This window comes from Natrix helvetica (genome assembly GCF_964273705.1).
Source record: "Natrix helvetica genome assembly, chromosome: 1".
NCBI classification, from domain to species: Eukaryota; Metazoa; Chordata; class Lepidosauria; order Squamata; family Natricidae; genus Natrix; species Natrix helvetica.
This window is the reverse complement of record NC_138548.1, coordinates 99,047,580-99,179,172: the sequence shown is the minus strand read 5'-3', so window position 1 is coordinate 99,179,172 and position 131,593 is coordinate 99,047,580. Positions and strand designations below refer to the sequence as shown.

The 131,593-nt window shown below is 37.2% G+C and overlaps 1 protein-coding gene across 1 annotated transcript; it reads right to left on the bottom strand.

Annotated features, from left to right (window-relative positions):
• Nucleotides 1–22,013: 22,013 nt before the first annotated feature.
• KIAA1549L (KIAA1549 like) lies at nucleotides 22,014–119,241 on the bottom strand. Its single transcript, XM_081951958.1, has 20 exons — nucleotides 118,972–119,241; nucleotides 115,591–116,175; nucleotides 113,039–113,151; nucleotides 111,640–111,859; nucleotides 109,799–109,932; nucleotides 106,877–107,039; nucleotides 95,900–95,959; nucleotides 93,541–93,692; nucleotides 92,441–92,612; nucleotides 89,013–89,176; nucleotides 77,702–77,892; nucleotides 75,039–75,166; nucleotides 66,194–66,372; nucleotides 61,879–62,087; nucleotides 50,237–50,366; nucleotides 42,553–42,903; nucleotides 40,091–40,188; nucleotides 38,656–38,804; nucleotides 30,092–30,243; nucleotides 22,014–23,715 (listed from the first exon to the last, which is right to left on the bottom strand). The coding sequence occupies exons 1-20, from the start codon at nucleotides 119,174–119,176 to the stop codon at nucleotides 23,440–23,442; spliced, it is 3,831 nt and encodes a 1,276-aa protein (XP_081808084.1). The 5' UTR covers nucleotides 119,177–119,241; the 3' UTR covers nucleotides 22,014–23,439.
• Between the last annotated feature and the right edge of the window lie 12,352 nt (nucleotides 119,242–131,593).

Here is a 131,593-nt window from a genome sequence, read left to right as displayed (position 1 = left end):
TAGGATGCCTGAAATTCTATTTTTCTTTGTTAAATTCTGTACAAAGCAATTGCTGTAAAGATATTGAGATTAACTCCTCCAGGTGTAATATGTCTATGGTGTTATTTTGTGCCTTCCCTCCATTGGATGCAATAAAGTCTTCTACTTTAGAAATCTGATACTATTTTGGCTCCTCGGAAGAATTAGATATGAAAGCTTTTTAGAGACAAATAATTTTTGAATTCAGCATGTTGCCACAAAAAGTCTTCCAGCAGCCAGCCCACAACCACAGAGCGCAATCCTAGATCGGCCTCTCCTGGAAGACTTGGCAGCCAAGTTTGGGAGGTTGGAACCAGAGAAGACATTATGCTAGGAGCCCCGCGGCGGCGATGGCGGCTGCTGCTGGGAGAGCTGGGCCTGGAAATGTTGAGGCTAGAAGGCATGCCTGCTGGGGGCGGAACAGGCACTCGCGCAGCCCCCTTCTCCAGCCGGGCAGAGCTCCTTGCACTGACCTAAGGGGTATCCCGAATGTGCCAAGCCGCGGGGGCTGGGGAGCGAGCAGAGTGCCATGTGGCTTGGTGCCTTAGGTATATCCCCTAGGTCAGTGAATGGCGCTTTGCCCGGCTGGAGAGGGGGTTTGCTTCGCCCCTGAAGCTCTTCGGGAGCCAGTTCGCAAGGGAGCAGCCGCCCGGCAACCCCAAAGCAATAATCCCTCCCCTATAATAAGCCCAAGGCCATATTTTGTAAGTAAAAAGAAAATAAGACCCTGTTGTATTTTCGGGGAAACACGGTATATTTTACTGTAAAGGTAAAACTTGACATTTGGGGGTGGGGGGTGGGTTCATAGTCAAAAACTACAACAAATATATTTTTTAAAAAATGAACACACATTCTTCATTATGTTCAATATTCTTAAATAATATATAGTCTTTTGAGCACCCAAAAAAGTGCCTTCTCACTCTCACTTACTCTATTTTTAGGAAGGAAAAATAGCAATGAATCGAACTTCTTTTTTCTATCCAAGCTCTTGGGATCTACTGAATCTTGCACTATTTCTTCTGAAATATCATTTAATGTAAATCTGTTGGACAGACTATTCATTTTTATATAATTCTGAATTCACTTCCAAGTAAATGAAAAATTTAGTGCCTTTGAAGGTACGAGACCTTATAAATATTTTTTTTCAGATGCAACAAAGCCCAAAAATAGAAGAAAAACTACTTCCAGTGAAGCCAATTATATTTGCTATATGTATTATTTAAGAATTCAGCAGTAGGCAACTGATGTCCTCAACTGTGCTTAGATTGCTTGGTGCTGAACTAGAGGACACCAGCCTATCCCTGCATGAACTGAGAGGTAAAAATATGATCCTATTAATCAGAATAGAGCTGTAAGGGACCTTGGAGGTCTTCTAGTCCAACTCTCTGCTCAAGCAGGAGACCCCATACCATTTCAGACAGGTGGCTGTCCAGTCTTTTCTTTAAAATCTCCAGTGATGAACCACCTACAACTTCTGAAGGCAAGCTATTCCCTGGTTAATTGTCCTCACTGTTAGGAAGTTTCTCCTTAATTCCAGGTTGCTTCTCTCCTTGAGTAGTTTCAATCTATTGTTTCTTGTCCTACCCTCTGGTACTTTGGAAAATAAATTGACCATCTCTTCTTTGTGGTAACCTTTCAAATAAATACTGGAATAGTGCTATCATGACACCCCTAGTCCTTCTTTTCTCTAGACTGGCCATACCCAATTCCTGCAATATTTCTACATATGATTTTGTCTCCAGGCCCTTAATCATTTTAGTTGCTCTTCTTTGCACTTTTTTCCAAAGTCGCAAAATCTTTTTTGTAATGTGACCAAAACTGGATGCAGTATTCCAGGTGTGGCCTTACTAAGGATTCATAAAATGGTGGTTTTGATTCTATGCCTCAAAGGATTGCATTAGCTTTTTTGGCTGCTGCCACACACTGTTGGCTCATTTTTAAGTGATTGTTCCCTAGGATGCCAAGGTCCCTCACAGAATTACTGTTTTTGAGCCAAGTTTCACTTAATCTGTACTTGTACCTTTGGTTTTTCTTGCTTAGGTGTAAAACCTTGCTTTTCTCCACATTAAATTTCATGTTGTTTGATAGGCCCATTCTTCAAGACTATCGAGATCTTTTTGGATCCTGAGCTTTTTCTTGCTTATTTTAGTTTTTATTTCTAGTCTGTCTTTTACAGTTGTGTTTTTGGTAGGTTGGGCTAGTTTCTTTTTACACAAAGACTGATGCAAAGAATGAGTTAAGCACTCAGCAGCTGTTTTCTCCGTAATACCTGTTACTTCCTTTCCATCTTTTCTCTTTAGTGGAGCGACTGTTTCCTTGACTTTTTCTTGCTATTTGTATGTTGAAAGAAACATTTTTATTATATTTGACTTTTGTTGTAAATCTTTGTTCATTCTGAGCCTTTGCTTTCCTGACTTCTTCTTTGCAGATTCAGGCTATCTGCTGATATTCTGCTTTAGTTATGTGTCCCCCTTTCCATTTTTTTGTACTTATCCTTTTTGTCTTTCAATTTATCAAAGAGCTCTTTGTGCAACCATGCTGGTTTCTTCTTGGAATTCTTGTTCTTTTTCAGTGGCATTGTGTTGGACTGGGTTTCTATATCATATTTTTCAGTGTTTCCCATGCTTCTTGAGTTGGTTTCTTCTTTAGGATTTTTATCCATGGAATTTTTTTCTTAGGCTCTCTCTGAGTTTGTTAAAATCAATTCTTTTAAAGTTTAAGACACTGGTTAGATTATATTCTATTGCTTGTGCTTGCATTATATTGAATTCCAATAGGACATGGTCACTCTTGCCCAAGGTTCTGGCAACTTCAACTCCCTCTATCACTTCTTCTCTATTAGTAAGAATACCCAGTATAGCTTTTCCTCTAGTTCCCTTCTCTACCTTTTGGATGATAAAATTGTCAGCTAAATTGGTTAGGAATCTGTTCAATCTTCCACTTGCTGCAGAGTTTGTCTCCCAGTTAATATCAGGGTAGTTAAAGTGTCTCATTATTACTGTGGTACGTTTCCTAAATGCATTGTTAATTGATTGGCAAAGAATTCATCCATTTCTTCTGCTTGGTTGTGTGGCCTCTAGTGTATGCCTATGATAGCAATGTAATTCTTTGTTCCTTTTATATTGACCCATATGGATTCTAGGTTTTTATCCTTGATTTTGTGTATTTCTGTAGAGATGTAATGATCTTTTAAATATAATGCAACTCCACCTCCTCTTTTGTTAGGTCTGTTTCTTTTGAATAGTTTATATCCTTCCATCAGTACATCCCAATCATGAATTTTATTCCACCAAGTTTTAGTAATGGCAAATTATATCATATATGCCTTCATGTACTAATTCTTCAAGTTCACTTTGTTTGTTCCCTAAACTTTGTGCATTAGTGTATAGGCGTTTGAGTCCTTTATAGAGCTTAGGTATGTTTTGCTTGGAATAAGGTTATAAAGTTCATGAAGATTGACCCCCCTCCCCTCAATTTTAGTTTAAAGCTCTTTTGATAAGATGAGCCAATCATTTTCCAAATATATTGTTTCCAGTTCTAGTGAGGTGTAGCTCATCCCTTGCCAGTAGCCCTTCGTGTAGGTAATGCAGACCATGGACTAGGAACACCAGTTTTTAAAACAATGGTTTCTTTCTAAAATCCTTTGCTCCCTCATTGGATGTTGGCCCTTTGTTGGAAGTATAGGTCAAAACATCATTTATGCTCCTGATTCTTTAACTTTGTTCATAATCTCTTGTTGTTGTTTTCAGATTCATTGTTCTATCATTGGTCTCCATTTGTAGGACAAGAAAGGGGTAGTATATCAATGGGGTTGATTACTTTAGTAAGGTACTCGGTTACATCTTTGATTTTTGCTCCAAAGAGACAATATTCCTCCCTAAATTGACTGCCTGGTCTGCAGACTATAGTTTCTGTTCACCTAAGAATTGCATCTCTTATCACCAATATTTGCCTTCTTTCCTTAGGGAAATCTGCAATACTCTTCTTTCTGTTACAGGAATGCTGGCTTGTGTCTTTTTTTTTAGAAACTATTGATGAATCCTCTTTTGTGGGTGTCATCATATAAAATATTTATATATAAATTGCATTGTATTGTAAGCTAAAATATAATTTGTATAAATTGTATTGTAAGCTAATGCAGAAGGTAGAAAAAGCTAAAGGAAATTAATTACAATGGATGCAGACTCACACTAGTTTTGGAAAATCAAACGATTTTTACCTACCCACTAGACCCGTAATGGCGAACCTATGGCACACATGTCAGAGGCTGCACGCAAAGCCCTCTCTGCCGGCACATGCATTGTCGCCCCAGGTCAAATTTCCATGGTATTTCTTCCGTGAGCTTGTTTCCCTGCAAACGACAAAACAGAAGCTCACAAAATAAAAAGATCTTACCTCTTGCCGCACTGCTGGTGTTGGGATGCCATGCCTCCTCTTGGCCAGCTGATCTTCAAGTCTCTGCTGCATATGTCCGCGAATGTCCGTGCATGCATGATTACATGCACACACATGAGCATATTTGCACCTTTTAGTTAGGGCATGCACATGCATGCAGTTTGGGCATTTGGTGTCTAAAAGGTTCACCATCACTGCACTAGACCATTTACAGAAATTGAACCCCTTTTTAATATATGCTTTGATGGTAAAAAGGGACATATAAAGTATTAATGTAATCAAACAGGAGAGAATACATAGTCTTTGAATAAAGTAGGAGAATTAGATTTTGAGAAATATAAGATTAATGGAAACATGAATAGAAAACATCATTTCTAGATTCCCAACCCACCTCCTGCAGTTTTGCAGAAAACATATTTAAAGATTTTATATCATTGGGATCTTACCCCAGTAAAAACTTTATGCATAATAAAAAGTATAAATGAATATTGGAGATGTTGTCAGGATAACAGTTATCTTTTTAATACGTGCTGACTATGAACCCAAATTAATAAATTTTGGAATATAGTATTAACCACGGGATTTTATTAATTACTAATCAGAAACATAGAAACATCATATTTACGTCTTTTGTAATTTTCTGATAAGAATCCAAATTTGAAAAATCACTTTTGTTTTATTATTGTTATTATTATATGCTTTATTCATTAAACATGAAACTCAGTCAATTAAATTATTGTTATTGTTATTGTTATTGTTATTGTTATTGTTATTATTATTATTATTATTATTATTATTATTATTATTATTATTATTATTATCATTATCATTATCATTATCATTATCATTATTATTATTATTATTATTATTATTGCATCAACAGAATTGTATCACAGCGGCCAGTTGTTTTGCCGGATTTGGCATTAATTACTAGTCGGGCCCCACCCAGGGGCCTAGGACGTTGTAACGTATTTTCGTAATATGTGTGCGGATCCAAGCAGTGCAGCTTTTTGCATTTGACTGATGGTGATTTTGTCAATTTTTAACTGTTTTAAATGTAATTCCAGTGCTTTTGGAATAGCACCCAGTGTGCCAATTACCACTGGAATTACCACTGCTGGTTTGTGCCATAATCGTTGGATTTCGATTTTTAAGTCCTGGTATTTCGCGATTTTTTCATATTCCTTCTCGGCGACCCTGCTATCACCTGGTATTGCAATGTCTATGATTGTAACCTTATTTTTCTCAACCAGTGTGATTTCTGGTGTATTATGCACCAGTATTTTATCCGTTTGTATGCAAAAATCCCATAAGATCTTGACCATCTGACCCTCGACGACTTTTTCAGGCTTATGTTCCCACCAGTTTTGTTGCTGTTTTAATATTATAATTTTTGCACAAATTCCAGTGGATCATTTGTGCCACTGAATTATGCCGTATTTTATAGTCAGTCTGCGCAATTTTTTTACAGCAGCTGAGTATGTGGTCAACAGTTTCATCAGCCTCTTTGCAAAGTCTACATTTGGCATCATCAGAGGATTTTTTGATTTTGGCCTTAATGGCATTTGTGCGGATAGCTTGTTCTTGCGCAGCCAGGATTAGTGACTCTGTTTCTTTCTTTAATGTACCTGCTGATAACCATAACCAAGTTTTTTCACTGTCCACTTTATCTTTTATGTTTTCCAGAAATTGGCCATGCAATGCTTTGTTCTGCCAACTCTCCATTCTTAATTTTATCACATCTTTTCTGTATTCTTGTTTCGTCTGTTGGGCCTTCAATAGATTTTTGTTCTTTACTTCGATTAATAGATGTTCTTGACTTTCTTTTAAATAATCAGCCAGTGCATGTTTTTCTTCTTCAATTATTTGCTTCACTTGTAATAATCCTCTGCCACCTGATTTTCGGGATAGGTATAGTCTATCAATATCAACACGTGGATGTAAACTGTAGTGCATTGTCATTAGTTTCCTGGGTTTTTTGGTCCAAAATGTCCAAATCAGCTTGTGTCCAGTTAACTATACCAGCTGTGTATCTTATAACTGGTATTGCCCAGGTGTTTATGGCCTTGATTGTATTTCCACCATTCAATTTAGATTTCAAAATTTTCCTGTTGGTATACTCTTCCCTGACAATAGTTTTTACTTCTCCATGCTTGATGTTATCCAACTGCAGAATGCCTAAGTATTTGTAGGCTTCATTTTTGTTGCATTTAATTAGTTGGCCATTGGGCATATTATTGTTGTTGTTGTTGTTGTTGTTGTTGTTGTTATTGTTATTATTATCTTTATTCATTAGACATGAAACCAACTGAACATTCAAAAATGCATTACAAATACCATTGACTGGTGCTAATGGTTGATACGGTTTGCTGCCAGCATCCTAGGTATCAACCAAGTACCTTCTTAAAATACAAGATGTACCAAGTAGTTTTTTGCAGTTCTGTTGGTGTTATTGCAGGAAGCTGCAATTTGTTGATGTATCTTGTAAAATTCTTGGACATGGTGCCAAGTGCCCCCATGATAATGGATATCACTGTTACATGCTTCATCCATAGCCGTGTAGTTTTGATGGCCAGGTCACGACATTTCATTATTTTTTCTAGTTCTTTTTCTTCAACTCTGGCATCTCCAGGAACAGCGATATCAATAAACTGTACACTTCGGACCTCTACAACTGTGATATCTGGCGTGTTATGCTCCAAATGATGATCCATTTGTATTCAAAAGTCCCACAAGATCTTCACCTTCTCATTTTCGATAACTTTTTCCACTTTATGTTCCCATGACTTTCTGGATACAGGTAAATCATATTTTTTACATAATAACCTGTGGATTAATTTAGCAACTCGGTCGTGTCTAGCTTTGTAATCAGTTTGTGCAATTTTGCTGCATTCACATATTAAATGTGAAACAGTTTCGACTTTGTTATTGCAAAGTCGGCAGTTTGGGTTGTCAGTGGATTATTGTATCTTCGCTTTCATGGCATTAGTTTGTAGTGCTTGTTCTTGAGCAGTATTAAACCTTCCTTTTCTTTCTTGATAGTTCCAATCTTAAACCATGTCCATGTCAAGTTGTCATCACATTTTCCTTCAATGTTTTTCAAGTGCTGTCAATGCAAAGCTTTGGTTTTCCATCTATTTAATTTGTCATCCAGCTGGTTTTCCTTATATTCTACCTTTTTTTCTGTTGTTTTTATGCTGTTCTCCGTTTTCACAGCCTGCAGCAATTTTTCTGTACTTTGGTTCACATAATCATTCAAACGTCTTTTTCTTCTTCTACAGTTTGATGGATTTGCAATAGTCCCCTGCCCTCTATTTTTCTTGGTAGGTACAACCTGTCGATGTCACTTCGTGGATGTAAAGTGTGGTACATATTCAAAAGATTGCATGTTTTCCGGTCCAAGTTTTCCAATTCAGCCAAAGTTCAGTTGATGATTCCAGCTGAGTAGCGTATCACTGGAACTGCCAATGTATTAATGGCTTTTGTTAGGGATGTAACCCTAGGCTTGGCTTGGCAATGTATATAAGCTATGATTACTTTACTGTTACTTTAAATGCTTAAAAGATGAAATTGGTTTGTTACCTCAAGCAGCCATAAGAGGAAGCCAGAATGGCTATTAGCTCTCTGTTTTGTTAGAAGCTGATTGGTGTATACTGAGGTATTGTGGTTTGCTACTGTTTAGCTATATATTTTGTGTGTTAGACTGACTATTTTGATAACTGAATTACTGAACTGTGTATGACTTGGACTGTTAACCGGACTCTGAATACTTCTATATTTCTACATAGTTTACTATGTATATTTTTATACTATTCAGTGTCTCTATATGCTGGTTTGTGCGTGTTATTCCATATCACTCTCATTATGCTTCTCTGCATACTCGCTCTTCTAACGGGGAGCTTAATTACTTAACAGCTTTAATTATGTTTCTAGCAATCAGCTTTGATTTTGATATTTTGTGGACTCTCCTGATGTATTTCTTTTGCGTCTTTGACTTTTCCATTCAAGACCTTATCTGCTTCCAATTTGCCTATATACTTGTAACCATCATCCTTTGCTAATGCTTTCACCATATTTCCATTTTCCAGTTCTATTCCTTCTGTTTTTTCCATTTCTCCTCGCTGCATGGATAATATAGCACATTTTTCAAGTCCAAAGTTCATTTTGATGTCACTGCTGAACAGTTGAACTGTGTTGAGTATTGATTTAAGTTCAGTGGGGCTTTTCGCATACATTTTTAAGTCATCCATGTATAGTAGATGGTTTATCTTTGCCATGTTGGCTTGAGATTTGGTATCCCAGTTTTGTGTTTCGTAGGATTATTGCCAGTGGAATTAATGCAATATTGAACAGTAGTGGTGAAAGTGAATCCCCTTGGAAGATTCCTCGTCTGATGTTGACTTCACCAATGTTCTCCCCATTTGTTGTTAGAAATGTTTTCCTTTTTGCATATTTGCTTTCAAAAATGTACAAATATTTTTGCTGATTCCAGACAGGTGCTAATCCAGTTGTGGGCTAATGAGTCAAATGTCCTCTTGTAATCAATCCACACCATATTTAACTTTGTTTCTCTTCATTTTTCATTTTTAGTACCATTTTGTCTATGAGCAGCTGATCTTTTGTTCCTCTTGATTTTTTATAATTTCCTTTTTTTCCACTGGATACAAACTGTTTCACATCAGATGATTGAATACTGAATTTGCCAGTATCCTTGTAAAAAGTTTGAACATTGTTGGCAGACAAGTAATTGGGCGATAGTTGCTTGGTTCTGTGCCATTTTCTGGATCTTTCATTATCAAGTGTGTTCAACCAGCTGTTAACCATTCTTCGCTTATTGCATTTTGAAGCATTTGATCAAATTTGAGTGGCCATGTGATGATGGAGGCTGGTCAGATGTTTTAGCCAGTATCCATGCAGTTCATCCAGGCCAGGTGCACTCCAGTTCTTGACCTTCTTTGCTTGTTTTGCCACCATGTCAATTTTTATTACAATATTTTCTATCTTGTTTTGTGTTGTTTGTTGTTGAATATCTTTGATCCAGGAGATAGTGTTGTGTTCCACTGGGTTTTCCTACAGTTTTTTCCAAAAGTTCAAAGTTTTTTCTTTACATGGGTGAACATTAATTTGGATTCGATTTTCATCAAGGGACAAGGGACAAACTGGGCATTTTCACGATACTGTTTTATTCGTCCTTTGTATCTTTCAATTTTCCTTGCTGTTGCTACTGCACATTGTTTTAGTTCTTCCATAATTTCCGTTATTGCTTTTTCCTCCAGGTTGTATTTTTTGTGTAAACTATTTTTCAGCTTTTTGTTTAGTTTTCCTTCTTTCAAATACTTCAGATTGTTGATATCCCCTCATAGTTTTTAAATTTTATTTTCAAGTCGAATTTTCCACTTTGGTGTTCCATTGGGTTTCTTTTTTGGCATTCAGCAGTTATAACGGCGGCTGTGCTATACATTAATTGGTTGGTTTCATATAGTGTGCTGGATGAGATGGAAGTTAAAATGTTGTTCACGGCAATTAACAGATCTTTCACTCGTTTGCTATGCCCTTCGTGAATGATAGGTAGTCTTTTTCTTTCTACATTTTCTTTGATGTGGTTTTCAATTTTTTCTTTCAGCATTTTTGCTAGATCACTTAGCTCTACATTTTCAAGTTCTTGCACAGGAGGGTCATCATCCTGCATATTGGTTTCTTCCACTGGCTGGTCAATTTGTTCAGGTGTTGGAGCAATTTCTTCAGCTTGTTCATCATCACTTGTTGTTTTCTTTTTAGCCAATATTTCTAGATATTGCATTTCCATGTCTGCGAAAACTTTATTACGGATGATGAAGTGCCTTTGATCCATTAATCTTTGTTCAGTTATGTCACTTTCCGGGTGTTGTTCCTTCCACAGTTGCATCTTTTTTAAAAAAATCCCCTGGCTGTTGGTTCTGCCTGGTAGTAATATTTGAGGATTTGTCAATTTTCTTCAGTTGTCCAAGTTTTGCACTTTGGTTCCAGTAGCTTTGCAGTTGCACGCCCTGGTTCCCTGGCAGCCTGTAGTCCCTTTTTCGACAGATGTCCAGGAGCCAAAGCATCTGACGTAGTCCTTGTGAACCAAGCGACAACCGATCCAAAGTGGAATTTTGTTGGTTTCTCTTCATCATTAGTGATGGTAGGTGCCTGGGTTGGTTCTCAGTGCTAAGCCACTAATGATTCAAGGACAATAATATCATAACTGTAGGAACCGCACCAGATAGCTGTCCAGGCTCAGGAATGGGGTGGGGGAAGAAGCCTACCTTCCTGCTTGGTGGTAGGAAGGAAGGATCAGGAATGGGGGGGGAGGAAAGAGGCCTACTTTCCTGTTGGTGGTAGGAATTATTATTATTATTATTATTATTATTATTATTATTATTATTATTATTATTATTATTATGTTAATCTTTGATGAGATTTGGGGCTGGTTGGTAGCTCAATAGCTCGAGTCCTAACCAAGGACCTAGGAACTGTTAAGGCAACGTCGGAGGATATAAGCTGCTCCAAGAAGGGTGATTTTTTTGTAGAGTCAGAATGTTCAAGTCTGATAAATTTAGAATTTCCAAATAGCGAGGTAGCCCTTTAGGTATTGCTGCAAGGGCTCCAATTATAATCAGGACAACACTCGATTTTTTCCCCCACAGTCGCTCAACTTCAATTTGCAAGTCCCGGTACTTTGTGATTTTTTTCTTCCTGCTTATCTTCAATTCACGCATCACCAGGTATTGCAATGTCAATGGACCAAACTTTTTTTTCAACTTTTGTTATGTCAGGTCTGTTGTAGGCCAAGTACCTGTCAGTCTGGATTCTGAAATCCCACAAGATCTTGAGTTTTTCATTCTCTAGAACCTTCTCAACCTGATGTTCCCAGTGGTTTTTGCTGTACTCAAATACAAACTTCTGGCACAATTTGGTAACATGTTGAATTTTTGAATTGTTGCCTTCATGTAATTTGTGACTAAGGCTTGTTCTTGAGCTGCCAAAATAAAGCCCTCTCTTTCTTTTTTCAGTACTCCTGATCTTAACCAGTTCCAAGTTATCTTTTGGTCAGCTTTGCCTTCAATACTTTTAAAGTATTGGCCATGCATAGCTTTGCTTTTCCAATTTTCAGCTCGCTTCTCAATTACTTCTTTCTTGTATTCAGCTTTCGACTTTGTTGTCTTCAGAAGGCCTCCTTTATTTACTTCTTTAATCATTGTTTCTTCACTTTTCTGGATGTAGTCATTCAAACTGTGTCTTTCTTCTTCCACAGTCTGCTTTACTTGTAGGAATCCTCGACCACCTTCTGCTCTTGGTAGATATAATTGGTCAACATCACTTTTAGGGTGCAGGGCATGATTCATTGTCATAAGCTTCCTTATTTTTCTGTCCAAATTGTCCAACTCCATCTGGGTCCAGTAAATTATTCCTGCAGAGTATCGGATCACAGGTATAGCCCAGGTGTTTATTGCTTTTATGATGTTTCCTCCACTCAATTTGGACTTTAACATTTTGTGAATTCACTTCCGGTTCCGGCAGCTACGGCGACGGGCAAGGACTTTGCCCGGTCCCGTTCTTCGGTGGGCTTCCCCTGCCTTCGGGGGAGCACAGGACGCCCCAAAGAGGCGCCCTGCCGAAGGAGCGGCTCGCGGAAGGCTCTGGCACCGGCGGCGGCTGGTGGGGGCTTTTCCGCTTTGCTCCAGGCACCGGGGAGCAGTTTTGGAGGACGCGCCTGCGTCTCGCCCCATGCCGATCGGAGAACGCAAAACTGAAGGAAGCAGCGGCGGTGTGGTGAGATGCTTCCTCTCTTCATCCCCTTACTTTTGAATTGATAGACTTTTCAGTAATTTTAAAAGTTAACCTTTCGGATTTACTCTTGGAGGAGCGGCTAGAGGGGAGGGGGATTCCACCCCCCCTTGGACAAGCGGCTTGTTAAAATTCTGCTCTCGCCCCCAGGGGAAGGAGGAGGGGGAGAGCCAACTAATGATGCCTCACCCCAGCAAAAGTGTTTTTCATGGGACTTAGTTCCAGAACTTATTGATGACCTGAGAACTTTTTGAACTTTTAAAATTTTTCCTATGCCTCTGAGCCCAAAGCTGGCATGGCAAGATGGCACACTTCCGTTGTCTTCATGAACTGTGAAACCTGACTCCACCTTTAAAATTCAGGCTTCCGGTCTTTGTCTCCGTGTCACCCAGAGGAATCTCTTGTGGATTGTTATTTCCTGAACTCTTTGGAGAAAAAACTTTCATCTATTGCTAGAGTGACTAAAGAAACTCCCACCTGTTTGGATCCTCTGCCTTCTGGACTCATCTGCCTGCTCTACTTCTCCAGCTGCCCAGTTTCTACACTGACTGATCTCTTTGTTTTATAAACCATGTCTCCAAAAAGACCACCCCCGGGAAAACCTGGCTTTGCTACTTCTGCACTGACATCTGCAACATCCAGTCCTGCCACACAGTCAAAGATTACAGAACTGATGCAACCTAAGAGTACAGAGATGGATTTGCAACAAATGCTCCAGCAACTCATACAGGGCCAGGAAGAAATTAAGAAACAATTAAAAGAAATGAAGGAAGAAATTAAAGAGAATCAAGCCCAAATTTATAAGAACTCACAGAGACTGGACCTTGTGGAGGGTGGGGTGGCGGAGGCGAGAGGGGGGGTAGAGGCTTTACAGAAGGGAAACAAAGAACTTGATATCCAACAAATGAAAACAGAGTTTGAGAGAATGTCCTTTTATCTTAGATTTCAAAATGTAATAGAAGCAGATGGGGAAAATATAAGGGACATTATGACTAATATTCTAGCTGAATACATACACAAAGATAAACAGCAGATGGAATGGGAGATAGATCTGGTCTATAGAGTGAATTCAGCATATGCCAGAACACACAATGTACCCAGGGAGGTTCATATTAAATTCCTTAGGAAAAGCACAAGAGATGAAATTCTGGGTGTACAAAGGGGGCAAACACTGACATATCATGACAGAGAGATAACCATCCTGAAGCAGATCCCCCAAAAAATTAGGGAGAAAAGGAAAAACTATTCGCAATTGGCGAATAAACTATACCAGAAGGGGGTGTGGTTTAGATGGTTGATGCCTGAAGGTATGCTGATATTCTGGGAGGAGACAAGAATCAGAATCAACACACCCATAGAGGCACAGGCCTTTATGGAAAAAAATAAAGCGAACCTAGAAAAAACAGAAGACACCACAATGGTCACACAGGACACGGGAGGGGCCGGAGCTCTGCCAGCGGGGGGTGAAGGGGCAACACCAAGAAAGCTCAGATCACAAAAATGAATAAGAAAACCACATATAAACAGACCGAAAGTAATAATGAAATTATATCTAGATTATATATCATAACTATATAAACTGATTGAAAACTATTTTTTCTAGAATTAATGTGCTGATTTTTTATGATTATGTATTAATGTTTTATATTTAGATGTATCCTATGAGTTTGGAGGGAGGGGGCGTCTGCCACACTTGCAACTGCCAAAATTTGTAACCATTCCACTTACCCTTTTCCTTATAAATGTTTTTTAAAAAACAATAAAACTTTTTGGAAAAAAAAACATTTTGTGAATTCGTTGAATGTACTTGGCTGAAGTTGATTCCTTGACTTTATTATGCATTAAGTCAGAGGCCTCTAAAATCCCCAAGTACTTGTAACTTTCTTCTAGTTTTACTGCCTTTATCATTTCTCCATTCTCAAGTTCTATTCCATCATCTCCTATGACCTTGCCTGCTTTGATTGCCATTGTTGCACATTTGTCAATTCCAAACTGCATGCCAATGTCTTGACTAAATTCTTTTGTGCTTTCAATTAATAAATTCAGTTCAGCTTTTGTTTTACCAAACAACTTCAAATCATCCATGTATACCAAGTGCGAAATTTTCAGCCCTTTCTTTGCAAGTTCGTATCCACAGTTCACTTTCTTCAAAATGGTTGTCAGTGGTAGCATTGACAGTATAAAAAGTAGGGGTGAAAGGGAATCACTCTGGAAAATACCTCATTTAATTTCAACTTTACCCAGTTCTCCTCCAGTAGCCATAAGTTTCGTTTTCCAGAGGTTCATTGAAGTTTCCATGAATTTTTGTATGTTGCTGCTGATACCAAAGATTTTCAGGGATTGCTTGATCCAGCTGTGGAGAACTGAATCAAAAGCTTTCTTATAGTCTATCCAAGCCATGAACAGATTGGTTCATCTTTTCTTTGAATTCTTTAGGATTAGCTTGTCAATCAGCAATTGGTCCTTTGTTCCTCTTGAATTTTTGAATCATTTCTGTTCTGCAGGAAGCAAGTTATTTCTTTCCAAGTATACGTAGATTTGATTTGCAATGACGCCAGTAAGGAGCTTGTATGTTGTTGGCAAGGTGATTGGCCTATAGCCAGGATGGCGAACCTATGGAGCCATTTGTCAGGGCACATGAGGCATTGCCCTGTCAGCTGGCCAGTGTGCATACACACGCTGGCAAGTTGAGTTCAGCCTTTTTAAAGCCATTTTTTTGCCCTCCCCAGGTTCCAGAGGCTTAATAGGAGCCTGGGGAAAGTGAAAACAGCCTCCCCCTGCCCCCCCCCCCAGTGGCATTTGCTGTTGGTGGTAACATGCTGAATTTTTGCCTTCATGCAATTTGTGGCTAAGGCTTGTTCCTGAGCTGCCAAAATAAAGCCTTTTGTTTCTTTTTTTAGTACTCCTGATCTTAAACAGTTCCCGGTTAGCGTTTTGTCAGCTTTCATTCAATACTTTTAAAGTATTGGCCATGCATAGCTTTGCTTTTCCAATTTTCAGCTCACTTCTCAATTATTTCTTTCTTGTATTCAGCTTTGACTTAGTTGTCTTCAAAAGGCCTCCTTTATTTACTTCCTTAATCATTGGTTCTTCACTTTTCTGGATGTAGTAGTAGTAGTAGTAGTAGTAGTAGTAGTAGTAGTAGTAGTTATTATTATTATCATCATCATCATCTTTGGTGAGATTCATACAGCCTTTGGGGCTGGTTGGTAGCTCAACAGCTTGAGTCCTAACAAAGGACCTAGGAACTGTTAAGGTAACATCGGAAGATATAAGCTGTTCCAAGTAGACTGGTTTTTTGTAGAGTCAGATTGTTCAAGACTGATAAATTTAGAATTTCCAAATAGCGAGATAGCCCTTTAGGTATTGCACCAAGGGCTCCAATTATAACCAGGAACACACTCGATTTATTTTTCCACAGTCTCTCAACTTCAATTTGCAAGTCCCTGTACTTTGTGATTTTTTCTTGCTGCTTATCTTAAATTCGAACATCATCAGGTATTGCAATGTCAATGAACCAAACTTTTTTTCTTTTCATCTATTGTTATGTCAGGTGTGTTGTAGGCCAAGTGTCTGTCAGTCTGAATTCTGAAATTCCACAAGATCTTGACTTTTTCATTCTCTAGAACTTTCTCAACCTGATGTTCCCAGTGGTTTTTGCTGTACGAAAATCCAAACTTCTGGCACAATTTCATCATCATCATTATTATTATTATACTTTATTCATTATACATGAAGCTCAGTCAACTGAACATTCAAAAATGCATCACAAATATCATTGACTGGTGCTAATGATTGATACGGGTTGCTGCCAGCGTCCTAGGTATCAATCAAGTACCTTCTTAAAATATACAATGTTCTGAGTAGTGCAGTTTTTTGCAGTTCCGCTGGTGTTATTGCAGGAAGATGCAATTTGTTGATGTATCTTATAAAATTCATGGACTTGGTGCTAAGTGCCCCAATAGCAATGGGTATCACTGTTACATTATTACATTATTATATACTTTATTCATTAAACATGAAACACAGTCCACTGAACATTCAAAAAAGTACCATAAATATCATTGACTGGTGCTAATGCTGGCAGCAACCAGTATCAACATACTGGTTGCTGCCAGCATCCTAGGTATCATCATCATCATCATCATCATCATCATCATTATTATTATTGTAATAGTAAAATATTGGAAACATTTTGTTCTGACCCCCTCCTCTTGTATACCAAGACACTCCGACACAAAGTCTCTTCAAAGATGTTTATTGACATACAGGTTCCACCTTGGCAGCAATCCAGCCTGCCAAGGTCAAGATAGCACTCTGGGCAGCAATCCAGCTACAGCGACACCCCTTGGCAGCAATCCAGCTACCAAGCTCCAGATAATCACCTTAGCAGCCAAGGTCCAGGGAACAGATTGACAGTAATCCAGGTAAAACCTTTAGCAGCAATCCAGCCTGCCAAAGTACGACACAGATCTGAGCTTCTCCAACTCCAATGATCAGTTGATTCCTGCAAAGGGTGTGTCCACAAGCAGTCCCTTTATAGTCTGGAGAGGAGTCTAATGATCAGCAGCTGAGAGCCATTACCTCCGGTAATTGCTCAATTGCTCCTTACGCCGGGTAGCACGTCGGTAACGAGCATCTAATAGCTCACTGCTGTCTGACTCACTATCCTGTGACTCCTCCCCACTGCTCCAAGGCATGACATCAGGAGCCCCCTTCCTTTGGCTTTCACCACTGCTCCATGCCTCAGGCGCCCCCTGGTGGCCAACCAGCCTCTCTGCACCCTGCTCAGCGTCGGAACCCTGTCCAGGGTCCCCCACCTCCTCTTGAGCCGACTCAGAGGACACCTCGCTGTCGGAGTCTGGTGGCAGCGGCACCGGCACCGGCTGGGCCACAACACATTTAGAAAGATCATCTAAAAACAAATTGATGTGGTCAAGCAGGGTATATGGTCTTACATTAAACTACATATTGAAATCAGTTTAAGAAAATAAGGATTTTTTATGTATATTATATAAAAATCATAAATTGACTAATATGTGTGGATATGTAACATATTAGTATAATTTATGCCTTTCTTTTGTAAGATGTTAAAAATGAACTGATCTGAATTTCGATACAGGTTGTATCTGAAGTCGTGATGAACCAGCTGTATCACAGTCACAATTGCCATTTGTGACTTTCCTTGTCTGCTTCACAAAAACAAAGTTAATGGGGAAGCCAACAGGGATTGCCACAAGTCCTTTGAAAGTATCTCTCCCCCTACTGTCACACCTTCTTTGCTTCCTTCACTTACTCATACAGACACATCGTTCCCTTGTGTCCCCCCCCCCGTTCCTTTGCTCACCTGTACACACATGTACCTTCCCTTGCTTGCATACACTCACCAGTGCTTTCCTTTCCCAGGCCTCCCAGAGCTCATACATGCGCATGTGCCCATTTTCTTTATGAGTCCCTCAAAGATTCTGACATGCACATACTGCAGAGAAAAATTACTCAGAGGACTGAGTGACTAGCATCAGCAAGGATGTTCAGTCATGTGCACAGTTCAAAGGCCATACATTTTACAGTCCTGTGATTTTATCTCTTATTGCACTGCTGCAATATATAAAGGCCAGCAAAAGGTACTCACAATACGCAGGGAGATACAACTGTTTATTTTATTGAGAGATAATAGATCTGATATGAATAGCAAGGAGATTGAGAGGTCTGCAGTATATCAGCAAAGATATAAGCTCAGTTGTATACCAAGCCTTAACTGCATTTCCTAGCCTAAATTATGGACCAGTTTTATATCTCTGAGCTTTATTGTTCTGTCAAATGGAATTAATTGTGTAAGAATGCAAATGTAGGTGGTTCTTTAAATAGCTAAAAAATATATATATTTTCAGTTGTTTATCACACTCTTTGTGTTTCTCATCTGAAAAAAATGTATTATTTCCTAAATCCAGAACTGATTTAGTTATTAGAATCTCAATATAAAAATCCAGGATGTAGATTTCAACTTATATATAGAAGCTGCATCAAAAAGTAATTATTGAGCGTCTTGATTTCCCCATAAAATCTACCCTAGGTCTCAGGATTTTTATTTAATAGGGGCTCTATAAACCTGAGGCCTGACAATTCCTGTAAGATCACTTAGCTCTTCTCCATTCAGCGAATGATGTAAATACATTCAATTACTATGAAGGTTGTGGAAATTTAAAGAAAAATCTCTTTCTTGGAGGCATAAAGATATAAAGGGCTGGAAACAAGAGAGCTGCAGGCAAAAATTAGCTAAGTATGAATGAGCAGATAGATACAGAACACTGGTATCGTGGAAAGCAATATAAAAAATGTGTAGGATGAATATTGCTTCTTTGATACATAATTTAAATGACTGTTGACTAACTGTGTACTAGATGATAACTGATGCAATTCACAAAGTTAAAATACTTGTTGCTAAAAGCACTTGTCACCTAAAAATCTACATGCCTGAGGTTCAAGATCCCAAAGTGTTAGTAGTGAAATACTTTTACAGGCATTCTATTACTTGCAGTTAATTAAAAAAGCCTTTAAGACAATTCAATTGAAAAAGTTCCAGCCTGAGACTCTTACTTTAAGGTTCCCAGAAATGCAAGCAATCCAGAGTTTTTGTGGCACCAAGATATGCCTAGGAAGAGGGCTTTCACCTAGTTTGTCTTTCAGAAAAGGCCAGCTCTGATGATTCAGTTTCTTTGAACAATATGACAGAGGCTTCAAAATGAACTCAGTGATACCAAGAATCTGCATGCATTTCCACCAAGCTTCCACATTATAGTTTAATATTGATGATCGCTGGATTTTTACAAACACCTATATGCATATATATGGAGACATAGATATTCATACATACATTTATACGTAACATTTTTGCAGCAAAAATACCACAGCAATACTTCTGGTTCTACAGAACCTAAAATCATAAAATTGGTATATAATTATTTTTTTGAAGTTTCTTGATGAATAACTACTATTCTCGTCGGTTGAGTATTTACATATTATATACATAGGGATTAGAAAAATACATTTTGTTTTTGTTACATCTGTAAGATAATAAAAAAACAAGAACTATGAAAAGTTTGCATTACTAAGATTTTTTATGAGATACAAATGTGCCTAAGCAATTAATTAGCAATCTTGAGAATGTTTTTTTTTTAATTTTTAATTGCTTTGCTGAAAAAATATGTGGATACAGATTTTGAGTTTCCTGGCTCCCTGGCTTGTAAAACTATTTTTTCAACTTGCAAATTGTATACTGAGTGTCAATAACAGCTTATATCTAGAATACAGAATGTGTATTGGTTTCAGAGTTGAGAAAAACTGGGATTTGATTGCATTTATGATATACTGCCCAAAATTTGTTTAAACTAAGGTTATGCATACATTAGCAAAGTATTCTGCATGTGATATAGAGGTAATTATGGCTGATAAGGTAGTATACTGAATAGCACACAGAAAGCTGTTCTTGAATGTAAGATAAATAACTATTTAAGAACATGAATTAATCACTGAAATATAAGAAATTTAAGGGAAAAAGGTGTGTTCTTTGTCGGTGAAACTAGAAGGGGGAAGAAAGAATGAAGATGAACTGATACATGTAGGGATATGAAAGAGTTTGAAGATGAATAAAAGCAATTTTCATCAAAATAAAAATGTGTTTTGGAAATGAACCAAAAGGGCTAAATAAGGTATTACATACCACAACTTTACCCTTCAGCAACTTGTATGAATGTAAAAAAAATGTTCACGGTATATTTATTTTAAAAAGTCCACAGTTTTGAATTATTCAGTTCTACATGAGTATGGTTACTGAAAGTGATTAGTGGCTGTTAGGGATGTAACCCTAGTCTTGGCTTGGCAATATATATAAGCCATGATTGTAACAAATGTATCTGTTACTTTAAATGCTAGAGAGATGTAATTGGATGCTAATTGTTTTAAGCAGTCATATAAGGAGGAAGGAACTATTATGGTTTTCTCCCCGGATAGCTACTGATGTTCCTGACTGTTCCTGACTGTTCCTGTATGAGCTTTGTATTAGAGAGAAGACCGTGTATTGTATGGTGGCTAGTCTGTAACTAAGTTACCTGTCTACATGGTGAATTGTGAGTTGAGCAACTGTAACTTCAACGAGGTGTAATTAGACTGTATATACTTCAAGACTGCTTATAGTCTGTTTGGAGACTATTTATCCTATTTCTGTTACGCAAGTAAAGCTATTCTTTGTTTTACCTTTGGTGGTTGTGAGTGACTATTCAACGGCTTATTCGTTACTACATTCCGCTGCTGAACTCTAGTCTCCTAACGGGGATAGGCTTAACAGTGGTTATGATGAAGTAAATTGTGTGTGAATTGCTTACTGTATACCGAGCAGGAGGAACACAATGATGAAAGTATTCAGCATGTGATTATCAGCTGAAAATATGAATGATTTACAAGTAGATAAATTTTATGATAGAACAATTCAAATGAAAGCATTCGAGTCAAAAGTATTGGTGTCTGTCAAGAGAAAATAAAAAGTTGAAAGTTATGCATAAATGACAAAAAAATAGAATACATAGATCAGTGATGGCGAACCTTTTAGGCACAGAGCGCCCAAACTGGAAGGTGCCTGTGTGCCAGAGCGCTGGAAATCTGATAACCAGCTGGTTGGCATGCATGTGCGCCTCAGAAACCCGATGACCAGCTGGCTGAGCTGGGGCGACGACGCACATGCCCACAGAGAGGGCTCTGCATGCCACACATGCCAGAGGTTCGCCATCACGAACATAGATTATAGATAGACCTTAAATTTGAAATGTTCACCCCAGCACTGAGATAATTGAGATTTGTATTTACATTCATTGGAGAGGAAGGGATTACAAGAGAGTAAGTAGGCACACAATAGGGAACACAAATCAAAAGGAATACCCTATGAAGGGCTCTTTCCTTAGTGAACTGCTTAGGAGGCAAACAAAAGCGTGAAATTGATTTAGGATCTGGTCAGTTTCAGCCAGTTTTCACCCATGTGAGAGCATTAATCAACTAATTAAGATCACAGACCTGAGCTTGTTAATTTCTAACTGGCACTTTTTAGGCTTAGGAAAAGTTAGCTTGTGTAGTTCTCTGCACTCGGGTAAAGTGAAAAATGGGTCAGGCAAAGACACATTGAGTATAATGGTGAACACGACTGAGAAAGCAATATTGAAAAGGTCATAAATACAGACATTAGTCACACAGTTACTTATTCATCACCATAGTAACTGCCATTGTCCCAGGCAGTTGCTAAACAAGGACTACCTTGGTTGAATGTTACAAATGGGGGAAATGAAGACATTTTATGATGTTCATATGCTAATAGAATAGAATGGATATTAAGTGATCTGTTGCAAGGAATAAAACATTGCCCAGCAAACAAAGAACAAAAAACAAAGACAGCTATGCTTAAGAGTATTCTATGGAAGTCATAGAATGTTAGAAAAAACATAAAAATTCAATCAAATGGCAATCGGATGCTTATGAAGTACATGTTAAAACAAGAATACACAGTGTTTCTGTTGACTTACTAGTTTTTAAACCTTCAGGCTTACAATTTCTTACACCTTTTCTGTACTTTGCATTCTGTTGCTTAGTTCAAAAAGAATAGTGTGATGGTTAAGTTTGTAATGTATGTACAGCCTCATTACCCCTTTATCTACTTTAGTAAAGGATAATAAAATAACAAAAAAGAAAAGAAAAGAAAAAGAAATTATTACAAAACACCACAAAGCGGAAACTGAAGAAATGAGTTGGCTAAAGGGTATTTTTTATTCCAGCAAATTCATCCATTCATCCAACTTGTTATCCCATAAACAATCTTAGCTCTTCCGAAGATTGCATTATAAATGAATATTTTTCTCTTAACAGTCTGCCATTTTTGAAGCTATCCTAAATGAATCAGCATATTTGCATTCAACTTTCATTCCACATGTTATTTTCATCGCACTGCAATAAAACAGTGAATTACATTTATCTTTCAAAATATATAATTCTAAATTTGACAAAATATTTTCAATATCAACGATTTCAACAGAACAATTTGTTGAAATACTTCAGCAACATATTTACAGCATATTATTTTATTCAACTAACCAACCAGTTTGATTATTCACAACCTTAATATTGATGCCAGGCTATAAAGGTAACATTCCCTTGAGTCATGCTCATTTCCTGCCCAGTGACTCATGGCCAAAACTCTGATGATGGGTTTTCTTGACATATTTTGCATAGCCGTGTCATTATTTACGCAAGAAAAAAGAATAGAGCTTTGTCTTAAGCAGAGGGTTTTTTTTTTTAAAAAAAAAGAAGTACATTCATTATTCCCAACTTGAGTTCTCATTTGAGAACTTGAGGCTCAAGGTTCTCAGATTCACCATTTTCACTTTGTTCAATGTGGAATTCTTTTTGAATATAGTTAGACATAGAGAATTTGGTTTCACTGGAAGATTCCAAGAGCTTTTAACACCTGTAGTTTTGGTCAAGTTTCTTTTCCTTTTTACAGTCAACAGAGACACTATTGAAAACTTTCAAAGGTAACATTATACCAGCACTTTAGACACTAATTATACTAGTATACTTCTTACCAGCTCTTTTCCCCCCCTGGTTTTTGGATTATAAACAATGATCAAGCCTTTGAGGACATTAATAAAGCACTCTGAAGTTCATACATATCAAATTCTTGTGGTCCAAAATGTGGTTTCTAGCAAAAGCTGAGCTCTATTGCTTTGTTGTACTCAGTCTTTATACTGTGTTCCAAAATGTAACTTACTTGACCACTAATGAAAGAATACATGTCCTTTAATTATCACAGTATTAGTTTCCTCCTGACCCAGAAAGATAAAATTTACTTTTTACATGCACATGTTGCTACAGAGTGGTCTATATTTGTGCTTCCCCAGCACTTTGTATATGGAATAGTAAGCAGGCATTTGGTTTAACAAATGTTTACAGGGGTAGAAATGTCATCAAACAAGATATATATGATGAACACTTGCTTATAATATATCAATGTTTCACACAGAATGCCAGGGAATAGTTATTGTAACAGGCATGGAATTGATGTTATAGTTGCTATTACTTTAAAAGGTCCAATATTGACTCTATCAGAATTGGGAAAAACAAGGCATTTAATTTAAAAGTTAGAGGTTTCCTAAGGATGAAAATCTACAGAGCAGAAACCCATCAAACCTGAAATTCAAACATTTCTGTCTGCTTCTTGGCTAACTTTGCTACTTCTTCTCTTATTGCCTTCACCAAGGCAGTTGTAGAAAGATTGTGGACAGGGTTGATTGAAGCATCATTTTCTATTATGCTTTGATGAGATCCAGCAGAGTGCAGAGCTTCTTCCAGACTTGGATACAAATCTTCTGATTCACCATACTGAGGATGAAGCATCGAAAGACAGTTGTGCTCATAGGGTGGATGTGAATATGCTTCTAGGTAGCCAGGGTGTGGAACCTACAGAAGATTTTAAGTAGAACGTGAACTCCTCTCACTTAAACAACAACACAGAACAGCTGCAGTCCCTATCTCATATAAATATATAACTTGGGAAAAGCTGTAAAATAATCTGTTCGATTACTCCAAAGGAAATGCCATTTTTGAGTGGGAATCACTGAATGAAATCATTTTCATTAGGAATCAATAACCTCCTTGTCAAATCAATGGTTTTCCATTCCTCAGTAATCTGATGGAACATAGTAGAGACATACTCTGAGCCATACTGAGAAAGGTACCCTGTTTCCCCAAAAGGAAGACCTCCCTGGATAATAAGCCCAATCGGGCTTTTGAGCGCATGTGCTAAAATAAGCCCTCCCCTGAAAATAAGACCTCTCTGAAAATATTGCATCGCAGCAGCAGCCATGAGGTGACCACACTCGCCACCCCTGCACTTCAAAAATAATAAGACCTCCCCAAAAATAAAGCCAAGTGCTTATTTCGGGGATCAAAAGAAAATAAGACACTGTCTTATTTTCAGGGAAACATGGTACTAACTTCTCTAATTGGAATGAGGCTTCTCTTTTCCTTGGACATGAAGGTACATGTCCCAGTGGCATTGCCCCGTCCTCAAAACAGAAAAGGTTTATTATCAACATATTGAATCCTAATTCACTGAATTAAAACAGAGGTACCTTTTCTGAATATATGAGACTATCATATTACATAAGATAATAAGGCTTTGAATTAGTTTGGAAGTAGTAGAATAGATATTCTGGATATTATTCTATTGGATTGTTGTTAATTTTTTTAATCTATGCATGCTATAGAGGCTGGGTCCAAGTAGAATCTGAAAACAAAACATTAAAATCTAGAGATTAACTTGATTGCTTTGCATGAGCAGCGGTGGTGCAGTGGTTAGAGTGCAGTACTGCAGGCTACTTCTGTTGACTGCGTGCAATTTGGCAGTTGACTCAGCCTCCCATCCTTCCGAGGTCGGTAAAAATGAGGACCCAAATTGTTGGGAGCAATAGGCTGACTCTGTAAACTGCTTAGAGAGGGATGTAACAAAGCACTGTAAACCAGTATATACAGTAACTGAGTGCTATTGCTATTTTGTTCTGCATAAATTTTGTATAATAGTTTATAATATAATAGTTTTGTAAATAGTTCATTTAATAACTAAATTAAAGCTAAAGATTGAAACTAATAATAGGTTATATATCCCCTTTTCCTAATAATTTTACTAGTGAAGTCAATAGTTCCTATATATGACAATTTTTAAGGATATTTTATTGGAAAGATATTAATTTATTTACTTTTTCTCAAAAATTATGGAACATTATTGCCTTTCAAAACAGATGTTTCACTCAAATTGATACAATACACATAAAAGAGGACATAATATTTATTTAAAGCCCAAGGCAATTTTTTTTCAGATAAGGAAATTGCAGAAAGAGGAGAATTGATATAGCAAAAGATTTATTTTTCTATTCATGTGATATAAAAAGTATGTAAGGAAATCTTCACACTAGTTTGGAGAAAAAATATTGCTTAAAAAGGGGTTACTAGACATGGACTGTACATTCTGCGCAACCACTAGATTATATACAGAAAACTCCATATCTTTGCTATGAGCTAGTATTTACAGTATTTACATCTTAGTATTTACAGCACAGATGTGGTAGCCATTAAATGAGAGCAGTTCATTTTTCTATCTCATCTCCAAGTCAGAAAGCTTTGACTACCAGAATTTATGTTTTTTTGTTAAAAGTTTGTATGTATATGATTTTTTTTTTCATGGTAGGCAAGGACTTCAATCAATTTTGATTTTCAAAACTTTTTTTCAGCTTCTCAAATCTTTTCCAGCTGTCTTCCTTTCCCATTATACAACTTATTGGAGAATTTAAAGCATAAATTTCATTATCTCCCTCAATAAACAGATCAGAAGCAGTGAATAGGTAATAGTTCCTTCTCTATTCCAGAAGTACTCTTGCTGATACCTAGCACAATAAGTATCCTCCTTAAATTTCATAAAGAGTGTTCTACAAAGCCTGCTATTTTAAAAAAAAATGTCAAAGTTAATATTTATCTTCTTTCATTTATTACTTATTACTTCAATTTTGAGATCACCTGACCGGGGGGATAGGGGCAGCTTACAAATAAAAACAGGAAATGTCAAGAGAAGAAAGCTAAGTGGGAAAAAAGCTCCCAAGAATAAGTAGCAAAAAGAAAACAAATAATGGAGTTCAATCACAATGCCAGCCCACAGTCTGGGAAAACAACCAGGTTTGATTGGCAGAAAGTCAAAAGGATATAATTAACAACTACAACGTGTGTGTGTGTGTGTGTGTGTGTGTGTGTGTGTGTGTGTGTGTGTTTGGGTATCTGAAACTAGACACATGATATTCACAGAAGGGGTAACTGCGATAAAAATTTACTAGGCACCTAATGTTTTAAAGATAAAATCAAACTACACCCCTGTTACTCAACTAATGTTAAGCTAAACTTGTTTTAAAAACTACGTTTTGGAATAAAGCACTAGAGGCCAGTATTTCTCTAGTTCAGGCCCATAAAAATGGTAAAGCAGAACTACAATGTTGAGAAATCCAGAGATTCTAACACTTTTATCAACCAAAATATCTGCAAATCTGCATTGTTTCATAACATCATTCTTGCCATTATCAAAATATTCTTCTACTTTTTTCTAAGTATAAATGGTAGAGATAACATGCCACCCAAAGGATAATGTATTTTCGAAAGAAAAATGTTACCTGATTAGAAATTGTACTTTGCAGCTTGTTGTTTTGATTTGCATGAAAGAGTGGGTATTGCTGGGAAATAGAATACTTTTAGAATTAAAAGAATATAACATGAGATTTGGGTTGAATGGATATTTGTGATATGATAAAGTTAATGTTGATGTCAAAAATCATTGTTATATATTCCATATTGAGACTATGGAATAAATGCAAATCCAGGCTGTGCCCCAAAAATATCTTTATAGCTCTCAACCTAAGAAACATTCTATACCCAAGAAATAATAGACCAACACAAATTAAAATATTTTGAATACTAGAATTCTGTCAAGGGGGGACGTAAAATAAAGAGAACAATTGATGGCAGAGGGATATATGGTTGTCTTATTTACAGATATCAGTAAGATTTAAAGTAGATAAATTGTAATAACTTTTATTGATAACATTTATTTTATCACTTTTTGTGGATTTTTGTTTTTACAACCATTCTTTATTTAATGTCTAGCTCATTTAGCAGTCATTCAAAAAAATATTATGATGGTAATAATAATAAATATTTTTTTATTAATTTACAACTAAATTTCATGAAGCTAAAAACAAAATTGTCAGTGTGAAACTGATTAAAGTCTAGTTAGTTTCAGTATAAAGCAAAGAGTTTTAATCAAATAATTAAGATCATAAAGCTTCACTTCTTAATTTGCAGTTAGCACTTTTTAGGAAAGAGCTGCACTGCAGAGAAAATCAGGAAGAGTTATGGTTTGTATCTCCAGTCTCTCTATCTTGGGAATGGGGGGGGGGGGGGGAGAGAAACCAGAAAGAAATGGGTCAGGAACAGGACACTGCACAAAAGAACTTTATCTGAATGAGATGGCAGGAACCACTGATCTACATGGCATCTCTCTTTCTCAGTCATAAGTTTACTTAGCAACCATTTTGCTTAGTGACCATTTTTTTACTGATTTAAGAAACAGATTGTGGTCTCTAAGGAGAGGATGTATTATCATTTTAATAGTTAATTTGTATTTCATTTTCAGCTTGTATTTTACAAAGAGACTAATACATATAAGATGGTGTTTTAGGCTCTTCCAAAAATAAATAATCTAGAACATTATCCTGACCCCCAAAATTAAGTACTGGAGTCCTCTATTTTACTCATTTTTTTTTTTAAAAAAGGGGGGGGAGTTCTCAATTTATTCATTTAAAAAAAATATTTCATCTCTTCATTTAAAAGCTTACAAGGTGATTTTATACACAATGCTAGAGCAGAATTCTCTCAGTGCTGATTTCCTAGTCACTTTCATGTAGAAGAAAACACCACCAACCCACTAAATATTTTCCATACAAGATTTTATACACAATGAATCTTTGTTTCCATCCATATTTTTGGTGGTTGTTGTTTTTTCTCATTTCCTTGTTTTTAAATAATTTAGAAATCTGTAAACTGCTCAGATTCACTGGGAGTCGGGCAACATATAATATCTAAATTATTATTACTATCTGTTCACAAAAATTGAGTTGTGACTGGCAATGTCACAATTGCCAGTTCTTTTGCTGGTACTGGCCTTCATATGCATCAAGTTCTTCTGAAGAAACTAGCATGTTGTAATGTATGGGCGTAGTAAATGTGTGAATTCAAGCAATGTGGCCCTTTGGCAATTGGCTGATGGAAATTTAGTCAATGCAAGGATTTTCTAACTGCCCCCCAAGATTTGTTGGCATGGCATCCAGTGCACCGATTATCATTATTATTTAATTTACAAACTCTATCAGAAGAAAACCAATGTAAACCATATCTTCATCAATACCTTGAAGTAGAAGAACTAAATACAGGGAGTCCTCAACTTACAACAGTTCATTTAGTGATTGTTCGAAGTTACAACAGCACCATTCGAAATTACACACTGATTTATGACTGTTTTTTACACTTATGACCATTGCAGCATCCTAATTGTCACATGATCGAAATTCAGACACTTGGCAATTGACTCATATTTATGAAAGTTGCAGTATCACAGGTCATGTGACCACTTTTTGTAATATTCTCATAAGCAAAGTCAATGGGGAAGCCAGATTTATAACCAGGTTACTAATTTAACAATTGCGATGATTAACAACTGTGGCAAGAAAAGTCGTAAAATGAGGTAAAACTCATGTAACAAATGTCTCATTTAGCAACAGAAATTTGTGGCTCAATTGTAAGTCAAAAAATACATGTATTTAGTAGATTATTAAGTATTAATAATTATGTAAAGTCTGTTTTGGCATTGTATATCTCACTTGATCACTGAAACCATATAATTCTTAACTCTTTGTGTTGTTTTCCAATTGTTTTGGAAAATCACAATCAGATTGGGCAACAGTTTGTCTGAAATGGTACAGGATTTCCTGCTTGAGCAGGGAGTTGGACTAGAACACTTCCAAGGTCTCTTCCAACTCTGTTATTCTAGTATGTATTTTATAATTCTAATACTCAGCTTAAACCCTGTTTACGCATACTAGAAAAATTGAACGATACATGTAACAACTATTTGTTATTTTGCAGTAATAACGTTTTATAAAAGGAACCTAAAACATTAATGAACATTAGCAAAGTGAGCTTCCTGTTGTTGTACTGTAACATCATGCTTTAAGTTCTCTTCTGGAAATGGCTAGATAGCTGAGTAATACAATCAGCAATTGTGTAACCAGTATCAATCACATTCCATTACATATGTGAATGTGCTCTTCTCTTCACTTTTATTATTTGAATGCAAATCTTCGAAAAACAATGACAGCCTTTTTAATTTGTGCTAAAACCTAAATTTGGAGTCCAGAATTTTGTATGTTAATCAGTCACATAGTCTACACATTATTTATAGTATTCTGAGTGTATTGTTTGCTATTTAGTTTTTTCTCTCATTGATTTTGTGTTTATTCTAATTCAGTTGTGTTAAATTTATTTTAACTCATTTTTTAAACATAATGTTTATATTTGAATATTTTTATAGTTCAGTAGAGATATCTCTTGGCCAGAAATTGAGTATCATATATCTTATACTACTCTTAAGTTGTTTGTTGTATACTAGAATGCGTTGGCCATATGATTTCTTCAATCTGCTATTTAATTGCAAGTCATTAATCAATATTCTTGCTGTATTTAGTGTATTTCTATCAAGTTTTTTTTCTTGAAATAATATTAGCAACAATAAAAAAAATTAAAAGGAATACAGATAGTCCTCGACTTACAACAGTTCATTTAGTGGCTGTTCAAAGTTACAACATCACTGAAAAAAGTGACTTATGACAATTTTTCACACTTACAACCATTGCAGCATCCCCATGGCCACATCATCAGAATTCAGACAGTTGACAACTGACTCACATTTATGAAAGTTACAGTGTTCCAGGATCAGGTGATCCCCTTTTGTGACTTTCTGACAAGCAAAGTCAATGGGTAAATCAGATTCACTTACCAACTGCAATGATTCACTTAACCACATTGGCAAAAAAAAGATTGTAAAATAGAGCAAAATTCACTTAACAAATGTCTCACTTAGCAACATAAATGTTGGGCTCAATTGTGATCATACGTCGAGGACTACCTGTATATATCAGTTTACTTGGAGATACAAGTAGTAAAATAAAATCTGCTCAATTACCGAGTCAGCCCATTGTCCTGGGATATCATGGTCTCCAGCATAAGACATCCAAGCCTGATTTCTGTATGCTACAGGTGGTGCAGGGATGAAATAACCTGTGAACCCAGGTCGGTTTGCTGCTGGGATGGCAAACACTGCTGGAACTGTATTTCCTATCAAAAAATAAGGAAGGTAGTTAGTCATCAAAACACATTTTTTAAACACAGAGGAACATTTTAAAGGACATCTGAGGTGTTCAAAATAGAAGATCCCATTGTTTAAGTGGAGATGGAGAATTTCTTGCCAAAAGAAGATCATGTATATTACTGCATCTGCACGCCAAGTTGCCACTATTGTGGAATGTTTTGTGGAAGAGACGGCACCTATATAAAGAGAGATCGGTACTGACATTCCATGTGATACAGCGAAGACAGAAGCACTATATTCATGCAACTAGTAGTGGTACTTGTTCATTGTCCAAATGAATTACTGTACCAGCTTTTCATTCATTATTTCCATCAGTAAGTGGCACAATGCAGATGCATATTTTTGGATTTATGCAGAGTAGAAAGATGTTCCTGGGCATGTTTCAAATAAAATTTGCGAGTATACAAAATGTATGTGTGATATGAGAAACCGAATAGATTCTTGTGTTTCTCTAAACGTGTTGCTTCTTTTGTACAATTAGCTGAAACATCAACATAGTTCCTTTTCAACAGAGTATTATCGAACAATGAGCAAGCACAATAGGATTAAGAGTTTCTGGAAAGCGTGGTAACCATCTGTTTCGATTTTGTGAAATATGTTTGTGTTAAATATGTTTGTGTGTAACAGTGCTTTTGCATATTTGCAAATCTTTCAAATTCTGTGAAATTTTGTGTTTAGTCGCGTTTTGAGCAAATTTGTTGGATTATTAAAGAATGAGGGAATAACATTATAGGTATGACTGACTTACGTTGTGTGTGTCAGACTTTAAGTAGTTCCAATAACCTAGCTGTCAACTCGCAAAGCATCCCTGGCCTGCTTTAATGTGAATTTAATGTTATTTAAATCTTCAATTCCAGACAGGGATTACCTTCTTCCTCAATTGACAAATAGATTTTTCAGTGTCTGTCACTGGTATCTTCTGGGACGTACTCCTCAAATTGCTGATATCATATTACTGCTCTCAGCAAAAAAGTTGCAAAGTATTTTTTTCTTTAAAAAATGAACCCACTGTTATCGTCTGGTCATGAAGCACTGCTCTTAGAGACCAAAGACAGCAATTATTCACGTTAGGGGTTTAAATGTTCCAAGTTTCCCATCATTTTTTCTAGAACTCAAATTTTAAATAATTAAGTATGCAAGTTCAATAGAGCCAGGTTTCCTTTTCTTTTTTCTTTTGCTGAAAAAAAAATATCCATGTTCGGGAGACAGCCAGTAGCATGTGCTATTAATATTTTATTTTCTGAATCCAATGTAGTTTGGTCTTTGCTTTGGCATACTGTTAGGATCTTTTGTGGTTGCTATTGATATAACTTTTGGAGCCTAATCTTATCCATATAAACTAACTGAATTCAATGGAACTTATTCTTATGTAAATATAAAAACGTCTACAGTTTTCTTCCTAAGGGAAAGATCTCCAGAGCAATGTTAATTTTGAAACTGTTTGCATATGCTAGTTTTGTTACAACTATATTTACTATATGTAATATACCTCCCTTGGAATAATATTTCCGTTTTATATATTACAGAATTTGAGTAAAATTTATTGTAATCTTCTTGTGAAAACTTATCAAGTGAAGGACTCAAGAATTACTCCATCAATTTAAGTTCTAAATTCACCATCATATTTATTTATGAATACTCTAATTTTATTTTCCTTCTTTCTTTAGTTCATCAGAGCATCTGTGCAAAATGTACTAATGCTAATGGGATTCTCATAAGATCCTCCGAACTTCTGTGCCGTATGCCTCTTACCTCCATTTAACGTTTAGGTAGGAATTTATATAGATTACAACAACCAGTGAATAGCACATAACACTTGCCATGATTGTTACATTATTGTCATCAGTTGCTATTTCCTTTGCAAGAGCCTATTTATTAAACATATTAGACAAATATGTTTGAGTATCTGAAAACAAAACACTTCACACACATAGAATGTTAAACAGAAACAATGTATTTTAATAAGACAAAGTTCCATTTTTCCATTTCAATTTACAACATAGTTTTCCAGCCTTCTTTGTCTACAATGGGCTTCTCAAGTTTGCGCAAATGTTGCTTATGGGTTTACAAGTTATAAAAGGAACCAAATATACCAACCAAACAACCTTCATTTGGGAGAGAATATTAGAAGTTAGCCCCATATTGTATGTTCCTTGAGTTATGTCTCTCTAAGATCTCTCTGAGGTGAGACCTTAAACTCTGAATTTGAAAGGTTTCAGGAAATTATTTCTTCTGTTGATGAATAAACCCGTGAATGAATATAGTATACGGTATATTTAACCTGATGGGCCCCAACAACAATTCTAAAAAGAGCCATTCCAATAGTAATAATAATAGTAGTAATAATAGTCATCATAATAATAATAACAAAACAGAGACATCATATTACAAACAAAGTCCCTTGAATCCATACGTTGGAATGATTAGATTTAACACAAGTAAATTATGAAATTAGAAAATATTTTGCTGCTTAAAGGCATTTCCAGTACCAATATTTATACCACAGCTGTATATTTACACCACACTTTACAATCACAAAGATGGCTTGTAACATTAAATCCAGGATAAGGTTAGTGAGGATCTGCTATCCTTTTGGAGCAATTGTCATTTTCCCTTGAGTAGTCACAATTACAAATATGCATCCCCAAGAACTAGAAGGATGCAAACCAACACAAATAGAGCAGAATTAACCTTTAATCCATGTTTAGAGGGTTAGGAGAGGGGGGAATGGAAACTTTTCTATGTCTTCTCCACCGTTCTGAACTTGAGTAGAAGAGCAGCAGTGAGCATTTCTTCTATCCTCAAGTTAAGCAAAGAAAAGAAGCAAGGGAAGGACCCACTGCTCTAGTGTAAATATGAAAAGATAACTCAGAATTAGAACCCGTATAAAAGTCACCATCAATACAAATATGTAACTTGCATTTTCAAACTTTTTCTCCTGAAAAAGGGAAGAACTGTGATCATGATTGTGCAGACCATTTAACCGGACTCATGTGGCCAAGCAGAAATCTTAAAATACTGGTGGTGGCAGTAGTAGTAGTAATAGCAGCAGGCATTTTAAAACTGTGAAGTTGTTATAGATGGTTTATTCTCCTACAAACAACTTACTGAAATTTGCTTATATTTTGGGAATTTCATGCTAACATTATGAATCCCTTATAGTTAAGATTCACTATAGAAGCATGTAAGAAGCATGACTGAAGATAAAGCAGTTCTAATCCCTAGGCCAATTTCAGGATATATTTTACCTATTCAATACAGAATATATGGCTCAATTCTCATTTATTCCCTCAAAATTTCCTAGTAGGATTAGAAATCAAGATGAAATTTGTTATTGTTCCAGATTCTCTTTTCTGAGGTAGTCAAAATGGTTAGAGAATCCCAAATTATTTCTTGTAATTAGTAATGCCACTTGAACTGCTGATCTTTATTTTAGTCTGCATGTTCTTGTTATTTTTGGTGATTTCAAGAAAATACGATGACCTGATCAGATGGAAGTATTCATATATTCTTGCAAGTTCCAGTTATAAATGAAACCATCTACCTTTTTGTAATCATTTATCTCTGTTAGAAGCTCTACGGGATCTAAAGGGATAGGATTCTAGATTGGAATAATTCCTCCGAACTTCACAGCTTCATGACTTCTTGAAAGCCACATGCAGTCCTATAGTGCTTCTTTCTGCCTTTTTTTTCTAAAGAAAAAAGCTGAGATCTACCTTGGAATTACAAATTGATTTACTGTATGTGAAAATGTTTATGCCAACTTTCGAAACATCAACTATGAGTAGGTTAAAATGGAAATATTGTCCAAATATTTTCCAACCACCCCATCTCTGTTAACTTCCATATTTATTTAAACCATACTCAAGCTGCAAAGCTTTCATAGAAAAAAAAATATTGTTGAAAACTAAAACTGATTGAAATTACAATTAAGAGATTATATAACCCATATTGTCACTTTTTCTGTGTATACATTGGCTCACGTTAAAAATGAAATTCTGATTCCCACTCTATTTTCTCCATTTTGATGTTATCGGCCTAAACAACAGAAGTCAATGTATGAATCTATGTGGGGTGTGGTGGAAGCAAGAATTGTTTTACAAAGATCAAAAGGTATGCAGAGCTATAATGAATTAGGTTAGTTGCATTTTCTTTCTTATCTCATGAAATTAATTTCTTTGGCTTACTCTATCTCCTTTTCTATGTTCTGCTTTTTCTGAAAGAGTAAAGTGTGATAACTATGTCAGCATTCAAACAAAAGGCAAATTAAAATATCTCTGGGATTCTCAAAATCAGCCCCTTATTCTTAGAGCATTCATTAGTTTTATAAACCAACACTGATTTATTCCCAGAAAATAAGAAGCTAGAATATTTTTGCAAACATGGAGTAGTGCTGAATTATCTACACAATTCTTTAACATATTTCTTCCTAAGAAAACTGGCAAAACTCAATTCAGGTAGTCCTTATTTAGCAACTCCCTAATTTAACAATCATTCCTAGTTATCACCACCACTAAGTGGTGATTTAAGAAAAATAACTTTACAACAAATCTTGTAAAGCAAAAGAAAATTGAAGTAAGATCATAAGCATAGTCACTGTTTGACTTAGTGACCACTTCACCTAACCACAGAGTTGCCAGTGCCAGTTGCGGTCACTAAATGATGACTACCTGTAAAATTAAAGATTTTTCAAATGTCCACATGTCAATAATAATGTGACCCATCTCAGTTAAATCTGAGGCAAGATTAATACACATTCTGTATTAAATCTAAGCTTTAATTATGGAGATAGAGTCAAATTTATTGAGCAAGTATGCTCACTAAACTCAAATAGTGCACAGTAGTAATAACTTAAGTTTTCTGTTTTCAGTAGATCTAATTGAAATTAGTTCATCATATTGTTCTTTTCTTCCATAAAACTATAGATGTCAGCATTCTATCTTAGTGACAATATCTTACATTCCATCTTTTCCAGAGAGGGCCCCAAAAATCTCAACTTGTTCTATTGATAATATATAAATATATCATAGCAATAATGCTTTACTAATGAGTCACACACAGATACCTCTGCATCAAAAATATCCATTTTGAAGTATCACTCTTGAAATTCTAAACTGACCAACATTTAAATATTAAACAAGCATGTAATATGCATTATTCTATCTTGTTTTTAAAAACAAACCAAAACCAAGAAATTATTAGTACATGGTTTCCAAAATATTTGTGACGTTCAAAGAGGAATATTCTGGGTATAGTCACCCTGTTTTTAGGCAATAAAAATTAGAAGAATAAAGTAGCAAGTATTAGAAGCCGAATGAATAAATTATTTCAAAGGATAGGATAAAGTGATATATCCCAAAATGTAGGTTAAAATCACTGTGCTAGGAAACTACAGAGTGTGAATAATCTGTAACAATTTTGTGCAATCCTATTACAGATCAGTTCCAGAAATGTTCATCAAAAGAGTATTTTTCAAAAGCAGCCATGACGTGCTATCTGTGGTAGAAAACTGCCCACAAGCACAATAACTGATGAAAAAAATAAGGGAAAAAAGCCTTTAAAGCTAATGAGACCTATGAGTAAAAGAGCACACAAGCATTAAGCATCTCTTGACAACATGCAAACTGTACCGAGTGGCCCCAACGGAGACTATTTACATGCCTAAAGTTAAGTAAAATTCTTCAACGCGCCACTGGATCATAACCTAAGGCAATATAGTGAAACTTCTTTCAAGCCCTTTATTTGTAAAGAAGGAGAGGGGGGGGAGGGAGGGAGGGAGGGAGGGAGGGAGGGAGGGAGGGAGGGAGGGAGAGAGAGAGAGAGAGAGAGAGAGAGAGAGAGAGAGAGAGAGAGAGAGAGAGAGAGACTTATCCCAATCATTGTTTTCCATGAAAGTATACTTCGTATAAATATAATACTATATTATACCAAGTATAATTATATTTAGTATAACTATAAGACTATACAAGTATATAATGCTTGTATATATAATTATACTCATTGGTTCCATGTAAGCACATCTAAAAGTGTGGCCTAAGCTGCTTTTATTTGTGTTGTACTTTTTAGGGCACATCTGTTTAAGAAAAAGCTATTAACTGTTGATGTATTATTACATGCTGATCTTACAAAGACTATTAAATTAGATTTTTAAAAATATATTCCATATGTAGGAAACATTATAGTAGCACTAATTTTTATATTTTCAGATTTAAAAAACAAAGGGAAACATTTGTTACATCCAGCAGTTCATTCAGCCAGTGTCATCTCGCTTAAGATTTTTCCAAATGTTAACAATTAAGAGAAGTCAATTCCTCCTCTTTAATAACAACTTCAAGAAATGTAAAGTAATGGCATGTCTAATCAGTAGGATAAAAATGTATATTCCATTAGTTAAGCACTTCATAAACTTCAATACATTGTTGACTATTTTTTATTGTGGAAATCAGATTAATGGCTATAGATGCAATTTCATTCCACTGACATTTACTGCTAGTAATACTATCTAAAGAAAAACCAGCAGAAGAGAAGTATTGTTATTTCCTTTGGGAAGGGAGAAGGGCAAATGTTACAATAGCAGATAAAAGACAGGGCAGGGGTGTCCAACTCGGGCAACTTTTAGACTCAGGAACTTCAACTCCCAGAATCCCCAAGCCAGCCATGCTAAGATTGGTGTTTGAACATAGCATCTATTAAAGCACAAAATGTAAAGGAAGAAAATCCAAAGAAAAAGTATGGCATCAAGTATTACTGTTTAATCAATAAGCAAGTTAGCTGTTCTCCCTACACACTTTTTCTATTCAGATTTTATTTATCTAAATTGGTCGTTGAGAGTATTTTAAAAGCTATTATCTAATTTACAAAGTTGAATTTTCAAGAAACACTTCAGAGAAAATTGTTCCAAAACTTTGGGGATAATAATTTACTGTTTTTTGTCTACCGATAGGGGCAAAAATATTAGTTAAAAGAAGAAGAAGAAAAAGAAATCTACACCATGCCTTTTGCACATGATTAAATTGCTAGTTCGCTTACCTTCCCTTCATCATACAGGCTATATCGGTCAAGTTAAGAATAAATATTTAGTAACAGCACCCTTTAAAAAAAATCTGCTTCTTCTAAATCTCTTTATTATCCAAATAAGCACATTAAATAAACTAGCAACATAACTATTCTTTCTTTCAAAACAATACATTTTTCATTAGCTGAAATATTGACCAATCAGAATAATTTTCTTCTAAAGTCTTAACTCATGAGCTGTAATAATATGTAATATCAGGAACACCAATGAAGTGGGAGATCAACTTTACAATGTAAAACAAGATATATTCCCAACTCATTCAAACACAGGCATGTACAAACATTTAGGATGTATAAATCCAAAGTATCTGATAGACTGCGGTCTTTTGCTGTTTTAAACAAAGAATTATTGTTGGTTAATAATTCTACTGAATCAAAAAAATGTCTTGAGGTACAAGTCGATGGTAGAATACAACCACTAATCTTCTCACCCTCCCAAAGTCTTCTGCAAATAATAATATAATTACTTTTCCTTTGCATGTTTCAGAATCAGTCATTACTGTCTTCAGTTAAAGGGTCTCAGGCAGTATGAAAAAAAGATGTTTGGAATCCTGGAGAGCTAATCATACCTGGAGACAGGTGAACTGATTAAACTCAGCATGAGGAAGTTTCATGTGTTACCGTAATATCATTTGGTGAAGCTCCTTGTGGCAAATACGGCTGCATGTATAATCATATTCAGCTTATTAATGACAAATGGAGTTAATCTGAAGAGATTTGCCATATTGGAAACATCTGGATTACCAACTTAAATACCATCACCAAATTCACTTTTAAACACTTTGCAAGGACCTAGAGCTTGGAAGCTGTAGACATCATGAAACAGCCACATGACATTTACCATCAGTTCAGATTGGCTTCAATACACTTTGCCGAAAACAGTAATTTCCCCTAGTTTTTTTTTTCTAAAAAGTGCCTGGCTTTTGAATCTACACACATGCATTCAACTCAAAAGTAATCACTGCAAAGAAAAGAAAAAAGACTATGTTACATGGCCATCTGTTTTCTGTCCTATAACACAGTAGCAGTTCCAAGGTCCTGTCTTAGAAAGATGCTAATTACAGGTGCTTCAAATAGAGAGAGACCATATCCTTTCTCTTCATGCCTCTCCTACGTGTTAGAAATATACTTCTGGTGATAAATGAAGGTATGTGTGGGGATCCTTTTATCAATCCTCCTCCTCAAGCCTTCAAGAGAACCATTAACACAGTTTTAAACAAGGGTATTTGTTAGATCTCATACACTTGTCTCTATGCCATACAGACTTAGATGTGGTCTCTGTTTGTACCGCATGCGTTTTTCACCTGAGTAATTCAAAGCTGATTGATCCAATGGAGCCACAGTTACTGGGGCTTTTGATACTGGGACAAAAGGGACATGATCATGTGGCTGTATCTGTTCAGTCCCACTGGACTCTGATACTCTTGTCTTGCTGCCAATATCAGAAGTTGACCTGTACAATACACATTGGAAACATTAGTCAACGTCAAATATACCTTGGTCAAAGTCTAGAACCCATTTATTCTGGAGCCACACATTTAAGTACTTTGATGTACATTATCAAAAAGCAAAACCACTTCATCTAGAGCAACAGGATTTCTTTAAAAGTTTGTGATGGAAGATAGAGAAAATATTGTCCTTTTGACATTTCTCACTAATAGCTTAATCATATCAGCTTTGCTGACCACTGTTTCAAACTAAGTTTGCTTTAGGTAATAATTTATATGTCTTTTATCCTGTCCTGCATTTTGATATGGTAATGTAAACACCAGAAAACACCTATATAGATGTAAACAATTCTAATTATAACATTTAAAAACATGAATGTTAATAATGACATACCTTTTGTTAGATATTTGCTAGATGCATGCTAAGCTTACTCTTATTTTTGTTCTATCTGACAATGAATTATGAGGCTGGCTGCCAGTGCTCATTGATAGTTTTGCATAACTATGATGACATCACTAACAGCCAATGAGGATAGCTCAGCTGCTTCTGTATTCGTATGCCAATGTACTGTGAAAATATATCATTCGTACTATGTGGTGGCTTTGCAGTATATTCCAAAGTGGGTTTTTAAAAAAAAGCAGTTTGTCAGACCAAGTAATTTTGTAAGACTGAACCACACAAAAGCAATCAGCTACACATGCATGAGGTGCATTATTAAGTTAATTTGATCCCAAAATATAAAATTTAAAAGGCAATATCCACAATAAAAATGAACAGAGAATTGTGCACTCAATATTTAAAGTATGTTAACAGTATGTTAAAACCTGTCTACATTTATTATGATTACCTAATTTACATAAGTAATATTATAGTAAAATGTTCTAAATTTTTCTTGATTGCCACCCCCCCCCCCTTCAAAAATATGAACTTATCCACTGATCTTGTGCTGCCTACATTTGGTTATTTCAGAAAAAATGGGATGTTCTATTAATTATTCAATTTTTTTATAGCACGGTCATCCAGAGATTATACCTTTGTAATCAAGGATTTAAATCATGGTTGAGACAATACTAGAGAATAGATATTGCATAGTTTCACATATCTAAAAAGTTTGTATCCAAACATAGATATATAGTTTTAAAATATTTAATCATAACATTATACATGAAATTATACCATTTGATTGAATTTCAAAAGTATACAGCATGTTAAATATAAGAAGCTAGCTTCACAGTAGTATAATTGAGCTTCAGCATTAATAACTAAGAAAATTTGAAATTTCTGCAGTACCTCCTAAGAGAAGTTATAGCAACAGGTCCTGTTCTGGGAGGCACAGGAGGAGGTGGAGAGCCCATCACCATTTCAGGGAGTGGAGAAAACCTGTATGCCTGGGAAGAAATCAAAGACATTTCCTCAAAAAAAAATCCATTATTAAGATAACATTTGATCGTCTCTGCATTATAGAAGAAGTGTGTTTGATTGAATCCCAGAATAGATTCTATTCAAAGGTAGTGATCTCAAAAGCCTAATAATTTAAAAAAATGTCTTAAAATAATTAAAAAGCCTTTCAATATGTTCAAAAGTTCTCGTTAATTTTGTAAAATATTATACTTGTATAATTTTACCAAGAGTCAATCTTTTTTCAAGATAAGAACATTTAACATATATAAAAATGAGTTATAGTTCAATTTGGGGATCCCCCATTTTCATTCTCTTCATTTGTCAAAAATTAAATCTCAAATTAAGTTTCTTTGGGAAAACCCATGAAACATTATGAGTAAGTTATATTTGTTTTAAATTGCTCATAGCAACTCAGATTAAATGAGTATGAATTTCTCTTTTGCACTTCTGTTTTTCTTACGCCAAATTTTATACCATAAATATTCTTAATATTTATTCATATTATATCCTTTTTTGGTGAACAGCTTTTTGTACAAGTTGATCTAATTAAAGAAACAAGAGATCACAATAAACATTTATTTTTCCACTGCTTGCAAGCATACACTGATATGAGAATAAATTGCTGTATGGATGTCGGTTGAACTGATTTCAATATACATGTCCAGTAAGCAAGTTTTAAATCATGTTGCCTAATAACTGGAATCTGAAAATAACACATGAATACATTAAATCAGTGATAAGTAGAAGGAAACAATATTGATATCTCATTGAGTAATTTCAAGTCATCTGACAGATTTTGTTGATTCTCATATATTTAACAAACCCAATAAAATGAAGCAACATCAACAATGCTGCTTTTATATTGCTGAAAAATAATAAACCATTATGGTAACTAGGACTGATTTTGGTTTGGACAGACTGAGAGTTTCATTTAGTTACATACCATGGCCTTGAAATTATGTAATTCTACATACATATTTGTGCCATATTTTATCATAGGTCTTTTTATAAAACCGCAACATTATCTATTAGGATATGAACAATAAGTTTTTTTCTTCAATCATCTGGCAAAATTTTGTTCATTTTACAATTTCACAACCTAGTTTTAAACAGACACACTGAAGTGTTTCTCATTCTTCCTTTGTCAGAGAAGGAAAAGATCTAGTTTAAAATTGCATATCTATGACTTGGTTGATAATCATTCAGAGTTAATGAGCCGTAGAATTTATGCCATACAGCGATACTTAAAAGCGTTTCACACATACAAAATCACAAAGAAAACTAGTTTGTAATATTCTTGTCTCTTTTTTTAAAAAAATCTAATCATCTGCATCCCATCCCACACATGTGAACAAATGACTTTTATTTTATCATTATCATAAGGGAAATTAATGGCATAAATAATGGCAAGATGACCTCTTTTTTGTTTTTTGAGGGAAGGAGAATGCGAGTAACTGTTTCAAATACATAACTAAAATATGATTCTACTGATAAGGCAATATTTTCTTGAACATAATTAAACATGTAATAGAACATGTATCTCACTTGAATGCAAAGCACACTGCAGGCATAAATTTTACCTGTCTTATATTCATAGAGTTGATTTAACATTAAAGTTTTTTTGTCTCTGGGCTCTTTTCTGGTAGTATATATTCATGAACGGGCTCCATGCCACTAGTAATACTACATAGAGTTTTTGTGAATGAGTCTGTCAGTCTATCCCACTTGCTCCCTCTAACTCAGGATAGAGCTGTGGTGGTGCAGTGGTTAAAATGCAGCATTATAGGCTTCTTCTGCTGACTGTGGGCTGCCAGCCGTTTGGCTGTTCAAATTTCACCGGTTCCAGGTTGAGTAAGCTTTCTATCCATCCAAGGTCAGTAAAATGAATGTTGGGGGCAATATGCTGACTTTGTAAACCATTTAGAGAAGGCTGTAGAGCACTGTGAAGAGGTATATAAGTGCTATTGCTATTACTGATTCTCTAGCCTCAGTTAGAAGAACCAGAACAATGAAAGGAAGCATGTAACTTCCAATATTGTCTGTACCTTGAAAAATACTGTTTACTTTTACTGCATTTATGCTATTACCTCGTACCAGGTTAATTGTCTAGTTTGATAATTCATCTTGCACGAATATGTAACTCCAAGATCACACACATAACCTTACACGAAATATACAATGTGATTTGAAAAACAAGGTTCTTAAAAGGCATGTAAAACACTGTATGGCATATACAAAGGTTCTGCAGTGAAATGGATACATATTCAACCAACACAAATGGATTTTCCTTGAAAACATATGAACCAAGCCCACAATAGCTCTTTATGTATCATATGTAACTGATCACTTACAGGTCGTGGTAAACTGTACTGATACACTTCTGGTCTATATGTTGGCACCCACTGTATTCCACCTCTAGGCCGAGACATGGTACCAGGAGCACTGGTCACAACTTCAGAATATGGCAAATTCTGTGCAGAATTGTAAGTGTCTTGTTGCCTGTTCTGTCCTCCATGACCTGCTGAAGCCAAACTAAAGGCTTCCTCTAGTAACATGTGCATCTGTTGCCTAACTTCATCAATAGATGGCTGAGAACTCAGAGTTGAAGTCTCTGAATGACCTTTTGCTTGATGGGCTCTGGTATAATTTCGAGATTCATTGACACGGTCAATATTTGTTTCTTCTATCATTTCAGGCTCAGTCTGTTGGATAAAATATAAGTGTTTAATGGAGATTGTTGCAATCATTTTTTATGATGGCGTTCATACATGTGTACAATGAGCAGATATGTTCACTCATCTTCTTAAACCCCTTTTATGAGCTCTGTTATTTAAAAGATAACAGAAAAAAGCTACATCCTGTGTTAGAAAAACACTAGGACAGCATCCCAAGGAAGCAAGGAAATCAACAAGTACAAGCGATCCCAAGCTTGCTTTCATTCTTCCTATTCAATTCTTAATTGCCCTCCCCACTCATTATAGTAATTTAATTAGAGAAGTGATAGAGATATGGTGTTGGATCAGGTGCATATTTCCATTCAAGCATAGAACTTACACTGGCAACAAACCTTTGGTAAGTCACTTTTACATTTTTATCAATGCCACAGTCATTATTATTCACTATTTGCTTTAAAGAAGAAAATACTTAAGAAAAATTATAATCAGGCAAAGATGAATATAGACTATTATTAACTATTTTATATTAATAACTAAGAATGTTTTGTATTGAAAGAAAAAGAGAACAGCTATCTAGCTTTGATTTCAATGAATTTCTAGCTGCTTAAGAAATCTATATCCTATAAAGATTACAAATGTTACAAGTATCTGATAAAAATACCTATTTTATGCCTTAATATCCTCTACATCGAGTCACAAGGACTGTCAATAAATTCATACTTATGAATAGTTTTAGATATTTAAAAAGTTTGTATTTTTTCAGCTTTCAGCTAAAATTAGTTTTCTCTTAAACTACCAACACAGATTGTATTTCATTGTATACATGTTTATACTCCATTTTTCTCTTTGAAAGGAAAGTTCAAATCAACTAACATACAAACATCAATAAAGCAAAGCTGAATAAAATAACTTAAAAATCTGATATTCTTATCTAATAATTAGACAAATGTTTCAACCTGGAGGGTCTCATCATCTTGAAAACAATTGGAACTTAATGTTTCATTCAAATTTCTTGGCAGTAACAGAGAAATGGTTTGCCTTTGCCCTCTTCTAGATTTAATTCGTGTAATTCTCTCCTAGGTGTATTGATTTCCTACATACTTGCACAAACCCTCTTGCATCCACTCTCACTAGATTATTTAGTTTCACTTTTGCCTTTGTATTTTACAAGCAAGGTGTATACACTTAAGTGTATAATAGGAGTTCCTGCTTCTGTCCACTTTACTCTGGAGGCTTCCCACCAGATCAAAGTAGTAATTCTAAAAGAGTTAAAAATTAAACCACCCTTGTTAAAGGACAAGAGGTTCATTAAATAAATAGGTGACATTGATTACTTCGTAGGATCCTCTTTGCGGACATAAATAAATAAGATGCCTCAAAAGTCCACATAGGCAAAGAAAAGAGGTTGCTTCCATGTTGTTGCTGGTGGAAGACATATTTATTTGATTTGTGTTAAACTGACCAAACCGCATCAAGTACTTAATTGATTTGTACTTGTAATGATTTTTTAATAATTGGTTGGGACCAATGAGTTATGGATTTGTGTCCTTCCAGTGATTAAGATGATTTGATAATTGTGGTCTAGTCACTATTTCTGAATTAGTTCTGTACCACAATCACTATATCCTATCCTATAGTAAAAAGAAAATAGAGAGATATAGAAAGATGAAATAAACATAACAGAAATGAAGCATGGTACAAACCAGTGTCCATAATATTTAAATTTGCTTTTATAATAGTAATGTAACAAAAATACAGATTGACCCAATTGCAAAGGAAACATGCACAAGGGAATACTGCAGTCAGGGAAATTCTATGTATGAATAACTACAGCAAATCTAGCTTTATCTCATACCATAGATTGTTCCTTTATGTTGCTGTTGCAATGAAGCACAATGAAGCATAGCACACTATAAACCTAAATGCATTTCATATTATGATTTATGTACTGTGACACATAATGTGAAAACACAGACAATCCTTTCACAGTTGATGTTTCAGTTTCCTGAATCCTGACAAATATAACAAAGAATCACTATACTTCAACGGGCAGCAAGATTATTTATTATCTCATAAGCACTGCTATTTTTATTTTTTTGTATTTGGGTTCTGGAAATCAGAGAAATATGATGAATGTACACAATATAAAAGTATAAATATAAATCAGCCCACATTGAAGAAACTGGCTGGTGAAAACTGGTAACTAAATAGATTCATGGTTTGATTTCTTGGCATAGTTCCAAATACACCTGTGATCTGATTATGACATAATTCCAAATCACCTTAGAAACTGGAGGGAGGGAGGGAGAGGGAGAGGGAGAGGGAGAGGGAGAGGGAGAGAGAGAGAGAGAGAGAGAGAGAGAGAGAGAGAGAGAGAGAGAGAGAGAGCCCTAGGTTTCCTTCTATAGTAAACAAAATGCTTAATTACTTTATCTCTATTAGATCATTCTACCAGTGGTTATACTACAGTAACATTTGATTTACTGGATCTTAATAAATGGTCCTTGCATGAAATGGACCATGCATTTAATGGAGCAAATTTCCCTCACAATTTACATCATTTGCATAATATCAATCATATCTACTGTACCAATTTATGGCTTTTACATAATGACATCATTGCTCAACTGAAATATTTTGCATTATTTTAATAATAATGTTATCTTGAAAATATAAATCACTGATGATATGCTTCCTTGTTTAATAAACAGTATTCCAATTAATCCATTAAAACGGAATTTCATTGCATATTTAAACACAAAAGGCAATGCAAAGAAAGAAGGATAAATTTTACTATTGCAGAGGACTGTGTCATAGCAATTTTGAATACTATAGCTGATAGGGCTTTACATTTGGTATCATTGATAAAATATATCTTTAATAGTTTCATACCAGCTTACTTATCAGAGTTTGTGACAAAAGACATTAAATACTGTAATATGGTAAGAATTCTGATGTTTAAGAACTAGCTCCCATTTTCTCTTGTCTTTCCCTTAAACTTCTCCATGATTTTGATCAGTGTTTCTTAACCTTGTTTTCTCTCAAGACCCTTCCAACTTTTAAAAATTATGGAATATGGCAAATGAGTTTTTGTTTGCATGGGTTATATTTCTCAACATTTTCATTATTAAAAAGTAAACATGATGCATTCATTGCACCTATCATGTCTCATGATTGTTTGAGGAGATTTTAATATTGTATTATTTTTCAACATATTGATTTCACGGACACTAAGATTCCAGTGTTCAAGAAACACTGATTCAAACAATCATCTAAAGAAGAAGGCTAGGAAGAGCATGACTCCTTTGAGCTTTGGTGCTGGAGAAGCCCTCTGAAAATACTATGAACAGACAAGAAAATAAACCAATGGATTATCAAACAAATTAATTCAGAATTTTCATTCAAGGCACAAATAACAAAATTCAAATTATCCTCCTTTGGACATGTTATGCTGTCTAGAAAGTGCTGCAATGCTGGGAAAGGTGGAAGGAAAAAAAAGAAGAGGATGACTAGCAGCAAGGTGGATGAACTCAATTGCAGTGACTATGAGTGCTCCATTAGAAGACTTTATCTGAAAAACCAGGTTAAGACTAGATCATCATGGAGAAAATCTATTCAGATGGTCACTACAAGTCAAAAACAACTTGATGCTACATAATAAATAAATCAAAATCTCCTAACTATCAAATAGTTAGAAATATAACTGAAAGAATTTTGCTCACACATTCACTGAAGTAGTACCCATTCAAAGAAGAACCTTAGACTGTTTACTGTCGACCTCACCCCATTCCTAAGAAGTCTTTAAGGCGGTGAAATTCAGCAGGTTCTGACAGGTTCTGGAGAACTGGTAGCGGAAATTTTGAGTAGTTCGGAGAACTGGAAAATACCACCTCTGGCCCCAGAGTCAGGTGGGAATGGAGATTTTGCAATATCCTTCCCCCCGGAGTGGGGAGGGAATTGAGATTTTGCAGTGTCCTTCCCCTTCAATGGGGTGGGAATGGATATTTTGCAGTATCCTTCCCCTGCCACACCCACAGAACCAGCAGTAAAAAAAATTGAATTTCACCACTGTTTTAGGGGCCTGCATAAGCACAGCAGAATGCCTACTATCCCTGTCCTAATATTCCCTTGCGTTCATATTCATTTCATGTATTCATAATCATGTCTATACTTATATCCGTTATCTAATTCATACTTGACAAAATAAATAAATAAAGTAAAACATAGTGCAACTTAAGTTGGTATCAAGATACTTGGACATAAATTATTTATATAACAAAGTATAGTCGTATCCATTTAGTCTGTATATCTATTATAAGAAAGAACAAGTATCTGGGGCACTGAACTATCATTATGTAAGAACCTGAAATTTAGTCTATAACTCTGTAATGCATCTTGTCTAACATCAGGCCCTGTGTTGCTCTAGGATTCCAATGCCTTGGCCAGAATGACTACCTGTATTAGAATGTGAGGAAAACTTTTAATCCAGCCAAATCAAACAGAGAAAGGATCACACTGATACATTAAATAACCACAGCTCACAAAGGAAGAGTCTGGAGAAAATTAGGTTATTACTAGAAAATATGAAAATTGTGATACTATGTGTGTAGTACAAAAAACATGAATAAATAAATGCAATATATTGCATCATTTTTTCAGCAATACTTTTTTTATTGGATTAAATGAAAAGTTGATATTCTTAAACTGTTTAAAATATTTGTTTGCATATAAATAGATTTCCAAAAATGCAAAAGGTTTTTCTCAGTTTTAGCCAGTAAATTTTTCCTTTTCTAAACATTTGTTCTCCTTAAATTTTGATTTATAAGTTCGTAACAATGAAAAGTGGATTATTTCTGTTTAAAATTTATCGGTTTTTCTTCTGGATTTACAGAAAATGGATTTTTAATCATATTTAACTGAGCACATTCTTCGGTCAAAGCAAATGTTTCATGGAATTCCTCAATCAGAAGGCTAAAATGCTCGCCTTAGTTTTTTCCTAACTCAGTGCACCTGATAAGGACTATGCTGAATATAAATAAGAAACTGATCCAGTTCTGCTTTTTTGAGTTGTCCCTTCAAAATATATAATTTCATTTTAATGCTTTTATTGAATTATACATATTAAAGATTAGTTGATCTTTTCCTTGAATCTGGGAAGATTCAGATTATTCAGATTCAGAGTTGTGACATTGCAAAAGAAAAAGATATTACGGTTCCACTCTTCATTTACAAGCTGTTTTTCTAATTCATTTTCAAGAAACTTTATTACTTCACCTTTTATATTAACAAAATGCTGCACACAAATATTGCTTTCTTTTCTCAGCAAAAAATTGGGCACAGCAATCTGTATACAAGACACTGTTTTAAAAAGCTGCCTACTGTAAAACATTTTCCATCAACAGTTATTTCTCTTGCAATTTTAAAGCTCATTTCAATAACAATCTCAATTTCAGTGTTTATATTCATGAAAATCTGGTTTTCACTAGGGAGATTCCCCCACAGTAAACTGGCAGTTTTGATTTTTTTCTCATTACAGTTTAATTTAGCAAGGGCATGATGTTTTATCCCACAATTTCATCAGGGATTATATTTGGGGGGGGTATTTCACAATATACAACACACACTGTAAGGTTTGCTTCCAAATAAATAGTATACTTAGCATTTCTTCAGCTTTCAAAAAATGTTGGCTGGCTGCAGAAGGTTACTTGGCAGGCTACACGCAGACCACAGTCCATATGTCATGCAAACCTGTTATTATCCAATTCATTTTAAGTCACCACACTGGGGGAGACTGTCTAAAGTTTTAGCAACTTAATCAAAAGAAATTAAGATTTTCACGGCTATAGGTATGCTGGTCTTGTTGTATTCAGGTCTTTTCCCATGTAAGATTGAGATTGTCTTGGCAACGTTTCAGCGAGGTCTCACTCGCCATACACCGAGTGAGTATTACAAAATTACATGTCCTGTAATTCTGAAGGAACCAGGTTAATCTCCAAAACAGAACACTTCAACAAGAGAATAATTATGGAAGCTATCGAAATAGTGAAAAACCCCCATAACATGAATAAACATGATGATATCTCCCGCCTACCAGACATCTGGAAACCAGCCCTAGTCAACAAACGAGCCCCACCATCCAGGCCGTTATAACATGAAACAACAATAGACACACAGCCAGCACCAATCAGAACCAATCTATCAATCATGATACAACCACACAACCAATCATTCCACTTACTGAAACAAAGCCAGCACTCTACACACCCACACCAAGATTTATAGAAAGACAGCAGCTCCGATCACACTTTAAGCCCAAAACCCAGCCTGAAGATGGCGAGTGAGACTTCGCTGAAATGTTGCCAAGACAATCTCAATCTTACACAGGAAAAGACCCGAATACAACAAGACCAGCATACCTACACCCGTGAAAATCTACGAAAACAAACTAAAATTTATATTGGTTTTTCAATTTGAACAACTTTCATATGCGCTGTCTCCAATGTATTTTTGCCATCAACTGGCATGACAAAGATCCAAATAGCACAGATCTTGGAACGTGCTGAAATTTCTACAATTTACTTTATACACTATTGAAACAGCAACGTCTACGCTGGCTAGGGCATGTTGGAATGAATGGCTGATGGTCGGATTCCAAAAGATCTCCTGTATGGAGAATTAGTGCAGGGAAAGCATCCCAGAGGGAGACCACAGCTGCAATATAAGGATATCTGCAAAAGGGATCTAAAGGCTTTGGGAATGGACATTAACAGCTGGGAAACCTTGACCTCTGATTGTTGGAGGCTAAAGATGCAGCATGGCCTTCTCCAATTCGAAGAGACACTTGTTCAGCAGGCTGAGGCAAAGAGGCAGTCCCAGAACCAGCGAAATCTGGGGACTGGGCAGAATGTATCTGCCCTCAGTGTGGAAGGGATTGCCACTCCCGAACTGGATTTTTAAGCCACACCAGATGCTGCATTAGAACCTCTTTCCAGAGCACGATACCATAGTCTTTTGAGACTGAAGGATGCCAATGTGAATGTAAATTAAGCATCTCAACAGAAGGTATAAGTAATAATTCACAATTGTTCTGAAACATACAAATGATGGTCAATTTAATTTTTGGGGGGAGAAAATATATAAATCTTCTAAATCTATAAATATGAACATATTACATTCAACCTGATTTCAGGAGCAGATTTTATAAACCTTTTGCAAAATATTGATTCCCATTGCAGACTCAAAGCTGCAAATATGCAAATATATCATTTTGTTAAGATAAACTTTAAATTTACTGTAATCCTTCTAAAACAATTTATTAACATTGCAATATGCGCAACAAATGCAGTTTCCATACACTTACATCATATCCACTATTGCGGATACCACGTCTCTGTCTTTCACGTGTAACTAGAAGATCCATTTCAGTTTCTCCTGGACTAGGACTGTTCAAAGATTGTCTGCTTCGGTAAACTGAGGTCTTTGTTTGCTGCCTATAGAAAAAGAAAATACTTAACATGTGAATAAAACAGGACAAAACATTAATAAATTGCTTTGATATTTAGCCTATATTAATTTATGAACAATTATTAGTGGCATAATTGATATCGATATGTATCAATTCAAAATCTACAGCATTAATTAAAATATGCATTGTTTGTGATGGTAGAAACCTAGATGTAAACTGGATATCGCCTTGTGAATATATCTAGATTCATAGAAGGCAATAATGATAATAACCCAACAATCTTTAAATTAAATTAGCTGGTCATTCAGATAAGTGACAACTCAATCCAAACTCTTAGTCTAAAACCAAATATTGTAAATAGGACTGGATTTTATTATGTCCATTTACTGGTGGAATGGAGTCCACCACTCTAGAGCATTTTAGACTTCCTGAGGTAGTCCTAAGGTAGATTGAGGAGTTGCAAGAGAACAGAGAACAGGTGATCTCCTTTTGAGTGAAAATCCATTCAAACAATGTTGGTTATTGCCCACAATCCAAATTAAATTGACATCTGATAAATATCAATTCAATAAACAAAACAACATAAAATTAATTGAACTGTGCTTTATCTCCATGCCTATCAAATTTGATCATGGGATCCACAAATCGATTTCAGCTGATTTTCTGTTACACAGTAGCCGTAACACAATGTTCAATATAAACAATGCTTTTAAAATTGTATAAATGAAAGAATTGAAGCTCATTAAGGAATTTAATTTTAAGAAAAGACCGTGTACTTTAAACATCATATATTGGAAGAATTTAACAGACTATATATAACAGATTGCACAACCTTCACAGACTGTACATTCTTCTTCAAGGCATTTCTCTGATTTTCTATTGAATTTGATTGCATGTCCTTCTTCCACACTTGAAACAGCAAAATATGTGAAGGTAGAACATAGAACACAGAATAAGAATTGGAAGGGACCTCAAATGTCATCTAGTCCAACACCCTGCTCAAGCAGGATATTTTATACCATTTCAGACAAATGTCTGTCTAGTCTTTTCTTGAAAACCTCCAGCAATGGGCCCCCCACAACTGTTGAAGGTAAGCTATTCCACTGGTTGGTGTTCTCACTGTTAGCAAATTTTTCCTTAGTTCTAGGTTGCTTCTCTCCTTGATTAGTTTTCATCCATTGTTTCTTATTTTTCCTTCTGGTGTTTTGGAAAATAGTTTGACCCCCTCATCTTTGTGGCAGCCCCTCAAATATTGGAACACTGTTATCATGTCTCCCCTAGTTCATCTTTTCACTAAACTGGACATACCCAATTCCTGCAACCAATCTTCATATGTGCTTATATTCATATGTGCCTTTCATTTATTCATTTGCTCATAATTCTCATATTTATATTTTAGAGAAAGGTTTTTAGAAACCATTAAAGTTCTAAGTAAATGGGAAACATTTGAGAATTGGTTGGATCAGAACTAACATATCCAAATAAATAGCTCTATTTAATTTGTAGCGTTTAGCTGATTTCAAGAAAAGTAGGCAAGATACCCAAAGAATCAGGTTAACTGAACCAACTAGCAGAATTTAGACATAATCAAAAGGAAGAAGACAGAGTGATTATCTACCACCATAGCATTTTTATGTGTTGGAGATTCTCAGAAGGACCTTTCCTAATTTACAAGATACTGAACCTGATGGAATTTTATGTGATAGTGTCAAATGTGGGACATTTAATCAAAATATTATCAAATTGTGAATAATATGGAACATTATGAATTACACCCAAAATATAATATTGATCAAGCTATGAAAGAAAATTATAACAAACTCAGAGGATAAGTTCAAAATGAAAGGCATGATTTCCAGTCCACACCAGAGTTGAAGACTAATATGGGATATCCAGACATATTTAGAGTAGAGTGTTTATAACGTTTTTGCTGAGAAGGCTCATTCTAGTTTTTCCCTACCTATGTGCAAAGGGAAAAGTTTACGGATGAAAGCTTTTCATGTGATGAATGCTTCTTAATTCCTAAAAAAGAAACAAGTTTACACCCCATTCTCAGCTCAAGTCAAGTAACTTGAGTCTGAAAATACTTGTGGTCAGGGATTATAGTCTTTTTTTAGGCTGAAACAAAAATCTGGGATGAATAAATGAAAAAAAAATGAAAGAATTATGAAATTTCCTTTTACTCATTAATATAGTACAGTTTTACATGTTATGGAAACAAGTAAAGATACTTTCTTGCTAAAATGTAAGTTTGTTAATTTACTATGGCAAACAACGAGCATGTGCCATGCACATTGGAAGTGATGTTACCTATTACCAGATCTTAGCTATATAATTTTTCATTACAGCTTTAATCAAAACTCATGTCTGAAACAAATCAATCAATCAAATCTTAATTGTACTCAGTGATCACTGCTATTTGCAGTTTCAAAACATAATAGAAAAGAACCTTCAAATTCTAAATATAAATGAGAAGTAAATTATTCAAAAGGATTCTTAAACCAGAATAATTTTCTCTGCTCTGAAGATTGTTAATCAAATAAATGTAAAATTACTAAAACAACTAAATCTAAAATCTCTGAATTATGTTTCAATACTTATTATTTTAAATTACATAATATAATTTTATTGCAAAAAATAAGAGTAATGAATTCAAAATTTATTAGCTTTCATGGCCACTCCTTTGTAATGTAACCAAATTGAAATTTAACAGTATAGCATCAATAAAATTCAAGACAACAGCAGAGACTATACTAATACCCACTTGCTGAACAGCAATAGTGATGCTAATACCCACTTGCTGAACAGCAATAGTGATCAGAATTCTACTACTTTCCTGGGTAAGGGTATTTCTGAGGTATCTGTTAAAGGCAGAGAATAAGATTGTTGTGATGGTGTTTTGTGATGCCTGGAGGTTAAAGTACTATAATTAAACTTTGTACCACATGTGAATATAAAGGACATTATAAAATGTGCACAATCAATTCAATTTCTCTCAGAGGTCAAGAGTAGATATCCTCTTATGTAAATGTACTATTGAATTTCTGTCAGAAGGGCAGAAGGCAAGGTATCAAATCTGCTTAATATAAAAGTTCAATTAAGTGTTGTATGGAATATATTACTGACTATCTGAGGACTCTCTAATATACCTACACTATGTATTTTTGAAATGTGGAGTTACTTTATAGTCGTATAGATCTAAATCAAATTAATAAATAAGTAATAGAACAAACATTGTCTTATTTTTCTTTATCAAGATTAAGCAGTCATGGCACTTCATATCACTCTGAATTAGTAAACTCACAGAAAGTGACGGTAATTAACTGTGCAGATATATCCTCATTTTACTCATACTGAGAGTACATCTTTATGTTAAAAGATAAGTTTGCAACAAATACAAACAGATTCTATTTGAGAACTTGAGAATCCAACTCTCAAAACTTCCCACTGAAGAAGAATAGACTACAGTTCATTGTTTCTTCTATTATTCTCCAGGTAGGATGAAAAAAAAGATAGATAGATGATATAGATGATATAGATGATATATAGACACATACACACACACCACCAGGAATTCTTTGTTCCTTTCAACATAAATATGACTACTTCATCAAAGTGGACCAGCTGAAAAAAAATCATAAAACAACAACAGAAATCTTTTTCATTGCCTCTTTTTGGAAAAACCAAGTTTAAATATTACAGCAATGAATTACTGTGTCAACATTACTGCAATGCAGCTATATATTTCTACTCATGAAGTTATATAGTAATTATTTTGATAAGCTTTGCATGAACTATGTTCGCAGTTCTTGGAGATTTGACAGATCTAAAATACTGCAGATAGCGATATACTATCTTTACACACAGTGAACAATCTATAGTTATGTTAATAATTTTGTGAACATAAACTTCAACTGTGGCAACAGTAGGATGATCACAGATCCTATACATTATTAGTTTCAATTTTTATATTGCATCTCCAATAGCCAAGCAATTTTTGTATTGCATCTCCAATAGCCAAGCAATAACTACCACTCTTTATTTGAATTCTCTTAAAATTTTCTCCTAAAAATAGATTACTATCTATGTTGGGAGCCTCAACTGATTTCTCTAAAATCCCTAACAGATAACAGAACTTCACAAAAGAGCAAGAGCAGAAAGACTAAATTATTTCCAATAACAAAAGTTTAAAATCAATAAAGTGCCAAGAAGATTTGTCTGATTAAGTCCTATAAACTTAGCTCTGCTTGATCAGGACAAAGTTGATCAATAATACTACTCTACTATAGGAAGCCCAGATAATCTCAAAATTGATTTTCTAGCTATTTTTAAAATGCAATTAACTACATGAGCTTTTAACAGATAAAATAATTCTATCTATTATATATATATATATATATATATATATATATATATATATATATATATATATATATATATATATATATATACACACACATACATACATACATACATACATACATACATACATACATACATACATACATATATATATATATATATATATATATATATATATATATATATATATATATACTGGAGCAGGATTTCAATGGAATCAAAAATAATAGTTTCAAGTGGAAACCCAGAGAGAGGTTAAATTCTGAAATTAACTGTTCCAACCAGTAAACCAAAATAAATGGCAATGATAAAAATTCCTGAAAGTGCTTTTTTATAAAAGCAAGACTGAAAAGCTGGGACGACAGACGATCATATGAAACAACCCTCAATTTTTCATAGTGTATTTTAAATCAAAATATTATGAGCCTCCTTAATTTTTCTTTGCTGTTACTCTTTCTCTTATACATGTAAGACAGCAATAATGGGCTGACACCAGTTGCACACTCAAGTGATTAAATAATTAATGACACTGTTTTCAAAGAGATTATTAGGCATTCCTTGATCTAATTGTGAAACTATTAATGGGAAAGGGGATAGAGGTATATTACAACACTGATTATAATGAACAGCAACCTTTGTGAAATTGTCTTGAGATTATAATTAGCTGAAATAGAGAAGGCTTACTAATGAAGGAAGTATTAGTACTAACAAAAGGCATAAGCACAGGGCTGGCTGAGGTCAACATAGAAAATAATGTAAGGATTTTAAAAATTGAATATATAGCAAGAAATACTCAGAGAACTGTTTAAAAGACTTGAGCTGGTTCTTATACAATGTGCAACCCAATTTGTTTTTGGTGTAATGTATACAAAACATACAAATAAATATTGATTTATAAGATCTGTCTGCATAATGCATTTTGGTGACAATCATCATAATTCAGAGGATGATTGTCATTTCTTTCAATAAAAGAAAGAAAATACAGAACAAGAAACAAACATATCCATTCCCTTTCAAGATGACTAAAGTGTTTAGTACAAAGAGAAAACATGTACTCTCTATGTATTTTGTCAAAGGTTTTTTTGCCATCTAATGACAGGATTACACATGGTCTTTTAAAAAAAATCTGTTAAATCTATCTAACTAACCTAATATTACCTGCTGTTTGTTTAGTTTATATAATACCTACTTGATCATTTTTAATAACGAATGGTAACACTTGCTGTAATCTATTTGCTAACGCTGCAATTAAAATCTTTGTGTAAACATAATCAATGAACGGCTGAGAGCAGATTGGATATAATCTTTACCTGATTTTGTTCTTATTGTAATATAAATCTGATTAAATGCCTCTGATAATATTCCCTTATCAAGTATTTCATCATACAATTGACAGTTTTGGCACCAAAAGATCTATAAATATTTTATATCACTTTATAAGGAAAACCATCCCCTTGCCACTTTTAAAATTATTTACTAGCTGCCTCCAATACTGAGGCAAATAACAGTTGTTTTTGTGTATCATCTAAGTACAATTAAGTTTATTCTACTTTAAAAGTCCTTTATATCATCATCTGATATATTTATTATGTGGTTTACCATATAGTTCTGAGTGAAAATTTAAACATTGACAATTTATATCTTTTCAAGTTTTATGTATTTTATATCTTTCACATCTAAGAACTGGAATCATTGCCCTATCTTTCTTTTGCTTTAAACAATTCTTCCTCTGCATTTATATATAGCAGTACATGGGCATCTAACCATTTACATCTGAAAATATTTCAATTCATCTTTCAAATAATTTTCCTTCTTATTTTTAATCTTATTTTTCTATGATGCATAACCATTCTACTTTGGTTATAACATGTATATGCATATGCTTCCCATTCAAAAATTTGGGCCCTTGATATCTTTGGATTCAAATTGAAGTGTTGCAAAGTAGTCACCTGGGCGCATTTTCTTTTCATTTCACATACAACAAAAAATAGATATAGAGTTTAACATTTGGCCTGTACAGAAAAGGACAGCCTAGAACAGCTTTGGGTTAGATATATAAGAAGGATAATACTTCTTTAAAACAGATATTTTTACACTGTTCTACATTTAATGTTTTGGGAGAAAATAGCAAAAGATATAAGTGTAACTAAAAAAAATAAATTTTTCAGAAGATACTGTGTTTCTCTGACAGGGTCGTATTTTCTTTCGACCCCCAAAATAAGGGCTTGGCCTTATTATTTTTCAGGTGCAGGAGGCAGCAAGCCCACTGACCCCACCCGTATGGCCCCATTCATGTTGGAAGGTATGGATTTCTATGCCTTCCTTTCCTGTTCCGTGGACGAAATTGCCTGCTGTGACCGTCACCATTAGGTAAGGAGGGCGTGAGGCGTGTGGGGTGTGTCACTTGGCCTCCGGCTTCTTTTGCAGCCACAATTGGCTGCAAAAGCAACCATACTTGCTGGAGGCAGAGGCCTCAGTGACACCTGTGAATCAGCTGTTTCATGAATGGAGCGGCTCAGCTACCTGATTAAAGGGCCAAGAAGCCCTGAGGTGACCGGTGAAGGGAAGGGCTTCCTCCTGTGTTGGCCACACCCATCCCTTTACTAGGGCTTATTTTCAAGGGAGGACGTATATTAAGGGCAGCACCAAACTCAAGCTTGGCCTTATTTTCAGGGCATGTCGTATTTCCGGGGAGAAACAGTAATAATCTTTGAATTAAATAACTAGTACATGTACCATTTATAAATGGATTCTTCATGCTCTTATTATACCTAAAAGACTCATAATGCAACACTGGAAATATAAATGTATAGTCCAATTTAATCAATGGACTGAAGATTTGATTACATTTGCTACTTATGAGTGGATATGTGATGACTCCCCCTGATGCTTCTCCAGATACCTCTCCAGATGTCAGCTCTGAGGAGGATGAACCAATTCCAGGCACATATGGAGGGGTGTCAATGGCTCCGAGCAGCCATCTGAGAAGGATTTGGCTGAAGCACAGCTGCGTCAGGACAGCCCTGAGACTTCAGATAGGGAAAGCATGCAGCTTCAGCTGGTCAGCAATGAGAAACTGCCTTCTGCACCTGATCCAAGAACATGTAAGGCAGAGAAAAGGCTGGAGCAGTGAAGTTCAACCCAAGTCCTTGTGAGGAGGAAGCCTCAACCTTCTTGATGGGCTGCACTAGAAGCTGGCTATTTAACGCAGCATACAGATGGAGGCAATGCTGGGAACATGTTCATTTCCTAGCTGTGTGCCTTGACTTTAGATCATGCCTTGTGAACTCTGGACTTTTCTTGCCTCATGAATCCTCTTGTATTGTGGATTTAATTTTGCCTGCTGGTTTTATCTTTCTTTCTTTTTTTTGCAAGAATTTTTTTTTATTAAACAAACAACACAAAAAAAAATCATCATCTTACATTACATCTTGTAGAAAGTGTGTCAATTGGTTACAATTAGCTTTCGTGCATCTCTTCCACGGTCATTACTTATATTCATATCAAATGTCAAAGATTCTTAATGAGTCTTACTATCAACGTAGCATAGTTCTCATTTGACTGAAGTTGTTTTAGTGTCCTTTTGCCTAAAATAATCCATAGTTAAAAACAAAACCACCTGATGGCATTTCATTAATTATTACAAAAATCATTTACGAAAATCCTTTAGTTACTAAATTATTACTTACTAATTATAAGATTTAGTTAATTTTTGTTATCAACTTTCATATACCCAATAACATTACACCTTTATAACAGATTCAAAATAAGAATTAATTAACAACATTTCTAAGCCTTTTTTCCCCAAGTCACTGTTTGCAATTTATATCCAAATTCCTTATAATATATATATATATATATATATATATATATATATATATATATATATATATGTGTGTGTGTGTGTGTGTGTGTGTGTGTGTGTGTGTGTGTGTGTGTATTGTTAACTATATCTCTTATCATTTCATTATTATTGTTATCATTAATATTTGTTAACAAAATCATTTATTACTTATATCCAACTTCACCTCCAGCCAACATAAATATGTACCTTGTTACCATTATCAACTATTTATTTAACAAAGCAATCTAAAAATTACTAAATTCCTACTTACTAATCACCAAACTTAGCTACTTTTTTATTATCAACTTTTATTTATCAACCTGCATCCTTCCAGAAGGCATATAGTCTTATTTCTTTTGCCATTTGTGGAATTAATCTTCTGTTTATTTCCTTGGTAAAGTTTTTATGGACATCTCTCCACACCTTGTTACTTGTTGCATCTCTCAGGTAATCTCGGCGCCTTCCATTGCTACTTTAATTACTTTATCATTGATTGTCAATCGTGCTTCTGTTAAGGTTTCTCTCCTTAAAACCATCATTTTTCCCTTTTTTCTTCTTCTGTGCCTTGAAATTTGAGGTAGAGCTCCAGTCCATCAAATTCCCTTTTCCATACTCCCATTTTTTTGCTTTCAACCACTTTCACTACGTAAATCAAATCATTAGTTTTCTTATCTTTGTATTCATTTGTCTCTTCAATTTTTGGGGCTCCATCTCCATCATTTTTTTCTAGTATAAACTATCTTCTTCTCAATTCTCCCAGTTACCTCCCAGTTACTTTTGAATTCCATCCCAAATCTTTTGCAAAGTTAAAGTTTCCTCTTCTGAAAATTGATCCATATTTCCAAATTGTAAATTACTGCCACTCTAGCTTTCAAGACATATATATATATATATATATATATATATATATATATATATATATATATATATATATATATATATATATATATATATATATATAATCATTTGTAATCTTCACAAGAAAGATTACAAATGATATTTTTCCCCCTCTCCTAGTGCCGATAAGGCTCTCAAAGGACATCTGTGTAAACACTTTGTGCCCTTGTCTCTTATCACTTTTAATTACGGAACTTTGAAGTACAAAGACAATGAAATCAAAGGAGAAACAGGAACGAATGCGTAGTTTCAGAAACTCTAGCCTCTAGCCTCCAAGTGGCAGTATTGCTTCCTTTCACTCTCTGATGTTGTCTCAGGCTTAAGGGAAATAAAGTTCTTAAATGGAGTTTAATAGAAAATAATAGAATTTTTTATTAGAGTAGAGAAGGAGAAAAAGTCGAAGAAGAAAAACCGGTCCATTCACTTTAAGAAGAGGAGAGAAAAAAAGTTGCGAGCACTTCAATCCACAAAGTGTAATTACAAAAGGGAAAAAAAGCATACTAACCAAAACAATCCAATGCAGGTCAATTGCGCCAATTACTTCTTCTGCTTAAGGATTTAATTTAGCATAAAAAAGGAAGGTTTTGGGGGGCCATCTTTTTCAAAATAGAAAGGATTCCTCTCCAGATGGACACACTTTCTCCTTCCATTTCCTTCCGTTCCGGAGCTGTCCCAACTTCATCAGCCTAGGCTGCCTTCTGTCGCCAGCTTGAAAACCTTCTCTTGGGTCAATCAGGAACTTTGCGGGGTCCCTGAGATCAGCAAGACATAGTCTTCCTGTTCACAGTCTCTTCGGGACAGTCTAGGTCCGATTGGACCACCCAGCGGCAAAAGTATCGGTGGCGATCTCAGAGCATCAAGACCGCATGTCCGTACCATTGCAACGTTGGTTCCTCCTTTCCTGGTTTTATCTTTCAAGTGCCTTGTGGACTCATTGGCCATTGCTCTGTAGACTAGCATTGGTCTGTTTTTGGCTAGACTTAATTGGGACAGTTCTGGGGTTTTGGTGAAAGGAATTGCTGGGTAATATTAATAAACCCACTAAACCACCATTATGTATGCATATGAGTGAGCAGGACAGCACAGGATTACATATAGATTTAAACTTTGTATGGATAAATACAACAAAATATGGGAGTCATATATTCAAAATAATATAGGTAAAAAAAATAAGATTATTAGAAATGAATACACAAATGTGCACGGATATATGTGTGTATAATGCTTACATTAGATAATTATTTACAGAATTATAGCTGTTTATTGCAACAATATATTATACCTTATATTATCTTTTTTGTTATATTTTTCACTCATTTTGTAAGAACCATATTTTTTAATTACAGGTAGTCTTTGACTTACAACCTATTGCTAAGTGACCATTTGAAGTTACAATCTACTTGAAAAAGAAGACTTGTGACCTGAATCTGAAGTTGCAATGGTTGTCCTCCCCCCAGCCCCATAATCACATGACCAAACTTCAGGACTTGGCAACATGGCCATATTTATGGCTGTTTGAAATGTCGCCCAATCACATGGCCACATTTTACTTTCATATTTTCATGAAACTGCTTAACAACCATGACTGTCACTTAATAACAATCTATTTTTCTAGTGTAACAATCATGTAACAAACATGAAAATTTATGTTGAAAAATATTTTCCATGATTTCTTCTAAAATCTGCAGAAACAAATAAATTTCCACATATGTAATAATACGGATAATATTATTTTTACACATTTGATTCTTTCTAATTTTTTAGACATGATTCAATTACTTCATCATATTCTTTACATAGATTATATGAATCTATTCATTGTTCATTTATATTTCTACAGTAATCTGTATTAATTTTAAAAGGGCTTTTTATGTAATTCAGGAACTATTTTATCTTTTGCTATGCATGTTGGGTCTAACTGACAAGCTGCTAAGGAGATCCCTATAACAGTGTTTTGCAGTATTATCACTACATTATAAAATGAAGGTCTCTACTGACTAATACCCTGAAAACTGACTTTTTATTTTATTTTTTTGCATCCTGTTTTTATTAATATTATAACAGAATAGGAGAGAAGTTATTGGGGCTGAGCCCTTATTCCAACTCTTAATAGTGGGAAGTAACAGAAATTTTCAGTCATAATCAACAGAAAAGATAGAACACTATTCCATTTAAACATACTGCTTTTCAACTTTTAAAAATTAACATCTTGTTCCACTTTTATTACTTCAAAAATGATGCACCTATCAACTAAAAATATGACAACTCATTCAGCAGAAGATGGCACACCACAAAAACACTATTCATATGCAAATGAACTTGTCACTTCACATTAACACCTACCATATGACACCAAGACAGCACATTTTGTCTTTTTTATGGAACATGAAGATTTGCATGACAGTCTACAAATATACATAGAAAAGCTACTCACCTGTTTTTGGGCTCTACAAATGGAGAGGATCCGTCTGTATCAGGATCCAGAATATGGTCTATTTCATTTTGTGTTTTTTCATACATCTTTTTTTCCAAGCCCTTGTTGTCCATTTGTGGGAAATCATAATAGCCTTTCCGCTTGGCTTTCAATCGCAATTTGTTGCGATAGTGTTCTATATCAGACTTCTGTTTCAAGGCTTTGTTAATCTGACAAAAAAAATTAAAAGAGAAATATACAAATTAATAAAATTAGACTATGAGTTTCTAAGGTGACTAATTCTTTGAAACAATAAACACAGTTGGAGTTCATTCAACCACACTATTCAGAACTTTTTAACAATTATTTTTAAGGCTTTCAGATAAAGTGTGATGCTCCACATATATGTAGCAATCACTCAATCTAAATGAAGGCAGTAATGTCAGAGCCATTGCTTATAGTAATCATTTAAAAATGGAAAAGAGTACTGAATCAGTAACAGTTTAATGCTAACACTTCAGCAATCTTGGTCAAATTATTTTTTTAATGTATGTCTAATTAAACAAGCATAATCTCAATGAGTTACATCATTGAATATGATATCATTCTACAAATCTGAATGCAGGTTTACTATTTAAATATTAAAATTCCCTTAAAAATTCCCCAATAAAATGTTTGCCAGGAGGTGGAAGATGGAACTGTCAATCGACTAGCTGGCTTAGCCGATTGACAGTTCCATCTTCCACCTCCTGGCAAACATTTTATTGGGGAATTTTTAAGGGAATTTTAATATTTGTATTTTAACTAAGAATTGTACAGTATATTTTTTACCTCCTCCGTCTACGTCGACGTCTATGTCTATGTTCATGTCTATGTATTTGTATATGGTTTTAACATGACTGTACACCGCCCCGAGTCCTGCCTAGGAAAGGGTGCGGTCTAGAAATAAAAGTTGTTGTTGTTGTTGTTGTTGTTGTTGTTGTTGTTGTTGTTGTTATTATTATTATTATTATTATTATTATTATTATTATTATTATTATTTAGATGCTTCCATTTACTTATTCAAAATAAAAACTGAATATGGAAGCCGAAGGACATTTGGATGCCCTTCTAGTTAATTCCATTGCTTTAAAAAAACTACAGAACTGCTAACAGTTCTCAAATGGTGATTAACTACTTAGGCCTACAATTACCAGGTGAAGAGAATAATATTGATGAATAAATTCTCTGATCTTCTAACCAAGGAGTGTCAAACTCTATTTCATTGAGGGCCACATCAGGGTTGTGTCTGATTTTTTTGGGGGGGGGGAGAGGGTGGGTGTGGCAAGCTTGACATCACTCCTGTCAGGGGCACCTGTGGAGGCCTGAGTACTCTGTCAGTGAAAACAGGCTCCCGAGCTCCGTTTCAGCTGCCACAGCCTCCTGCAACCCTCTGCCAGTGAAAACGGAGCTTGAGAGCGCTGCAGGCCAGATCTAAGTATCCCGTGGGCAGATCCAGGGTCCGTTTCAGCTGCCACAACCTCCTGCAACCCTCTGCCAGTGAAAACGGAGCTTGGGAGCGCCGCAGGCCAGATCTAAGTACCCCATGGACAGATCCAGGGTCCGGGCCTTGAGTTTGACACCCCTGTTCTAACCTCTTGTTGTTCCCTATTTTCAACAATCATGGAGTCCTCTAAGCAATTGAACATTTGAAAAAAAGACAATTTACTCTTAAAAACCCAGGAAAGACTATTAAAAATCTCTAAAAGCTTCCAGATGGCAATTTCAGTTATGAGAACATGATTAAGAAATGGAAGTTACATGCAGAACAGAACCCACAGATCACAGCAGATAAAAGCTTTAGTTGGAGAAGCTATCTATAGATCCACTGTATAGAACTGCATAAACTTAGGAAAGCTACAGTATCAGAATTCAATAGATTTCACCAAAACATAAAAAGAAAACCCTGATAAACATGGAACATTTGTTTATTTTATTATGTTTATTAATTCATTCAATGTATATAGTCCATCCGGTCAACTCGGGATGGCCCATTTGGGCTCTTAAGTGCTTTGGGCTTACTTGGAAACAAAAACTGCACCTTCATATTCAATCACATAATATTTTTCTTGAGTGAAGCATTTGAAGAGAATACTCTGGCTAATAGTTGTCTTTTCAAATTACTAAAGAGAATTACAGGAATCTCTTTAATAAGATTTATTAAGGGGAAAGGGAAAGTGATAGAATTCCAGCAAATTCTAATTAACTATTTTCAGTGTAGAACCAATGTATTTCAGTATAGAATATGGTGATGGTGATAAGAATCTTTTTCTCAGGATTCCCATGACCTTAATTAGAAAAGAGGCAGCTATCTTCACACACAATAGGAACATTTACAGATGATTGTTTACATAAGTCACTTGAATCCGTAGAAGCTCATGTCCCATAATCAATGAAACTAAAAGAAATAATAAAGCTTGGATAGGTCAGCAAGACACGTCTGAAGCATATCTACAAATCAACCACAAAATATTTACAAAAAAGGATAAAAGTTTGGAATGGAATTCACGATTCCCTGATTTGAATATTAATCTAAATTTGAAGAAAAATCTGAATATACAGGAGACCCAAGAATATTTCTGAGCTAGAAGAATTCTGCAAGAAAAAGTGGAGAAAAAAAATCCTCCCCCCCTTAAAAAAATGATTTTGAATTGCAACATTTTTACATGCAACTATGTCAAAACTCATGGCTTCAAAATCTTAAGGACTGGTTTGGACAAAACTCAGCAGCACTTTTTCATGCCGCTGTTGCTAAAAATAGGATCGCTACATGATCGCCAACGTTCAATAACGGATATCACATAAGAAGAAAAATGTCAAAATTCAGTGTCAGTAAATAACACTACTGATCTATGCCATGTCCCAAAATGGATGCTCAATGGAATGCACTGTAATATAACCACAGTCTAAACCATGCAATGTAGAACTGAATAACTATGTGTTACTGGGCAGTTTTGTGTATTAAAGATTCTCAAATCACCTTATCACAGCAGAGGTGAAAAGAACAAATTTCAGCACAGTTTTGAATAAAGAATAAAGAAGAATCTGATTACACATTCACATATCAAGGCATAGTTGAAGGTAAAATAAACTATAGATGGTAGTTTAGGAGAAGAATAGATGCAGTATAAATACAAACACAACACTCCCCTTGGAATGTCCTCCTTAAGCAAAACATTTTGACATACAGTATGTACATAACCTGCAGTAAGCTTCATTATCCTTCTTATCCTCTTGTTTTCTTTTAATTTCCACACAGGGGAATATGTTCACAATTATATGCAATGATATTCAGGCTTTCTTTCATAATTTAGAATATGACATCTATGGAAATTTTTATAATATAATCTTGAGTCAGAATTTTATATTCATTATCTAAAAGCTCTCTACATAAAAGCTACATTGTTGAGAGTAGTTGCATGAGAATAAAACTATAGATGTTTGCCATCCTTCCATTTCATCATCTAAAAATTGTTTTCTTTCTAAAAGCTGATCTTTGTTAATCAAAGTATTTTACTATGTGTAAAGATAAACAAAGAAAAATAATGCTATTTGGATTTCACTTATTTAATGGTGAAACTGAACTAACATTATTTTTTTCATTGTATACATTTACACACATTTGATGCAATTAATTTGATGCAAGATTAATCTATGAGATATTTTTCCTTCCATTTGATACTATGTGTCATGCTCTTGGTAACAGAAAACAAGATTCCCAGAAAACGTTTTAAAAATATTTATTGAAAGAGAAAAATGATTAGGTTACAGAAAAATTTAGACAACCGGATACTTTCATTTTAATGCACAATTTATCTTTAAACTTGCTCAGTCAGGGACTTCTTAATCGCCTTGCTACCAATTGTTGGATGGACAAGAGAGATCCTAACTGTTTTCCTGATAACAAGACAATGTGCAATTGTTCTGAGCTAATGGTGCACTGCAAAACATTGTCTACTTTCCCAGGCTCTGAGAAGCTTCTAACATTGTACTTTAAATACAGATAGCGAAGGGAAAAAAAGAATTTCCTCTCTAAGAATGGTGCATATTTATCATTTCAACAAGGTAACAGAGGAAAACATATTCGGAAGAAAGGACAGGCTGAAAGGTCTTTGGTCTGCCTCTCAGAATTGTTGCCAGAAACACTGGATGATTCCACACACAATTTTTTTGTCTTTGCTGCCAAGTCACCAATTGGCTTAGTAGTCACATTATTGAGCATCCCCTCCCCATATCACTTCTTTAACAGATATACCTCAACATATAACAGAAAACCAATTATGAGATATAGTCTTACCTCCCCATTAAGAATAGCTGTATCTTGGGTCCTCTCTGTTCCTGGATGTGCAGGAGGCAAAGTTACAGGCTTTATTGCAATCAACTGTACAGATCCAGAAGATGTGTCAAAGGGATCAGTGGCAGATTTAGTCACATTGTCAAACAGCATGCTTCCATCCTCTTCATCACTTAAAGGCACTAAAATAAGTTAAAAGTTAGTCAGTATATTATTTTGACATTTTACATGTGGGCCACTGTGGGAGAAAGTAAAAATGAACTATGCTAGATACAGTAAACTGGAAAGCTAGTTCTTATACCTAGAATCATCACAGAAATGAAACTATATTTATTTTTCCTTTAATGTTAACTTTATACCTTTTTATGATCCTATAATTCCTTAATGCCTATGTGGAATTCACAACAGATATTTTTTCTTTGTGCCCTGATAGAGAAAAAATCTGCCACTCTATCACCAGTTGAGGGATATACAATATGCTGATGATACTCAACTCTATATTTCACTCTTGGTGAGCCAAGCAATGCTATGGCTACCCACTTGCGGTGCCTGGACCTGTTGGGGCCTGCGTGGGTGACAAAGGGCTTCAACTGAACCCTGGGAAGACCAAATGGGTTTGGTTACACAGGGTTCTGGGATCTGAGATGTTGCCATCTTTGACTCTGGATGAGATGGAACGCCCCCAGACAGATCTGGACCACAACTTGAGGGTTATCCTGGATTCCAACTCTGACTTGAAGAATAGGTGGCAGTTGCAACAAGGAGAACCTTTGCACAACTTCATGTTGTGCGCCAGTTGTATCCTTTCCTGGATCAGGACTCCCTGCACTCAGTCATCAGGCCCTAGTTATCTCATGAATGGACTATTCAATCTTTCAGAGATTGCTCCAATCCAAGAAAAACCCTGTTCCCTTTCCCTCCACATATTCAATTGGAGAATAGCTGCTCTGCTTTCATTTCTTTCCTGCATGTTCTTTCCTAGTTTTGTCCTATCTAAACTACTTCTGCATGGCACAAAATCAGAAACTCTAGACCACAATGAATCCCATTAAAGATAGGAATGTTTATAAAATCCTCCTAAATACAACTCTTCATCCCACTAAGGAGAACATTTAAAATAATCAGACCAAGGGGATGAAAACACATAAATTAAAGGTAAAGGTTTTATACCATCGAGTTTAATTCCTGGTAACTACAAGTAATGGCTATGAAGATTTCTTGGCAACAACATGGAAGTGGTTTGCCACTGTCTTTTTAGAGGATGTTTTTCTAATTTCTTACTCTGAAATTTCCTGGTGTATTTTTACGAATAAAATAACCAGTTCATATACACAGACACACACACACACGTTGAAATCTAAATATATAGATTTTATAGTTGCAAATTCTCAAATACCTTCTCAACATTTGTGACTCTTCTGGTTCATTTTAAGCTTGTATGTAATAAAATTCCCAGAGGAGGAATATTCTCCTCTGTCTTCTGCAATTTTCCTTCTGCCTCAGATGAGCTAAGGTATATATTTCTCCAAAGTGAATGCAAGTAAAGAAGCTAAATCAGTTCATTATTTTATGCTTAGTGCTCAAACAAGGATTCACAGCTTCCGTGCCATAAGGCAACATTCATTCATTTTCCTTTCATTCTGTTAAAAAGCTACCTGAAGCCAAAATGTGCGGCATCTAATAAATAGCTTTATAATCAGAACAGCTACAGTAGCAGCAGCAGCATTTTTCTTATAAATGTGCCACTGTTATAATTTGCTGATAACAAGAAAGCTTCCTGAAAGTAAGATCATCCTTTGGATAGGGTAAATGTAAATATTAATACAATGTGTTAATAAAATGTCAAAAACTAATTTTCTACCTTAAAACCATGTAGGCAAAATAAGAGCATTATAAATATCAGAATGCTATATGCAGAAATCAAGATGGGTTGATCATAGCAAATGAATTATTTCTCTTTTTTATTTTATTTTATTAGTACTGTAGGTTCTTGAGGAGATGAGCATAATCAGAATCTTTGGTGCAGTTTTTGTGAATTTACTGGGAAAGACATAGGTTTGAGTCCATCACAATGACATCTTCAGTTTCCCCATCATGTATATGACTTGATGTGATAATTCATGCTCCACTGAGATGGGACATCTCATCATTCATTAGTAATTTAAATTATATTTATAATTGGTTTTGAGAAGAAATCATTCATAACCCCCAAAAATGTGATATGTTACATTTTGAAATTCACTTGTAAAGGATTATGGCAAATTTTCCTTCCCATTTAAAACAACAGCTGTTCAACCTATCTGTGCATTGTGATAAATAACATAAAGCTGGAGGAAGCTTAGCATAGTCTTTATCTAAAGCTCCTGTTTTACCCTTTGCTTGTAGTCACCTCTACAGCATCCTTTATATTCATTACATCCAACTTCTCTTTCCAAAGCTCAGGTAAGCATTTACTAGAAAATAGAATAGTTACTATAGAAACTGCGGTTCATTTTTTAAAAAAAGATTCTGCATATTTGTACCGACACTCTTATGCTGCCAAGATCAATGATGTTTATAGGAAAGGAATATAATGTGGAACTGCACAAAATTGCATGCAGACCACCTCATCCATCTCCAACTTACAGAACAAACATTTTGAGTCCAAATTTACACGTGCTTATTGGAAGATAAAGGATGCTAAGTTGGAAAGCCAAGAAAACTGTTGTGTAATTTTTTCCTTCTTTCAGGTTAGGCTTTGAAATTGCAAGTTATGAACACAAATCAGTAACTCCAGGAAAGCTGTCTCTGCCCTAATCTGTAGTCCTTGAAGTACTGACTACTCATTTCTCAAAGTTCCAGCTGTTGTACCATCCCCGCAGTCACATAGTTGCGATTTGTGTGCTAAGCAACCAGCTCACACTTATGACAGTTGCAGTGTCCCATGGTCACATTATCACTGTTTGTTACCTTCCCTACAAGCAACATCTAAGAGAAAATCAGCAGAGAAGCTCACATATTGCTTCATAAAATGTTCCTTCCCCAGCCTCCTTGCATGTTTGCTAACCTCTGACCTGGTTCCCCTGGTCTCCCTGCACTCATGAGTCATTGATGTCTTTGACCAATACATCCATGAAATATATAGAATATGCATTAAAATGGCAATTTAAAAAAGCCAAATGAGTTAAAGAGAAAAAGGAAGGGGGGAGAGAAATGTTTAAAGGTTTCAAAGAATTTACAAGTTATTTACAAGTGCCACTAAATTATTTTCAGTGTAACAATGCAGGAACCTGTTGCTCATCTGTTTTAAAATAAGATTAAAATGGCACGCAATGAGGTCTGAATATAAGACATCAAATGAAGAGTCCTGCTCATACATTAGCTCATCTGTTTATTACATGAATTTGACAAGTCTTAGAAGCTTTGAAGACTGCCTTAATTAAATTTGGGAAATGAGTATTATAGATATCACATGAAAATGGAACAGCATTAAAAAATACTTTGGTGGGAAATGATTACCCAATGACCCTTGAAAAATGTTTTTCATAATTAAACTGAAAAGGACAGGGTTTAAATTAGTTTCCCATTATTAATCAAATTCCCAATCCTAATAACACGTTCTACAGCTCGACCTTTCTGCCTCTACTAGTTCTTCAAATGTGTATTCCTTCATTCACACGTCTTGGTAAGATGTTATATGTCTAAATTAGAAAAGTTTTAAGAAGATTAAAGCCTATCCTTAATAGTAACCATGAGATGACACTTTCCTCTTAATCAGAGAAACAGGATTTAAAATTGGTTTGCTACTATGACAACCAATGAACCAGTCTTATATTTGATTTCCTAAATAAGCCAATGTGAATGGAAAAGACAGTTTTCCTCATTTTCGAAGTCTGTTTCTTTTCTTAAGAGATAATATATGTTTAATTCTTGCCTTAAAAGGTTGCTCAGCTAATTTATCAAAATATTCATAAATTCACACTTATTAGTTGGATTTATAAAATCACTTCTGGAACTAAAACACTGTATCAACTAGCTGTTTGGATTGTTCCAATTGCTTGTTGTTATCATTTACTGTTCTAATATGAACTTTTTTTCCCATGTATATTGGGGGGGGGGGGGACACTCGCTTCAAAGGCAGGGAGTATCATATACTTGGCACACTGAATATGTACAGATGGAATATGGCATGACACTCCTAAACTGAGCACAAGCTACTGACAGAAGCTACTGGTTTAGACTGAAAACACAACTGAATGAGCTATTAACTGTACCTATAAAAAATGAATTCATCTGGTTTAACTAGAGGTGAGTTTGACTTGAATAAGATCTTCCTGAATTGATGTATTCTTTCAGCTCTGTTTCCTTTTCTCAGTATTTGGTTCTATCTGACTGTAATTCAGAACTGAAACTATATTTCAATTCAGTTATTCTGCAATAGGCAGAAGTATTTTACTTCTATACTTGCTTAATTTACTGAGGTTATATTAGGTCTCTCAAATTATCCTTTAGACTTATCAAGGAGAAAGGAGCATTTTTATCTAGTTGACTAATAATAAAGTTAATAAAGAACTTGGGAGAGAGTCAAAATACTGTCTATAATCAAATATCTAAAGCCACCATCATTCCTCTCTTTCTTTCTTGCCCCAAACTGCAAGAAAACTTGGGACAAGCAAAAACAAAAATTCATCCATATAGTTTAGTTAACATTTTTAACTTTTCTGTGGGTTGTTGTAAGGCCTTTTCTCTAAAAAGAGGATTGATTTCTAACCTTCATTATTTATCCTCACTGGGTATCTAAGTTAATTCACATCACTTAATGAATGTGCGAATAAATCAATTCCATCAGTGAAATAGGAATGAAAGCAGCCACCATGAAGGAAACTTGGTAGCAGCTGGGAAAGACAGAACTTAAAGGGGAAAGGGGAAATTGCTGCAAGTAAACACTTGCCCTTTCCTTCTATTTGTTGAGGATTATTAATTGCAACACCCTTGGAGCAAGATGATTGATAACTTCTTAATAAAATGTTTATAGTCACTGGATTAAATTCAGGCTTAGCATTCTCACAGCAGATTTATATTGAGTTTTTTTCACTGTTTTAATCTTTTTTGTATTTTATCAACAATCATGAAGCCTGGAAAGACTGAACAAATATTGTATGCTATATTTGCAATTGCACTGTATTGTTTAGCAAAATGTTTATTTTTGTAATAGGGCTGAGTTGAGCCAGACAGAAGTGGGCATCTCTTTGAAAGTATGCCTATAAGGCAAATGAAAATGCACTGCACACTTGGTTTTTCAAAAGCCTTTGACAAAGTTCTTCTTGAAAAAATACTGAACAAATCCAGCTGCCATTGGGTATATCAACAAGTGTTCTTATAGATTGGCAACTTGTAACAAACAAAACAGAGAATAGGGGAAAAGCCAATTTTAATATTGGCAAGATGTGCAAAGAAGACCCATAAAGATTTCCATAGGGACTGGTATGCTTTTTAACTTGTATATAAATATCTTGAGTTGGGGTTAAGCAATGAAGTGGCCATGTTACTTAATGATAAACTATTCATAGTAATAAAATTGAAATGGTGAACTTTCAGAGAGTTCAAACAGCAAACAGCCTGTTTCAGTTTCAGCTTCAGTACAGCTTGATTAGCACAAGCAGCTGATTGCCGGTTGGATCGGCCTCTCGACTATCAGCTGTTTCAGGCTGCAGAGATTGTCATTACCCATTGCTGCCTCCGCGTGCCCCGTTTTCAGCCTCCGTGCGCCCCATTTGCCGCCCATTCTGATCCCCATTGCCTGAAACTGGTGGAAAATGGGACGCACAGAGGCCAAAATGGGACGTGCGGAGGATGAAAACCAGGCTCATGGAGGTGGCAATAGGCTATGGCAATCCCTGCAGCCTGAAACAGCTGATGGTTGGGAGGCCAATCCAACCAACAATCAGCTGCTTGTGCTAATCAGACTGTGCTGAAATTGACATTGAAACACACTGTTTGCTGCAAGGAGGCAAATTGCTGGGAGGCAGAGGCAGATATTTTTTTCTTGTGCTAATCAGGCTAAACTGAAACTGAAACATGCTGTTTTCTGTTTGCTACAAGGAGGTAAATTGCTGGAAGGCAGAGGCCAAAGGGTGGGGGCCGGCGAGTGGGCGGGAATACAATCAGTGTATAAGACTCACCCAAATTTTCACCCTCTTTTGGGGGGGGTGCATCTTATAGTCCAAAAAATACAGTACTTGAAACACTGTGTACATGTCTAGTCAATGCACCTTAAAAAATTATAAGGGAGAAAACATACCCCCCAAAACCAACCAAAATGTTTATTGGTCAGGGCAGTTCCCCTAAAACAGTGGTCCCCAATTGTTCTGGCCCGGCAGAGGCAGTTGGATGGGGTGGGGAGAGGGGATGTTTTCGCGCACATGCATGCACCACTTTCACAAGTGCAGCTTCATGTGTGCACTCACGCACACCACTTCCACAGCCCAGTTCTGAATGGGCTGCGGCCTGGCACTGGGCTTCAGCCTGGGGGTTTGGGGGATCTCTGCCTTAAAAGGAAAGAGTACAGCTATTTAAGCTCTTTAACATAAGAAGGAGGGTAATGGGAATTTTGATAGTTTATAAAATTATGCATCTCCTAGGTCAGTGATGGCGAACCTATGGCACGCGTGCCACAAGTGGCACGCGGAGCCATTTGTCAGGGCACGCGAGGCGCTGCCCTGTCAGCTGGCCAGCGCGCATGTGCGCGCTGGCCAGCTGAGTTCACCTTTTTAAAAGCTATTTTTCGCTTTCCCCAGGCTCCAGAGCCTGGGCGCCTGGGGAGGGCGAAAAGAGCCTCCCCGCCCCCTCCCCCGGAGGCTTCAGGGACCGTCCCTGACGCCTTCGGAGCGCTTAAAACCACCCTCCGAGTAAACAAAGTGATTTCCGGGTTGCTCGGAGGGTCGTTTTAAGCGCTCCGAAGGCTTCAGGGACGGTCCCTGAAGCCTCCGGGGGGTCGGGGGAGGCTCTTTTCGCCCTCCCCAGGCTCCTATAAAGTCCCTGGAGCCTGGGGAGGGCGAAAAAAGCATGTAAAAATGGGGGGTTCGCACATTGTGCGCGCATGCGCACTGGGGGTTCACGCGTTGCATTATGGGTGTGGCACGCCCGCACTCAACCCCCCTGCGCTCCCCCCACTTGTGGCACGCGAGCCAAAAAAGGTTCGCCATCACTGTCCTAGGTAATGTGGATAGAACGATTCAGGATAATATATACCACATAAACTGACATTTGCTATCAGCAGTTGTGGTAATGGAAACCAATTTGGATGATATTAAATGAGGAGTGGATGTGTTCCCAGTGATGCCTATTTAGTAAATAGTAATGACTATTTGCTACTCCTAAAACACAGACAGTATGGCTAAAATACTGGTTACCAGGAAATAACAATTGAAGGAACTATCATCCTCCCATTCAGGCTAAAATGCCGTTGGATGCTCTTCCCCTGCAGAGCTCTTCTTATATATTAGCTATAAATATCTTACTCTCATGATTTCAATAGCTTTGCTTTAAGTAAGTTTACAAGTGGATGCAACTTAATACAAAGATTTTCTTGTTTAACTAAGAATCTCCTTGTGAATGAATTTCAATAACAATTATCTACATTGAGATGATCAGAATTATGGTGAGCTTGTTCAAATGAAACATTAATACAGCTTTATTTAAAATGCTATTTTTGAGGCATAAAAACAAAAACTAAATAAAAACACACAGAAAACAACATATCCTGATCATATAATAAAAAATAAGATGGCAATCCGGAATGATTCAAGAAAGGATTTTTAAAACAGTCCTTTAGCACATTAAAATATTATGAATGTAAAGTAACATGCAGTGGATTTTTTTCAGAAAATATTTAAAAACTTAAACTTTATGACAATTAATACTAGAGATCACTTGCTGTGAATAGTTAGTATACATATCTGGTAATACTAAAATTTGTGGACACTTTTCTGGAAATTATAAATGTATAAATTTATCAAATACATAGATATAAATGTTTATGCACAATACTACTAGCTTGTTCACATTTAATAGCATCACTTTCGACCAATATATTGAGAAAAATATTCTATAATATCATGTAAGTTTTCAATATCAAGCAGTTTGAGGATGATCCTAAGATTTTAAGAATATATTAATTCAACTGTGTACTGCTTCTCACATATACATTTAATGCAGTTCTTTCTGCCCATTTTAAGAGAAGTTGAAAAATTTCAGATTATATCATTTTCATCAGCAAAAGGCATTGTTTATTACAATTTATTTCTAGTGTTTAAGACAAAAGAAGTAACACTTTACACAACATAAACAACATCACAAAGCATACTGAAAATTAATATCCAGTTGTCATTAAACATAGCTGGCAACTTAAATCAAAAGCCTACTTCTCTTCTTAGGACCACGCAGAAAGACAACAGCATGCTACAACTTGGTACCACAATTTTTATACTTAATCAACAAAAAATAAGGGATGTTAACAAATTTGGCCCAATTAAAGCAACATCAAAATAGAAATGGAAAAGCATGTGTTATAAATCAAATTTAGATTCAGGCCATACTGCCCTTTTTTTCCCTAATACACCAGGAAATGTAGCAGTGACTAAACACCGAAGTCATACTAAAAAGGTGGTCTACAGAACTCAAATAAGGGTTATAAATAAACAAAAAGAAAAACGAAAAAAAGAGAGAAGTGCATTGTAGACATATAGGTATATGGCTTTAATTCTAATTAACTGCAATATTATATTCAGTATTATATTTTCTAGGGTAATCAATCTCCATGGGAGAAATGGAAGGTAATTTAGTAGATCATTCACCAGGGCATTCTCACCATTTCTGTTTCTTCCTTCCTCTTTTGTCACTTTCTGCTGTGCTGCAACTTTCTGTGGAGAGCCTCGGCCTGAATTGGGCTTTCCTGATTCGTTGCTGATGACAGAACCATTTTCACTCAGCGACCGGCTGCAAGTAACCATAGCAACAAGGAAGAAGGCTAAGTTTTTTCTGCATATTTGTCATTTCAAGGTTATTGCATTTGCTTGGCCTGTATCACCGCCTATTCCAAGCCTGATTTTTATAGACAAATAAATATTTATAGTACGTTGTAATGAAGAAACATAAAAACAGCAGGAAGGCATCCATAGTATTTCCAGGGGAGGGGGTTGTTATAACAACCAGAAGTCAGAACAATCTCTAAGCGTGGCTATTGTTTTCTTTATAAGCTCACAATAATAAAGGGAAAATCTTGCAGCAAAAAAAGATAAAGGTTTTTTTCCTCCTCACATAGAGGCCATTAAATAAATAATTCTCAATACATGCATCTTTATTCTAATATTGGTTTAGCATATTGCTACAGACTCATTCCATGGCTTTTTATGCAATTGGAAGAGAAATAAAGAATATTTTCCGGGAGGGAATTCATCTTTAGTCATATTTCAAAAATAGGACTAGGCTAAAGGGCACTATAATAATCTAAAATGTTTAATAGTCTTTGGAAAGAGGGGGAAAGCTTTTTTTTAACCACTGCAAGATTTCCTTTTGTGAATGTATAATAAAGATATTCAGATGTGGATTCATATTCCTGTTCACAGCCTGCGTAAATATTATGCACACATTTTAAAACAGTAAAGCAAACAGCAGAGCACAGCTGGTTTAATAGTCAAATCTGCAAGAAAACAGGAACAATCTGCTTACATTTTAAAAATAGCCATAAACCAGCCATCACACTCCCTATGCCTTATTAAGCCATGATTATGAACTCTATTTTGAATATAATTTATTTCACTCATCCTTACTTGGATTGGAACAGTTCATCTAATGTCTAGATCTAAGTATATCAGCAAAGAATGAATAGGTGTAAGTGTAACAGCAAAATAGTTGGCTGGAGATGAAGTCAAAATTTGTAATCTCTTCTATGTCACTGTGCACAAGACAGGTGAACAAATCTAAGGCAAGCATAGAATGGTATATATTTATCTCTGAAGCTGAGATGCTTCAAAGAAATATCAAGTGACTACTCACAACCATTTATTTAAGTTTCATGAGGTATTACTCTGACTATTCTCTGCCCTTGTTCTGATGAGGTTGTAACTGCGGAAAAGAGAGAATACATTTTGTTTGATGTACTCTATGCTCTGATTTTCCCAGTGAAGAACAACTAAGGAAGCTAAGCTCTCTCATAACTATATATATAATCCTGTTCCTCATGTATTCCAAGGTATACTGTGTTGTATCTGTGTACATATATGAGAGTAGTCCTTTGTAAACTGTGTCTGAACGTAAACAGTAAGACAGACAGAACAATTTTCCAGTCTTAAAGGTATTTTTTCTAGTTTCCTGCTTCCAAACATTCATGGTTTAAATACCTGGATTTTGTTGTGTTATTAATAACCTTTAGGTTCAGACTCTATGGTAAACTATACAGCGTGATCTATAAATAATTTGGACAAAGAATGTGCAAATAAGTTCTGTGAGGAATATACTTCATTCATTCAAAGTAAACCAGTTAAGTCAGGAATTTTAATTTGATGCTTGTATAAATGATATATATGCATTGGACTGGTTCTTCCAAATAGACTATTCTTATGTTCTTATACATGTTATACAGATTGTTTTAAGCTCAAAAATACTTCGAAAATTGTTAAAACACCCATTTCTGAATTAGAAGCAACTGTTTGGATGCAAAACGGAGCATGCTGATTTTGAAATTGTTTGAATTCTAATTGTTCATCTCCAAGACACAATTACATTATTATAACAATACATAATACTATCAGATTCTAGATTTTAATTTCAGAACAACTGCACAACAAGGCCATGATATGCGTGTTAACATTTTGAGGTCTGGCTTTTCATGCTACAACATCAATCATGCTGGGAGATGTACTTCAGCAATCTCTGAGATCTACAAGTTCCCTATCCCTGACATACTGAGAGACACCGGGCAGGGGAGGTCAGGATTCTTAAAGGCCCTGTTTAAAAACAAACCAAGTTCATATATAAAACTGTGCCAGGATATTAACCATGGAATTATATACTCCATTCCAAAGAGCAATTTAGCGGTTATAACGTGAACTAATTGAAGTTTTATGAATAATACATTACGGTAGCAATTTCTGGAAATAACAGAAATTGAGTAGCAACTGTTGACTTGTCTTTGTTCAGATGGCTTTGGATCTCGTGCACCAATGTGAAATGAGAAAAGGATTTTCTCCAATTGGGTGTCTAGGGCATCCCTCAACTATGAACCAATTTCTTTGCAGCAACTATAATTCCATTCAAAACAGGTTGATTAGGTTTCACACATGCAGATATTGCAACAATGCATTATTTTTCTTGATATCTTGTTTAAAAATCTAAGTGTTTAAAATTATATCTGTGCCACAGAGGTTTGAGCAGATTTTTGTGTGTTTGAAAAGACTGAAATTGTAAGCACAGAAACCATTACAAAAATCTGTCAACCGTCTAATCCCTAGTCTTTCTGCTGATATTGCTCACCTCTTTCTTGTGTCATTGGACTTGGCAGTTTTTGCTGTGCTCCCATCCTGAACGATTTCCCTTTCCTGGGATGCAGGGGCATCTCTCACAGGAACAGGCAAAACTACGGTCTCTTGGGTGACAGGCAAAGCATCATCCTCAGTCCCTTGTTGGCCTAAATGTTGCTTAGCGTAGTCAAAACCTTGAACCGGCTGGGGAAAAAAAAAGGGGGGGGGACTCAATGATGTACATTGCATGTATCTAAAAGTAATGCAATACAATACATGATGAAAGTACATACTTAATGAATTGGTATTCACTTTAAGTATTTTAAAGCTGAACTTAAAACTATATTTTTCCCACCAAATATAACATCTACTGTTTAAATAAAGTAAGATTAGCCCAATGTCATGCCTCCATTTTTGACTGGTGTGACTGATGTGATTCAACTTCTTAGCATCCCTAATATCCTCATATGAGTTGCAGTTAAATGGCAACAAAGGCAAGAGATTCCAGGAACAGTGGTGGTAAAAAAGAAAAGAAAACACTGCAAACAACAAGTGAGCATTTGATATTCGATCTGGCACAAGTTTACTTTTAAACAGCTACTGGCTTACTGGACTGAAATCAACAAAAAGATTCAGACAAGTAGAAAAGAAAATATACTTTTGACCTTGCAAAAATTACTTGTCTTGAAATATTAATCTTGTAAACTACAAAATAGAAACCAGTATTTCACACTTTTAAACTACATCTTGGAACATATCCATTTTTAAACTTTACCAGTGGGACACAATTGTCTGTTATCCACAATACCATCTGCTTCATGTAAATATTAATTATTCTTATGACAATAAATTACATAACAGATGTATTACATATTACACAAGTACATCGGTTCTAAAATAATAGTTTAAAGAGAACTTTTACAATTTGTAACACATGGTTTAAAACAAATGGAAACAGAATTCTTATTTCAATTTATTTTAATCAAAAATTTATCTGTAACTATCACACATCTTAAATTTGAGCAAAAGGAAGATCATTTAAGTACTTAGCTTAAGTTTTATGGCTTTCCCTTTGGTATCATAGAAAGGTGTTCTTGGGTAGCAGGACAGTTTTGTTGTGTCCTGGCAGCCAGCAACAAGTTTCACAAAATGGATGTAAAGTAGATTTAAGAGGTAGAACTATGACATCTACTGTCCAAATAAATTGTCATATATTTGGGATTGGAATGGAAAAAAATATGATCCCTTAACAACCATTGCCAGAACTATAAATATATATATATATATACCATATTTTTCGGAGTATAAGAAGCACCTTTTTCCCTCAAAAAAGAGGCTGAAAATCTGGGTGCGTCTTATACACTGAATACAGCATTTTTTGCCTCCCAAACCCCCCCCCCTTCACCAAAATGGCTGTGCAGAGCCTGTAGAAGGCTTTCAGAGAGCTCCTGGGGGCTGGGGAGGGCAGAAATGAGCAAAGGCCATTTTTTGCTCAATTTTGGCTGCCCAGCCCTCAGGACAACTCTATAAGCCTCCTAAATGATATCCATGCCAATTTTTTGACATAAAACAAGCCCGTTTTTTGTTTTCGTTTTTTAGAAAAACGGGCCATTTTGGGGAGGTTTGTAGAGTGCAAAAACTTTTTTTTTAATTTGCCTCTTCAAAACCTTGGTGCGTCTTATACTCCGGTGAGTCTTATACTCCAAAAATACAGTAATTTTAGTGGAAAACCTCTCCCCTTTTCATTACTAATTAATACGTTTGGACCAGGATAAGTAGCTGTGTGTGCAGAAGTAAAATAGGGTAATCCTGGAACTAGTTCTGAAAAGAAAACAGAAAGCTGATTTTGATGTAGGTCTACGATCCACTAACACTCCAACTGTGGAACAAAATCAACTGAAATAATACTATGAATCTGTACAGTCAGCTTGTGTATAATATGTGTCTGTATATAGAATATAAAAATAATTTATTTCTACAGAAACTGAACTGTGAGTAAATATTAGCACCTTTGAATCTTGTCACTATTCATACATGGGTAAGATTACTTAACCAGAATACAAAATCCCTATTTCTATGTGACACAAAATAAACCAGGAAAAAAACCAGGAAAACATCCTTTACTATTTTACTGAACAAAATCCTAGGAGGAATAGAAATATTAGCATAATCTCTTCTTCTCCAGTCTTAACAATTAGCAATAGCAACAGTACTTAGACTTATATATTGCTTCTCAGTGTTTGTTAAGCAGTTTACAGAGTCAACCTATTGCCCCCAACAATCTGGGTTCTCATTTTACCAACCTCAGAAGAATGGCAGGCAGAGTCAACCTTGAGCTGGTCAGGATCGAATTGCTGACAGTCAGCAGAATTAGCCAGCAATATTGCATTCTAACCACTATACCACTACAGCTCTTTTGCTTAATGAATGCTTAGAGGGCCAATAAGGTTTGAATCTGATGGTTCTGTGGTGAATGAAACCAGCAATGGTTTCAAATTACTTTTATCACAACCACAAGTTTTCCTATGAACCCAAACGTCCTTTTTAAAAATGCTGGACATCTCAATGTTCAAAAATTTGTTCATAAAAACTTTACTTTCCTGCAACCAGAAATTATTCATTACTTTGTTGAAATAAACAGTTGAAAGCACCTATACACAAATCACACCTGCACCTATCATCTATATATATATGTACCCAAATTACATCTAAAGTTTTCAATTATTTATTTTTTAAAAGAAAAATATAACATTGAATAAGTACAGGCAACGTTTCTCATCCTTTCTCAATTCTTAACAGGCATAATATGTTTTCATTTTTAAATATGAACAAGATGTGTCAAGTCAATAATCAATTAATTATCAAAATGTTATCATACATTAATTTTTTATTTTATTTTACTTCTACCCTGCTGCAACAACTCTTGGCAGCTTAGAAATTATCTAAACAAAAAACATCCATGATGGGTTAAAACCAATCAAAACAAAAAGACTAAATAGGATGATAACCCTATCAATCTCACATAGGTTCAAAGTAAGTCCTCAAAAATAACTTTTTTTTAAATTTTCAGAAAAACTGACAAGGAGAATGCCAACCTGATCTCCATCAGGTGCCTGGTTGAAGCTCATCACTTCCGTAAAAAAGTACCACTAACTAATCTTAGTCACATAAATCTCTTAGAAATGTGAGATTCAAGGATGTTTCCCTCTAGCTGTTCCAATTGATTTGGCTGATGATGGTTGGAGCATATGGACCTGAAAGTATCCAGATACAAGTCATAAATGAATATGTAGGTCAATATCAGCATCTTAAATTTTACCTGGAAACTAACTGGTAGCCTATGCATAGCTTGCCATGAACACCAATAAACTTGTAGGCCACCGCATTGTGGACCAGTTGCATATTCTGGACCAGTTGCAAATTGCAAGAATATCTTTTAACAGCAGCTTAATGTAAAGTTCATTGCAATAGGTGGTGATACAACATGAATTACTGTAGATGAGGCTTCTCTCCTCAAGTAGAGCTGCAACTAGCACACTAATCATAATTTCTGGTCACACCTCTACCTGCTGATAAACAGGAACTGTGAATTCTCTAGGATAGGGACCCGCTGCTTATGTGGAAATTGTATAGGGAGAGTTCCCTTTCCTCCTATTCCTCCAAATTCATCTCATTTGGTCTGATTTTTGGCTCAACATTAAAATCTACACAGCCTATAAAACTGCAGAGACTCCAACTGTTAATCAGATTTGCATTATTGTTTTCTGGTATACAGATTTATAATCAGGATGCAATATATGCCAAAAAGTTCTCAGTTTCCAAATCTCTATGTATACATTCACCAAGGTAGTGAAGATTCTGAAAGGGCATTACTGCTATGGAGATATGGAAGTTTGGTTAGAACTGAAACTACCCAATTCAGAACTAGATATCTAACAGCAATTTGAACCATGCAGAAGAATTGGCCTGAGTAACCCTCACATTAAATTTGCCTGGAGGGACTATCACCAGCACTTGCTTGATTCAAACTGCTGATCAGTTATGTTCCATCAAGTTGGTGTTGTCTCGTAGAAACAATACAATAGACCTCAACATATGACCACAATTGTTAAATGAGTTTTGTCCCATTTTACAACCTTCCTTGCCACAATTGTTAAGTGAATCATTGCAGCTGTTAAGATAATAATGCAGCAGCATTGAAACAAGTGACTTATGATCATTTTTCATACTCATGACTATTGCACCATCCTCACGGTTATGTGATCAAAATTCAAACTCTTGGCAACTGGTTCATATTTATGATGGTGTCCTGGGGTCAGGTGATCAGCTTTTATGACCTTCTGACAACCAAAGTCAATGGGGAAGCCAGATTCACTTAACAAAGGTGTGACTAACTTAGCTGCAGTGATTTACAACTGTGACAAGAAAGGTTGTAAAATCACTTAACAAATGTCTCATTTAGCAACATAAGTTTTGGGCTCAATTGTGGTCGTAAGTCAAGGACTACCTGTATTCCATTAACTCCTGTAAACCTCTGACCTGATAATGAACAGAGTGCTGATCTAATTTCATCTTCTAGTATCAGAGGTTTGTGCTAATAGGAAATACTGTCTAAGAGATGAGATAGGATAGAGTAGGGTAGGGTAGGGTAGGGTAGGGTAGAGTAGAGTAGAGTGGAATAGAATAGAATCTGGAAGGGACTTTGGAGGTCTTCTCATCCAGCCCCCTGCTCAAGCAGGAGAACCTATACTATTTACAATAATACAATACAATAGTAGAGTTGGAAGGGACCTTGGAGGTCTTCTAGTCCAACCCCCTGCCTAGGCAGGAAACCCTATACCGTTCCAGACAAATGGCTATCCAACATCTTCTTAAAGACTTCCAGTGTTGGGGCATTCACAACTTCTGGAGGCAAGCTGTTCCACTGATTAATTGTTCTAACTGTCAGGAAGTTTCTCCTCAGTTCTAAGTTGCTTCTCTCCTTGATTAGTTTCCACCCATTGCTTCTTGTTCTGTCCACAGGTGCCTTGGAGAATAGCTTGACTCCCTCTTCTTTGTGGCAACCCCTGAGATATTGGAACACTGCTATCATGTCTCCCCTAGTCCTTCTTTCTCTTAAGCTAGACATACCTAGTTCCTGCAACCGTTCTTCATATGTTTTAGTCTCCAGTCCCCTAATCATCTTTGTTGCTCTTCTCTGCACTCTTTCTAGAGTCTCCACATCTTTTTTACATCGTGGCGACCAGAACTGAATGCAGTATTCCAAGTGTGGCCTTACCAAGGCATTATAAAGTGGTATTAACACTTCACGTGATCTTGATTCTATCCCTCTGTTGATGCAGCCTAGAACTGTGTTCGCTTTTTTGGCAGCTGCTGCACACTGCTGGCTCATATTTAACTAGAACTCCAAGATCCTTCTCACAGTTACTACTATTGAGCACGGTACCACCTATACTGTACCTGTGCATTCCGTTTTTGTTGCCTAAATGTAGAACCTTACTCTTTTCACCATTGAATTTCATTTTATTAGATAGTGCCCAATGTTCAAGTTTGTCAAGATCCTTCTGTATCTTAAGCCTATCTTCTGGAGTGTTGGCTATTCCTGCCAGCTTGGTGTCATCTGCAAATTTGATGAGTTCCCCATTTATTCCCTCATCCAAATCATTGATGAAGATGTTGAAGAGTACTGGGCCTAAAACAGAGCCTTGGGGTACTCCACTGCATACTTCCCTCCATGGAGATGCAGTTCCATTGAGGACTACACGTTGAGTGCGGTTGGTCAGCCAGTTACGAATCCATCTGGTGGTGATGCTGTCTAACCCACCTTCTTCTACTTTATCTAGTAGTAGGTTATGGTCTACCTTATCAAAAGCCTTACTGAAGTCCAAGTAAACTATATCAACGGCATTCTTCTGGTCCACTAATTTTGTCACATTATCAAAGAATGCAATAAGATTAGTCTGGCATGATCTGTTTTTGACAAACCCATGTTGACTTTTGGCTATTACTTTGTTTGCTTCTAGGTGTTCGCAAATTCGTTGCTTGATTATTTTTTCCAGAATCTTTCCTGGTATTGAGGTCAGGCTGATATTTCAGACAAGTGACTCTAGTCTCTTCTCAAAAACCTCCAGTGATCGAGCACCATGATTTCTGAAGGCAAGCTGTCCCACTGTTTAATTATCCTCACTGTTAGAAAGTTTCTCCTTAATTCCAGATTGCTTCTCTCTTTAATTAATTTCCAACCATTGTTTCTTGTCCTGCCCTCTGGTGCTTTGGAGAATAATGTGATCCCCTCTTCTTTGTGGCAACTCCTCAAATACTGGAATACTGCTATCATGTCACCCCTAATTCTTCTTTTCTCTAGACTAGCCAAACCCAAAACCTACATTCTTCATATGGTTTAGTCTCCAGGCCTTTGATCATCTTAGCTGCTCTTTTTGAACTTTTTCCAAAGTCTCAACAACTTTTTTTGTAGTATGGTGACCAAAATTGGTTGCAGTTTTCAAGGTATGGTCTTACTAGAGTTTTATAAAGCGACACTCATCTTGGATATGGGTAACTCTATTGCACAGAATTTCAGTGTCTGGTACTCTTTTTCTGAATCTTTCCTTTATCTTCTTTGAATTTGTTGCTATCTCTTCACTGAAATATCTTAAGCATAGAAATTTCAGATAAAAATGTCTTTCTGAGTTTGGAAATCTTTTAGTAGACTTCCTTTGTTTTTCTCTGTCAATTTCCATCTATATCTTTACAGTCAGCTTTAGCCACATCTTTGCTGTTATAATTTAGCTCTTCCACTTCCCTGAGCCAGTAATAAAGTCAATTTGAATTCTGTGTACTCCATCTGCTGATGTCCCTATACATAAGCAACTTTTGGTTGCTAAAAGACTGCATTAGTAATGAAGAAATCACTGGATTGGCAGAAACTATTAAATCATACCACTTCATTTCTCATTTCTAGGCCATACTGTCCAACTACATTTTCCTCTATACTGTTTCCAATTTTGACATTCCAATCTCCAATCATAAACGGCACATCTTGTTCAGCTTTTAAATTGAACATGACCATAAAACTCAACTTTCTTCTTCATCTGCATCAGTAGTTGAAGCACAAACTCAGATAAGGCTCGTATTAAAGAATTGTCCATGAAATCTAATTAATATTATACCAACTGCATTATACCCAAGAACTGCTACAGCTACATCCTTTTTAACCATGAAACTATATTGTTCCTTCTTTGTTTTTTCTGCCCTGAGTAGTAACAGTGCGATCTTCTGACTGAAAGCAACCAATTCCAGTCCGTTCCACGTGGATGTCTAAAATATCAATTTTAGTTGTTTCATTTCATTTTTCATTATGTTGAGCTTTCCAATGTTAATGCTTCTTAAATTTATATTTCACTATTATTCTTTCTTTGCACCTTTTACTTTTCTTTTCCTGCATGACAACATCATCAGCAAAAACAAACATCCCAAAGGCTTTAATCTCACCGTTGTATAAACATATTTGTACTCTGAAAGATCCTCTGCTCTTCCTCAACAGCATATTGACAGCTATCCACCTTGAGGGACTCATTATCTGACTTGATGTTATCAGTTACTTTTTCTTGTCTATCCATGTGGTTTCCTTGGTAAAATAAAGCAGTGTTTTTTACCATTGCCTTTCCACACAATATGAAAATATGCTTAAAGTGATAACACACCTCCAGCAACTTCTTATATTGCTGCTGCCCAAATAGATGTCTCCTTCCTTTAGCCGCAAACCTAATAGGAACTTCACCCTTTGGGTGACCCTGTTGGGGTCATATATTCTTGCCATACATTCCAGTGATCTTGTTCATTCTTCCCAGGAACATCCCGTCCCCACCACAATGAGGCAGCACAGCAGGATGTGGGAAGAGGCTAATGGGCTGGTAGATAAATTATTAATTGGTTGGAACTGCTCTATTTCTTGTTTCAAAAGAAGCTCCCCCCTCCCCCTGGTTTTTAATTTCATTTCAACTTCCAACTGTTGCAGCCCTTTTTATCTGACCATTTTGAAATGGGGCTTTTCTTGGTTTTAAACTGGAATAAGTTTATTGACTTGGCATAAAGTAAGGCATGTCCTCTCGAGTTTCAAATTTAAAATCATTTGCTGCAAATTGATGCTATTAATTAAAAAGGAACACTGTTATAGTAATGGAGTCAAAAGATTAAAAATAAAAAAAGAGTTCCAGTGGACTCAGATTAAATAATTCAATCTTTTATCACATTCGGGTTGCATCAGGTAAAAACTAAATTTGGCTATGCTCACTTTCAACAAATATAAAAAGAAGAGAAATTCATATATTGATTATTGTGTGGGGAAAGAAAGAAAAAACCCATATTGTAGTTAAGTCATTTGAAGCAAAATCAATGAAGATGGTAAAGAAATCAGAGTAGTCTCAAGATGCTACACCCTTTTTCAAAAAGCCACTGATCTCTCTGGAATGACACGTCATTTGTCTCGATTCCTTTAAGGAACTCTTCCTACAGTGCAGCCTCAGAGGTGCAGCAAAAACCTTTCTCCTCTTGGTCGCCATGCACTGCAGTGTTTAATCTGAAGGTTTAATGAACTGCTTAGATCCATTCACTGAGGGAGGATTTTTATGAAATGGTCCAGTAGGCAGGCCTTCTGTACAAAGAGCTGCTGTGTACAGAATGCTGTTAGCAGCAGGAATACAGGACTGATTATGCAGCTCTATGCGCTGTGTTCCCCTCTGAGACCTGAAATCAGAGCAAGCCGGGCAAGGAAAACAGACACAGACACATATTTTGCAAGCAACACAAAATACCGAGATTTCTCATCACAAACTTGAATTGCTCATTCTTAAAAATAATGCACCAAAATGTTCTTAACAGCCATATTCAAAATATAAGCAGCAGTAAACAGGATTTTAAAACAATAAAGTAATCCTATTGCAAATCTGATTTTTCATCCAGAAGGAGTGTTAGGCATTTTTTAAAATAGCATATTTAAATACGATATGCACTATTATTAACAACTACATGCACTGTGATTTAACTTTTATATTTAATAGTTGGCTACTTTTCTTTTATGATAAATCAATGTTCAATGAAGTTAAAATTAAAACAATATATTAATCAATACTAATTAATACTACAGCAGAGAAATCAGAGGAATCTATGAGAAAATGCTTCAGATGGGAGCCATTTTTCTGAATGAAAAGGATTCCATCTCCTCAGACTTACTGCAGGGGCAGCCTGTGAGGCAATGCCATTCGGGAATAATAAAGTTAAAGTATTCCCAACATAATCTAAATTGTACTCACACACATAAATACAGTTACTGTTAAGTTTGAAAGCAAAAGGGGAGCCATAACTAACTCACGCTGGAGAGGATCGCTGCAATTTATCAAACTATAATCTATCTGGGTCTCTCAATTTGGCAAAGCTCTTACATCCTCCAATTACAATATGTTTTGATACTCAAAAGATAATATTAAATAGATCACTGTATATCACTGTAAAGTCACAGTATGTTGGGGGAGAAGGGAATTACTGATCTCCCCAGCATTTGTTCAAATGTCATATTTCTGCAACTTTAAAACAATTACTTAAGATAGTAGTAACTAAAAATAGTCTCCATCTAATTAAGCTCTTTAATTAATTAGTTTTCTAAATAGTTCTAAACGTAAAGGTAAAGGTTCCCCTCGCACATATGTGTTAGTCATTCCAGATTCTAGAGGGCCGTGCTCATCTCCACTACAAAGTTCGGCCAGCACTGTCCGAAGATGTCTCCGTGGTCATGTAGCTGGCATGACTAAATGCCGAAGGAGCACAGAACACCCTTACCTTACCACCAAAGGTGGTCCCTATTTTTCTACTTGCATTTTTACATGCTTTTGAATTGCTAGGTTTGCAGAAGCTGGGACAAGTAATGGGAGCTCACTCCATTACGCGGTGCTAGGTTTGGTTTGGTTTGGTTTGGTTTATTTGGATTTATATGGTATAGGTATATGGTATATAGGTATTCGACCCACTGAACTGCCGACCTTCTGATTGACAAGCTCAGCATTTTAGCCACTGAGCCCTATTAGTTCTACTATTTCTTTATTAAAATAAAATAAAAACTGCATTGTCGGGTTTTAACATCAAACATCTTTGTATTATACATAAATTATTATTATGACATAATTATTATTATGACAAAATAATGACTTTATGTCATTATTATGACATAGTTATTTTAATAACTATTGAAGATTTTTTAAGGAAAATGAGACCAACTGCCTTAAATTCAAATGAGGCAGATATTAAAAATCACTTACTTCAGAATCTGAAATCCACAATATGAATCTAGATATTGAACAGATTTTCTCCATGATTTTAGAATGTTGGGACCAGCTTGGTTTGACATGCTGACTAAATAAATGAATAAATGTCTATATTTCTTTGCAACCATGCTATCCTAATATTCTGGGTTTATTTATAATTTTTATATTGTAGTACATAGATATTAATATATTTTAGGTTACTCCAATTAAGTAACTTTAGGGAACTAGAAAGGCAAAGAAAGTTGAAAAGTGGCCACATGACATTTTGTGGCTGATGGATTCTGAATCATGTATGCTGCATAGGATTTATACTTTTACACACACACACACAAATTTTTCCAGCCTTTATAGTTTTAAATACTGAAATAATAGCACCATCCTTACAACAAAATAAAATAGGCTTTGCTTTTGTCAGCAAATGAAACTAATTTATTCAACCGTAATTTTGATGCAAAAATAATAAAACAAGCATCTGATGCCATGTACATGCCTATCTCCTTATTGCAAAATGAAAATGTGAAGTAAAAAAAAAACAGAATGAAAAGGTGCTTTAATGAGTCTTAATAGTCTTGACATTCAAGGTCCATGTGATATTGCCTATTACTTGCAATTCTCTGAATGACCACTGGTGGGGAGTGGGAGAACTCTGAAGTTTAGCATGCTTCCAATTATGGAAATTAACTAAAAAATACCTGTCACTTTCTATGATATGGAACAAAAGGACAAAGGATAAAATATATAATTCTTACTATGAATCAGGGAGACTTAACAAGCCTATATTTACTTCATTTTCATCCAATTACCAAAAACAAGTGGTGCCTTTTCAGATCTCAATCATGCTAGTTCTTGTCAGTAGGAATGGTCTCAATCTTTCTTTGAACACAGATTAATGCCTTGGTAAAACCTGTCTAAACATAGCACAATTAACTCATCTTGCACACATGGACGAAGAACGTAAGTCTAAAGAAACAAATTCATATGCCTGAGCCTAGGATTTAAATAGCCTACCTTGGCTCTTTGTGGCAAGTTCATCATGGTGTCTGCCTTGAAGTCATTTTTGTTCTTCCTGCATAGAACAGCTGTGATGATAAGGATGATGACTGTAACAACTGCTATGGGAGCCAACACTGCTGCAATGATCCATAAATTGTTGGGTGGGTTTTTAACTACAGCTGCATACATCAAGAGAAAAGGAAAGAAATAAACTTATGAAGTTTATTTTAACGAATTAGAGCAATTATTTATTTATTTATTTATTTTATTGAACTTATTAGTCGCCCCCTCTCCCCACAGGGACTCGGGGCGACGTACAGAGCAATAATCAAGATAGCACCATATATCGTGCAGAGGAGGTAAAAATAAGTCCATAAATAAGCATACTTACAAAATTTAAAACCCCAAAAATATTAAACTCTAAAAACTTTAAAAAACAAAATTTCCCATTATAAAATGACCTGGGGTGGCAAGATTGTAACGTTATGCCAGGCCGGCTTGACAAAACAGGTAGGTCTTCAGCTTCATACGGAAGGAGCGAAGGTCGGTTGTTGTCCGGATGTCTGGGGGGAGGTCATTCCAAAGGGTAGGGCCCACCACAGAGAAGGCCCTACTCCTGGGCACCGCCCTCTGGCACTCTCTAGAGGACGGCACCCGGAGTAGCCCCTCTCTGTGTGAGCGAATGGGTCGCAGGGATGTATGGGGCAGGACGCGATCCCGCAGGTAACTGGGCCCTGTGCCATGGAGCACTTTGAAGATGGTAACCAGTAAATGACTAAATTATTTTTTTCTCTAGCCTTCTCCAATCTAAAATCCTTCCAGAGACTGCAATTCTTGGTGCATGTCTCACAATGCATCAGGGGAATGTCAGTTTAGAAAAGGCTAGTCTATTTGTTGAGTCTAAAAAAAAATTCTATTTCACCTATGTTAATGGAAAACCTCTGACAGGTTTTCTCTAAGCATACCAACTATGCTCTATCACGAAGAAATAGATTGCCCCTCACACACAATTATATTCAACAGCATCAATTTTATTTAGACATTTATACAAAAAGAGCATAGGACTAACACACTATAAATATAGAACATATTACAAGAATGTGTGCATATGAATCTTTTATTGTTAAAGGCTACCAATCTAATGTAATTTTTAAGTTAAAATCTCTCCGCTGTTGTAAATTCATTAAATCATTAATGTAATGATTTATTAAATTAATGATTTATTCATTAATTTTTAATGATAATAATGTATCATTATTCATTAAATAAAATCATTTATGGCATAGTATTAATTCTGCCCAAAGTAACAGTTGCTGCTGCTTCAACATAAAGATATTTGACAAATAAGTAACCACTCTGAAACTGATATTAGCACCTAAAAATGGGGAATATTGCTCTATGGTTGTGGACTGGCTCCCGGACAGAGACTCTTTCGGACAGAGAATCTTCAAGCAGCCAGCCCACAACCATAGAGTGCACTCCTAGAGCGGCCGCTGCTGGAAGACTCGGCAGCCGAGTTTTGGAGTTTGGAAGCCGGAGAAGAAGTTATGCTTGGAGCACGGTGGGGGTGGAAGAGGCGCTCGCGCAACCCCCTCTCCAGCTGGGCAGAGCTCCGTGCAGTGAACTAGGAGGTATCCCAAATGTGCCAAGCCACGGGAGCTGGGGAGTGGGCAGAGCGCCACGTGCCTTAGTGCCTTAGGGATACCCCCTAGGTCAGTGAATGGCGCTCTGCGCGGCTGGAGAGGTGGTTTTCTGGATGGCTGCTCGTAAGCGTGGTTACCTGGTGGCTGCTTTTTCCCTGAGGCTGTGCCCGGCTGTTCAGGAGCCAGTTTGCAAGGGAGCAGCTGCCCGGCAACTCCCCCCTCCGGCCAGGCAGAATGCCATTCCCCAACCTAGCGGTATCCCGAAGACACCAAGCAACTTGAGCGCCTTCCCCCCCCAGCTCCCGCAGCTTGGTGCCTTCGGGATACCGCTAGGTCGGTGAGTGGTGCTCTGCCTGGCCAGGGGGGGTTTGTCCAGGGGGCGTATTTTCAGGAGTGGGCTTATATTTTTGCCCACACAAAAAATGTCGCAAGGCATTAGTTTCAAGACAGGTCATATTTTCGGGGAAACACAGTAATTGAATTAATTCCAGAATACATTATATTCTGCAATCTAGAATACATTTTAATATGTGAAAATAAACAGAAATTATCTACAATGTTAGAATAATTTATCATATACTTCTTTCTTTGTCTACAATTAATATGTATAATTTCAGTCTTGACGAAACTATAGACAAAGAGCCAATGCTTAACTGTAATTTTAAAATGCCTTGCTCTGGAGGAGATATGTTGACCTACTTCCAAGTATTAGAATCTAAGCTTAACAAGTTCAGATATTGATCTGTTTTATTCAGCCACTTTATCCTCCTTTATACCAGCAAATACTGTAATAGGTTATTCAGTTATCTATCTACTCCTCACAGTTTCCAAATAAGCAAACACAAGATACCAATTTCAAACAATGTTACACTCTAGCTTATTATACCATTTCACTTTGTACATAACAAAAAGTTACAGAAAAGTCTAGATAACTGTTGTGATTAAGGGTAGATATAGGTTGCTTGCTTTCTTGCTTGCTTTTAAGTAAAGAAAAGAGCAAATAAGGTATATAGGTTCTCAAAATTATTCATCTGTTTCTTCAGTAAGACAAGAGGTTGACAATCCACACAAACTGACTTCTGAGAAATGAGCAGGATATGGAATGTTGTTGTTATATAAACCATATATCTTTTATTACCAATTATAACAGCATGCAGCTTCTCATCTATCAATTTCTCAAAAATTAGATGAATCTAAAACAAAAATCACAACAGGCAGCAGGAAAGAAGTCTCTAAGATACGTTGAAAGTACACTGTGCAATCCAGAATCAAGATTGTATATTTGTACAGTCCGTATCACATTTACTGCATTGAAACAGGCTGAATCTAAGATTTCTTTTAATTCTTCATCTAGGCAAACATTAGGGCATGTTTACATTTCCTATAATCCAAAGGTCAATGTAAATTATAATAGCATATCATACTCTCACATACATATTTATACATTTATTATTATTATTATTTCTTAGATTTTTAGACCGCCCCTCTCCCAGAAAGGGACATACATCCTATATTCTCAGAAGTTATTCCATATGTATTGTTCTAAAGAATGTGATATACACTATATTGCCAAAAGTATTCACTCACCCATCCAAATAATCAGATTCAGTTGTGAGCGAATACTTTTGGCAATATAGTGTAGCATTCAAAGAGAAAAAAGCAACTATTAAGCAACTACAGAAGATAACATTTTAATAAGCCTTGGCAGTCGAAGGTTTTTGTTACATTTTCATAACAATCATAAGAATTACAATTAAACGTCTAAAAGAGGAAGAGGGAAACAAAAAAAATATTTCTTACGATCAGCTTGTACTTGAACAACATATCCTAGGGTCAAGGCCATCCTTTGTGAATCAACCGTAGTCAAACGTTTAGCAGCTATTGTGCCCAACAAAGGTTTCCCATTGTATAAAGTATAGTAAGTCAATTCAGCAGGCTCACGGGGACCTGGAATTCGCTGCATTTTTACCATCTTAAAAACACACACAGACACAAATAAAGACAATATAAAACAATTACATCTGTAATGTTAATATGTTCATTGCTGTATCCTGCAAAAAACAACATTAATTTGTAAATAGGCTTGTAAATTTAAATTACATTTTCAATTAAATTTGCAACATTCATGAATATTCAGGAAGTTATTTAGTTCAGAAATACCAGTGGGAAACTTGTTTGTATCCCATATTGACAAGTTATACATAGACAGGGCTGCAAATCTCAGTATTCCAGACACTTACTAACCCTTTGTTCAGGAACTGATTTCCTTGGCAGAAAGCTCACAAACAAAACCTGGCTGGATTAGTTCATTTATTGAGAGAAATGGATGAACCAAAAATAAACATACAAAGTTTGTCTTCTGTGGTACACAGGAGTATAAACCTACTAAATGCCAGGATTTGCATTGCAGTCTTTTCACCTGTCAGGATAAGCAGAACTTTCACTGTTGTCTTGTTATCTATGAAAGTCACTTGATCTATGTTCACATAATAGCCACTGCAAATTTATTTGCATTTCGCTTTCTAGGTACTAAATTAATCTGAGTGATTAAAGCTTCTTGGTGCTTCATAAACTCTGCTCCAATCAAAACAGATCAGACACCTAGGTTCACACACTAAATAGCAAGATCTTGCTCTTAGATTTTCTTTTTATGCAACCATGTGCAAATCAGATAACCAACTAAGAGAGGGGAACAGTAATTGGAGAAAATCCTCCCCCAAACCTGGAATAACTTGATTTATGTGTGCTAGAGGTACATTAATATATTTGGTACAATATTTCATATTACCTACATAAAACAGAAAACCTTTGTGTAAAAATATTAAGTTTCTGGTTGATAGCCCCCAAAATACTGCAAAAGAAGGAGAAACTTAAGAATTTTCTTTAGTTCTTGTCTCTACCTGCACAGTAAAGCTGCCAATAGTGGTGGCTCGTTTAAATCGTCTTTCTTGTTGATGAGACATCATGAACAGTGGTGCTAAACGTTGCTCCATGAGTCTTGCAAAACTTTGGTTATTCACCCCCAGCAATGTAATGTCAACTCCCAGTAAAACTACAAAAAATAGAAGGAAAATACATACTGCAGCAGTGAGTTAAAGATATATAAACATATACGCTTAAAAAATATTTTTCTTTCAACCTTTTCAAGTGTGTGTTTTTTAATGTACAATATTCAATCCAACATAAGGCCTGTACATGTGAACACGCACGCTGTGACCTTGGTCTTTAAAACATATCTTAATCCTGCAACATATTTGTAAAACGTTTTTATTGAAAAATGGCTTGAAAGCACATTCCACAAATCCTATTGTGGACATTGGCTTATACCATTTTATAGCTGTTCTTATTATTAGAAGATTATATACTTTTTCACTTCTGCTCTAAAAGGTTAAATAGTTGTTTCATTAGCATCATTTTATTTTGATTAATGTGTGTGTGTGTGTGCGTGCGTGCGTGCGTGCGTGCGTATGTATGTATATATATATATATATATATGTTGTATTTGTGCTGATAAATAAATAAAGGGAGACTAGTATAGATCTATTTCAAGCTATTTAGCTCTCATCAGCTAATAGCATCAAATAGCTTGAAATAGATCTATACTAGTCTCCCTTTATTTATTTATCAGCACAAATACAACATAAATATAAAAAGGCAACATTAAAAATAAAAATATGGTTTTCTGCCTGGATGGTTTTCTGTAATGAGCCGAAGGACAGAAAGGGGGAGTAGTGAGCTCCCTCCCATATTTGGGCATACCAGGGGTTGTAACACAAATACATACGTACGTACGTACGTATGTACGTATATCTATCTATCTATCATCTATATGTGTGTGTGTGTGTGTGTGTGTGTGTGTGTGTGTATGTATGTGTGTGTGTGTGTGTATATATATATATATATATATATATATATATATATATATATATATATATATATATATATATATATATATATATATATATATATATATATATATGAATGGGAAAGATAAATATTGATTTCCATGTGGAGATCGCCCTTGTAAATTATGAACAGATGACAATTACAATTTTAAAAAAAGGAATTTCCATGTTAAAAATGATTATAAAAATGTGGACAAAATGTTCTCATGGGTAATCACAATTATTAAATGTCACCGTGAAATAACAAACAGTACCTGCACACATGTACATTTCCTATGCTTTATTGAATATTGTATATTTTTAAAACCCCAAACAACACTTGAAAATGCCAAAAGAGGGGGGGGGTCTCTAAAAGACCAGAGAAACAGAGCTGTAGCTTATTTATTGAGAAATGGATAACAGGGATTCCATTAGATTTACACTGGGAATTACAGAAACACAAGAAATATTTCTCCCTCCAAGAAATGACTGGTTTCTACTTATGTTGCAGCCCAAACAAATTGAAAGTAATCAGCTACATAACAAAGTATTTGTTTCAATTCAGGAGATAAATGTTCTCTGTGGAAGTAATTTAAACCAAAGCACAGCTGTACAAAACCTGCAGATTTAGAAAGTTCCACATTTTCCCACAAAACTGCAACATGAATGAATTGTGCTGAAGCACGGTTGCATTGCGGAAAAAAAATATTGTCCATATTCTTACTTTCTTAAGCAGAGAAAATATGCAACTTGCAAACTGTTAGTTAACCATGCATACTAAGTTTGCTCATGTTTTCTTAACTTCTGTGTTCTAGGATTTAGCAAACACAAAAAGAAAAAAAATAAACAAACCCCACTTGTATTTTTCCAAGAATGTGTCTTTTATTCCGTTAGACAAATTGGATTTTCTCAGGAAATTAATCTCACTGGTAGAGTTGTTTGGTATGTAGGGGGCAGATTGTTGAATAAGGAGAGCTAGCAGGAAAAAAAACCCCAACCCTTCTCATATGCATGCTGAGAGAAACAGTGTAAGTATGTTGCTATGAGACAGCCAGATGTATATATGGCCAATACGTATTTATAAATCAACACTTTGTATATCTCGTTATTTTTGTTAAGATTCTGAAATTTGTAAACCTTGAGCATATTATTTTTGGATATGAAATTCATAGTTGTTTTTTCAAAGAACTAAATGAATAAGGCAATAATTTGCAGAAGTCTCAGACTATTTAATACTTTACGAAGTCACCTAAAAATGGCAGATATCATGCTCATTTTAACAGTCCTCACAGTGTCAAGGTTCTCTCATGTGAAAAAAAAAATAAAGGTAAGAAAATTAGGAAAATGCTGTCTTAAAAAAAAAAAAAACCTTTACCTGTAATCACCCAGTAATCTTTAGTTGCTTCTGAAGTATCGAGATTTGGATATTCCAATGCTTTAAAATAAAACAGCAAACAAAGCAATTAAATACTCAACTAGCTTCGCATTTTCCAAACTGTCTTTTTTTCTTGTGCTATGCCAAAAATCTGCAAAATGTCAGTTTTGTTTTCTTACCAAAAATCACCGCATTCAAGTATTCCTTATTTTTAAATGTCTCAATAAGCTCCAGAATCAGATTGTCAAGTTCGCATACAAAGGGAAAATCACACAGGTCATCTATACTTTCCAAATAAGTTTTATAAGGTTACATTATAAATTGTGTACCAGAGAAAATATACAAATTAGTGTTCTTTGAAAATCAAGCCCCACATGTAATTTATTGCTACTCCTATCTGGCATAAAAGCTGAAGTCATAATTCCCTTCAGAATTTGCTAAACAGGTTTTGGGTAACTGTAAAAATAAAAGACAACTAAAATGTGATTATAGTGAAGGTGGGGAAAATCCACTTCAAAACCAGTTCAAAGGGTTACAAAAAAGTTAGCTATCCTATTCATCCAGGTGATGGGCAGAGACAACAGAAGTCCAGGAAAATCATGTCCAGAGGCCAATCAGGAAAATAGTCTCCTTCTCTCAGGTTGGCTTTCTTTTTAAAGGAGTCTTTTGTAGTTGGAATTTTGTCCTTCAGAAGCAACTGAAAGCAAGGAAAGGGGGAAAGTATATTTTCCCAAAACAGAAGCAACAGGGCTACATCTATAAATTTAGGCACAAGTTAGGATTAGTAAAATTTGCTGTAGTATAGATTCCTTATTACATTCATTGAGATCTTGTCTCTATGAAGTTGTGAGAGTTCCTGGAGCTGAGGGAGCAATTAGTTCTTGAATTAATAGTAATTAAAATCAACCTCTTGAGACAGCAATTGTTCATTTCTTTTCTTTTTTTCTGTCTTCCAATTTCTTCTAGGTCACTAATAATACTCACTGAATTATTCTATCCAAAAAAAAAATTTTTTCTTTTGAAAGAAGTATTTCTTTCTTCATCATACACCTTCTTGCCAGGTCAAACTATTCAAGGAACAGGACTGCCACAAGACTCTTCTCTGGAAAATGAGTGAACGAGAGAGTACTCTGGAGAAAAATGGCCTGGGATTTGTGAAAACAAGATTTGAAGATCCCCTTCTAGACTGCAATAGGGGTCCCAAGGTACTACTTTATGTGTATACACCAGGGGTGTCATTGAGGGCTGCATCAAGGTTGTGTTTGACCTCGAGGGGCTGGGGTGGATGTGGCCAGGGTGGGCACGGTCAGCTTCACGTCTCTCCTGTCGGGGGCACCTGAGTTTGAGTAAAACAACTATAATGGGGTTCATACAGACCAGGGTGTCAAACTCAAGGCCCGGGGGCCAGATCCAGCCCACATGGTACTTAGATCTGGCCCGGGGGGTCACCCTGGAAACAACAAAAGACTGACCCAAGCGCTCTGCCAGCAAAAACAGGCTTGCATGCTGCCTCCTGAGCTCCATTTTTACTGGAAGAGGGTTGCAGGAGTCCTGGCAGCCGAAAACGGAGCTCGGGAGCCTGTTTTCGCTGGGAGAAGCACCATGGGCAAGTCTTTCGCTGGTTGCACAGTGACCACATGGGCCAGATCTAGGTATCCCTTGGGCTGAGTCTGGGCCCCGGGCCTTGAGTTTGACACCTCTGGTCTATATGAGCCCCATTATAGTTGTTTTAATATTCTGGATTGATGACTACAAATTATGTATACACATTCAAGATTATTTTACCCAAACTCCAAAATTTATTTTTTCACAAGAGTTATTTATTTCTCCCATATCGTACTCCACCTTTTTTATATATATTCAAGGTGGCATACCTGATATTTCTGCCTATTTTCCACACATGATTTGAAAATACCTCTTGAAAATGACCATTGGCTTACCTGAATGGTCGTTCTATGGGCGCTGCGGGAGTGTCCAAGCATGGGTTAACTTCAGCTTGCTGCCCAAGGACTGAGTTCAAAGTTCGTGTGGCCATGCCTCCTGCTCCCTTTAGAGGTTCAGTTTAAAAAACGAAGGTATAAGACCTAGAAAGATGCTGTAAGGAGTAAGGTCTATTGCCATGGAGATGATGCTTCACGCACCTGCAGGTGACCTCAGGGCAGGGTTGGACACTCCTGCAGTGCCCAGAGAATGATCATTCAGGTAAGCCAATGGTCATTCTCCTAGGCGCTGCTTGGAGTGTTCAAGCATGGGACATACCCAAGCTATGTAGTCCCAGGGTAGGAAGAAGGAATGTCCTGGTTAATAGGAGCCGCGAAGACCAGCTGTAAAACTCTCCTTCCAAATGAAGCCTCTGCAGATGCAAAGGAGTCCAGTCTGTAATTCCGAATGGACAGTGATGGCGAGGGCCAGGTAGCCGCCCTACAGATCTCTTCAATAGGCACTTGAGTGGCCCAAGCGGCCGTAGTCGCAGCGCTCCTCGTGGAGTGTGCTATTATACGAGGAGGAACAGGCCTGGATTGTTGCTCGTAAGCCAGCTTAATGCACATGCTCAGCCAACAACCTATGGTGGAGGATGATACCTTCCTACCCATTGAGGTGGGCTGGAATGATATGAAGCACGATTCTGACTTGTGAAAAGAAGCTGTCCTCTTTTTGTATACTCGCATAGCGCGGCGCACATCCAATTTGTGCCAGACCCGCTCCCTGGGGTGCGGGCAGGAGTCGGGGAGGATGACCTCCAGCGTTCTGTGGAATAAGCTGTTAATTTTTGGTAGAAATGCTGGTGTCAGGCCTGTAGTTATGTTCTTTTTAGGAGCTTTCGCCTGCCACACTTTCTTATAATTTCCTATGCTGTTTCATTAGTGTAGTAGTTGGGAGGGGGGGAATAGAAAGGAGTAGAATTGTAGAATGTATTGTTGACATTCCTTTATAGAAGCCAAGGTCATCTTTTGTCTCCGCACCTCGACACCTGACCGGAAACAGAGGGGTGTAGATGCCAGCGTGGAAGATGATGATTGGAACATGTGATGGATTTGTGGGTGTGGGGATAGATCATGAACTTTCAACTGGGTGGAATTCCAGGATGCAAATCAGAGTTGGATTTCCATAGAGGTGCTAACTTGCCTGTAGAATAAATTGGACCTTTAAGGATGTTTTGCCTTGGACAGTGATTTATTTCTGCATGGTATTTAGAACCCTAACAGCTGGATCCAATCGCAGAATGACTCTGTCCGAATGTATAACACAAAGGTCCTCTCTAACAGAGAGCGCGGCTAGCTCTGTAATTCTGCACGCTGAAGTGATGCCTACAAGAAAGGCAGTTTTGAATGACAAATGCTGTAGACTAACTGAGCGAATTGGTTCGAATGGTGGCGATGTTAGGGTCTGCAAGACAATCGATAAGTCCCAAGTTGGGTAACAGTGTACCATCGGAGGGCGTAGATTGGTAGCCCCCTTTAGGAAACTGTGAACCCTTGGGTGTCTGCTGAGCAGTTGAAAAACGTCTCTGGACAAGATGGTGGCTAGAGATGCCATCTGCCTCCGAAGTGTGTTGGGGGGTGAGGCCCTTGTCCAACCCCTCCTGGAGGAAGTCCAGGATTTGCAGAATTGTCGCTGCTGTGGCATTGATGTGATGGCAGTGACACCAAGAGGAGAAGATAGTCCATGTTGCATCATAGATCGGCACAGTAGAAGGTCTCCTGGATGCCTGGATGGTGCAGATGACCTTGTCAGAGAAGCTGTCCTGCCTCAAGAGGTCCCCCTCAAGTGCCACACTGCTAATTGGAGCCACTGAGGGTCTGGGTGTGGGATGGCCCCTTGGCTGAGGGGGATGTGCTCCTGAGGTATGTGCTAGTGCTTTGTCACTGACAAGCTGACAAGGTCGGCGAACCAGGACCTCCTTGGCTAGTGTGGAACGACTAGCAGTACTTCGGCTCCCTCCAGCAAGATCTTCTTCCTGATCACCTGAGGGATCAGTGGGAGAGGCGGAAAGGCGTATAACAGGCCAGGAGGCCAGCAGCATCGAAGAGCGTTCGTCCCTTCCGCACCGGAGCATTGGAATCATGAAAAGAACCGGGAGAGGTGTGTGTTCTCTGGACTGGCGAACAGGTCTATTGTTGGAAGGCCGAACTTCTGGGTCAGTTGGTGAAACAGCAACAGATGAAACCGCCATTCCGAATTGCTGATGGTTCTGCTGAGCCAATCCGCTGTCACGTTCTCCTCCCCCAAAATGTGGTCCACCCTTATGGACCGGAGATGGCGTTCTGCCCACTGCCCCAGGGCCTCTGCCTCCAACATCAGGGCCTTCAATCGAGTTCTGCCCTGGTGATTGACGTAGGCCTTGGTGGTGATATTGTCTGTCAATATGAGGACGTGAGACCCCTCAATGAGCCGCCGGAAGTGGCACAGGGCTAATCTGACGGCCCTGAGCTCCAGCCAATTTATGTTGTGGGCGAGCTCTGCCAGAGACTATCTGCCCTGCATCACGTGTGTCTTTAGGTGGGCGCCCCAGCCGTACAAGCTGGTGTCTGTTGTTATGACCAGGCGTTCTGGTTCCTTGAAGAGGGATCCCTTCTTCAGCGCCATTGTCTGCCACCATCTGAGTGACGGGAGCAGTCGTGAAGGAATGCTCACCACCCTCTTGGAGTTGCTGGCCTTGCGCCGTTGAATCGGAAACAGGAACCATTGAAGCTCCCAGGGTACCACTGCGATGCACGAGATCAACTTCCCCAGCAGCTGGGCTAGCGTGACAAGAGGCGCCGACCTGGACCTCCGGACCTGACGCACAAGGAATGTGATGCTGTCTATTCTCTCTTGTGTGAGGAACATCTTGCAGAGTCTGTAGTCGATCACCGTGCCCAGACGATGGTTGGCGACAGGTGGCTTTTCTCCACATTTACAGAAAAGCCGTGTTGTTCAAGCGTGCGTATGGTGACACTGAGATCCCGACACGCCTGCTCCCTGGATGATGACATCAGCAAGATGTCGTCCAGATAACAAACGTGTCTCACTGGACGAGATTGAAGACATACAGCGACAGTGGCCAGAAGTTTGGTAAATGTCCTGGGGGCCAATGAAAGGCCAAAGGGAAGAGCCTTGTACTGGAAGTGCTGGTCTGCAAATTGGAACCTCAGAAACTTGCGATGCGCTGGATGAATGGGATCATGCAGGTATGCCTCCTTCAGGTCGATTGACATCAGGAAGTCGCCCTGCCTGATACAACCCAAGATGGTTTGGAGTGATTGCATCTTGAAGTGCTTGTACGCCAGATAGATGTTGAGTTTCTTGAGGTCCAGTATGGCTCTCACCCCTCCTGAGGACTTGGGGACCAGGAAGAGGATGGAGTAGAACCCCCTACGTTCCTGGTCCGCGGGAACTTTCTCTATGGCGCTATCTCGAGCAAATGTTTGATCTCTGCCTGCATCAGCTGGATACCTTGGGAGTGGACAACGAACAAAGGTCCGAAGGGGTATTGAGAGGAAGCCTAAGGTGAGTCCATGGCGGATTGTGTTCAAGACCCAAGTGTCCATCGTTGCCTCCTCCCACTGGTCAGTATAGAGTTGAAACCGACCCCCTATGGGAGGGGACTGGTGACGGTCCCTTATTCCTACAAAAGGAATGGTTGGAATACCCGCCCCAGAAGGATTTGCGACTACCCTGCTATCTATTTTTGTCCCTGAACGCTGCCCTGTCCTGGGTACGGTCCTGCGTTTGGGGATAGGAATGGTTAAATCCTCCAGAGGTGGCTGGAGGATCTGCGTTCCGAAAGGACTGCCTGCGGAAGAAGGATTGGCCCTTGCGGTCAGGCTTCTTGGTGACAGCTGGGAGTACCTTGTGTTTATCCTTAGATTCAATTAAGACCAAATCCCCCTCCCCGAACTTTCCCCCTTTAAAAGGAGCGGAAGCGACTTTCCACTTTGCCTTCATGTCTGCCTGCCAGTGTCTAAGCCACAGCAGGCAGCACGATGTTACATTGGAGGCTAAGGCTCTGGAGGAAAATTTTGTGGCGTTGAGTGAAGCATTAGCAGAGTACTCGACTGCAGTCATAATCTTATTGACATCCTATCGCAGTCTTGTATCGCTCACTGGCAATTTAGATTGCAGCTTATGGAGCCAGAAAAGGGCTGTCCTGCCAAAATAAGAGGAGGGGGAAGAGGCCCTCATAGCCCATGCAGTGGCGAGATGGATCTTATGACAGGCCTTCTCAGCCCTCTTATCCTCTGCCTTAAGGCCTTCCAGCAAATCCGCTGGAAGGACAGAATTGGAAGTCAAGGCAACAATGGGGTCATCCACCAGAGGAAGTTTTAAAAGATCCTCCATACTGCTCTCCATGGAGTAGAGCTTCTTGTCCACCCCGCTCGGATTGGCCATTGATCCCGGCTGTGCCCACTGGTGCTGGATCACATCCAAGAACAACTGAGGGGCTGGTACTACTTCCTGGGGTGGAGCATTTACTTTGAAAAGCCCAGCCCCCAGGTCCTGGGGATCAGTGGGGTCCTTATTCCCCTGCTCTGTGGAGTCCTTATTGCTCTACCCTGGGAGACCCATCTGAACAGAAGAGGCCCTGGCCTTGGTGAGGATGGCTTTGAACATCGAGGGCTTGAACAATTCAAAGAAGGCGGGTGGATCAGGAGCAGGATTTTCGTCCTCAGACAAATCCGGAGCCTCCTGACCCTCCTCCTCCACCTCAGACTCCTCGCTGACAGCCGAAGAAGCCAGAGAGGATGATCTCCCAGTCCGGTCCTTCGAGCCTGAGGCCTGCGCCCCCTTTTTGGGTCTTGCCTGGCGTGGGAGGCCCTGGTCTAGCTGTCTCATGCCCTCGGCTATGCCCTGAGATATCGCATTAGTGATGATCTCCTTCATCTCAGTGGACATATTGCGTCCCTGGTCCTCTGCTGGGAAACTTGTCCCGGGCCCAGATATGGCCTCTGCAGGAGGAGAGGGAGGGCTTGCAAGCCTCTGAGCCTTTTGAAACTGTTTTTCTAAGGCTTTCTAGCTCCTCTCTGCCAGTCTTTGAGAAGCCTTAGACATCCCCTTACCTATGGGCTGCTTGCTTTTAGGTGGGCGCCCCTTAGCCACCCCCTTGCTTGCAGGCCCTGGCCTGCTACGTTTAGGGGAGGAAGGACCTGTTGAAGATATGTCTTCTGCTGCGCGGAAGCCATGCCGAAGGTGAAACAGTCAGGCCAACACTGCAGGACAGTTGTCACTAGAAGAGCAATTGAGGTGAGTCCAATCTGCCAGTCTCTATCCGGGAGTGCTGAAATGAGCTGCAACAGGTCAAAATGGCATCCGTTGAACGATTCCGGAACGCCCGCAGATCCGTGCCAATTTTAAGCAAGGTATGGCCAGCTGGGAAGCCAAACATCTTGCAGCCGCTCTAATACTGTTCTTGATGGGGAGGGGGGACCTGCTTGGCGCCCCAGAGCAAGGTCCTTGCATAGGCAACCCACCCCCAGCGGCAATCTGCTGATGGAGACAGGCAATGGCAATGGAACGGCCGAGATAATTTTTTGCGCCACTTTAAACCATCCCAAAAGGCTGCCGCATGACTCGGAATGGCACTGGGGACTGTCTGGAGGTCGGCAAGGCTTTTAACAGCCTCCAGAGCTCTTAATAAGTTCTCAGACAATAAGGTGGGGCCCTCCTAACTATCTACCTGGCCCCAGGCTCGACAGCAGATGCTGAACGAGCGCCCCCCCCCCCGCAGTGAAGCCTCAGCCATGTGGGCGCAAAGAGCAGGCTCATTCCAAGCAGCCTGCTCCACACGAAGGTGATGAAAGGAAACTTATGCCTTGTGAATAACTACCTAATCTACTCTATACAAAGATAAGAGAAAAGGCTACACTAATCACACTGCTCAGAGAGTCCAACTTGATGCTCAAGGACTGGAGCTCCCCAACTGCATCCTTTTAGGGCGACTGAGTTTTTTAAACTGAGCCTCTAAAGGGAGCAGGAGGCATGGCTACATGAACTTTGAACTCAGTCCTTGGGCAGGAAGTTAACCCATGCTTGGACACTCCAAGCAGCGCCTAGGAGAAGACAAAAGTCATTATAAAACTAGTCAGAAGAATGCTCATACAGACCAGAATTTACTCTCCCTTCCAGGCAGGTCTTCTAGACTCTTAAAGTCCCCTTCTTTGCAAGGTTCATGAGGTACAGCCACTCTTTGTTTAATGGCTACCTCATTTAACAATTCTTCGCAAATACAAAGGTAAATTAAAATATATATTTTCTGACCTTTGCACACCTTTAGGACCAAATTTTGTGTGCATAACTACCAAAACCTTCACTGTGGCATGTTAGCAAATTTAGAGAAGCACTATATTGCACAGAAAAGCAGCTTCAGGAAGAAACAGTCTGTTTAAGCAATCTCTATACCCTGCGAGGGGCAAAAAAAAGGAGGGAAAAGAAAGAAAAAATGTCAGACATAGATCATTGTGGGAGACAATATTGAATGGGGCAGCAACAACCGGGGATCTTTACAGCATTTCTCCCTCTCTCTCAGAGATGTGTGTTTACTTAGCAACCATTTTGCTTAATAATATTTTCCTTTTGATTTAAGGAATAGATCACAGTCGCTAAATCAGGGGGTGATATTTAGACTAAGCAGTAGGCCTCCTCTGCAGCAACTCCAGTTTCAAAACTTTGTCTTTATGAAGCTTCATGTAGCCCCCTGCTTGTGAATATTCTATTAAGAAATTAAAATTGTATTGTTCCTTTGATGAGCTTTCATCTCTGATTGACTGAATGAGAGCATCTACCTTGGGATATGATTTATTCTGTGGTTGCTCTAAGCCACAAAGAGCCCTTCAAGATTGTGGGCAGGTTATAATACACAACATGCAATAAATAACTATTTTCCAAATTGGTATCACCCACATGTTTTGGCCGTGCTGGAGAAGATGAAAATTGCAATCTGGATTGGTTAAAGCTGATGTGCACAGTCAACAGACCCATAACTGTATGTAACAATGCATATCCATACAGATATGTCCAGTATAAATGCTAATTCATTCATTAATACGTTAATGCAATATTAACAGCATTTTATTTTAAAAGACAGGTATACTGATGTGCCAACATTCACATATGCCATGTAAGAAGAAACATTTTTTTTGAGCAATCAATTATCAAAAGTAAATTTCATTGCAGCAATTTTATTCTATTTATGACTTTTTTAATCATGTATGAAGGAGATTTTATTGTCTAAAGGGAAATGAGAGTATGAAAATGCTCCATGACTTAACAATAAATTAAAATTATGCAGTAGCAAATTAATAAGCTCTTTCTAGATTAATATTTACAGAAGAGAAATCATCAACTTTGTATGCTCTTCAGATTTATGAGACAACATAGCAAAAAAGCAAAAAAAATGTAATTATGTGAAAGAACAGGAGAGGGCTGCAAAATAATGAAAAGAAATATGAAAAGGTATAATTTTTGAAAGATTTTCATAAGTGCCAAGTTTAGTATAAAACCCCTCTTGGTGTGTATAATGTTGAAAAACTAGGAAAAAATTGTTCCATCAACAAATGAATAGAAATGGATCCAACTCAAAGTTTATTTTGCAACAAAGTAAGTCACTTGATTAGAATATATATATTGTTCTTTTAAATCTATTGTTCAATGTCTATAAAAATTTGGTTGCCAGTAAAGTCACTGAATAGTCATTTCATGACCTCATAACATACTTTAGAAACCAGTCTGGGGAACTGGTACTACTTAATTTTATTAAGCCCCTTCAGTATTTCTTTTCAGATGCATTTAAAAAAAAGGCTTTTCCCATATTCACTTTTAAGGAAAGATGGTTGGCAAAGTAAACTAACATTTGTTATCTGAAACAAACTAAATCAATGGTTCTTAAATACTAAATATTTCCAAATAGCCTATCAGCTATTAGTAAATATGTTCTTGAACTGAACTCACCTCTTAGTGACTTTTTGATTCTGTCCATGTCATGGCAGCATATGAAAATAAATTGCTCCTTTCCCCAGAATACCTTTTTAAGAATCTAGCCTGCAGCTCTACTATTTATTGTTATTATTTGAGGAACAAATGAAGTCCTCCTTAGCTTTATGGAATCAGTCAAGACCAGCAAAGGGTTATCATTTCCTAAAACCTCATTTAATATGAATGATCACCAAGTATTAGGGCAATGTGAAGAACATATTTGATCCATGATGAATGACTATTATCTTTTGGACCAGCGGGAGATAGACGCCTTGGTAAATTTTCTACGAGTTGATTACAACAGGAGTCCCTTTTTGATTCCACGGATGGGTAGCAGTGTGCACAATCTAATTCCCACGCAAGCACAAATGAAGTTTTACATGTTCACCCACCCTTTTGGTGGCCCAGTTCCCAACAGGTTGAGGACCCCTGAATTACAACAACAGCTCCAAAGAGAGGGTTTTGAAACTTTAATTTTATCTTTTTATTATTGTTGTTGTTGTTAACTATTTGGCCGTTAACATAATATAAGCATGACAGGCTTAATAACTTGCAAATAGATTTAATAGTTTAGATTTGGGGGGGGGGGGCTGTTTCACGGGGGGTGAGAAATTAATATTGTTGTAATATATTAATCAGCATTCATCTAGTTTAGTTTAGTTTAGTTTACTTTATTAGTTTACTTTACTTTATTGTCATTGCACCTCGTACAACGAAATTAAATGCCGTCTTCAGTGTACATTATAACTATAAAAATAGTACAAAATGTTGACATAACGACTGTAACATATGCTGAAAAGAGAAAAACCATAAAAATTACTAGGCAAAAAAAAATAACTATAAAAATAGTTATAGGGAGGATAATATGTGTTAGGTTTTTTCCAATGCATTTTAATGTTTTGCTTGTTTTGTGTTTTCTTCTTGGTTTTTTTAAAATAAACTTTTGAAGTTTTTTAAATTTGTATTTTAACTTTTTTTTAATAAAATAAAGATAGAACAATAAAATAGGGAGTAAGTAAGACTTACCTTCAGCAATAGTTAGCGGTGGAAAAGTAAGATAGAATCCCACTAGTTCTGCTGAAAGCTGATTAAGAAGGTTGCTTGAAACTGTGCCATTTAAGACGGTACTTTCATTTCTCACCACATAAAACAGGGTGACAGCCTGAGACACATTTGATGTGTTCAGGATCTGAAAAAATAAAACAATTGCAATAGAGACAGAGTGGATAAATTCATTTTGATTTATTGCTCCTTCCATGAATTATTATAATAGTGCAAAGATCAAGGGTAAATGTTAATCATGCTATTACTGTAAAAGACACATGCGCCCAGGTATTTCACTCTTTAGATAGACAATCCAACCAACCCAACAGGCAGTAGAAAAGAATATTTCTATTTCACAAACAAAAACTCATCTTGGAAGCACATTCTTTATATTTATAATGATGGGCCTTTTGCCTGTATATATGAAAGAAAATGGTAACTTTTCTTTTGTTATGTTTGATTCTGCTCCATTTTTAAATTTTAAGATCTGAGCACTCAAAACATTCAAATCTCATTTGTTCTTATAGTTTTTCCCACCCATCTAATCTACAGGGCTATCAACTATAAAAATTATAACCAATTTTATACTATGGAAAGTAGAATTGGGAGGAAATGGGAGAGGGAACAAGCAGGAGAAGTAAAAATGGCATGTTCCATGCACGGGGGAGACAATATTTCATTCAGGTTTCTTCCATTAAAACAAATAGGGAGTGGAGGAAGTTCAAATGGGAAATGTGTCTTGTTTTCATGGTAATGCCATTTTCAACAGAGTAATGTTATGCCCACAAAATTTACCACATGCTTTCAGTGCATATTATGCAAGTCTAATTGCATAGACCTGCAGCAAACATCTGGGGCAGACAAGGCTGCCATCCTTTCTTGATGCTCAAAGAAGAAGCAAGAGAGCACACATAACTCTTCCTCATCTCTATTAGTTTAAAAATGCTCCCAAAAATATGCTGTGCATCATGCATGAATTGAAGGAACAACCAAACAAATTCTTGCTTACAGGCACATTATAAATGTAAGAAAACTCAAACAGATTTAATACAATGAGATAAAGATCTCATCTATGATAGGAAGATGCTATTACAAGATTCTGTACTGATGAAGGACAAACATATAAGGAAGGGAATATACAGGTATCAGGTCCAATCACTCCCATCACTCTTTGTTCATTGCTGGCTTCTTGTTCTATCTGCTTTGAGGGTATATTATTCTAAGTACCATTAAATTATATTTAAAAAGGAACATATTTATATGATACTAAAAAGTGTCGAAAGTTCAAACTGATAATAATATAGATCAGTTTGCTCATATAAAAATATTCAAATGCCAAATAAATTATTTCTTGTTCTGAATTCAGGATTTTTTTTTTCATAAAGCAATTACTGCATATGATTCATACTCTTTCTACACAAAGTAAACAATTCACTTCTGCCAGTCAAGCTTATCAAGCCAAATTTTTGACACTTCTTTCCTTTGGCATGTCCCTGTAGATTTCTGGCATGACTAGTCAACTAGAAAGGATCCTATCAAACTTTATTTTGATTTTTACCACTCGGTATATAGAATATGACTACATATCTGGAACTGAATATATAATTAACTGAATTTGGAAAAATGTTTGAAATTCTGCCATTGCTCCATTTAGTAACACACATTGCTGTAAGATTCCTTCATCAATCAGTAGGTGGTTTTAGGGGGAAAAATAATTATGATGGCACATATATTTTAGTTAGTTATAGCTTTTAAAATATTCCAATATCCATGAAATAAAAGTAACTGGTTTAGTTTTACCAGCATCTGAGAAATGCAGCAAGTTTTGCCACTATATTCTTAAGTAATCTTTCAATAATAACTGCAAATTACTTTTAAATGTGGAAACAGACACCACTGTAATTGGTGCTCTCTGTTTTGTGAACTGGGCAGTTAACACAATTCAATTGGTTTTGCAGATACTGAACAGGATTTTGGTACTCATATTCTTTTTGTAATTTTTTAGGGAGACCACTTTGAGATGAATCCTGTCATTGCTAATTACTGTGCATGGGAGTACTACAACAGCTAGCTAACTTATTCATTCATTCATTCATTTAACATATTTATATAGCCACACATCTTGTAGAACACAACTCTGGGAGGCTAAAAGTAATAAACACCAAGAAAAGAAAACCAAGAAAAACTAGGCATCCAATGCATCAACAACCGTCATTCATGCAATCTGCTTAGCAGATAAATAATTGCAGAGAGGATAAAGTAATTTCTGCATTTCTGAATTTTTTTTAATACAAAATCCAGCTCAAAATCTCAAATTCTGTTTGTCAGAGCAGACACACACAGTATTCCTTGAGATCTACCAACAATATTATTTTGGCTCCGAAGAAAGTGGCTTATTGAACGGAAAAGTGTGAGAGATGTATAGAAATGAAATACAATTTTGTAAGAATAGCTGCCCTTGTACATGTTTATATAAACATGGAAGTAAGATTCCATACATATATGCAGTGGTTAAGGTGTTAGACAAGGAATAGGAAAACCTAGAGTCTAGTCCACTCTCAATCATGAAATCTCACTGGAGTAACTTTGGCCTGGCCATAGTCTCTCAGACCAAAATAGGAAGAAAGAATGTTATGAATACTTCTTTGAGCTCCTGTACAAAAAAGGGGGCAGAATATAAACCTATTAAATAAATGAATAAGGATAATAACTGGATGATAATAAAATAAATAAATAATAAATTACAACTGTCATATGAATCATGAATTTTCTCTTAATAAATGGTAATAATATATTTATATTGCCTTTCCAATTATACTGATAACAATATGATAAAAATAAGACCTGCAAAGAATCTTCACCTGTTGTATAAAGTAATAATCTGATAAAGATAAGAAGTTTTACCTGAACATTTAATTTGCTAGTAGTATTGAAGACCTTCCTCTCAGCATCTTGAAATGCCCTCTGCAATCTTTGTTCCATTGTCTGAACAAATCTGCATGACTGTATTTTGTCTGATTCATCCACAAACTGTAATTCTAGATGAACAAGAGCCATTGCATTTTATTCTCTGCCTCGTTAAAACTTGCAACTCTACACATATCTTGAAGAACAAAGTCTCTTCAAGTCAAACCTATTGTCAAGCTTCCAAGTAATATGTCCCCTGAGATAATGCCCAAGGCATCCATTTTCCATTGTCTTTTTATTAGGATGACTTTATCCTTATGACTTCATCAACACAATCAGGTAATCTTCTTGCAACAGTACTGAAGTGGTTGGCCATTTCTTTCTTCTAGAATGATCTTTACTGCCCTACCTAGCCTGATATTTCATGGAGCTCTCCCAGCTATCCTTAGCTCCAAGCCCAGACAACGGCAGCCACATTCACACTAATCAGGATTAAGCCCACTGAATGCAAAACTTACTTCTAAATAAACAGAAAAAAAATCACTGCACAAGATTTCATACTACGGCATTAAAACAGAGCACTAAATATATAGTACAAGTATATCTTGCTTAACAACCATTCGTTCAGTGACTGTTTGAAATTATGGCAGTGCTGAATAAATATTACTTATGGCCAGTCCTCAAATTTCTGGCCACGGCAGCACCCCCACAATCACATGGTCATGATCCAGGTACTGAGGTGCCCAGTTCTATAAGCAAAGTCAATGAGGAAGCCAGCAAAAAAGGTCACAGGTTGCTCCCACTTTTTGTCCAGCCTCCCCATCAGCCCATACTTTTGTCCATACTCCCCATCAGCCCACAGCCTCTGCCACTTCATCTCCCCTGACTTGCACACAGCCTATGCCAGCCCTCTCACAACTTGCATGCAACCTGTGTCAGCTATCCCCCACAGCACCCCCATGCTCCTTACCTGAGATTCCTACTTCTCCCTGTTTAATGACTTGTATGTCTTGAAGTTACAATGGCAACCAGGGGTGCCTGGGATTGCTGTCACTATGTGATGTCGTCATGTGATATCACACTTTATAACGACATCTCTTAGCAATGGCAATTCCACTCCCAATGGTGGTCACAATTTGAGCACTACCTTAGTAATGCTAGTAGTATGAAGTATTATGTTTCTATTTCAAGTAAATCAATTCTAATCCAACTAATTACGATATCAGTACTGTTGTTTGGATTTTTTTCACTCCTTCCTCTTTAACTCTTTTGCTTTCTGTGTCATGTTTTTAGATGATAAATGTAAAGCAGACACTTTTAATAGTGATATTTGTTAACCATTCTGTGAACCTTTTCAAAGAGTGTTACAAACTTTTTTAAAGAGCAGGAAAATAATGTGATACAATTAAAAGAATAACAAAAATCAAATGTTGTTGTAACACATATAAAAAAGTGTGCTTTGTTGCTTCAGACCTAGTAGCTTAAAACAAATTTAAGCAATTCTATTAGCTAATTCATTGTTACAATTAAAATAGCTAATTTTATCTAATTAAATGCCACTCTCTTAATTTTCAAGGGGCAGATTGACCCAATTGTTCTCAAGTACTATCTGACAGAAGAACAAGCCTTAAAAGGGGAAGAGAGGAATACCCACTTCTAATATATTTTGATTACTGGAGCACAGTATCTTTGGGGCCAAGTTTAGTTCCCCACTCCAATTTAGAAGAACCTTGGGTGTACAAAGACCTTTTTACTTCCTGTTCTAACACTGAAATTTGTAGCTGTACTAACAGATATAACCCCATTACCTCTGAGATTGTACATTAGAGAAAGTTTACCTGTTTTCAGCTGAAAATGATATGCTGGCAATGGGTTCCATGGCAAGGCTAAGACAGCAACAGAATGAAGATTTGGCACATGTTTCCTAATATCTAAAGTGGCATTAGTAACACCATAAGCAATTAGCATTTCAATAACCACAGCAGGTATGAAAACGAGTCTGTCCTGAGTAACATAGTAACCAATTGTCACATTGTTTGATTGTTCCAGAATTTCTATCTGAAAAATAAAAATGATAAAAGATGCATTTCATATTCTTCACAATTAAGACTTTTGATTCAGATCACTAAGAGAACTGTATGACTCTTCTGTTCAAGGAACTAAAAAGATTAAACTGTTAATCTCAAAGAAATGAACAAGACAAAATTGCCCTTTCAATAAAATTATGAATAATTAAAAATGTTTTGTTAGATTAACAAACTCATTGAAGAATGAGCATAAAGTGAAAAGCACTTGGCCTTAGGTGACCTGACTTACTTCAAATGGATTATTCCCTTTGTTGACTAATTTAGTATTCATTAGCCCTACATTACTAACTCTACACCAGTTACAGTGTCTTGGAAAAATGCAAGTTGTTATAGCAAGATACATATGATAAGTTTTTTGGTTCTATGTTATACTATATGCAAATATGAATTAAGAGCTTGCCTTACAAGACATTGGAACATTGGAATGGAATACTAACTATGCATTTTACAAATGCATACAGACCATTATTCTTTTGGAATAACGGAAAAACAGCAACGGAAGGGATACTAAAGCTGTAGAAACCAAAATATTATGCAAACCAGAGAACAGCTTAATAACAGTAATAGCTCTCTATTGTATCTCCTTAAATATTCTGAAAGTAAATTTTGTATGGTGTTCTATAGCCTCGCCTGCAAAGCAACTGGTGTTAACTGAATAACAGAGTCAGAAGGAGCCTTGGAGGTTTTCTAGTCCAATCCTATGTTCAAGCAGGAGACCTTATACCATCTCAGACAATTAATTGCCCAACCTCTTTTTAAAAGCCTCCAGTGATGGAGCAATCACAATTTCTGAAGGCAAACCAGTCCACTGGTTAATTGTTAGCTAAAATATATATATATCTAAAATAATAGAAGTCCCATTTCACTAGAATGAGTTGCATGTTCCATTCCGGACACTGCATTTTCAACCAGAGATTGTTCATTGCAAACTGCCCAGATTTGTCAATCTTAATGATCAGAGCTCCTGCTCTGATCTGCCTAAAATCAAGGAAATATATTCTTAAAGAAACTGGTAAATAAAAATAGTTTGCTTTCATATTTGTAATTCACAAAAATTCTGCCAATTCTAAACATTTTCACAAATATGTTAAAAAGAACTCTTAGCTTGTGTCCTTAATCTGATTATAAAACAGACACCAAACTTGCTTACTTGTGCATTGACATTTTGATTGAAAGCTTGACGCAATGCCAGGGTGAGACCTTTAGTGACATTTTGTTTCAAGGAGCCACTCAGCAGCAGTCTTCTTGTATTCAGAAACAATACTAGAATGTAAAGATGCATATTTATTTACAAGTATCCTTTGTTCTCCATTTCTTTTTCCAAATTACAATGCCTGGCCATATAATTTATAAACAAACTGAATTCTGCAAGGGAATTTACATTCAGTACTGAAAATTTGAACTCAGGTAAAGATTATTATTTACAGTCAAAGACCATTATCAATTGTTAATCTTTTAAACCAACAAAAGCAACTATGTCATCATAATCATAATTAAATAATTATAAATCCTTATTGATACACGTTTCTTAGAGCAATATTTCTGTCCTAGAAGAATATGCAGTTTCTCATAGAGGTTTCCTAATTTGCTACTTGATGACAAAGTCTTCTCTCCTTATATTGGCCTTTTAATAAAATTAGCTTTTATACATGATTCCAATTTTGTAATTGTTCTGGATCCATTTCATCAAATGCTCTTATGAATAGAATATCTGGTGGTGTGACCTCAGAACAACTTCTCCTATCCTGGAACTGTCCAAATGTACTGCAACTCTCAGAAATCTAGGAGCCAGCTTGAGAAAGACTGCCTTGGAGGAAGAAGAGGACAATACAGGGGAATTAAGCAGATCTTGATATTGCCAGCACCTTAGAAAATGCCATTTGTGGAATCCGGAGGTTCAGGAAATCAATGTTCCCTAGTTGGTCCCATCCTTTATCTCCAGGCATAGATTATCCACAGGAACAGAGGTAATAGTATGTTCAAACAGAAGCCTAGAATCAAAGACACAATTTCCCATCTAGAAACACAATGTTCCCAATTCCCAAATCCTACCCATAATCATGGGAAGGCATGCTTCTCATACAGTTCAAATTAGGATCTTCCTAATAAGCTTATACATTAGGAAGGTATAAGACTTCTGGCAAGATCAGAACCAAACAAGGTAAAGTTAAGAGGACAGATGAAAACTGCTCCTTGAAGGAGGAGATCTCAAGCCACCAGCAATACATGGGTGGGGAAAAGAGGTAGACATAATAAATATTGAATTTATTAACAATAGGGTTTATATTTTATACTGAGCAATTGCTGAAACCCATTCTTAACTGCTTCAATAATTCTTGTAATACCTTTTACTCATTAAAGACCTGTGTCTTTGAACCCTTATCAATATGGTTCCAAGGCTAGTTTCAGCTAGATGGTTGGAATGAGGCAGTAACATCAGCTATAAAAGTCTGAGGCTTGATGAACAAACCATGTATGCTTGTAAAATCTTTGCTGGACAGTTCCCTTTCTATCTTACACAATTAGGAAACATGCGGCATCATGTGGAATGCAAAACTGTTAAAACCTGAAAGGAGTTTCCTGCTATTTCAAGGTGAGAAAGTAAAGACAATTGTAAGGGAATCTTTATAACAAGGATGTCAGAATAAGAAAAAGATCTCCCCAAACCTAGCCCTTCCTATTTGCATAATATGGCCATACCCTACCTGAACTCCTTGGCATCAAACTTTGTCCCTTACCCATCAAATGGTGCCCATCTATGTAATACACCAATATTCTCAATCTACTAGATCGGACTGGCAGTAGTCCACAGCATGCCAGAAACTGGTTCGTGCAAACAAGCAAAGCTCCATCTGCGGGATGCCGGCAGCCCATGAAACCATGACTCCTCTGGTCCATGGAAAAAACCAGGCCCTGGTGCCCAAAGGGTGGGGGCCACTGTACTAGATAACTCTTGGCCTTGAGATTAAGCAGACTTTTCAAGCATTCAGCATTAGTGGAAGCACCACTAGTTTAAGAACTTTGAGCTATGCTGTGTAAAAAAAGGATTTAAAAAATACTATCTATCCACCTACCATATTTTTCGGAGTATAAGACAGACCTTTTTCCCTCAAAAAAGAGGCTGAAAATCTGGGTTCATCTTATACACTGAATACAGCACTTTTTTTCTCCCGAAACCCTACCCCCTTCACCAAAATGGCCGTACATAGCCTTTAGAAGGCTATCTGAGTGCTCCTGGGTGCTGGAGAGGGCTGAAATGCTCAAATCCACCCTGCCCCGCCCCGTCCCCAGAAGCACTCTATAAGCCTCCTAAAGGCTATGCATGCTCCTTTTTTTGACAAAAAAACGGGCCCATTTCTGCAAAAAATGGGCTGCTTTTGCTTGGTTTTGGGCCCCCACCCCCAAGAGCACTCTACAAGCCTCCTAAAAGCTATTGATGCCTTTTTTAAAAAAAACAAAACAGGCCCGTTTTTTGAAAAAATGGACCATTTTTGGGAGGTTTGCAGAGTGCAAAACCTTTTTTAAAAAAATTGCCTCTTCAAAATCTTGGTGCATCTTATACTCCGATGCGTCTTATATTCTGAACAATACAGTAGTTATCCTTTTAACTTTCTATGTTAATTTTAAAAAAACCATGAAATAATCATTATACTTTCATAATGAAAATCAATATCTAGCATCCAAATATACACATATTCATACCTGTCTTAACAAGCAGGTTTCTGGACAGCTGGCATTCCAGAGGGAGAACTGTTGTCACATTAACAAAAGCTGATTCAGTAGCAGCAACAGAAGCATTTTCAGCAGATGTAGGGAGAAGTCTAGCTGTTTTCGCTGATGCTGTAATAGATGTCAAAGCTGCTGTCATTGTTAATGGGTATGCAGTTGATGTTTTACTGATGTCTGGGCTTGTGGATTTCTTGGTGTCAAGTAATGTTTCAGTTTGTCTTGGTGCATGTGTTGTGGGCACTGAAGCTGTATTAAATTTCTGAATTGGGGATGAACTAGTGATATATTCAGATATTACAGAACCATCCCTTGATACAACTGGGAAATTTGCATGTATTACTACTGGGCTTAAAGTTGGTGCCATTTTTGTGACAGTGTTATTTTTTGCTAATGTTGACTTTAACGTGCTTAATGCCATCACAGATGGTGAATTGTCAGTGCTCAGTGAGAACAAGGATGAAGTCAGCATTGGTGATGTTGGAGCTGATTTTCCTGTAACTGGTGTTGCTTCTGAAGTTGCTAGAGATGATAATACACCAGGAGACACAGACGGTAACACTGTAATGACAGAATGAGCAAAGTTGGTTGTTGGCAACAAAGAAGTTAGCTGCGTTTGTGATGCATGGGTAGAAGTTATGATAGCTGCAAAAGTAGTATGTGTCTGCAATGGAGTGATTGTGGTGATCTCATTAGGTATTTTAACTGTACCTTGGGCATTATTTTTATTGTTTGTGTGCAACATTCTAGTAGTTAATGTTGTAGATGGTTTGCTCAATTGATTATGTGTTTCTAAGTTAAAGTTATTTACAAAGTCCGTTGTTTTTCTTATGATCGAGTATTCTTCAGTGACATTTAACGTTGGCACTGAGCTCACAATTGATTTAGGGGGAGCTTTTTTATTACTAATTGTACTAACTTCAATATTTACTGGAACAGTTAATTTAGTAATGAACTGAGAAGCCAATGAAAATGGAAGTGAGGTGTAAAACGTATTTTTTAAGGCAAACAACTTTTCAGAGTTACTTGTCTGTGGTTTGGGTGTCCTGTGAAATTTGTCAGTAGACAGCCATAAATGAGAATGTTTTGACAAAGTTGTAGAAAATGTATCCAGATTATATGTTCGAGTGCTAGTAGCTATGAAATCTTTAGATGTAGAATAGGCCTGCTTTTGATAATCTGAAGTGAAATTAGTATTTCCAACTGTGAAATTTTTCAGAAAACTTTGAGATGCATATATGTTTCTTTCTGATTGTAATAATGGCATTTTTGTGATCTGTAACAAGGTACTTTGGTTTTGAAAAGAAGGTGAATATGATGTTTCTATGGAAGATAACGGTATGTTAAATTCTGAGAAACCTTTAGATTTCATTTTAGTGAAAGGTACAATTGTAACTTGCCGAGCAGATGTTACAGTTGTATTAATGGATGCTACTGAAGAACTGGAAGGTTTGTTTTTTACATAACTTGTTGATTGTTTCCAGACAGGAATCTTTGAATATGTTCTTTCTAAAACTGTGTGACTTGCAATATCTTTTGTGGTTAGGAATATCTGAGTTGTCTTCTTTCCTAAAGACGCACTGCCATCAGTAGTGGACTGCCAATCTCTATTGTCCCAGTGAGGAACTAAAGCTTTATTTAACATATCTAATTTGCTTTCTGAAGTGTCATCAGTAAGGCCCATGGAAAATGTTGCTGGGGTTCTCAAATGATCATCTGATGAGATAACTGAGACCAAATCATATACGTCTGAAGTTGTCACAGCAGTTTTATAAGTTGTGTCAGCCATATGTGAAAGTTCATCATCAGAATTATTTAAAAGTGGCTGAGATAAATGTTTTGAATGTGAGCCTAAAGTTGTCAATACTATTGAATTTTTCTCTTGTTTTGTTAAACTAAGATTTGGGTTTTGTTCTTCAGATTCTATTGGTTTTAGCTTCATAGAATCATTAAGTGGAGTTATAGATGTGACAGTAGAGTGAGATTTCAAAAGGTCTCTTAAAGAATTTGGCAAAGAAACTGGAAAAGTTCTTTCTTGTGAAAAAACATTCGGAAGCATTTCTTGCCAAGGTGCTTGTTTGCTGACCAGAATTGTTAAAGGAAACTTTGTGGACGGTGTCTCCCAAAACCAGTATGGAGGGATATTATTTGCACCAAGAACTGTGAACACTGTAGAATCCTTTGTGAAACTCTGTTGTTGCAACAATTTCTCCGCAGAAAAATTAGGAGGCCATATAGTAGCTTCATAATTTCTATCAGGAGTATCTTTTTTTAAAACCCAGGTTAATTCTGTGATGTGAGAATTTGTTAAATTAGTCTCTGAAACAAACTTAGGATCTGAGGTTGAAACAGTAGAATGAGCTGCAATGTAGGGTGGCCAATTTGTCCTCATAATTAAGGAAGGAACCTCATCCATTGAATAGGAGGTGGGAACAGTTGCCAATGTTGGTATTTGAACTACTGCATTATCTTTTCTTATTGTTTCTGAATTAACTACAGTTTGCACTGTTGAGGAAGACATATTATTCAAATGAGAAAGCCTTTGACTTTCAGGAGATATTAATGCTCTCTCTCCTGTAGAGTTTGATGTTATCATAGAGGACACACCAGTAATGGTTTCTGATAATGAAGACAGAGCACCTGAGGTATGCAGAGCTGATGCAGAAATCCACGGAACTGTTTTCCTGCTTTTAAGAATTGGGTATGATGTGGTTACATACATGCTGCTTTTTTTCAGAGATGTTGTGATATCCATTGGTTTACTTGTGAATGGTGGGGTAAAAGATGCTTTATGAATTAATTCAGAAAAAGCATTATTTTTCCTAAAACTCAGTGCAGCTTTCTGAGTAGGTAGTACATCAAAAACCTGACTGGGTATTAATGCACGGAAAGCAAATTGATGCCATTTCCTATCCTTTGGATATCTATATCTCTTGGCTGTTTCTATGGGATACTTATTAATCAATTCAAAATTATAACTAAAGGAGGAGGTAGCAACCCAAGATTCATTGCCAACCTTTCTGGGTAACACGTATTTTGTTGTGCTCAATGAATTACCTGATTTTTTATTCGAGTTAGATTTAGCTGTGTTTGTGCTGAGTAAATGTTTCACATTTATGGACAAGGGCATTTTGGTAGATGACACAGACGACTTGGAAACAATAATATGAGGTGTATCCTTTATCAAAGACAAAGGGGATGATAATGGAAAGTTTGGAAGTATGTTCGATGTTAATGTGATTTCACTTGAAATGGGAGATGTTGTACATGGAATTATCTGAGATGACAAAGTAGCAGCTGTATGTGTCACTGATGATGATGTAGACAATGCAGGGGGCACACTAATTTGAGGCAAACCTGATACAATAGTCATTTCATCAGCTTCCTGAGGCTTGGTTGGTGATTCAGTTGATACCTCAGAAGGTTCCTGTGATGCACTGTTGCCACTGCCTTGATAGAGAGTTGGTAAAAGCCTAGTTTGGTCCATAGTTCTGGTCCGAGTTCCCGCTAATGTACTTTTTATTATCTGAAGCAAATTAGCATTCTCCAAGGCTTGCTTCATTGAAACGTCACCCACTGAGGAAGACTCAAGTTCTTTAGAAGGCCATGTTGGTGATAATACAGCTCTCCAGTTAGTAAAAGGTTCTGAAGAGGGAGCAACATTTATCCGTTGTTGTTCAGCACCTGAAAGATAATACATTTGTAATGAAAACTTCCCAAACCTCTATTAAAACAGAATACATGCATTTGAATTTATTTAGAAAGGGATTGCACCCATCTCCAGCTCTCTTTCAGATAGAACAGTTAATTTGAGATCACATGGGAGCATAGACTGGTCAAGGATGAATTATATTGGCATAAAAATCCAGTTTCCTGGATTCATCAGCATCTAGTCATGTCGCAAATAAAACATAGTTGTGTTCTGACCCAAGTAGTGATAATACATTTACTCGTGAGTAAAACAAACCTGTTTTTATAACAGGGCAGTAACAGTCTTTTATTCACATAAATAAAATATCAAACATAATTAGTCCCAACAATTATGGGTTTAGCCAAGAAATGCAAATTGCTTGCTGTATACTAGAAGTGAACGGATTTCTGTGACAACCAGCCACTCCCATACACCTCCTATTTATTTCCCAGCCAGGGAGGGGCTGGCTATTGTCTGTGTCTGCCTTTCTCTGAGAGCCAGCTTATTGTTTTCCTTTGCTCTCCTCTCTTTTCCTCTCTGGGTATACGTGCATCTGGGATGGACCCCATCTGTTCCTCTCCCACACTCAGCTCTGCTGCCTCTCCACCTGGGAGAAGATGGAAGGCTCCGGCTCTGCCTCTATTTCTGATGCTGTTTCCTTATCACAGCCTTCCAAAGGCTCCAAAGCTGGCCCAGGTTCTCCCTCCACCTCCTCCTCGTCTGACTCTGCAGCTAGCTGGGAGCCGATGGGCCACAATATGTTGGAAACAAGAGGTTCAAAGTATATCCGCAAGACGTAGATAAAAAGATATGGTAAGAAGTCCTATTCCTCAGAGAGAACAGATTCTCCTTATAGAGTAGAGAAAGCTCCTAGGATAAATAATAATAATAATAAAGTTCTGGGCAACAGTTTCATTGATACTGGTAAATGTACAAAAAGGTAAAATGTATGATAGCGAGGATAAATTACAGGTGAATATAAGTGCAGCTAACATGCCTAAAAGGCCTATGACTGCCAACCCTGTTATCAGTTATAAACTACAAAGCCTTGACCAGGCTGCACTTGAAAAATTCTCAATGTTGTTATCAGCTGCAATACGCCAACATATTAAGAAAGTTGGAGTCAGAAGCCAAACAAATGAAAGAAATGCTGACAAGTATATATTGGTGACTTGGCAATCAATGCTGCCTAGGAATATTGTCAGCCTTGGCTGGGTTCCCTCACAGAGCAGCTGTAAGTGTTATCTTGCCAGCAGTAATTATGTATATAATATAATTTCAACAGAATTAAAAACAGAACACATTTTAAATTAAAGAAGAATAAGGAAATATAGTTGAAGCATGAAAAAGAAATCAAGGAAAAGGAAAATGCTAAAAAAGTCTTCATGACAGCAGTTACAGATACATTTATATTTTACCTTCACTCTGTAAGAAAACATCATAATTGTCTTCTTTCCTACTTAAAGTACCCTTTCCAATCTTCAAATCCATAAATCACAAGTTCAATTTTTTTCAGCAAAACATCCATAAGGGGTCATTAATAAATATACTTATTGATCTTCCTATAATCAAACAAGTTGATTTTATCATCTCCGATAGTTCTGTCACTTTCACCAATCAATCCACCAATATGCGAAATTCAAATTCTCTCCATTTTTGTTCATCTATCCCACTTTCCTAATTGACTGTCCATTAATTGCAGCAAGAAAAGTTTTTGTTTCAGTTTGATGTTGATTTTTGAAATTCGTTGCATCATTATATGTATTTGAACACAAAAATGTATGGCTTTTTTATAAGTCCACCAGGCATGGATGAAACAACTCTCAGGTGCCAAAAGCGGGGGAGTGCAGGGGGATCGTGCATAGAATAGAATAGAATAATAGAATAATTTTATTTGATTAGCCGCAACCCTCTCCCGAAGGACTCGGGGCGGCGTACAATCAAAACGGATAAAAATACACATAAGACAAACATATATACAAAAAGAACAGAGACATATACATATGTGCATGGAGGAGAGTTGACTTATAAGTGAAAGACAATTAAAAACACAATTTAAAATCCCCTTAAAAATTACTAAATTAAAAAACCCATCAGGAGTGTTACGAAGTTATGGTTGAGCCAGGCCAGCTATTTGGAAAAGGTGGGTCTTGAGCTTGACACGGAAGGAGCGGAGGTCAGTTGTGGTCCTAATATCCGGGGGGAGGTCATTCCACAGGGCTGGGCCCGCCACAGAGAAGGCTCTGCTCCTAGGCGCCGCCCCATGGCACTGTCTGGTGGACGGCACCTGGAGAAGTCCCTCTCTGTGCGAGCGGATGGGTCGTAGGGATGTATGGGGCAGAATACGATCCCGCAGGTAACTAGGTCCTGAGCCATGGAGCGCTTTAAAGATCGTAATCAAGACCTTGAAACGCACTCGATAGACCACAGGAAGCCAGTGCAGCTCGCGCAGGAGAGGTGTCACATGGGAGTACTTAGTACTCCCTATAATCACCCGCGCGGCCGCATTCTGGACCAACTGCAGTCTCCGAGTGCATTTCAAGGGAAGCCCCATGTAGAGAGCGTTACAGTAGTCCAGGCGAGACGTCACCAGCGCATGGGTGACTGTGCGTAAGGCGTCCCGGTCCAATAGGGCGCGCAATTGGCGCACCAGGCGAACCTGGTGGAACGCCCCCCTGGCCACGGCTGTCACATGTTCATCCATGGACAGCCTGGCATCCAGGAGGACGCCCAAATTGCGTGCCCGCTCCACGGGGGCGAGTTGAATGCCCCCAATGGCCAGAGATGGAATTATCTGGTTGAACCGGGGAGCCGGAACCCACAGCCACTCCGTCTTGGAAGGGTTGAGCCTGAGTCGGTTGTCATCCATCCAGACCCGTACGGCTTCCACACACCGGGACATCACTTCGACGGCCTCGTTGGGGTGGTTCGGGGTGGAGATGTACAGCTGAGTATCATCAGCGTACAGATGATATCCCACCCCGAAACCACGGATGATCTCACCCAGCGGCTTCATGTATGTGTTGAACAGGAGTGGCGAGAGGACCGACCCCTGTGGCACCCCACAAGTAAGGGGGCTTAGGGTCAACCTCTGCTCCCCTGCCAACACACGTTGCGTCCGGCCGGAGAGGTAGGAGCCGAACCACCGCAAAACGGTGCCCCGGACCACCAACCCCTCCAGTCGGTGCAACAGGATACCATGGTCGATGGTATCAAAAGCCGCCGAGAGGTCTAATAGGACCAGGATAGAGGAACAACCCCTATCTCTGGCCCTCCAGAGATCATCAACCAACGCGACCAAGGCCGTCTCTGTGCTGTGCCCAGGGCGAAAGCCGGACTGGCGCGGGTCTAGATAATCATTCTCCTCCAGATGTTGTGGAAACTGAGAAGCCACCACACTCTCTACAACCTTCGCCAAAAAGGGAAGGTTGGAGACAGGACGATAATTGGCCAGCTCCATAGGGTCCAGGGAAGGCTTCTTGAGCAAGGGTCTCACCACCGCCTCTTTCAAGGCGGCCGGGAGAGACCCCTCACCCAACGAAGCATTCACTAGGCCCAGGAGCCAGTCGCGTGTAACCTCCCAGGAAGCCAGTACAAGCCAGGAGGAATACGGGTCCAGCAAACATGTGGTAGGTCGCAGTCGTCCACGCAATCTGTCCAAATCCTCGATGACAACCAAGTCAAACTCCTCCCAAAAAGGTTTCTCAAGACTCGCCACTGGCGTCTCGACTGGGCCACTGAAGGGGACCCAATCCTTCCGGATTTGAGCGACTTTATCCTGCAGATATTTCCCAAACTCCTGTGCCCTACCCTGTAGAGGGGCCTCCCGCGGCCTCTGAAACAGAAGGGAGCGGGACACCCGAAACAGGGCGGCAGGGCGGTTCTCTGCGGATGCAATGAGAGCGGCATGGGTGTGCCCACACCCATAATTCTATGTGTGCGTGCCCTCCCGCATGTGTACATGACCCCTTGTGCATGCGGGCGACCCCTGACCTCCTCCCACTTTGGGCGTGTGACAGACCCATTTTTCACCCTCCCAGGCTCCAGAGGCTTTGTAGGAGTCTGGGGAGGGCAAAAATAGCCTTCCCTGCCCTCTCCGGAGGGAGAAAAACAGCACAACGTGCAAACCGGAAGTTTGGGAACCGACTTCCAGATTACCCATACGGCCGTTTTTCATCCTCTGGAGGCTTCAGGAGGCTTCCCTGAAGCATCCAATGGGAGAAAAACAGCCCTACGGGAAAACCAGAAGTCTGTTCACAAACTTCCAGTTTGTGCGTTGTGTTGTTTTCGCCCTCCAGAGGGTTCAGGGAAGCCTTGGGAGGGCAAAAAACAGCCAAAAATGAAGGCTGAAGTCAGCTATGCGCGTGCTGGAGCTGACAGGGCAATGCCTTGCATGCCCTAACAAATGGCTCTGCGTGCCACCTGTGGCAAGCATGCCATAGGTTCACCATCACGGCTCTGTTTTCCACATTTCCAACATATCTTTATATATGCTAGATAATTTTTATAGAATAGTATACAAATGTTTTTATAAAATCTTAAACTTTGTAAATTTCAATCGGTTTAAACACTGTTCCCACTGTTCTTTCAATACTTTATGTCAAAAGCTCATTCAGTCTCCACTTATTCCACTTTGGTTTCAAATTTCAATAAACGTTTCTACATTTTAGTAATCACATGTTCAACATCTATACATAGTGCAACTTCAAACTATCTTCTAGCGCTAAATTAAAAATATTCTATTATCTACCTTAAATTTTGCTCCTAGTTGTATATTTGGAAACCACTGTTTGAATCTCAGATTGTGTGCTTTTAATTCTAACACTGTCATTTTTCTTGGTAGAAAACCCACTCTTTTCTTTCATCCAGACTAAGCCGCAGACTGCAAAATGAAATTTCAGATCAGGCAGTCCCAATTCTCAGCATTACTTCACGTCTTGAAATATTTTATATTTAACTCTTGGTTTTTCCCTTGCTCTATAAACTTAGTTATTTATTTCTGCTTTTGTTTAAATGGTACATGAATTGCCAAAAATGATGTTGTTTGAAACAAAAATGTTATTGATGGCATAGCATTCATTTTTATCAAAGAAATTGTCCTCAAGAATGACAATTGGAATTTTCCCCACCTTAACATTCTTTCTTAATTTCATTGCATGTCCTAACATAGTTAGTATGGTATAACATAAAATTCATATTAGTCATAATGATATCCAATTATTTCACTTTTTCTCAATTTTAAAACTATTTTGTCTATCAATTCCTTTTGCTCTTTGATGTTAACAAATTAAACTTTTAAAACATCAGTCGCCCTTGTTAACAGAAAGCAGAAGTGAAATAGAGATAAAAATGAATTATGCAGATCACTTCCGGTTCCTGTTGGCGACGGACGTGCTGTCCGCCGCTCGTCTCCTCGGTTGGCTCCATAAGGAGCACAGGGGGCCTTGGAGAGGTCTCCTGCTGAAGGGCGGCTCGCTGAAAACCCCCGGAATCGGCAGCAGCCGGCGGGGGTGTTTTCAGCTTCACCTAGGAGCCGGGGAGCAGAGGGGGTGTTTGGGACAGCTTTGAGCTGTCCGTCCTTTCGCCGAATGGGCTCCGGGAGGAAGGAGTTTATCCAAGGAAGAGCGGCTGAATGCTGGTGGTGGGGGATCCATCCTGATCTCCTTAATCGTCATTAAAGGATAAACAGCAGACTACTGTAAATTCGTGTTCAATTTATTTGAAACTGAAGATTAGAGGGGGGTGTTTCTTCTCTTTATCTCCCCCCCTCGGATTAAGCGGCATTTGAACTATCTCTCTCTATATTGGAATGGAGAGAGAACAAAGGCTGACTCGTCACTTGAACTAACTATGTGAGAAAGATCGCTATCACAATTGCAAGAGATGATTGCTGAGCTGTCTTTTTTAAAAAAAAACTTTATGGAGATCTCCGTTTCTCTCCTTGTGAAAGGCGGAGACAAGATGGCTGCCTTCCGTCTTTGTTTTTACACTTACAAATGAAGTCTGCCTTTTGAAACTACCTTCGGGAAAAAAAACCTCTGGTATTGTTTTATTACCCTCTCTGAGGGAGACCAGGACCCCCTGTTACGTGGCCTTCCTGGACTTTGATTATTTGACCTTCCCCTTTCTGGGGTGCCTCAGTGCCTTGGAACTGTGAAGGAGAATTAACTCTTTGCTTTCGGATTTGCCTGCCTCCTTGGACCGGCACAGCTGCACAATCCTCGGACGCCATTTTCTTTGTAAAAGACTTATACACATCTCTGAACTTAGACAAATGGGGCCTAAGAAACCACCAACGGGCAAGTCACTTTCGGCTCCTGCATCTGCCACCTCCAGTCCAAGCATGCAGCAAACGAAAATTACTTCATTGTTACAACAAGAAGGGTCTGGAGAGAGCCCAAAAGAGCTATCTGTTACCCAAATGTTTCAAGAAATTATGAGGGGTCAAAATGAGTTGAAAAAAGAGGTGACAATCTCAAAGATGAACTCAGAGATGTTAAACATCATATTTCATAAAACAAACAGAGAATTGTGGTGTTGGAGGAGGGAGAGGATGGGCTGGGGGAGGAGGTTAAGGCAATCCAGAAGGGAAATGTAGACCTGGAAAACTTTATGGCAAAAATAGAATTTGAAAGAATGTCCTTTTTTCTCAGATTCCAGAACCTACCAGAGACAGAAAATGAAGACCTTAAGGATATTATGAGTACAATTTTAGCAGAATACATTAAGAGAGACAAAGAACAGCTGTGGTGGGATATGGATCTGGTTTACAGGATTAATTCAGCATATGCTAGAAGTCATAATGTTCCAAGGGAGGTACATGTTAAATTTCTCAGGAGGACCACAAGGGATGAGGTGCTTGGGGCCTAAGGGACCTCTAAAATATAAAGATGAAGAAATCACCATTCTTAAGTAAATTCCGAAAAATATAAGAGAAAGAAGGAGGAAGTATTCCTCCTTATCGAAGAAATTATACAATAAAGGAGTTTGGTTTAGCTGGTTATTGCCAGAGGGAATGTTGATTTTTTGGGAGGGAAATAAAATTAGAATTAATATAGTGCAGGAGGCTGAAGCCTTCATTAAAAAACATTTTTCTCTCCTAGAAGACGAACACACGGAAAGTAGTGAAAAGCGTAGCAAGGTACAAGATATGAAGGAAGGGGGGCTGTGGCTCCACCTGGGGACAGGGAGTAAGGAGCAATATCGAAAAGGCTCAGGTCACAAAAATAAAAGTATTTGAAATATTTGTAATTGTTGATATACTAGAACAGTGATGGCGAACCTTTTTCGCCTCGGGTGCCAAAAGCACATACGTGCGCGCTATCACACGAACTCGAGTGCCGACCAACATAACGTAATGTCCCCGCTCACCTGTGTGGACCGCGCATTTTTGCACAAGGCTTCCTCGCCACTCCCTGCTCTGGCTGCTTCCCCTTGGATAACAACCAGTGAGGGGAGAAGTTGCTCTGCCACTAACGGGCAGAGATTGGGGTGGGGGTGGGGGGATGCTCAAGTGTGCTCCTGTGTCAAAAAACCTTCCCTTATCATTCTCCTGTGTAAAGATTGGGCCCTTTTTACAATGGCAGGTGTGAGTCCAGTTGCTAAATTCTCCCCTTCTATTAAAGAGGATCCTGGGCACTACAGTCAATAGACAAATGAGGAAGGGAGCTTCTGGCACAGGGGAAAGAAAAGCAGCAAGAAAAGAAGAAAAAGCAGCTTTTTCCCCTCAAGGTGGCTGCTCTGTTCCCCCCTCCCCCGTGCTAGCACAGAGGATCCTGCCTGGTCCCTGCAGTCCAAAGGGAAATGAGGAAGAGACCAATCTGCATGAGGGAAAGACAAGTAGCAAGGAAATAAGGAAAAGCAGCTTTCCCCCCCTCAAGGTGGCTGCTCTGTTGCCCTTTTCTCCATTTCAGCACCACTCCATTGAGCCTGCCCCACCCCCCCATCGCCCAGGTCCTCGCTTCTCCCAAGCATTTCTTTGCCTATTTAATTTCCCCTCCGTAGCATTTTTCCATCGTGTTTCTTGCCGTTTTGGACAGGAAAACAAAGTTTGTGGGACCAGAAAAAACTCCTTTCAATCAATCAATTCCAACTTTGCGAGATCTCTTCCCCCTCCCCAAGTTGTAATTGATTGAAGTTTTTTTTTAGTCCCACAAACTTTGTTTCTCTGCACACGATGGCAAGAAACGCGATGGAGCTGGAAATCAGGTAGGCAAAGAAATGTTTGGGAGAAGCGAGGACCTGGGCGATGGTGGGTGGGGCAACCTCGATGCCCTAGCACTGAAATGGAGAAAAGGGCAACAGCAGCCACGTTGAGTGAAAGAAGCCTCTTTTCTTCTTTCCTTACTGCTTGTCTTTCCCCCCTGCTGGCAGCTCTCCTCATCAGCCAGCACAGGGAAAGACAAGGGGCAAGAAAAGAGGCTTCTTTCACTCGTGCTGGCAGCTCTCTCCCTGTGGATTCAAGCGATCGGGCAGGATCCTTTTTAGTAGCAGGGGGGAGGGGGGAACACAGCAGGCAGCACGGGGGAAAGAAGCCTCTTTCCTTGCCGCTTGTCTCCACCATGCTGGCAGCTCTCTCAGCGATCGGGCAGGATCCTTTTTAGTAGCAGGGGGGAGGGGGAACACAGCAGGCAGCAGGAGTGAAAGAAGCCTCTTTCCTTGCCGCTTGTCTCCCCCGTGCTGGCAGCTCTCTCAGCGATCGGGCAGGATCCTTTTTAGTAGCAGGGGGGAGGGGGAAACACAGCAGGCAGCAGGAGGGAAAGAAGCCTCTTTCCTTGCCGCTTGTCTCCACCATGCTGGCAGCTCTCTCAGCGATCGGGCAGGATCCTTTTTAGTAGCAGGGGGGAGGGGGGAACACAGCAGGCAGCAGGAGTGCACTGTGCACTGCGGGAGAGTCCAAGCAATGGGTTAAATTAGTCTGGTTGCCCTAGGACTGAGGCATCTTTTCCCTTGGCCACGCCTCCTGGTGCTGCTCAACACCAGATTTTTGATGAGTTCTGGAACCAGTGAAGGCTAGAAAGAAGTGTGATGATGTAAAAGATGAAAGTCCAAGATGAGTTCGAATTCCTGGACACGAAGAACCAGAGTGGGTTGGACGCTCCCGCAGTGAACAGAAAAGGACCCTTCAGGTAAGCCAATGGTCATTTTGCTGTGCACTGCTTGGAGAGTCCAAGCAATGGGACATACCCAAGTTACATGTCACTAGGGCGGGAAGAAGTTCTGTCCTGGGATTCGGTTGTAGAAACAACCCCATGGAGTGCCCGCCTGCTGAATGAAACCTCGGCCGAGGCAAACATGTCCAGTTTATAGTTCCTGACAAAGGGCGATGGTGATGACCACGTAGCCGCTCTGCAGATGTCGTCTATGGTAGCCTGGGTTGCCCAGGCCGCAGAGGTAGCTGCGCTCCTCGTAGAATGAGCAATGATGTGTCGATTAAATCGATTGTAGCTGGAGCTAACAGTTTTAGTCCCTAAACGGGCCAGACTGAGGAAAAAATCTGGCATTGAGCAGCACCAGGAGGCGTGGCCAAGGAAAAAGATTCCTCAGTCCTAGGGCAACCAGACTAATTTAACCCATTGCTTGAACTCTCCAAGCAGTACACAGGAAAAGAGTAACTTATACATTACAAGAGTTTGCTGATAATCTTGAATCAAGATCCCTTAGAAGGAATAGAAATATTAATGGAAAAGACTGAAGGATTTAGGCATATTAGGCATAAAGCTGGCTTTAATAAATAAAATAAGATGTTAGCATAAATATGAACATCAATCCAGAAATATTTTGTATGTGCAGATAAGGCAGGGTGGATTCCTACCAGGGCTGGGAAGGACGGAATGTTCATATTTTATCTTAATTAAAAAACAATTTGGCACTGTGAATGTATGTTAGTCTTTCGGGGAGTTTTTGGAATAAACAATTTAGAAATCTAAACAGGAAAATGGATAAAAGATAAAAAGCCCCTTCTCTACTTTTATACTTTCAACATTCATTTGACATACCTTTTATACATCTTAGATAACTTATCTAGTGTTAAATACCAATGATACATCATCTTATAGAAATTTTCTTTTAGATTATAATTTAATGTAAATTTTAAACCTTTGTCCACGTATTTTCCCATTGTTCAAGCATCACATTAATCCAAAATCCCTTGCCCATTGAATCATACAATGTTTTACATGACCATTTTCCAAATTTAATTGCAATAATATTTTATAGATCTTAGTGATATTATGTTCATGGTTGCCACATAATGAAATTTCCAATTCATTTTTAACAAAGTAAAATCCATAGCATTTTTTAATCCGGTTTAAATCTTTCTTTCAGTCGTTGATAAGTAAACCAATGGCAAACATAACCTTCTGATTCAAGTTTTTCCCTCAACTTTGGTATTGGGCCACCAGAGCTGAGAGATAAAATTTCACCATACACCAGTCTGGCTTTGCTACCATTTCTTTTCTTTAGAAATCTTCTGGAATGACACTCAAAGGAGCAACTTCATAGAGAGCCTTATTTTATATTTATTCCAAACTCTTAGTATGGCATATCTAACAAAATGATTACCAAAATCAACATTAACTTTACTTTTATCATATCATAAGGAGCCATGCCATCCAAACCTTAATTCATGGCCCTCTAATTCAAGTAACCTCTTATTCTGGAGACTCACCCATTCTGGAGACTTACCCAGATCAAACAGCACGCATCAAAATACAGTTTCATATCTGGTAGACCCAAAACCATCTTTCCTTAGCATCTTGCAGTAGCTTATATGTAATTCTTGGGTTTTTTCCTTTGCCATTTTTATCATCTATGGTGGACATGTGATAAAGCAAAAATAAAAATGAAAATCTGGAGTATGATTAATATTTTAATACAGAAAATTTTGAAAATGGAAATAAAAATGACACCAGAACTTTTCCTTTTGGGTCTAATGGAAAAAGAACGGGAGGAAAAAAATGGAACTTTGTTATTATATATGTTGACAGCAGCAAGACTATTGTATGCACAAAAATGGAAGGACACTTTGATTCCTACTATGGACAAATGGTTGCAGAAGTTGATGGAGTTGGCTGAAATGGCACAATTGACTACTTTGATTAAAGAAAAGAACATAAGCACTTTGTTTCCACATGGAGACCGCTTCTGAACTTCGTGCTTGAAGTAGAAAAGAATGAAACTTTGATATTGGGTTTTACCGAGTAGATTGATAGATCTTTACAGAAATGGCTTGTTCATATTATTATGAAAAAGCAAAAAGTTGTGATTTGATGTTAATGCCTTCTTTTACTGCAACAGAGAGAGTCGGAATTCAATGCTTCTTTTTCTTTTCTTTTTTTTTCTTATCCTTCCTCATTTCCTTTTCCTCCCCACTGTTTTACTTACCACCTACGTATTTAATTATTTAACTGTTTTATGTATGTATTTTATAACGCATTTTAGTGACTGTACACCGCCCCGAGTCCCTTTCGGGAGAGGGGGCGGTCTATAAATACGAATAATAAATAAATAAAATAAATACTTACTCCCCATGCTATTTACTTGTGTATTTTGTATTTTACAATATCTAATAATTCAATAAAAGTTTTTAAAAGGAAAATGGATAAAAGATTATCCAGCAATGTAAACAACACTCCATTTTGATTTCTCTACTGACAATTACTCTATTTCAGAACACTGACACAATCCAGTTAAAGTAAAGCTCTTTAAAATCTACAATCCTTTACTTTATTCAATAAAACATAAATATGCTTGATCGTGCCCTTAATGTGCAAGAAATATAAAGGATTAATAACTGGAATGGTGGTTTTATTTTCTATGATGGTATCTCATGCATCTGAAAATCTACTATCTCTGCCTAAGCAACTCTGTCAGTGAAGGCAGAGGATTCATTTTAAGAAAGGGAAGACAAGATAACAGATTAATAATTAGAAGGCCATCAACCTTTCATAATAAAGGGAAATACCAGAGCATTTTAAGTTGCCACTACATTAATCCTATGTTTCCAATGCTATTAAAGTTATTAACATGACAGCAATTGGGGGAGAGAGTGGAACTGTATAATTAACTGCTTTTGGAAATGAAATGGAACCAAAAATGTGGCATACAAAGATAAACACAGAAAAAGCAAACAAGAAATGAGAAAAAATCCATCTGTACTTTTAGTAGGGGCTTATCTCTAAACCAAACTTTCCCAACTTCTATTGTACAAGCTTCAATTCCCAGAGTTCTCAGTCTCTTTGGCCTATTTCAACATATCTGAAGATAAGGGACTTCAGAAAAGATAGT

What these genes read in the sequence shown, in the direction of transcription:
- KIAA1549L (XM_081951958.1), bottom strand. Translation starts at nt 119,176, where the DNA reads ATGAAGCAAGCCTTGGAGAATGCTAATTTGCTTCAGATAATAAAAAGT. An exon ending in ATCAAAATGTCAATGCACAA is followed by an intron (nt 111,860 to 113,038) that starts GTAAGCAAGTTT and finishes TTTATTTTTCAG; the next exon opens with ATAGAAATTCTGGAACAATC. An exon ending in GCTATAACTTCTCTTAGGAG is followed by an intron (nt 38,805 to 40,090) that starts GTACTGCAGAAA and finishes TGTATTGTACAG; the next exon opens with GTCAACTTCTGATATTGGCA.